The sequence below is a fragment of the Choloepus didactylus genome, chromosome 4 (assembly GCF_015220235.1).
Source record: "Choloepus didactylus isolate mChoDid1 chromosome 4, mChoDid1.pri, whole genome shotgun sequence".
Taxonomy (NCBI): domain Eukaryota; kingdom Metazoa; phylum Chordata; class Mammalia; order Pilosa; family Megalonychidae; genus Choloepus; species Choloepus didactylus.
In genome coordinates, this window is record NC_051310.1 from 14,071,426 (window position 1) to 14,213,652 (window position 142,227).

A 142,227-nucleotide genomic window follows, 5' to 3' on the forward strand; every position below is an offset into this window, starting at 1 on the left:
CCCGACCACCCAATGCACATGTGCTTCCACCTGCCAGCACCAGCATCTCTTGCCTGAGGACTTTCTCCAGTTGCCTGAGCCCCTTTGCTCACATGTAGAGGTCATAAATGCCAGGGAATTAACACCCTCCCAGGAGCAAGCCTCACCAGATGACTGATGGCACTTGGTGTATAAATACCCCAGCTCCCCCTCTCCTTCAATGGGACAACCCTGAGGCTTGGGTACCACACTGACTCCCAGAGTTCTCCAGCAGGTTCCAGCTTGAGGACATGCTCTCTGTAGGCTGACTTCCGTTCCCCGTCCCGCTTCTCTACCCCTCTAACCATGTTTCATGGGGTCTCCTCCAAATAAACAATGGCACCTCAAATCTTTGTTGCAAGGTTCTGCTTCTGGGGAACCAAATAATGACAACACCTGACATTTGATCATCACAGCCTCGTTTCTTTGGGGCTAACAGAAGTTTCCTACAAATTTTCCTGGGTGTTGTCAGTGGTGTCAGTTTCTGGGGCAAAGGAGTGGCTGCATCTGCTGGCTGTCACTAAATCCATCTCCCCCTCTTACTGGGAACAGGGCTAGGAAACATGCCCCAGCCCGCCTGAAATTAGAAGTGGCCAGATGACTAATGCTAGCCAGTATAACACGAGAGTCACTGATATAAACCTCTTCCAGGCCTGGCCGATAATAATTTTCCATGTGCCATCTTCCACACTCTTTCCTCTTCCACCTTAACACAGTTGACCATGACGACCTTGAAAATGGCAGAGCCACAGGTGGAAGGAGCCCAGGTCCCTGGATCACCACTGGGAGGAGACCACTTGCCAATTAAGAACACCAGCCCCATGTAGATTTCTCAAAAGAAAACAATAAACTACCCATGTGTTCGGGCCATTGTATGTTTTGGGGCTTATCTGCTGTAACAGCTAATCTTACCTTAACTAATTTAAAGGGCAAGAGGCTGGGCCTTGGAGCTGGGCAGACCCCAGTGCAATCCTAACTCGATTACTTAATTGTCTGGGTGCTGCGAGCAGGTTGTTTAATCTCAACCCAGACTGCCCAGTAGGTATCACTGTCCCCATTTGACGGATGAGGAGACGGAGGTCCAGAGACATACAGCTAAGAGGGGTTCAAGTTGAATCTGAACCCCACTTTAAAATTCACTAAAGAGCTCCAGAGTTTTCTAGCTCCCTGTCCTTCCAAATGTCCCTGTCCCAGATGTCAACCCCCACCGGGCTCTGCTATGCCCTGGAGGCTCAGAATTCCCCCAGGCCCTGGCAGGCCCTGGAACGCCTCTCCCCCCTCCCGTGGCTCTGGGGACATTCCAGGGGCTGAGGCCAAGGAACCAAGGAGAACCTTGGCCAATCCCTCATCTTCCATCGTTAGGCCGAAGTCCCTCCACGGCCCCAACGTGGGAAAGAGGCAGCCTCTAACTGTCTCAGGATGGCAGGGTGTGGGGTCTGCAAACCCACCTCCTTCTCTAGTCAGGGGTGGGTGGAAATGGCCCGAGGCCTGAGGGACATGTTAGTCTATCAGTCGGGGACCCTGCAAGTAGGATTGCCAGATTTAGCAAATAAAAATACAGGATGCCCAGTTAAATTTTAGTTTCAGAGAAGTAATGAATAACCTTCTAGCAAAAGTATGTCCCAAATATGGCATGCGACAAACTTCTACTAAAAAATTGTTTGCTGTTTCTCTGAAATTCAAACTTAACTGGGCATCCTCTAGTTCATCGGATAAGCCTGCGGGGCCAAAGGGGCAGGGGGAGGAAGTGACCTGGAGCTGATGCCACGGAGGGCAGAGTCCCCATCAGACCCGAGGCCCCGAGCAGACAGAGCTGGAGAAACAAATCCCCTGAACTCCCTCTCACCCCACCCACCAGTGCCTCCCCTTGGCAGGACCAGTCAGCAGACAGAGGGCAGGAAGCTCAGGGGTCCCCTGGTCACCAGCACTCCAGCCATGCCAACATCTGCACTGCCAGGCTGGCACACTCCTCCATGCCTGCCGGCCTTGGCTGGGGCTGTACCCCGGCCCGGAAGGCCCTCCACCCACTGGGGCCCAGGAAACACTGTCAAGACTCACAGCAATCTGTACCACTTTTGTTAGAAGGCCTCCCTGACCCCATCCCCCCTCCCACCCCTTCCTCTCTGACCCCTGCCTCTCCTCCCACTTCTCCTCCCTTATCCATCCCTCCTCCCACTTCCTCCTCCCACTCCCTCCTCCCTCCTCCCCATCCCTCCTCTCACTCCCTCCTCCTGACCTCCCCACCTCTTCTCCCACTCCCTCCTCCCTCCTCCTCATCCCTCCTCCCCCTCCCTCCCTCCTAACCCACCCCTCCTCCCACACCCCTCCCCTTCTCTCACTCCCTCCTCCTTACCCACAGAGCTTTTCAGTCTCCCCAGGAGGCTGGGCCTCCCCGTGGGTTGGGGTGGTGCGTCCCAGCAGCCAACACCGCTTCTGGCACTTGGTAGGGTTCATGGCATTTAATATGGGCCTTGAGGATAAAAATAATAGCAGTTACATTTATTGGGCACTTGTCTCAAAGAGCCTCCCTGACTTCCTCAGTGTTTTACCTCATTTAAGCCTCACACAAGCCACGTGAGGAAAGGGCTACAATTATGACCCCATCTTACAGGTGAGGCATGGGGGGCGCAGGTGAGGTGGCTGGAGGCAGGTGTGAGCCCGGCTGCTGGGTGCAGCCCCCCCACAGACACTGCACCAGCCGCTCCGCGGAACCTGTCCAGACGGCCAGGAGGCCAAAGGCTCCAGGCTGGGGCCCAAAAGCATCAATGTGCAGGCAGGTGGAGACAAGGCTGAGGAAGGCTTTGGGTGCTGACTGCAGAGGCTTGAGGCCACCCCAAGAAGGCTGGGCATATGCAATCCCCGCAGCCTTTCCCCAGGGGACGCAGCCCTCAGTTCTGACAGGCCCCAGACCGCCCGGGTCAGAAACCAGGTCACTGGGCACCACAGCCTGGAAATTATCTTCAGGCCCCAGCAGTCCCTCCCAGGATGCTTGGTATAAGGGACACTCAATCCCACTGGGCCAGGCCATTGAGCCTAAATATAGACCCAGAGGCTCTGAGAGCAGGGCAAAAACTGCAGGGCCAGCCGGCCAGGAGGGGCCGCTCAACAGGCTGCCATGCCGACAGGGAACGCCTGCTCTCACCCCCAGAGCTGGCAGGGCCGAGGCGGCTGCTGGAGGGCTCGGGGTGTGTGTGCCTGGTCACACGCTCTCCAGGCTCAGGCCAGGAGCTGTGACAGTGCAGTTCGGAGGCAACACAGGCTTAAGGAAGATTAGAAAGCAAGGGAGGAAGGGAGAGAAGGAAGCGAGAAGGAAAGAAAACAATCAGAACCCTGTGCTGAGTTACCTTGGAAATGTGTCTCAACATCTCTGAGCCTCTGTCACTTTATCTGTGGAAGGGAGGTGCCCACATCCACCCCTTGGGGCCAGTGACACAGCAAATGTCTGCTCTTTGCAAGCCCTCAACTTCCTCCCCCCAGGGTCAGCTCACACTGTGGGGTCCCTGAGAGCTCCGGTTTGGGGGTGGGTGTCAGGCTCCCTGGGGCATGTACAAAACCACGTGTGTGCATGCGTGTTTGTATGTGTGTGAGAGAGACAGTGCCCATGTGCACAAAGGCTGGCAGCAGCACACACACTGAATGGATTCTGCCCATCAGCCAGCTATTTTGAAATTATGGGTGATGGGAGGTTGAATGCCAGGATTTGGAGACTTGTTATTCCATTTGTATTTTTGATTTTGAAAATGTTGATAGGCTTGATTTGAATTCCAAGTGATTTACAATTAAAATTTTTATTCTCAGGGAACTGATACTTGGTGTAGCAACTTATAGCTGCTTGTTCTGGTTTCAGAGATACTCAGAGTTTGAAGGAGCCTCTATTCTTTTTTTAAGAGCTCCACAGTGCAGTCCTGTACTCTGTTTCTCCAGAGAGAGGAAAGGTTTGCAAGGGCCATACAGAACTTTCCAGAAGGGCCAAGGCCAGCACTCTGTTCTTTCTAATGTGCCAGGTACCTAGATAGTTCTTAGTTCATTTCCTCTATGTGCACACAACACACACACACACACACACACACACACACACAAAGCATCTGCACACACGTGCACCAATAAAGAGACAGAGAAATACACTTTTAGAAAACAAGACTGCAACTGCAACTTAATAGTTTTATAAGTAGTTAATTCACCAACCCTTCTGCCAACTGGTGGATTAAACTCTCCTTCATTAATAAAATGTGAGCTGTGTGTGTGGTGTGCGTGGGAGGTATCACCATCAGTGCACGTGTGTGTGTGTGTGTGTGTGTGTGTGTGTGTGTGTGTGTGTGTGTGTGTCTGAAAGCACTGGGCCAGCTGCCAGCAGAAGGCCTTGCCCTAGCCGGGCTGAGAGCCACTTAGAAGTGCCCCCTTCTCTGCTGAACCCCGACCCCATGGTGACCATGGGGGCTGTTCCTTCCACTTTGCTCCAACCACGGCTGGCTTTGCCTCTGCCCTGACCTTCAGCACTGGTTTCAGAGCCCCACTCCGTGCGCCATCCCATTATGTAACAGTCACAAGGCGTTTGAATTCCAAACACTAGGCCCTCCTGACTGCAGCTGATTCCAAAATCCAAAGCCACCCTCGGGAGCCGGGAGAGGTCCCCACCCCTTTCCCTTCAGTTGGCTCTAGGCCTCCCTCTGCCCCCCAGGCCGTCTTCTCACCACCCTCCACCCCTCCACACAGGGTTCTCCACCCTGGCACACTTTAGGCCATTTATGGAGGCGCTGGCTGTCCGACGCGCTGTAGGATGTTGAGCAGCTTCCCTGCTCTCTACCCACTAGAGGCCGACTGCACCCCCTCCAGCTGTGACAACCCAGAGTGTCTGCCAGATGTCACCTGGGGAGCAAATCCTAAATCTCATCCTCTACCGCCCGCCCCCAAGGGTTGAGAACTGCTGTCTTCAACCTACAACCATCTCTTTTGTGTCAACCAGGAAGTCTGAGTAGTAACAACCTCTAGCATTTATAGGTCTCTATTCTAAGTGATGGGTGTGTGTGTATGTATATGTGTGTGTGTATATATATATATATATTGTATGCATATAATTTAATCCTTCCAAACTTACTCTGAGGCCTGGGTGTTATCATCTTTTTCCCATTTTACAGATCAGGAAACCCAGGCTCAGAGGGGCTAAGTGAGTTGTCAAAGTCGCACAGCTTGCAAGTGGTGGAGCTGGCAGGTGGCTCCAGAGTCTGGGCTCCGCAGGGCACCTGGGCAGACCTCGCAAGCGCTTCTGTGCCTGGAGTGGCCCCCGCCTGTCCTATGGGTGGGAGCAGCGAGGGACAGCGATGCTGACACTGCATTGCCTTCACTTGAAGCCCGGAGCCGCTCGCTGGGCTCATGGTCCATTGCAAACCATCCCCTCCCCACCCCCAGCATTTCTGGGAGCTTCCAGAAGGCGTCGGGGATCTTCAGCCTTGCACGGGAGGAAGTCGCCTGCCTTCTCTTTCCCCCAGGATCAATTTGCTCCAACAATGAGGATTTTAGGGTCTATGGCACAGTGTGATTAGCAACCAGAAAGATAGCACTGGGAGGGAGCTGTGGAAAGCACTGAGTGGCTTTCTGGAAGCCCCGGCTCACAGCAAGGCCTCGACAAAATCCCCTCCCTCCAGGCTCAGTCTCCCCTTCCTCAGAAGAAGGACATTGGAGCAGATGAAATTGGAGGACCCTCTTGCCCGACTTATTCAGTTTTCTGCTTTCACTTCCTGGGGGGATGGAAGCCGTGCATGTGGAGGTTTCACCATCACCGAGTTCAGGCAAGTGCCGCGAGGGTCTGGGCCTCAGTTCCCCCATCTCTAAAAGTGGGGTGATAACGCCCCTGTCACAGGATTACCGAGCAAGAGCCGGCCCCCAGGAGGAGGTCAGTAGATGGAGTGTTCTGCCCGACCCTCCCCAGTAGAGAGAGAAGACACACCTGCCCCAGGATGTTGGGTACCCCATCCGCCAGGACATCCCCAGCCCTGCCCACTCCCAGAACCCTGGTGCCCCTTGTCGGAGAGAGCCCAGGGCCTGCCCTGGAGGGCCAGGCCTGGCTGACGCCTCTGCATTGACACCTCCCTGGCCGCACTGGATCCCCCGAGGAGCAGGGCAGGAGGTGAAGAGCCGTCGCCCTTCAGCCGCTGCCCCTGCAGAAGCACCTGCAGATCTAGAGCAGGTGAGGCGGCTGTCGATGTGTGAGGGTGCATTTGGGTCAGGTCTTCCTTCCCCTGCCCCCCTCCCGCTGCAGTTATGGCTGGAGGGGAGGGCCCAGATCATGGGGTTGCAGTTAGCCAGTGGCTGATCCCCAGGGCAGAGAGCTGGGGGCCTGCTGCAGTCTAATCTGTTTGGGAGTAGCATCTATGTCAGGTTGAAGGGCAATAGAAACTCCCAGCTCTGCTCTCAAGGTATTTTATACTCATGCAAAACCTACTCCCCAGCAGCTAACTGGGGCCTGGGGGCTGCTCAGGATTTAACTTTGTTCCCAGGTTCCCAGGAGGGATTCGGACACAGAAGCCCTGGGGGAGACCCGTGTCGGGGCGGCCGCCAGCCCAGGGCTGTGTTCTGTGCCCCCCTCCCCCAGGTGCCTGAGCCCTCCAGACCCCATGGGAGAGGCCCCCAGCCTGGCCCCCTGGCTGGCGGATGGGGAGGAAGAAGTCCGAGGGATGGGGACAAGTGCCTCCTGCTCGCCGGACCCTGGAAGGGCTCACTGAGGCCTGGGAGCTCATTTCATCCTCCTCCCAACCATGAGCCCAGAGTCACCCTTCCCTGGCCTCAGAGGAGGACGCTGAGGGTCAGAGGGGCAGGGCCTCAGCCAGGGCGCCCCAGCACGCGAGGAATGGGCTGGAAACAGGATGCGCGGCGCTGACTGGGACGGCATGTGGGCAGCGTCTCCAGCGAGGAAGGTGCCTTCTGCACAGGGCTGGCCAGCCCAGCCCCCAGCAGGCTGCCCGGCCCCCACCAGGCCCAGGAGCACCCCCTGTTGGGACACCCTCCAGGGCTGGAGTTTCTGCTCACGTGGGTCCCCCACCATAGACTGAAACCCAGGAGTGGGGAGCCAAGACCTTAGTGGGGGCCACGGGGCTGGAATAACTCGGTGGCTGTGTCCGACCGGCCACCAGTCAGGGACACTTGGTGTTGCAGTGGGAGTGGGTTGGGAGCGGGGACCTGTGAGGACACTGGCTCTGTGGCTCTGCTGGCCTGTCCCGGCCACTCTGGTCTGAAGTCTTCTGCAAACAGCCCGACATCCTGCCACTGCATTTGTTCCTCAGATCTGCGAATTTTGACGGAAACTCTAAGAGCCCTCTGGTTCTCCCCTTTACAAGTGGGGAGTTGGAGAGAAGCCGCCAGAAGCAGGCAACCCTGTGGGGCCCCGGTCACGCAAGAGGCCTTGAATGCCACCCTGAGCTGGCCGCGGGCTGACCGCAGGGAGCCCCCTGCCGTGGAGTTTGCCTTGGCTGCTTGAGCTGGGATCCCGTGGGGGACCTGGATTGCTGGGGTGGGCCACACGGCCGAGGGTGACAAGTGCTCATTTTAAAGAAAGAAAGAGGCTGGACTTTCCTCTGCCTTCCCCTTCTCCTCTCCCTCCCTCTCAGGGCTTGGACTTTGGCTGCCCCTCTGCCCCAAAAGGCTGCTCAGGGCAAGGACGGCATTGTCACCTGTCCCTTTTCATCACTTGCCGCCAAGATCAGCTGACATCGGGAGAGCCAGGGCTGAGGGCCAGATGCCACAGCCCCAGGTCATTTCATCCTCCTCCCAACCACAACACAGCAAAGCCTCGACAAAATCCTGGCAGGCGACATTCCGCCACTGGGTCAGAGCCCGCCGGGCACTTAGCACTGACCCACAGCCCAGCTCCCGCCCCTTCCCTGGGCTGCCTCTTCCTCCCCCTTTCTCTTTCCCTCCTTCCTGGGAGAAGCACCACTGTCACGGGAAAACATGCTGGTCTCCCAGCACACACCCCTTTATTCATGGGAATTCAGGTTAAAATAAACATGGATGGCAGCTGGAAGGGAAAAAGGGAGCAGGAGATAGCATCAAATGGTGTCCTGTGGCCTGGGATGATGTGGAGTGTGTGTGTGTGGTGTACGTATATTGTGGTGTGGGTATTGTGTGTGTGTGATGTGGTGTGTGTGTGTGTGTGTGTGGCCGAGGGCCAGGCTGGGGCTGGCAGACAGCACCAAGGCTCTCCTGGGTTCTGCCCCCGGGGCTGTATGGCTCGAGGACGGGCACAGACACACAACAGTTATTTAATGAGCAGCTACTACATGCCAGGACTAACATACAGTAGTGAACAGATGCGGGCAATAGGTGATGATCAAAGGCCAGACAAATACATAATAGACAAGGGTGTGTGTGAGAAGTGCTATGGAGGAAAAGAAAGCAGGGGGAGACGGGGAGGAGAAGGTGGACACCTCCCTGGTATGACGTGAGCCCTGGGAATTGTTCTAGGGAGCCACATCCTCCTTCCGGCTCCCCTGCAGATTGGCCAGTTGTTCGGTTTCTGCCTCTGCATTTCACCCCTTCCTGTCCCCACAAAAACCCTCCCTGAAGGGCTATTCTCCAGGACCACCTTGTGCAACATTGGAGACCCTGGGAAGGTTCCAGAGATCACTGAGGCCAGGGCTTCTCAGGTGCCCAACATAATTTGTCATCAGGGGCATGCAAATTAAAACTGTGGTGAGACAGCACTAATACCTATCAGAATGGATAATATGAAAAGGATGGAAAATACCAAGTGTTGGTGAGGATATGGAGCAATTGGATCTCATACGTGGCTGGTGGGAGTGTAACATGGTCCAACAACTTTAGAAAACCATTTGGCAGTTTGTATTAAAGCTGAATATACACAGACCCTAGTACCCGGCAGTTCCCATCTCAGGTGAGTACCCAGAAGATATGGGTGTGAATATTTACGAAAATCCATGTACTAGGATGTCCACAGCCACACGCTTCTCCATAGCCCAGAGAGGGAGGTAACAGGTTCAAGAGCAGAGCAGGGCCACACAGGGGCCGGCCCCTGATCCCATCCCAGGTTTCTTTCCACTGGGCCCGACTGCCCCCTTCCACTTTAGGTGGACACCCAAAGACTTCCCTGCCGGGCTGGCAGGAGAGCAGCTCTGCCTTAGGATATTGACGTCTGATCCTATGGGCCATGCTTGCCTCTGGCACTGTTCCTCAGTGAGTGAGTTATTCTGCCCCTGACTCATGGGGTGGCCTCAGAGACATTGCCCCTCTCTCAGGCCTCTGCTGGAAAATGAGGGCTCCTGACACTACCGTCATCAACGGCCCCTCCAGCCGGAGTCACCCGAGCCACACGGAAGACATAGTCCCAGCCTAAAGACGGGTATAGTCTGGTGAACCAAGTACTGGATATGATTTAGGACTAAATTCTTTCATAGGAGTTAAATAAATAAGTCATTTGGATTAAGTCTCTTTTTTTCATTGAAATTCAGGAAAAAGCCCATGTATCTAGCATGTTACAGATGGAAGTAGGCGTTTGCCCATTTTATCTGCAGGGCACTTTTTGAGAAGGCAGCTCAGGAGCTTTGCCGCTGAGACCACAATGAAGGTTTGATGAAGGTTCTGGTTGTCTGTTGCTGCATATCAAACTATCCCAATACTCAGTGGAATAAAGCAACCATTTTATTATACCTTCTGATGTTATGGAGCAGGAATTTGTGGAAGTTTCTGCTGGACGGTTCATCTCTGGGGCAGTGATTGAGATGTTTGCATCTGCATTCATAAGGGATATTGTTCTATAGTTTTCTTTTCTTGTGGTGTCTTACTCTGGATTTGGTATTAGGGTGATGTTGGTCTCAGAAAATGAGTTAGGGAGTTTTCCTTTCTTTTCAATTTTTTTGGACAGGTTTGAGCAGGGTTGGCATTAATTCTTCTTGGAATTTTTGGTAAAATTCACCAGGAAAGCCCTCTGGTCCTGGGCTTTTCTTTGTTGGGATGTTTTTGATGACTGACTCAATGTCTTTACTCATTATTGGTCTATTGAGATCTTCCATTTCTTCTTGAGTCAGTGTAGGTAGTTTGTGTGTTTCTAGGAATTTATCCATTGCATCTAGGCTGTGGTGGTTTGGAGCTATGTACCCCGGACAAACATCTTCTTACAGGTCATCCATTCCTGTGGGTGGGAACCCATTGTAAGCAGGACCTTTTGGTGAAGCTACTTCAGCTCAGGTGTGGCCCACCTCACTCAGGATGGGTCTTAAACCTGTTACTGGAGTCCTTTATAAGCAGAATGAAATTCAGACACACACAAGGAGAGAAAGCTACAGAGGGAGCAGTCAGAAGACGAACATGAAAGAAACATGGAAGAGAAGGGAGAGTCCAGGAGACACCACCATGTGCCTTGTCAGGTAACAAAGTGACAACCAAGGATCACGGCAGCCAGCCCCAGACACCTCGGTGCTCAGGGAGAAAGCTTCACCTTGATGACGCCTCGATTTGGACTTTCCCAGCCTCAAACCATGAGCGATTAAATTCTCAATTGTTTAACCCAACCCATTTTATGGTATCTGCTTCAGCGGCCAACGATTCTAAGACATAAGTTAAAACATAGGCTAATTTTTCATGTACAGATGTTCATAGTATTCTCCTGTAATCTTTATGATTTCTGTGTGATCAGTAGAAATGTTTTCCCTTTTCATTTCTGATTTTAGTTCTTTGCATTCTCTCTCTTTTTGGCTTTGTCAGTCCAGCTAAAGGATTGTCGATTTTATTGATATTTTTAAAGAACCGTCTTTTGGTTTCATTGATTATCTCTATTGTTTTTTATTCTCTATTTCATTTCTCTCTGCTCTGATCTTTGTTATTTCCTTCCATCTGCTCACTTTGAGTTTAGTTTGCTTTTCTTTTTCTGGTTCCTGCAGTCATGATGTTGGATCTCTGATTTGACATCTTTCTCCTTTTCTAATGTGAGCATTTAGAGAAATAAATTTTCCTCACAGCACTGCCTTTGTTGTATCCCGTACCTTTTGGTACATTGTGTTTTTGTCTTCAACTATCTCAAGAAAATTCCCATTTCCCCTTATGATTTCTTCTTTGACCCGTTGGTTGTTTTAGTGTGTTCAGTTTCACATATTTGTGAATTTTCCATTTCTCTCTCCATTATTGATTTCTAGCTTAATTCCATTGTGGTCAGAGAACATACATTGTATGATTTCAAAATTTTTATATCTATTGAGACTTGTTTTGTGACCTAACGTGGTCTATCCTGGAGAATGACCCATGTGTGCTGGAGAAGAATGTGCATTCTGCTGCTGTTGGGTGAAATGTTTTATATATATTAATGTTAGTTCTAGTTGGTTTATAGTATCGTTCCAGTTTTCTATTTCATTTTGATCTTCTATCTAGATGCTCTGTTATTGAAAGCAGTATATTGAAGTCTTCTACTATTAACGTGGAACTGCTTATTCCCTTGCATCTGTTAATATTTGTTTCATAATTTGGAGTTCTGACATTACGTACACATATATTTATAATTATTATTTCTTCATGTTGAATTGACCCCTTTATCAGTATATAGTGACCTTTTTTGCTCCTCATAACAGCTTTTGAGTCAAAGTCTAACTTATCTGATATTAGTGTAGCTACCCAGCTCTCTTTTGGTTACTGTTTGCATGGTATATATTTTCCCAACCTTTTACTTTCAAACTACTTGTGTCTTTGAGTTTAAGGTGAATCTCTTATAAACAGCATGTAATTAGGTCACGCTTTTTCTGTTCATTCTTCCAATCTCTGCCTTTTAACCAGAGACTTTAATCCATTCACATTTAAAATAACTACTGATAATGCAAGACTTTCTTCTGCCATTTTGGTATTTGGTCTTTATAAATCTTACTTTTGTGCCTCAATTCTTCTGTTAATGTATACTTTCATATTGAATTTATTTTTTGTAGTGTGCAGTTGAATTACTTATTATTTCTTTCTGTATATATTTTTCAGGTATTTTCTTTGTATTTACCACGGGGCTTAAATTTAACATCTTAAATTTATAAAAATCATGTTATTTGACCCCCCACATTTTCTTGTACTGGTTACAAAATATGTCTTTATACATTGCATGTCAAAACCCATGGATTTATCATTCCTTTTTGCATTTGCATTTTAGAACCTATAAGAAGTAAAAAATGGTGTTACATACCAAAAATTCAATACAATAGTGCTGACATTTAAAATTACCCATATGGTTACCTTCACTGGAGGTCTTTATTTCTTTATGCCACTTCAATTCACTCTCTAGTGTCTTTTCCTTTCAGTCTGAAGAACTCTCTTTAGCATTGCTTGTAGGGCATGTCCAGTTGTGATGAACTCCCACAACTTTTATCTGAGAATGTCTTAATCTTCCCTGATTTTTTGAAAGATAGTCTCACTGGATATAAAATTCTTGGCCAGCAATTGTTTTCTTTCAGCACTTTAAATATTTCTTTGCACTCCCTTCTTGTCTTCATGTTTTATTATGAGAGAAATTGGCATTTAATCTTATTGGGTCTCCCTTGTACATAGCACATTGCTTTCCTCTTGTAGCTTTCAGAACTCTCTCCTTTTCTTTGGCATTCAATAATTTGACACTTTATGTCTTGGCATGGTTCTCTTCAGGTTTATCGTATTTGGGGTTCATTGGGATACTTGAATTTGTGTATTCATGTCTTTCTTTAAATTTGGTAAGTTTCTGCCCTTATTTATTTAAATATTCCTCAAGCCCCTTTCTCTGTTTCTTCTCCTGGGACTTCCATAATGCATATTTTGGTATACCTGATGGTGTCTCATAGGTCTCTTAGGCTTTATTCACTTTTTAAAAAATTCTTTCTTCTTTCTGCCCCTCAGCCTGAATCATTTCAATTATCTTGTCTTGAGTTCACTAATTCTTCTACCAGCTCCAATCTGCTTTTGAAACCCTCTAGGAAATTTTTCATTTCAATTATTGTGGACTTCAGCTCAAATATTTCTGTTTGGTTTCTTTTAAAAATTAATCTCTCTTTATTGAGATTCTCATGTTGTTCATTCATCATTTTCCTCATATCCTTAATTCTTTCTCCATGTTTTCTTCTACCTCCTTGAACATGTTGGAGATTATTTTTTCAAAGTCTTTTTCTGGTCCAACCAAAGTCTGATTTTCTTCATTGATAGTTTCTGAAATTTTATCTTGTTTCTTTGGATGGGCCATCATTTCCTGTTTCTTTGTTTGTCTTATAATATTTTGTTGCACACACTACATTTTTTTTGTTTCAAATTACTTCATTTTTTTAAATTCAATTTTATTGAGATATATTCACGTACCATGCAGTCATACAAAGCATACATTCAATTCTTCACAGCACCATCACATAGTTGTGTGTTCATCACTAAAATTAATTTTTGAACATTTTCATTACCACACACACAACAATAATGAGAATAAAAATTAAAGTGAAAAAGAACAATTAAAGTAAAAAAGAACACTGGGTGCCTTTTTTTTTTTTTTTTTTTTTTGCCCCCATTTTTCTACTCATCCATTCATACACTGGACAAAGGGGAGAATGGTCCATGTGACTTTCCAAATCACATTGTCACTCCTCATAAGCTACATTTTTATACAATCATCTTCAAGATTCAAGGGTTCTGGGTTGTAGTTTGATAGTTTCAGGTATTTACTGCTAGCTATTCCAATTCATTAGAACTTAAAAAGAGTTGTCTATATTGTGTGTAAGAGTGCCCACCAGAGTGACCTCTCGGCTCCTTTTGGAATGTCTCTGCCACTGAAGCTTATTTCATTTCATTTCACATCCCCCTTTTGGTCAAGAAGATGTTCTCCATCCCACGATGCTGGGTCTACATTCCTCCCCAGGAGTCATATTCCATGTTGCCCAGGAGATTTACACGCCTGGGTGTCAGATCCCATGTAGCAGGGAGGGCTGCACACTGTACATTTTAATATTTTAATGCATTAACTCTAGGATTTAGTCCCTGAACTGACTGTTACTTAAGTCTGTATCCAGCTAGTGACATGCCAGAGATCTTCTTGAGTGACTGGAGCTAACAGAAAACAACCAATCAACCAAAAACAAGCAAACAAACAAAACAAAACAAAACAAAAATACCTTTCACAGTCTTTGCAAATTGGCTCTGCATTGGCTGGTGCTCTCCTTCAGAGTCAAACTGTCCTATCAAGAAGATTAACCTGAAGCAAAAGTGAAGTGCAGGGTCTTCCCTGTCTATTCTGAACCTGAGTCTTTTCTTGGGCTTGTGCTCACTCATGGCCTTAGAAATCCCCCTATTTACAGGAGTCAGAATATTCCTCTACTCCCTATGAAATAAACTTTCTCCCACTCTGGGCCACTCTACTGTATTTCTTAAAGTCAACAATCCTTTGTCCCAGGCTGCTTTGACTTAATTGTTTCTTACACTGCTTTAAAAGTCCACAAGCTGCTTCTGCCTGCACAGCAAGTAGTTGGAGGGTGATCCTGAGATGAGTTTCCTGGTTTGGTCATTCAGGCTGCCCCCAATAGAGTAACACCAATATACAGGCACCACACTGTGCGCATAGGGTTTGCTCTGCTCCCTCCAGAACAGGCCAAGGACCCACAGTGGTAGCCTTGGACAGCTCTACACCCCACCAGGGTAGCCTCAGACAGCTCTACACCACACCAGGGAGGTGATGGGGGAGGGGCCAGCAAAGGCTCTGAGAGCTTATAGCCTACATTTTTTAAAGCTGTGGTTTTTTTATTTGGCACTTGCTTCATTACTGCAATCTTATAACTGTTTCCTAGAGTTTTGAGGAAGACGACTTTGCCAGTTTTTGCTAGTTGTTCAAAGATTCTTGGGGAACAGCACGCTGCAGTGTCTTACACTGCCATCTTGGTTGACCAGAAGTCACTTCTGTATATTTCATTTTAATTTGATAAATACTATGCTACTTCTTCACAGATTCTGTTCCAATTTAACCATATCAGGAATTGCATATGTAGCTTTGGATTCAGCTCTGATTTGCTAGGGAATCAGGGAGGCAGTGAACATGTGGTTGGGTAAGACAAAAAGTCCTGCCCTCATTTTGATGTGGGGTTTTTGGATCTGGATCTTGGCTGGTGCTACTTGACTGCCTCGGGGATGGACCCCCCACACTTATCTGGGCATCTTCCTTGTTGCCTGTGATTTGGCCTTTTCTGTGGAATGGCCCAGTGAAGCTGGCTGGCTGGGAGTCAGTGCTCCAGGGTCAGGCCTGGGCTTTGCCATAACAGCACATGTGGTGTCCTTGTCTGGACACTGGGAATAACACATCCAGCTCTGCCCATCCTGTCCACCTCCTCTAAATCTAAGAAGAGAAACAGAATGTGAAATTTCTAAGGAAGTTTTCTGCCCCTATAGTTCAAATCCCCAAGGATCCTTCATGCTTTGAATGATGGCCCTGGCTGAAAATGCAGCAAAAGTTCCTGTTGCTGAGAGAAGACATCAGGATTATGCTAGATCCCTCAGTATAGGGTATCTGGGAGCAGATCTCCTCACCCAGAGATTACATTGTCTACCAGTCTACAGGACAATATGTATGCAAGGCACTCTTCTAGAAAGTCCTTTTCCCAAAGGAGCCATTATCTAACAATCCAGCATTTGGGGACTTTTCCCATACTGCTTTATGGGTCTCTTCATTCTGCCCCAACATTTGGATTACCTATTACATGGGGGATAGTACTGTTGTTATATGCATTGGCTTTTGCATCAGCAGATCTAGTTCAAATTGCTAAGCTTAAAATCGTGGGATTGTACACAAACTACAACCTTCTGTGCCTCAGTTTCCTCATCAAGCAAAAGCAGCCTGTGGACCTTGGGGGTGATGACAGCACTTGCCTCAGTGGGTTGCCATGAGTGCAGCAGAATGCTATTTTGAGATATTGATCAAAGTCTGCAGGGCCAACCCCTTCCCTGGCCACCCACCCACTTCCTGTTCTCCATGACTCTTCACCTCACTGGGGCTGTTTGACCATGAGGCATCCATCGCCCCTGGGAAAGGGTAGCACAGCAGAATCAGAGACGAAGGAGGACCATCTGGGCTCTTGATTTTCTAAAGCTGAGTCCAGTCATAAGACAGTAGCATTTGGTGAGTGAATTTTTCCATCTCTCTCAACCACAGAAAGTTTGTCTGCACAAGGAAGGACAGGCGAGTCAGAGGGGGAGCAAAATGTATGTGCCCCAAGAAGGGCCCTGTGCCTTGCCCATGGCGCAACCCTCCCAGGCCAAATCTGAACAGGTGAGGGCGGTAGAAGATAGACGTGGAGAATCAGTGCCTTGCCACCCCCACCCTCCCACTCCCGGCAGAAAGACAGGGTAGGAGCAGGACCCCAGAATACACCCCATGGAGCGCCCCAGAACTTCCTTCTGCTGAGAGAAGTCCTGAAAGAGCACAGGGCATTGGCTGCGGGAGACCTCTCTCCCAGGCTCTTGCATCCCCACCATGGCACACACAGGGCCAAGGTCAAATGACGGGTCTGCAAGGGCTGAACTCAAGCTTGACCTTGAGGGACCTTGAGGGGCTGCACAACCACGGTGGCCTGGGGGCACTGTCCTGGCTGGGGTGGTGCATGATTCAGCACATGACGGAATAGCTGGAAGGCAGGTCGGGGGCTGATGTCCCTCCCGGCCTCCCACCAGGCCAGACTGCCAGACCCTTCCCCCAAGCCCACGGCAGCCTGTCCTCACCGAGATCTGTTTCCACGTGGAATATCCACATGGAGTATAAAAGCATGCTGACGTTCTCTCAAGTTTGGGTTGATAAGAAATCATTCACAATCCTCTAAGGGGAACAGCCCATGGGATGGAAATTATGTTCAGATTAGAGGAATAGACCCAGTGACGTTTCGTGCCCCCTGACGCTGTGGCCTGAGGTCCGTGTCACGTGTGGGCGTGTGAGGCTTCGTGCAGGCACTTGGAGGATGCCGGCACGGACTGGATGCTGTGGCCGCTGTCCTTGTCACCCGACGCTGATATTTTATGCCATTTGACCTGTTCAGAAGTAGGGGGAGCTTTTCCCTAGAGTTGGAAGAAGGGTTCCCTTCCACTGTTGCCTCTGCCCAGGGCTTGCCCTGGCCTCTTTTGTTTGTTCCTTGTCCCTGCCCTTTGTCACCACCAGCCCCACCCCACAGCAGCCGGTAGCTGGGTACTGGCTGCCTCCAAGTGTCAGACTCTGCCACAGGCAACACACTCAGCACCCCACTGGAGGTTCCCCCAAGGCCACTTACAGGGGAACTTCACCCCCTCTCCTTCCCTCTCCCCTTGTCTTTCTTTCCCGCCATCTTCCTCCTTCCTTCTTGCCTTCCCTCCTTTTCTCCCGCTGTCCCTTTCTCTCCAGATAACTCCAGTCTCCCTTCTCTGTCTTCTCTTTTCTGCCCTCCCTGTCCACGTCCTTCCTTTGATTCCTCGTCCCTCCTCCCCTCCCATCCACTCCCTTCTCCTCTCCACCCCTCTTCTTTCTGCCTGTCCAGGCTGTCTGACTCTCTTACTCATCTCTCTTTCACTTTATTTTCTCTCGCTTTTCACCTCTCAGATCATCCCTATTTCTCTCTCCCCTTCTCTTCCCTGCTTTTTTTTCCTTTCCTTCCTTCTCTCCATTTATGCCTTACCCCCTCCCTCTCTTCTTTCCACTCTCTTCTTTCCTTTCCTTTCCTTTCCTTCCTTCCTTCATTCCTTCCTTCCTTCCTTCTTTTCCTTCCTTTCTTCTTTCCTTCCTTCCTTCCCTCCTTTCCCCCCTCCCTCCTTTTCTTTCCATTTTCCCTCCTCTTTCTTCATTCTCTTCCCTTTTTCCTCTCTCCCACACTTTCTTCTCCCTTGCTCTTCTCATTCTCTCCTGATTCTCTCTCCATTCTCTTCCTCTGCCTCTTACCCTCTGTGCCTCTCTCCTCTGCCTGGCCGTCCTCTCTCTCTCCCCCCTGGGTAGTTCCAGAAACATACCCATATATGGCCTCCATGTCAAGGATCACAAATGATGACGTCACGTGAGGGTCACCGCAGCTCAGCTCCGAGATGCTCCCTGAAGCGAGAGTCTGATGCCCGCGAGGGACTGAAGGCAGGACTGCAGCTTCCTCAGTGCAATCTTCACGCAGGAAATCTGAGATTCATAACATCTTATAGTTTGGCTTGTCATCACTGGTCATGCGGTGGGCCCAAAATAAACTCCCTGCTTCAAAGGAGAGCACTTCAGAGCTGCCGGGCAGTGCAGCCAGAAACTCAGGGCCGGGACAGAGAGAAAACTCGGGGGGCATGCTCTGAATTAAGACACCTTCAAGAAAATCCTTTTTATTACCCCTGAATTGTACCCTTGTTTCTGAACCTAACAGGTAATGCATGCTTTCAACTTTCTTATGCAGGTCTTGCAAAAGGTGGTGTGGCTGGCTGGGACTTAGCGTACAGCGCTTATGTGAAACCTCTTATAGTCGGGCTATGTTCTTGCTTGTCCCTCTCTCTCCCTTTCTCTTGGGCTACAAAGCATGCTGGTGCCTTTCATTGTGGATTTGGGGGACAGAGAATCAGCAATTTGCATGTACTTGTCCATTCTTGGGGAGGACTCTTGCGCAGAATATCTCTCTGCTGTGCACTTCTAAAAATGGAAATGCAAAAAGAATTGTCAATAGTGCTATTGTTGGTGCCGTAAGCCTCGGGCGATAGCTATGCCAGGCCAATGACTTTCAGAAAAGCTTTCAGGCTAGGTGGGCCTGATAGGTAGATATCTTCATGCATGGGGGGGTGGGGGGCAATTTAATGTGGCGATTATGATGCACCTGTGTGCACAGTACTGTGGGGCTCTACCTGCTATGGGCTTGGGGCTTGAGAGGGGAGGTGGAATCTGCAAGCAAAAATCTCTGACACAATGCAAAGAACAGAACATGTTATGTGAGATTTAAGAAAGCACTGTGGGAATGCAGAGAAGGGAGAACACATCCTGTGTGTCTCTGTGTGTGTGTGCATGTGTGTCTGTGTGTGTGTATGTGGAAGGGGGCACAAGGACAAGTTCCAGGAGATGGCATTCAAGCTGGCTCCAAAAGGATAGGTGGGCTGTCATCAGGCTGAGGAGCAGGGACAGGTCTCTGCTGGGGAGGGGCAGCTCCAGCAAAGGGGGTGGGTCTGGGGTGGGTCTGGGGAGATGGTGGCAAGTACAGTGTGGCCTCAGAGAAGGGTCACAAGGGTGAGAAGTCGGGGCTGAAGCTGGACAGGGAATCTGCAGGGAGATGAGGCTTGAACAGTTTCTGAAAGTGTTTGAGCAGGGGAGGGCCAGGCCTGGATTTGACTTTGGGCAGCTCCTGGGGATGCCAGTGAAGACGGACAGAGACAGGGAGCAGGAAGGGTGGCAGACTCTTGGGGAAGTGGAGGAAAACCCTGTACAGTGCCCTCCCCTCCGAAGGAGAAGCACCTTGCAGGACTCGGGCTTGCAGGAACTCAAAGCGGCCCAGGCAGAGCCAGCTGGGACCAGCACATCAGCCCCCATTCAGGCCTCTGCCATCAGAGGCCCGGAGCAGAAGCACAACGAGGCCACCAGTGGCAGATGCTCGAGTCCCTTCCAGAGCAGTTGGATGGGTCCCGACAGCTGGTGGCCTGTTTACAGCCTAGTTCCTCCTGCCCTGGCAGGGCCCCACCTGGTGCCCCTCCCGTTTGCATCATCGGTTCCTGCACAAACAGGCCAAGCCTCTTCCTCCTCCCTGGATGGGGGCCCCATAATTAATCTCTCCAAAGTGCCCTTACAGTTAATAACTATACTCAGTAACTGCAAGCATTTATTGAGCACTTACTAGGGGTCAGATACCGGGCAAGCGCTTCTGGTGATTTCTCTCACTGACTTCTCCAGGGCACCATGAGTTGGAGGTGATGGTTTCTCCCACTTTCCAGACGGAAACACTGAGGCTCTGAGGAGCTAAAGGTCTTTCCTAAGCCACACTGCTAGGAAGCATTGGCCTCTGGGCCTCCTGGGGCCTCCCAGGGGACCAGGGCATGGTAAACAGGACCATCCAGGCACCCGGGAGAAGTGTCTCTGGCACAGCCGAGACATCATGAGGTGCCCGTATATTGTGGATAGGCTAGATCCAAGACAGTCGTCCCAAAGGAGGCACAAAAATATCTCTGAGCCTACCCCAGTGTCCTTCCCTTTCCGAGCCGCTGACAGTCATGCTGCCCGGAGGAGGCAGCTGATCCAGGACGGGTTGGTCTCCTTGTCTTTCTCTCCTTAGCACCTATCTTTTGGAATAATTAATGCCCAGGAGTATAAACGAAGGTTTAAGAGTTTTGTGGTTGAGCCAAATGTTTGTGGGAAATGCTGGGGATATTAATGTTAACTGATTCCTCACCTGCCTGAAATTTTTAAAGAAAGGGAGAAAGGAGAGAGGAAAGACATGGAAGAGAGAGACAAGAAAAGATTTAATTAAGGGAGAGAGAGAGGGGAAAAAAAACGCAGAGAGGGAAAGGGCAAAAGAAAGGAGCAAGATCCTCGCTGATTTTGCTGTGATCTGACTTAGAGGATTGCCAGCCAGCACTGAGGCCAGGCCTGGGCAAGGAGGGGGCTCAGGGAAGGCCCCCCTACATTGCCTGAGCCTTCCCACTCTGTGACCTGGATCCTGAGCTTCCAGAAGCCCCTGTGTGTGTCCACCACCCAGGGACCCAGGTGAGGGTCTGTCTCTTCCAGCACCCATGAGACAGAACGAGGCAGCAGCCGTTGGAGGCTTGCCCACCCTCACCCCCACCGAGGCTGTTGCCCCTTTGGGCAGAGCCTGGCATTCACAGAGCCCCGGGCAGAAACCGGGGCAGGGGCCTGGGATCCTGGGTCCAGACCTGTGCCTGGCCGAGCCATGGCTGCAGAGGGAGGGGCAGTGAGATGGGCAGGGTGGGCCGTGCGAGGGGGGCAGCCTGGAGGGGGCCAGCCCAGAGCCCGGGAGAAGGGCAGCCCCTCTTGAGGCTGGGTGGCTGAGCTGGAGGGCACCCTGGAGACTCAGTAGTTTGGGGGGAGTCAAAGAAATAAAACGGAAACCTGGCATTCGATGCTTCTCTTAGCTGGCATGCGTGGGCACCACCTTGGATTGTGGGCCTGGGGGTCTACAGAACTGACATCCCTCCTTGCAGCAGACTATTTTCCAAAGAGAACAGGAAAAGAGATTTTTTTTCTTGTTCCTCCTTCTTCCCTCTCTTCTAATTGCCCTTTTTCTCTCCCCCTTTATTGGGGTGGCTTCCTCGATGTTCGCTGATAAATAAACTACCAAGACTTGTCACCCGAGTCCCTGGGAGAAGGATTTACCCCAGATCCATTGCAGATGGTGCCTGGGTCTCCTCCTGCAGCCGATGGGCTCAGAGGTCCCAGGGAGCATGGGGTAGTAGGTCAGGTTCAAGTCCCTGATGTCACCTCTCACCTGGGTGACCTTGAGCCAGTCATGCCCCCTCCCAGGCCTCTGCCCGCTCCAGCAACCCTGGCCCAGTCTCTGCACCCCGAGCCCTGGCACCCGAGAGAAGCCAGGAAGGTTGAACTGGCATCAAAGGGTTTGGGATTACAGAGCTAAGAGGCACTCTTTGGAATCTTCAGAACCTGGACAAAAGGCTCAAACTCCCGGCAGCTGTGAGGCCCCCGGGGCACAGAGGCCTGGTCACAATGCCCATTGCCAAAGGCCACCCTGAGGCTTCAGCCCGGTCCCTCCTGGGGGGCCCAGGGCAAGGTGGCCAGGATGCCACCCCTCCTCCCAAGGCCAGCTTGGCCCTTAGCAGAGACCTCCTCGGGGATGAGGTTCAGGGATACGGAGTAACTGGCCGCTGTCCTAAATAATCACAATGGCAGAGCGTCTGGTGAAGACAGGGTGGGCAGGCCCTCTCCACTGCATGCTGTCCGGGCCTCGGTTCCCCAACTGCCCAGCGAGAAGACTAATCCTCCCATGGATTTTGACCTTACTGAGAAGGTCAAAAGATGCAGGGTGCGAGAGCAGCTAGGAAACAGTCCAGGGGCCCACAAGAAAACCTGTTACTGTTTACGTTTTGACAGGCTCTGGGTAAAGGGTAGGTGGGGCGGGAAGGGGCGGGAACACTGATGCCTTCGAGGCGGAGACCCTCCGGCTGCAAGTGGCTCCCGAAACTGGACAGGGAGAGGGCGCCACAGGAGGGGGGCCAGGGGCCCTGGAGGGCAAGAAGCAGCAGGGGTTAATCCCCCAGTTTTTTAGGACAGCCTCAGGCTAAGGCTTATGTGACTTTTGGGAAATCCAGAAACTTTTGGTATATATATTCAAAAAGACTATGTGTGTGTGTGTGAAGCGTGCATGTACATGTGTGTATATACCACCAACTCTTTCTATCCATACTCATGTATAGTCTTCCATTCAGCTCAGACCTTTACTCAGAGCTTCAAGCACAGCCGGAGGTTAGAGGGCAGAGAACCAGGCGCGGAGTCAGGAGCGGCACCCAGAGTTCCTCCCGTATCACTTTGTCCTCCCACGTGCCTCAGTTTTCTCTTCTGTGAAATGGGAACAGCGGTCCCCTGACTACCGGTCTGTGACTGCCGGGGAAGGTGGCAGAGTTATGACCGTCCGGCCCTTGTTCTGTAGGCAGACGTGGTCCGGGGGTGGCAGAGGGCTCTAAACTGGTACTTCGCTTCCAAGAGACACACTCTGCTTAAAAGGCCCAAGCTAACCCCAGACTGAGATACTTACTGCTGCCCGGAGCTGCTCACACTGCATCCACTACTGTCATTCACTGGCGATGGCCTCGTACAGAAACGCGGGCTTTGGGTCCTTCAAGAGCCCCCAGGCAGCAGAAGGGAGGAGGGGGCGGGCAGGGCGTCAGGGAGAATCGGGGGGAGATCCCATATGCAGGCTGGCCTCTGGGAAGGGCAGGAGATCCCCCTGCTTCCCAAGCGCTGACCCCATTACCTGCCCTTGGGAAGCCTGCGTTGGGGGCTCGCGGGACCCTCAATGAGGCCTCTGCGGGCCCCCACAGGCTGCCCAGGACAGCCCGGGGAGCTGAGTCACAGCCTCACCTTTTCACCACGTAATCGAAGCCCGGGGCTCCTTGGCTCATTTTTGCTTTCGCCCTTGCTCTTTTATAATGGGGGAGCACGTGGGAGGATCCAAATCTCTCAGACTGAGCCTCCTTAAAAACTGCAAAATAGGGAGGCGTTCCCAGCAAACATTCTCCCCGCAGGCACGGGGTCCTGGCTCCGTGCCCCCTTTCTGGGGCAAGACACAGAGAATCCCAGCATCTTGGGGACAGTAGAATGGCATCAGCAAATCTTTATGAGCCAAGTGCTGTTCTCCATAGTTTATACATGGTGCCTCATTTAATCTGGTGATACCCCTGTGGACCCAGTGCTGTCATTACTCCCATTTTACAGAGGGGCAGAGTGAGGCGCTGGAAATGGGAGGAAACTGCCCCCTCTCACAGCCAACCCAGGGCTGCCCATCGCTGCGCCGAAACCTCTGGGCCAGCTGGGCTTCCAAGGGTTTGAAGCATTATCTGACCCTTATAATTTACTCTCCTGCTCATCTGCATTTTAAAAATTCCTACTGTGTAGCTGGCCTGGGGTTACAACACGAAGGTGGCACCTTTCCCCTCTCCCAGAAGTTTCCAGACTCTATAGAGAAACAGGCCCATGGCAGGCAGCCTGTGAGGGGCACCCGCCCAGGACCCACAGCCATCAGGGAGGCTTCCTGGGGTGGAGATGTGTGAACTGCGTCTCTAAGGATGAATTTCTAGGCCTAGACGCACTGCAGAGGGAGGGCAGGCTGACGAGGCAGTGTTAATGGCCCCATCTACAAACCAGAGTGGCTGCTGCAGGCTCACACTCCCGACCTGAGGCTCCTGGCTGAGCGCGATATTGGCTGGGGGAGGATGGCTGTCAGTCTCCTGCCATCTTGCCTCCCTCCCTCTCAGCCCTACCCCTCCCTGCTCTAGAAGAGCGACAGCATATCCTTCCAGAGTGGGGCCACAGACACATCAGGCGCTTCCCTGAGTGTTTTACCTGTGTTAACTCAATTAACTGTACTCACAGCCATTGTTACTCTCCCCTAGAGCCAAGGTTTTGAGCAAAGAGGGCCAAAGGGGAGCCCCTGGAGGTCCCAGGATGGCCCCAGCCTCCCCAGCTCTAGGCTGGCCTTGCATGGGTCAGCCCCTAAATACTGCTCGCCCTGCAGGCTCCTGGCTCCCAGGGACTTCTGCTTTCCCTGGGAAAGGGCTGTTTTTCTCCCTGATCAGCCTCCCAGGGGCCCGTGGGGCTGCTGGCCTCCCTCCAGAACTCAGGCGAGCAGGCAGCCCAGCCCTAGGCAGAGGCCTCAGAAATCAAGCCGGACAGCATGAAGATGAGGGGAAACTGAGGCCCAGAGAGAGGCAGGGCCTTGCCCAGGGCCACACCACCCCTAACAAGATAGCTACACTTGTGCTCAGTTTACAGATGGAGAAACTGGGATTCCGAGAGGTCACACAGCTAATAATTGGCAGAGCCGTGACTTGAGCCCAGTCAAGCTGCCTTCAAAGGTTGCTTCATAACTGCCCCCTGGTGCTGGGGCAGAGCAGCCCGCCCCACCCCTAGGGCAGCAGCGCTGGCCTCACACTCTCACAGCCACCCCACAGCTGAGCCTCTGCAGCTTGAGCCTTTTGGAGCCTTCCACCAACCCTGTAATAATAGGACTTTCTAGAATCTCCCTGTTGCACATGAGGAAACTAAAGATTGAGTTCTAAAGAACCTCAAAGGTTGAGGATCTCAACTGAGGTTGAGACACCTGGTCCCCACAGTGGGGTGGGGGATTTGCCCACTCACAGGCGGAGACCCTCTCAGCGTGCCTTGGAGGTCAGCTCTCCCCTCTCCTCCTCTATGTGACCCCTCCTCTCGATGGGCTGAGAGCCTAGGGCGGTGCCTGCAAAGTGCCGGGCTGGGCAGGTGGCTGCAGCTGGACGAGAAGGGGCCCTGCCACCCTGCCTGCTCAGACCCCAGTTCCTTGGATCAGTGTTCCAGGAATTCCCAGAAGGAGTGTTGAATTTGAGGTGGGAAGATGGGGGTTCCAAACCCCAATGGTGACTTCCCAGCTGTCTATACTCGTGCAAGTCCTTCCTGCCCTGAACCTTAATTTCCTCATCTGCAAAATGGGAGCGAGAGCAGAGTGGCATCAGGTTCCTTTTGGAAGGAACTGGGGTGCGGATGAATTAATAAGTTCATTCAATGAAAATGACTCTTACCTTCCAAGGCTGTTGTGAGGGTGAACACATGAAATAACTGACAAGTGTAAAAGTCTCTGCGACGACCCCTAAGCCCTGGGGAGTGTGGGTAAGAGAGAGGGAGAGCTCAGCAAGGACCTGGTGAGCCTGCAAAGAGCTGCAGGAGATCCGCTGCCTTTGCTTCTGGTCCAGGGCCTGTCACTGCCTTGAAGCAAGGGGCTGGGGAGGGGTCCCCATTGAGCAATTGCTTTGCCCCTCACAAGTTGCCTAAACATACCCCATCACAGTTATTCTCCTGCAACCGGATAAAGTAGGTTGTCTTTGATGAAGGAATTGAGGTGCAGAAAGAGGAAGAGGTTGACTTGCCCGAGGTCATGTAGCTAGGAAGTTACAGAATTGAAACTAGAACTAGGATTCCTGACATCCGGACCTGAGATACTTGCACTCCCACCTCACTTCCTGGCCCGGTGTGAACACCCTAAGCTCCCTACAGATGATGGACCTTTTGAGGCGGCCATATAGATCCCCAAGAACAGGGAATTTGGGGTTCAATAGCGTAGAGCTAAACCAAATGTCTCACTGAGTTGTAGGAGCTTTAGAAACAGAGGAACCCGTGGAAACTTTCTGGCTCCAGCGCCTTCTTTTACAACAGGAAAACTGAGGCCCAGAAAGGGACAGGGGCTTGGCCAAGGCCACACAGCTCTTTAGCAGCTGCATGGGAACTCTAACTCAGGTCCCTGACTCTTAGCTCAGTGCTCCTTTCCTTGGCCCTGGCCCCCAGTGGCCACCCTCAGATGGGGGAACCATGGTGCTGGCGCAGACCCTGGGCACCAAGTCATCTGGTAAGCTTAGTCCCCTGCACTACCCACCTTTGGGGCCCGGTGGGTGGGCAAAGCATCAGCAGCGAAGCCCCTCCCCACCCCGCTGACGGCAGGCCCAGCCCAACCCAGACCTGCGGGACCTCAGCCTTGTGGAAGCAGGAAAGGGGACGTGAAGCCAGAGCTGGGCTGGCTGGGGCGGGGGGGTCCCACCTGGCTGCATGGGCGCCCCCTGCCCAGGACAGGAAAACCAGTGGGCGTACTCTAGTCCACCCCTGCCTTTTAACAGATGGGAAACTCAAGATCCACGAAAGGAAGAGAAAAACTCCTGCCGGGTTGGGACATGAACCCCAGTCTCCAGGTTCCCAGTCTTTTCACAATAAACAAAACTGAAGCTGTTGTGACAGAAAAACATCACAGCCCACACATCAGACGCAAAACGATTCTGAGGTCAGGTTGCCCCTTCCCCTTTCCCTCGCATGGAACACAGAGCAGTCACCTGACACTGAGCTATGGCCACACACTGAAATCATCAGGGAAGCCTTGACATTGCCATGCTTGGAGCCTTTGGGGTCACTGGTCTGGGGTGGGACTAGGGTCTTGGTACTTTTTCAAGATTCTTAGCCAGGCCTGAGGAGCAGCAGTTAGGATGCTTTGGGCCACATTTAACAGAAAGCACGACTAACACTGGCTTATCCCATAAGGATCTTCACACTTTACTTAAGCAGGCTGGAGGTAGGTGGACTTGGCATTGGTTCAGCAGCTCAGCAAGATAATAAAGGGCCCATGAGACCTGTTAAACTCATTACATCAATGCTGTCTCCCTCATGGGCACAAGGTGGCTGCCACTGCTCCAAGCATTGAATTCTCTAAGCACAAAAAGGGGGTGTTGGGCAATGAATCTTTTTCACTAGCCTCTCTTGTATTAAGGAGGGAAGTCCTTTCTAGAGGCACCCCAGCAGCATTCCCCTTGTATCTATCTCTTTGGACAAAACTAGGCAACATGCCCACCCCTAGTCTAGTTACTGGCCAAAGGGGTTGGATTGTTCCTCTGGCTTGGAACAATTGTGATTCACCCTTGGGACCGTCACGCTGTTGCCTGAACAAAGCCAGGCTCTGCTGTCAGGGATGATGGGGGAAACGACTGTTGGCCAGGCAGTCAGCGGGGTCTGTCACACCCCAAGATGATGGAGATGTTCAGACACCTATGCAGTGAACCTTAAATGGGCATTCGCCTTGCAGAAGGCACTGACCTTAGAAAGAGGATCCAGGGTCAAGTTCACACGCGAATGACCAACCATAGCTCAGAGAGAGAAGTTCCAGGAGCAGGATGCTTCCTGAAAGAGTCAGGGGAGGCTTTCTAGAACAGGGGATACTTGCTCTGGACTTTGATTGATGAGAAGAAGGGAGGTGTGTCAGGCACAAGCCCAGGCAAGGGCATTAGTGTGGGAACTGTGGGTGTGGTGGGAGAAAGCGTGTCCCCACGTTGGCCGGAAGGACGAGTGCAGGGAGTTCTAGGGCTGGTTTTTGACAGGCTGAGGCTTTATTCTGGTAGGTGATGGGGGGCCTTGGAATGGTTTAGGTGGAGCAGGGACAGGATGTGGTCTGCCGTGTTTACTGTGGGGGTGTCAGAGCACAGGGGTTAAACAAAAGATTCCCTACCAAGGGCTGGGCGGTGGGCCCAGCGTCAGTCCCTGGACCCTCCCCTCCCCCGCCACGTGCCCTGCCCTCTGCCCTCCCCCACCTCCACGGGTGTCCCACCGCCTCGCCCTATGCTTTGGGGCTCCTCAATCTCCAGAGTGGTGGTCCCCAATCGTCTAGTAGGAAACCTGGGCCCCTCTCCCAAAGACTCTGAGATCAGACTCTAATTGATCTGAGATGGAGCCAAGCATTGATACTTTTGAAAACTGATTTTATCTACTTTGTGTTTTAAGTAGATACAGTGTCACAGTCAACATACTCAAAAGAAATGTACAAGTCATAAGTGTGCAGCTCCAGGAATCCTCACGAAGGGAACCGCACCCTCCAACCACTTAGATCAAGACACACAACCCTGCTGGCCCCCCAGAAGCCCCCCTCGTGCCCCTTCCCCATTGGCAATTCCCCACACATTGCCACTGTTCCGACTGCTGTCACCGTTGATTGGTTCTGCCTGTTCTTGAACCTCACATGAATCGTGGACATATGTCCCTTCTCCTCTGGCTTCTCTGGCTCAGTACTGTGTGTGAGATTTGCCCTGTGTGTGCAGGGATGGTTCCTTTGCTTTCATTTGTGTGCACTAGCCATCACACGAATACACCACAAGGTTTTAATCTGTTCAGTTACTGATGGACACTGGGTGGTTTCCATTTGGGGTTATTGACGAATATTCCTGCACTTGCCTTTTGGTGAAAAGATGTACACATTTTCTCTTGGGAACATGGCTAAGAGTGGAGGTTCTGGGCCATAGAATGTATGAATGTTCAGCTTCTGCAAATACCACCAATTTTCCAAAGCGGTCTTACCTATTTCACACTCCCACCAGCACTGGTGAGAATTCAGGCCGCTCTACACCCTCCTCAAGACTTGGCATTTTTCATCTTTTTCATTTGAGCCATTCTCCTGGTATCCAGTGGTATTGCATTGGGGTTTTAATTTGAATTTCCCCCACACTAAGGAAGTGAAGCATCTTTGCATTTGTTTGTTGACCATTTGGCTGTCCTCCTGGTGAAGTGCTTGGTCTAATTTTTTGGGTTTCAGTTAGTTAACTAGGGCCCAAGAATGCTGCATTAACAAAGCACCCCAAATAAGATCCAGGCCAGCCTCACCCAGGGGACTCGGCCTCAGGTTGCTGGCCCTGCTGGGCTGGGCTCCTCTGGGTAGGTTGAGCTCGGGCTGCCCCGATGGTTCACCCAGGGCCCAGGGCGGGCAGGGGGTGCTCTTCTCCTAGCAGTGGCAGAGGAAGGAGAGCAAGCCCCATCGCCCAAGCACATGACAAGTCCCTGCTGGCATCATGTCCAACAGCCATTGGCCAGAGCAAGTCCCACGACCAAGCCCACCACCATTTGGGAGTGGACATTCTGCCTCCAGCATGAAGGAGAAGGGAGTGAAGATCTGCTGAACAAACCAAATTATAGCACTGGCTATAAATTTTTTTTTAACGACCTCATATGATTCAAGTGTGCAGCCAGAGCTGAGAACCACTGACCTACAGTCACACTGCTCGTCAGTCAGTACAAATGAAAGTAAGGCTTAGTTGACTTGACTTCATTTTCTAAAACCAGTTGACTAGACCAAAGTCCATTTCTCCTTGAGACATTTTTTTTTTTTCAGAAGAGAGTCCCTGAAATTAACATGACAAATTATTGTAAGTGTTAATTTTAACTAGATCATGGGGTCTGAAGTAGTAGGTCTGTGTCAGATTCATCTGTAGTATTCACAGCCCCAGTACAGTGCAGAGGGATGGAGAAATGCCGGGACAGGATGGTGTTGGATGACCGGAAGGAAAGAATGTCAGCATCGCTGTGGAGCTCCCAAGGGGGTAGGGGTTATTGTCTGTTGGGATCATTGTTGGGATCTACCTGACACAGAGTAGGTGCTCAATAGATCATGGAATGGCAAAGTGAGCGGGTGAAGGGGTGGATGGTTGGATAAAAGAATGGATGGATAAATGAATGGGTGGGTGGATGATTGGATGATTGATGGATGGATGTTGGATAGATGGATAGATGGGAAGATGGAAGGATGGAGATGGATGTGTGGGTGGATAGACGGATGGGTGGTTGGGGGGATCATATAGCCACATGAGTGGATAAAAGAATGAATGAGTGATTGCCAGAAGAAAGCACACACAACCTTCCCTGTGGGTGAACACCACTATCTTGCAAAACTGTTAGTGACCAGGATGGTTTTGGTCTCCTCGCAGGGTTTTCTGATTTGCTACTTCCTCCTTCCCATGAAGTGTCTCTTCCGGAGGCCAGGTTGAGAGGTGGGAGAGGATGGCCACGGAGATCAGTGCCCGGGGCAGACAGCGTGCCATTGGGCATGAGGAGTACAGCCTGTATAGCAGCCTGAGCGAGGATGAGCTGGTCCAGATGGCCATAGAGCAGAGCCTGGCTGACAAGACACGGGGCCCAGCCACCGTTGAGGCCACTGCATCTACTCGTGCCAACCGGCAGCCCGCCCATTCCTGTCCAGGTACCAGGTGAGCAAGGCGAGGAGGTGAGGGGAGCAGGGCCTTAGGTCTTTGTCATCTTGGGCCATCCAAACATGCTGATCCCAAACATGGTTCATCCAAAACCAATGCATCTCTTGGATGCTATTTAACATCTTAGCAATTTACATTTATTATCTAAATTTGTTGAGTTCTGACTGTGCCAAGCACTCTGTTAGGAGCTGTACATCCTTTGCCTCATTTAATCTTTTTAAGGACCCACTAGATTGGTGCTTTGTTATAGTCCCGTTTTGCAGATGAGGAAACTGAATCTCAGAGAGGTGAATTAACTTGTCCAAGGTCACACAGCAAGTAGGTGGTATTGTAGAGATTGGAACTGTCTGGTTCCAAAGCCCATGCCGTGGCCTTGTACCACTGGCTTGATGTTTGAATGAGGTGGGAACTGTGTTCTGAGTCAGGCCAGCACTTCGAAACCTATCTATTCAGTCTCCCTGGGAAATCATGCTTGGGAAGCAAAGGACATCTGCCCAGCAAAGCCACCCTGCCTTCTCGTCAGGCTCCCTTCTCGGCATCTCCTCTTCATCCCACTTGCAGGACTCTCTAGAGCAGAACCATCCAATGGAAATATGTCATGAGCCATGACTGCTGCCCACACAGGCAATTTTATATTTTCTAGCAGCCACATCAAAGGAGTAAAGAAAAACAGGCAAAGTTGATTTTAATAATACATGTCATGTAACTCAAGTATGTGGGGCTACGTGTAATAATGCTTTGGTATTACCCTGGGGCATGGGCCTCAAATCTCGTTGTTTCCAGAAGCCAGCTGACACCTGTGTGACCTTCAGCAAGTCACTTAACCTCTCTGAACCTCAGTTTCCTTCTCTAGAAATAACACAAATAGTAACAATTAACAGATTTTCTCCAATATCCAGTCGCAGTTGACAGGGGCTGAAGGTAGATGACAGAGCATCCCAGCCCTGTCTCCTGATGGAACCCATCAGGGTTCTCCCCGGTAACTCTGCCCCTTGGTGAGGGTGGGATGCTTCTGCCTGGCAGGCTGGAGGCTGGGCAAAGGCTGGGGATGCTCAGTGATGAGGAGGCCCTTCTAGAAGGTAAGGCAGGTGGCCTCCTTGGGCAGCTGGAGGAGTATGGAAGTTCCAGGTCACTGAGGACACCCCTCTCTGGGACCCAGTTGGAAACTGAAACCTAGAGCCATCTTGGTCTCTGCTTGAGGAGGCCCTGGTTCCTGTTCTGGCCGGTTCAGCTGAAGTCAGACCACTGGTTCCCCTTTCTCAGGAGGGGATGAGAGAGAGATAAGGGCAATGTCTGTCTCTGGGAAGACGGGGCCCGTACTAGGAAGCCAGTGTGTCCCCCCACATCTGCAGCCTTCTCCCCAGCGTGGGAGCCCCACCCAGAGGTCCCAGGGGCCCTTAGAAAGTTTTGAACTGGGTGCGCCCTCGAGGTCCAGATTCTGACCTCTTTCTCCATCTTTCACCCTCCCTGGTGAGGAAATGAAGACCCACAGTGGGGCATGAGCACTGATCCAGCCTCCTGGGAGAAATGTTCTCACAGAGAGGGGAAATGACTTAGCCAAGGCCACACGGCCCTCACCTGAGACCCAGCACAGATAATGGAGGGGAAGAGGATTCAGCTCGGATCTTCTCCCTCTTGATGTGACTGGGCTCGGGCCCTGCTGGGGAAGCAAACTCCTATCGGGATTTCTCGAGCCGTTCTCCTCTCCTCCTGCTCCCCTCCCCGAGATGTGCCCTCATCACCTCCCATGCACCCGGCACACAGCAAGTCACCTGATGCTTCCCAAAGCCCCACAGGTGGGCACTTCTGTGTCCATTTTACAGGTGACAAAACACGGGCACAGCAGGGCCGGGAACTGGACCAAAGTCTGCCCTGGTCTGAAGCCCGATGCTTGGCCATTCTGCTGGTTCTGCAAAGGCCTCTTCCTGCTTCTGCCTCCCCCTACCTCCCTGAAGTGGGGTTTCAGCCACATAACATCCGCCTCCCACCCACGGAGATTTCGGGTCCCCAAAAGCTTGTGGAACGTGCACTTCTGGTCTCACACACCCAGACAAGGCGTTAAAGTAAGGACATGGGGAAGATTCATGTTCACTTCTGTCGCTGAATATCATAGTTCCCACCCAAGGAAGTTTAGGAATGGGACATCAGTCATGTCCTCAGGGCCCCCACATGGCCAGCTCCTTCTTGTCCTTCGGGTCTCGGTTTAAATGTCGCGTCCTCCAGGAGTCCTGCCCTGACCAAGTAGGACCCCTCTACCTGCTCTCTGGGCTTATGATTTCCTTCACAACCCTGACTGCCACTTCCAGCTTTTACTTGTCTGATTCCGCCAATACACTGGAAGCTCCTTGAGGGCAGGGGCTGATCTGTCTTCCTGAGTGCAGCCCTGCCCAGCACCGTGCCTGACCGTAGCAAACACTGAGGAGCTCTCTGTGAGGAAAGGAATCGGGGAACAGAGGAAGGAGTGACGAGGCAGCAAGCAGAGTGGAAAGCAAAGTAGGTGTGGAGGTTACAGTCCTTCCACTGTCGCCTGTTGGCTCTGTGACCTTAAGCAAGTTACTTAACCTTTCTGAGCCCCAACAGCCTCATCTCTAAAATGGCAATAACAAATACCTGCCTGGCCCATCTTGTGGCATGCTTACGAAAAGCAAATAAGATTAGGCATCGGTGCCATCCCACATCCTCTCCCACCCTGAGTGACCTGAGGGCCCACTTTTGTGGCTGCCTCTGCTTCATAGACAGGCCCATGTGCCACCCTGGGCTGATGTTGTCTGGCCCCCTGACAGTGTCCCCAGGTTCACGTGACCTCTTTGGGGACAGCGAACAGATACTACTCTCTCTCGGACTCTTAGTGCCCAGCAAAGAGCCTGATCGTTGTGGATGTCCAATATACGTTTTTAGGCAAATAAATTGCACTTGAAACCAATAAAATGCCCCAGGAATCTAATTTATTGTTATTATCTTTAAGCAAAATGACAAGTGTGGACATAAAGGTCAATTGGAGTCTTTGGCATCCTAGAAACGAAAGCCAGATCAATCCCTTGCAAAAAGAGAGTATTCCCTTTTGCAATTGCTTCCCTCTCACCACAGTGTAAGAGAGGAAGGTTGAACCATGCAAAACCATCATTTGCCAAATCTTGGTGCACTGAGGGCTCCCAGAAAGGCAGCCCTCATTTCCCAGCCTATGGAGAAGCAGGGAGTCCAGGCTTACCGGGGATGGACAGTCAGAGTGTGACCAGGGAGCTGGGTCTTCACAATCCTTAAACTTCTGCATTTTATTTAAGGTTACATTTCCAAGAAGACAAAGCAGGAAAATATAAAGCAGGAACTTGCTTGGGCTAATGTATGCACAGCTGCAAGCCATGCGGATCAAGCCACACACATTTACTGGGCTCTTACGACGTGCCCAGGCCCTTGCTGGCACCTGGACATGAGGCAGTCCTGGCCCAGGGTTGCAGTCTAATGGGGGAAAGGCTCAGAAGTATGTGATGATCCAGCAGGAAAAGCAGAGCAGTGGGGTTTGCACCATTTTCAGAGGAGGGATGCCAAAAGGGTGGGCTCACTTAGTTAAGGAAGTGGGCTTTGCAGAATGAATAGTTCACCAAGCAGAGTAGAAGCAACAAACCTCTTGGAGCCTCTATACCCTCACCTACCAAAGGGAGACAATGATGTTTCCTTCACAAAGTGGCTGGAGAATTACATGAGATGCCCAGTGCAACGTGCTTAACATGGGCTTAGCCTGTAGCAAGGGCCCGATGAATCTCAGGTATGGATGAGAAGGCAGAGGTTGCTGCAGCTTGGGATTTGTGTTCTTTTCTATACGAGATTCCTCGCTGCCCGGCCCAGGAAGGCCACGGCGGCCAGTGGATGAGGACGAAGCAGCTCTCGTGGGCGGGAGGTTGAGTCCAAGGCCCTGCGGGAACTGGGGTGGGGATCGGTTATGGGCTGGGAGGCAGGCAACAGCACGACACCAAGATGACCACATTGCCTCAGCCTCTTCACAGGTTTTTGTTTGCTTGCTTTTTGCTTTCTTTTGTTTTGTCCCCAAGTATTTCGTTCATGAATATTTGTCAGTGCCCACTGTGTGCCAGGCTTGTGCTCGTGATAAGATTGGCCTGGGGATCACGTGGGAGAACAAACACAGGATCCCAGCACGGTGGGGTCATGGAGTAGACTCCCCCTATTTGTTAGTTCCCTTCCCTGTTAGGATACCTGCTGGCCGCCTGCGTTCAGTCAGCCCAGCCCCATTTAGACCTTCCCGGGGCTTGCCGGGCAGCTCTCTATCTCCAACAAGGCAGCCCACCCATGGGCTCACTGAGGAGCTGGCACCGTCAGCACTGCCCCCGACCCAGGTCTGAAGCCGGGACCAGCCGGACTCCAGGATTGGGGCACTGGGTGTGGGTAGAACTGGGGGAGAGCTCTGGACCTACTCGCCGACACGCAAAGGCCTAGGGCTCTACCTGGGCCTCCTCCGGGTCGTGACCTGCGCCCACATCCCGTCCCGAGCTGAGCTGCTCTCACCTCGAACTCAGCCCCTGCGGTTTGCTCTGCTGGGAATTCCCCGGCCCTGGGCCTCAAGGGGAAATGGGGCCTCCAGCCTTGATCAGAAAGAGCATGAAACCTGGGTCAGGGGGCCTGGCTCCCCATCAGCTCTGAGGCCCACAGCTCAGTAACTGAGCAGACGCCCTGCCCATCCCCCCAATATTATTCACACACCCCAAGTTCAGTGTTCCCAGAATCAGTCCTCCTGCCCCTACTCCAGCCCCTCCCCACGGCTCCGGGATTGTGTGTGTGTCTCCCACCCTGCTGGCCTCTTGAGCACAGATGACAGGATGTGTCTCCTGGATCTACATCCCGTGCCCCTACACTGGTCTTGGCATGAGCAGGAGTCTGGAAATCTTGGTCAAATTGAATTCAGTCTCAGTTTCCTCATTTGCAAAATGGGCGCAATGCAGCCCCTGCCTCCATCAAAGGTCGGGGGGAGGTTGGAAATGAGGCAACAGATGGAATGGCTTAGTGAGCATCTGTCTTGCACAAATGTGAGGGGTAGTCACCCTGTCCCCTCACTGCCACCTCCATCAGTCTCACTGCTGGCTGCTGCTGCTATCGTTTTGCCATCAGAGAGAGGTCCTCGTTTTGGGTGGTGTGGTGGGCTTTTCCTAGTCTTATCACCTGGCTGAAAACAGTCTAACAAATAATCGGTGATTGGTGGCCACATGCGGCCAGCGATGACGGTGGCCAACAACCAAGGACACGTGGAGAAAGAAGCCCAGGGCCTTTCGAGGCCCGGGGCTGGTGAATACAGAGGTCGGCCCAGCCCCCAGCCTCCTTCCACCTGGCTCAGAACCTTCCCCCCTTCTCAGAGCCAGGAGCAAGCTCAAAGAACCCCAGACTCCGCAGCATTCAGGGCAGTGGGGAGGGCCCGGAGGGGCAGGCTTTGCACCCCTTCCCAGGACGGGGCCTCTTGGATCTGCTTTACACGCCGAGTCCCCCACGGGAGTGAGCTCATTTCAGCAAACGTGCTGCAGCTACAGACGCAGCAAGGACACGCCCAGCCTAGTCCTTTCTTCCCATTTTACAGCTAAGGAAACTGAGGCACGAAGAGGGGAAGGAGTGTGCTCAGGGTCCCAGGGTCTGTAGGAGTGGTGGCCGTACACCTGGAGAGAATGCAAAGGAACTGTGGGTGGGCTGATTCAGGAGCTCCAGCAGACAGACGTGGGCCTGATGTTCCACTCTGCTGGCTCCCCAGCTGTGTGCGACCCTGGGGCAGTTACCCTCCCACAGCCTCAGTTTCCTCATCTGCAAAAGGGCGGTGAGGACTGCAGAGCTGTGAGGACTGATGAACAAACGAACACACGCAAAGGGCTTCTCGTGGCACCTTGCTCGACCCGATGTGTGCTCAATGGAAGGCAGTGACGGTGACAGTGGTGAGGGTGGGACGACGAAGATGGCCGGGCGCTCTAGTTGCATCCTCTCCACCTCACCCTGGCCTCGCCAAGGGTGTCCACAAAATCTGTGGGTTCTGGCCTGTCCTAGAAGAGGGGGTCCTTCTCGGGGTCACAGTCCCAGCCCCCCCACACCCCACGGAGTGCTGGGCATCAGCAGTGCCGCCCTCCCCACCCCCACCTGCCCAGCGGTGTGCGCAAGACCAGGCCAGACCAACTGGGGTGTGGGGCGGGGGTGCAGGCCTGGCCTCACCGGGGGCGGGGAGTGGGCCAGGGGACCACACATCCAACCCTCACCACAACTCACCCCTCCTTTGACCCCTTCCATACTCACAACAGCCCCACTGGGTCAGGGAGGGTCTGAAGCTGAGAGAGGTGAAATAATGATTAAAATTAATGGTCAACCCAAGGCAAATGTCCCCTGGGGGGTGCCTGGCATCCATTAAGCACTTCATTCCATTCTCTTACCCACCCCTCTGAGACAGGATCTGTTCCTGTGCCGTCTTACAGGTGGGGAAACCAAGGCACAGGGAAGTTTGATCTGCCCGAGGTCTCACGGCCAGGAAGGGCCAGCGTCTGGATTCGAACCCGTGTCCATGTGACTCCACAGGCCGGACCGGTCTGGCCATTCTCATGCCTCCCTTTGCCGTAACCCTCTTAGTGCTGGGCACGAGGTGCTGATGAGCTGGTGAGGTGGGGAGAGGGGCACGGACCCGGCTGACTTCTCAGCTTTGCCCCCAGTCCCCACCCCTCCACGAACGCCTTGTGCATCCCTGTCGGGGCTCTGCCTGGCCAGCCCCGGACTGAGGCCCGTTCATCCAGGGACCTGCCGCCGAAAACTTCTCCCATCCTCCCGGGGTGAAGAATGTCACCTTGCTTCATATCTGCCTCCTGCGTGGTTGGCTGGGGAGGGGGACCGCGAGGGTGGGGGTGAGGTTAACCTCACTGTTGTCTTATATGGTCATTTAAATCTCCCCGGGCTTCCTCCAAGGGCCAAAAATAATCTGGAGACACAGCAGCTGTGTCCAGCATGCAGAGAGGACTCGGCCATCTGCTCTGGTTCAGAGCCCCGAGTCTGTCAGTCTTCCCCCCCAGCCCTCCTCACGCCTCGTCCTGCCTCCAGCCATGACCCGCTTCTCTTATGCAGAGTACTTTTCCCTCTTCCACTCCTGCCCTGCACCCTCCAGGTCCACTGCCACCGAGAGCCCTCCAGCCCCGGCCCCCAAGGGCTTGTTCCAGGAGGTCATGAAGAAATACAACAGCCGCTTATCCAAGACGTCCCAGCTGGCGTAAGTGACCCCTGCCTCGGCCCCCGTGACCCTCCAAGTTTGCTGCCCCAGCTGGGTTGGTAGGAAGGAGATCCAGAGCCTCCAGGAAGGCAGGGGCACTGTGGAGGGGCCTCCCAGGCAAAGCCCTCTCAGGGGTGTCCCTCGAAGGCCCAGGTGCATCCCCCAAGACCCAGCTGCTCCTGCTGGGCGGGGCCTGGTGATTACAGACCCCGGTCCCCAAGGACGGCCAGCAGGCTGGGCTCGGGGTTCACCTCTGAGAGGCCCACAGACGGGGCCTGTGTGCCAGAATAACCCCCAGCAGGCCCTGAATTGGGGACCCAGCAAGAGAAAGATTTGGGGAGACAGCCCAGAACCCGGGAGGCCCAGAGCAGTTCAGCCCTGGAGCTAATGAGTTGGCTGTGCCCTTTTCTCACTCTTCCCCGTCCCCATGCCACCCAGCACTGGTGAACACCCATGCCCACGTGCGGTGTTTAGCTTTGTTGTTTTTATTTGTTAAGTGCTAGGTGCTAAAATCCAGAAATAATCAGAGCTGCAGAGGAGGGCTTCAGCTTGGCGAGCACCCGGGTGCTGGGCTATTTGGGGCCTCGGGAGACAGTTCTGGCTTGCTACTGCCTCTGCTTTCCATACGGACCCTAGAAGCAGCTGAAAGCGAAAGAGGGGTCCTCTCACTGGAACCCCTCATCCCTTGCTCACTGGTGTTGCCGAGAGGGGCGGAGGGAATTGGCCAGTGTTTTGTTTCTCCTTCCCAGCCCCTTTCAACCCTCCTGAGACACGGTTCCTTGGTGCTGGGGGAAGGGTGGGTGGGTTCTGAGCTTGGCACTGCTGCCACTTCCCATGTGACGACCAGCAAGTCACTGCCCCCTTCTGAGTCCCCCTTCTCCATAGGAGAGGGTTGGGGTGGACAAAGTGACTTTCAAGGTTCGGTCAGTCTCTGATGGCCCTCGCCCTCCCACCCAGCAGCTGCCCCCGCCCGCAGGGTGGGAACTTGGCTGAGCTCACAGAGAAGTGGCCAGTGCGCACGGTGGATAGTCCTGGGGTCCTTGAGCCACGGCTCAGGCAGATCCAAAAGTGTTCTTGGGGCCGAGCGTCCCCACCTGCCTTCCCCAAGGCCCCGAGAACAGACCCCATCTCCTCTTCGATTGGGGTCCCATGGGAGACCTCACAGGGGTGATGGGACACCTACCCGGGACTCCCCTGAGCACAGGCAAAGCGTCTGGGGGCACTGACGGGTCGGGGCTGTCCTGGCAGCCGCAGGTGGAGCTCTGGAGCTCAGCGAGGTGGCCGCGATGGCGCTGACGGGGCCGCGGCTCTTATCTGCTCCGCCCCCGTCGTCCCTGCTGGGTCTGTAACTTACCCCGCAGCTCACTTGCTCTGCTGCTATTAATAACCAGAGAGGCTGAAAGTCAGGGGAAGTGCCGCTCCCACTGGAGGAAGCAGCTGGGCGGGTGCAGGGCTGGCGCTGCAGACCTTCACGGCCTCCCCGGTCCCTGACACGGGGCCCCAGGAACAAGGCCTGCCTCCAGCCTCACCTTCCCCATCTGGGAAATGGAGCCATCCATGCAGAGCCCACCCAGGAGTAGATGTGGGGGTCATAGCAGTTGTGGCTCTAAGGATGGGGAAGGTTGCTCAGTGAATGAATGAATGAATGAATGAATGAATGAACAGAGAAATATTCATTTAAGAGCGGTCAGCCTTCACCTCAGAGCTGCTGGAAGCTCAAACAGGACCAGGAAGGTGGAAGGTGCTCAGTAAACACTAAAGCACTAAGATCAGCAAACACATAGTTAACGTGCTGCTAAAATCTCCCAAGGGGGTTACTTATTTGTCCCTTTGTAGGAGGCATTGTGTGCCTAAATCCTCTTTGTGTGAAACAGTCTGGGTCTAATATTAGCTGCAGTCACTGAAAGCTGGGAGAGAGAGAGGGATCCCCAAATTCTCTTCCCTTTTAAGGGAGCCTCGGTGTCCACCCGCAGCAGGGAACGTGCTGGCTACGTTTCAACCTTGTCATATAGCTTCACTGAGCGCCCACTCTGTACCCCCTATGGTGCCAACTCGGGGACACAGACGTGGAAGAGCCCTGAGCCCAGGCATGGTCACCAGGGAATCAGACACTGACAAGGCAATCCCGAGTCCCCATATTTACCTTTGCAGGCTGGTGGTTCCTCCCAATTCTCCAAGGAGGCCCTTGCAAATCGTATTTTGAACAGGATGAGTGTAATAAATAAAATTCCCAAAGAAATGAGCAAGGCTCCAAGAGGGGAAAAGCCATGCTTTTCAGAGATAGTAGGGATAAAGGAGCAAAATAATTGTTGGAGTTCCCATTGCACACCAGGTTCTGAACTCATTCATTCATTCATTCATTCACTCATTTATTCTTTCACTCAGCAAACACTTACTGAGAACTTGTATGGACCAGCCACCAAACTGGGCCCTGGGAATAAAACGGAGCTCCCAGAGTTCACAGTCCAGTGAAGGAGACAACTATTGGTCAAATAATCACCCCAAAACACATCAAGTCTCGTGGGTGTATGAAGCCTTGTGATCAGGGATTGATTGCCCTGTTTGGGGATCCTGAGGTCAGATGGGCTGAGGAAGTGGTGACAGAGCTGAGAGCTGGGGGGCTGGTTCTGGGCCAGTTCCGGGCATAGGGAAGAGCTTTACCAGCGCACCCCCAAGGGACTAGGGAATGACTGGTCTCTTCATGTCCACACAAGCCTAGTGGGGCGACAGGGGGCTAAGTACCTGCCCAGACCAGCCAGAGGGGACAGGCCTGGACCCCAGGACACAGTGACCCCCAGCAGGTGTCCACTCTGCACCACCCCCAGGCCCTGCTTTCCCTCTGGGGAGGGGCCACCCAGCCTGCCACACCAGCTCCTGAGGGGGGCCCCTCCCTTGCTCCTCCAGGGCCGTGGACCCCGTGCTGAAGGCCATCAAGGAAGGCGATGAAGAGGCCTTGAAGGCCATGATCAAGGAGGGCAAGAACCTCGCGGAGCCCAGCACGGAGGGCTGGCTGCCGCTGCACGAGGCCGCCTACTATGGCCAGCTGGGCTGCCTGAAGCTCCTGCAGCGAGGTGAGGGCTGGTGGGGTCCGGAGGGGCCCCCAGGTGGGGAGGGGTGCAGGGGAAAGGCCCCTTCCTACTAGAGCTCTGCGTTCTTTGCCCCCAGACAGCTTTGGGAAGGGGGAGAGGCTGGGTTAGGATGCCCATTTGGCGGCCGAAGTCACTGGAGAGTGAAAGTGGCTTGTCTCCCACCCCACCCCCAGGCCCCTGGGCTGCCATCTCGCCAGGCCTCCCAGGACAGGGAGAACCTAATTCCTAGAAAAGGAATGAGGGAGGGCTGACGTTTGGGAGAGCCGCTGCCAGCATGTTCCGGAGTGAAGATTCCAGGGCTCACTGGGTGTGGGAAACACTGCAGCTGTGCCTGTGCCCAGCCAAGGCCTCCCCACCAGCAGTGGGGCCTTGGGGGGCTCCTGCCTCCTCCCATACCAGATTCACAAGGGACACCCGCAGGTGGGGCCTCCTGCACCCCTTGGTGAACAAAAAGACTCGACTCTGTCCTGAAGCACCACAGACCCCGAACCCCATGATCCAAGGCAGAAACAGGCATGAGATGTGGCTTTTCCAGCAGGGGTTGGTGGAGGTGCAGAGGAAGGACAGGACGGGGCCACTCAGACAGGGAGGGGCTCCAGCAGGCTTCACGAGGAGGGGGTGTCTGAGCTGGGCCTTTATGACTGGGCAGCTGAAACAGCCCTTTGCAAGTGAGAGTCCAGGACAGGGAGGATGAAGGAGCCAGAGCTTGGCTAATCTCAGAGGGTGCCATACATATTGCTATCCTCAGACTCGAGCGGGAAAAGGGAAGTCCTCTGTGTTGGGGTGGGGGGGGTGGGGAGGGGCTGGTATCTTCTGAATTCATGAATTTCCTGATCTGTTCTCCTCCCCAGCATACCCAGCAACCCTCGATCTGCGCACCCTGCAGGAGGAGACGGCGCTTTACCTGGCGACGTGCAGGGAGCACCTGGACTGCCTCCTCTGGCTGCTCCAGGTGGGGGCCGAGCCCGACATCTCCAACAAGTCCCGAGAGACGCCCCTCTACAAAGGTGAGCCTCCTGGGTGGGCTTCCCGGAGGAGGCAACAAGGAGCATGGCTCCCAGAAGTACATAAACTCCCAAGGGGGCTACTGCGAAGGGGTAGGCTTTGTCCAGATGCATGGTCTGTGTAATAGAATCATTCATTTGTGCCTCTATTCAGCCAACATCTTCCAAGTGCCTCCCCTGTGCCAGGCAGGCTAAAGGGCACCGAGGGATCGATGATGAAATGATACAGTGCCCGCCTGTGGGCTCTCCCAGCCCAGTGGGGCACAGACACACAGGCCATGCAGCAGTCAGCCGACGACAATGAGGAGCGTGGCCAGAGGGACGGCTGGAGCATGGGGGAGGGGCACTGGTGGGGGCGGGGTGCCCATGGAGGGGGTGCCGGAGTTGAGCCTGAACAAGAGGCATTACTGGCTGGACAAGCATGGGGAAAAGCATAGGCTAAGGCAAGGAAGTAAGAGAGAGGATTTGAGCCTCTGGGATGTTTGATGAAGGAAAATAAGAACATGTTTCCTCAGTACTTCATGCAAGGACGTTTGTTGGCTGTCTGAGCAGTGCCCAGAGTCCAAATCTGAACAGTCATGCTAGCTGGAATTTATTGGGTGCCATTTATATGCATTAAGTCCATTTATATGCGCCAGGCACTGTTGTGTTATTTAACCCTCATGTCCACTGATGAAGTAGATAATGATATTACCCCCATCGTACTGACGGACAGAGGCACAGAGACGTGAAATAAGTTGCCCAGGATCACAGAGCCTGTGAAGACTACAAAGACCTGGAATTTAAATGCAGGCAGCTGGATGCTGGCATCACACTTTGAACCATTATGTGATAAAGCATCCAGTTTGTGCCTAAATGCTTAAGCCATCAGCTTTGGGTCTTGCAAAACAGTAGGGCCGTTGCCCTTTGAAAACCACAGGAATCCCTGGTTTCCCACGTGGGTTTCCTGGTGCCTGGAGCTTGGATCATTCAGAGGGCAGCAGAAACAGGCTGGCAGGGAGCGGGTGACTTGCAAGCCCATGGTGGAAGGCAGCCCCTGGGGCCCCTGCAGTCACAAAGAGCCCCTGTGAAGCCAGAGGTTCCCATCCACACGCCCGGGCCCTGGCCCACATGCACCCCTGTCACGTGCCAAGTGCCAAGCTCAAGCCTCCCGTGCTCTGCCTCACTCAGCCTTCCCACAAGGTTCACCGTCTCCATTGTGCAGATGATACAGGTGGGGAAACCAAGGCACAGGGAAGTCAACAGCTTTGCCTGTGGTCCCCTAAGAAGCCCTACACAGGCAGCCTCCACAGATTGACTCAGAGGAGCTCCCAGGGGTGGCTGACTTGGAAAAGCACCCAGGAGACCAACACCACCTGCAGCCTCCCTAGTGACAACTGAGCCGGAGCAAGCTTGTGTTTGGGACCTGGAGAGGATGGAGGCTTAAAAGGGAGATGTGAGCAGGCTGAGAAAGACTTGATGCTCTGGGCCCAGCAAGATAAAATTTAGCCCCAAATGAAACAGGGAGCCTTAGAGGAGGGGTTGTGGCACGATCCATTCCTCATCTAGAGAGATTCTTCCAGCCTTGGTAATACTGAGGATTGAAGCAGGTAATGCTGGAAGGGGAGACGAGCTAGGGAGAGCCTGGAACATTCCAGGGGACAGAAGCCAGGCCCCAGGTGGGGCAGCAGAAAAGACACAAATGTTGTAAAACAAAATGCCTCAGGCAATTTAGAAAGGGATCCTCGAAAGACCCCAGCGGTACTTGAACTTGGGAAACTCAGGTTTGTAGATCAGAAGCCCTGGGAAGGCAGGTGTGTTGTCCTTCATGTTCATCATCAAAGCACAGTGGTTAAGAACAGACTCTGGTATAGGATGACCTGAGTTTGAATCCCAGCTCTGCCACTTACTCTCTGTGTGACCTTGGGCAAGTTACTTAATCTCTCTGTACCTTGCTTTCCTCATCTGTGAAAAGGGGATAATCACACTACATCCTGTAAAGGTGGTCGAGAGAATTAAATTAGTTAATCCACATAAAGCACTTAGAACAGAGTATCCGGCACCTGAATGGTGTCAGGAGGCATTATTGAGGTGTTCCGTACATTTTCCTGTTAGTTCGATATCCTACATCCAGTGCAGGGCCTAGAACTTAGCTAGGATGCCATGGAGACTTGTTGAATGAATGAATGAACGAACACAAAGCCCTGCTGACCATCTTGCTTCTCCCTCGATGCAGCCTGCGAGCGCAAGAACGTGGAGGCGGTGAGGATTCTGGTGCAATACAATGCAGACACCAACCATCGCTGCAACCGAGGCTGGACAGCTCTGCACGAGTCTGTCTCTCGCAATGACCTGGAGGTCATGGAGATCCTGGTGAGCGGAGGCGCCAAGGTGGAATCCAAGAACGCCTACGGCATCACTCCTTTGTTCGTGGCTGCCCAGAGTGGGCAGCTGGATGCTCTGAGGTTCCTGGCCAAGCATGGTGAGTGGCTGAGGGTCCCTAAGTCATGGAGGGCCTGATGGACACAGCTCTAAGGGAAGGCAGGTTTAGGTATCATCTTGTGGGCATATTCTGACCAAGTGATGGTATCTCCCTGGAATGCTGTGTTGAGAAGGATTCTGAGGCTGCGTCTAGGCTCAGTGGGAAAGATGCTGAGATCCATTAGTGATGTCTGCAATTAGGCCCAAGCACAGGGAGAGATAGCCCATTAGGCCCAAGCACAGGGAGTGATGGCCCAAGTGCCAAGTGTTTGCCGTCTCTACTCTAACCCAATGTCCTTGTTTTACAAGTGAGGAATTTGATGCTCAGAAAGGGGAAGTGACTTATCAAAGGTCATATGGCAAATTAGTAGAACTAGCCAGACTCATGGTCTCTTGGTATCCCCAACCACTTCTCTTTCCATTACATCTCATTTCAGTTCCTTCTGGCCTCCAGACATTTAAATCACCCCTCATTTTGTAGGAGATGAAACCAAGAGCCAGGATTCGAAAGTGATTTGCCCAGGGTCACACAGCAAATTAATGGCAGAGCTGGAAATTGAACCCAGATCTTTGGAGTTTTTGCCTGTGAAATATCTTTATGCACTTAACCAGGGAAGAGAAAATAATATTGCCTGCATTAGAATGTCCCAGTAGCAGGAGACCTTGAGACAATGGCAGATGCTCTTTTGGTTAATGAGCTTTATATCTTGGTCTCCCCCAAGGACCCTTCTGATTTCTTTACTCTCTCCATGGGAAGGAACCCTCCCTCTCTAGCAGCATGGAGGCCAGAGGTCACCTAGGCCTTGGGGTGGAACTGGAATCATTTCTTGGGGTCCTGCTGTGTGCCAGACATTGTGCTAAGCATGAACACAGATCAGGTAGAGGGAGTCTCCCCCCACAATCTTATGATGTATACACTATTCTCGTGCCATTTTAAAGATGAGGAGACTGAGGTTCAGAGAGGTTAAACGATCGGCAGGAGGTCTCACATCATCACAGAGCTTGGATTCTGACCTGTGTCCATCTGACTCCCAAACAGCAGGCTTTCTCCTTGCCACCGCGCCACGGCAGGTCACAGGGCTGTGCCCCCTAAACATCCACTTACTCAGCAAGTGCCCGAGGAGTTGGGAAAACAGATCCAAGGCACTGCCTTGCAGCCAGGGACAAGTCTGGCCTGAGCCGCTGGAGAGCACAGGGGTGCAGGCAGGGTCCTGGGAGCCCAGGCAAGCAGGTGGGGTGCAGGGCAGGGCGCTCAGTGAGAGAGGAACAGCCAGCTAACTCTGAACATCTGCCCAGGTCCCCTGCTGACCCTAAGTCAGAGGCTCAACCCTCTGCAGGCTGAGACCATTTTGAAATCCAAATATTTCTCTTGTGTGGAGTGGGCAGCTTTGCTGGCTGGGGCCAGGTCTTCCAGGAGGCATGACTTTGAGAGCTCGGAGAGTGCTGGAGCTGCTCACCTACTCTCTCTGGGGCAAGGGCAGAGCCGCCTCCCGGGCCCGTCCTCCACCCTGGAGAACCGGCTTTCACCCTTACACCGAGTGGCTTCTTGTGCCCAGCACTGAGCAGGAAGTTGACTCATGTTATTTTCTAACAGTAACCCCAGGAGGTAGATGAGAAAACTGAGGTTCCCTGAGGTCACGCAGCTTGTAAGCGGTAAAACTAAAACTCAAACCGGTTCTTTCCACTAGACCAGAAACAGTCCTGTCACTGAAAATAAAAAGAATTACCACAAAGCCTGAGATAAGCAGAACACTCAAGGGGAGAGGAACTGTGGTGAACAGATGCTTTTGATTTCACCCCTTACTGACAGTTCACTGCAGTCTCAGTTCCATTTCCTTCCAGAAGAAGGGGGATGGACAAACAGGCTGCTCCTCTTTTTGCAGAGAAACCTGTGGGTACAGCAGTTACCTCCGCCTCACCAGGAGACGGAGAAGGTGTAGGAGGTTGGGCTGAGGCAGACAGACACCAGGCTTGACTCCTCGTCCCTCAGCTTAGCTAGAGAGTTTCATCTGGAGGAGACAGGAAGCAGTTCCTCCTATTTCTTGATATGGAAGGCAAAGAGGAGCAAATCCCAAAGAATGCAGTTAGTGGGGTTTTCCTCTGTTAGGGGGCTCTGTGCCATCCTAGAGCCATGAGGGCGTCACTCTGTGCAGGGCCCAGACCCCCTTACATGGAGTGAGGGTTAAGAGCACAGCCTCCACCATCGGACCATCTGCCATAGCCTCTGCCATCAGACCATCTGGGTTCGGGTTTTGGCTCTTCGCTTTAGAAGCTGGGGGGTCAGGGAGGTTGCTTAGGTTCTCCCAGGGTCAGCAGTACTGATCTCACAGGGTGAGGCTGTGGGTTCGCAGACGTGACACGTGTAAAGTACCATGCCCCGCAGGTCCCAGGGCTGCAGCATCACCAGCACCTCCTGGCTGTGTTTAGCCCCTAAGGGGCTTCTGCTCAGGCTGGCAGACCCCCGGGCCTCAGTGCTGTGGAAGGGAGCCAGGGGTCCGCTGGGTGGGCTCCTCCCCTGTAAGGGCTGTTGTGGGAACGGGTGGCGATGCGCGGTGTGTCCATCCTCTTCTCCCCCGCCAGGCGCCGACATCAACACGCAGGCCAGCGACAGCGCGTCTGCCCTCTACGAGGCCTGCAAGAACGGGCACGAGGAGGTCGTGGCGTTCCTGCTGTCACAGGGCGCCGATGCCAACAAGACCAACAAGGACGGCTTGCTCCCGCTGCACATCGCCTCCAAGAGGGGCAACTACAGGTCAGCGGGCCCCGCTGCCACGCCCTGCGCATCTCCCCGGGACCCGTGCTCAGGGGGCGCCTGCCCCCTCCAAACATCCCACCCACAGGATTATGCCCTGGAAGGCCCTGGAGAGCTCAGGCGGAGGACACCTTTTGGGTGGAAAAGAGGAAAACCTCTTAGCAGTTAGCAAGCAGGAAGTGAACACCTGCGGCAGCGATCATAAATAGCAAATGTCCAGGCGGCACTACTTTGCATCATAAAATGATTCAGTCCTTCCAACAACTCCATGAGGTAGGTATTGTTTTTATCTCCATTTTTCAGATGAGGTAGCCAAGCCACAGAGAGGTTGAGCGCTTTGCCCAAGGTCACACAGCTTGTCAGTGGCAGGGTCTTACCTGCTCGAAACGTCAGGTCCACAGGAATTCCACTTGGGGACCAGATGTGAATATGGACTAGTGGATATTTCTGGGGGGGTGGAGGAGGGAGGTGAAAAGACAACCTCTCGTGCAATCAGCAAGCAGGTAGTAAAGGCCTCCAGGAATAGGACTAGTGATGGCAGCTAGCATTTACTGAGCATTTGCCCCATATGCTGGGTACTTCGAGTGAGAAGAGAGAAGCATAAGTTCTCAAGAAAGAAGGTGGAGGGAGGGAAGGCACACAAACACACTCACACACACACATGCAGTCATGATGGATTCTGTGACAGTCTGAGTTCAGAGAGTCCAGCATGGGCTGGGGACAGAGGTGTGCTGGGGCTGCTCATACCAGCTCACGCAGGTTGATTGTGCTCATCTCTTCCCAACTCCATGTCCAGTGACCTCCCCTTGGTGGTTTGGGGGTGGCGGTGGTGGACTATTTATAACATGGAAACGAGCAAATGCTACAGATCAGGGCTGTCGCCCCCGGAGAGACAGCTGTTAAACATGACGAGCACACTGCTGGCTGGAGGCTCAGGGAAGTCTCCCGGGGAGGTGGGACTCGAGCTGTCCTCGAAGGATGGACAGGGCTTGGTGATTTCCAAAATGCAGCTGATCTGTGTCTCATCCAGGGCTTGCTACAGTGTTGTAGGCAGGCAGGTGAGTTTTATTCCATTCTGCAGGATAGGAAACTGAGGCCAAGACCAAGGCTCAAGGCGGTCAGCAGGCCTGCCCACAACAAGCTGATGCCAGGGCTAGGACTCAAGCATAAGGGGTCGGGCTCTTTATAATCCATCAGTGTTTCCCAAACTTTGACCCTTCATCGCCTGTCTTCCTGATGTGAGACACCTATACTCTCATTGCTTAGTGTTTTCCTTTAAATTAATTTTTTCACTTAAAAGGAATTTATTTTTACAAGGAAACATTTATCACACTATTAGATTGTTAGAACTACCAATTTACAGTTTATATATTAAAAAAACTTCTGCCCAAGTTCTACCTCAAATCCCATCTCCTGTAACATGCCCCTCCCCCACCTGCCCCAGTACACGAGGCAGAGAGAAGAGCAAGAAAAACAGATTGGGTGTGTTGGGGGGTGTTTGTGTCTTTGCCAAGGTAGAAGGGAAATGGGGGTGAGAGCAGTGTTCCAGAGAATGAAATGAAGATGCAAGGTGCAGAGCTGACCCTCAGAGTCCCAGGCCCTTCCCTGCAGGCTGCCGGCACAAATGACAACCAAGCACTCCCTCCTCACCCTGCCCCCCCAGTACAGTCCCAGAGGAACCTGGCCTTCCTAGACAACGTGCACATTATGGTATGGACATTATGCAAGTTCGTACTGTGGACTGTGAGGCAGGCAGATCTGGGTTTCAATTCCTGCAGAGGCCATTGGGCAAGTTGCTTAACCTCTCTGACCCTCGGTATCCTCTTCTGTAAAATGGGGGATATTTACACCTGCTTCTCAGTGAAATGGATAAATGTGGATATATCATGGATGCAAAGCACCTAGCAGAGTGCCTGGCACACAGTAGGTGCTCAGTAGTCTGCTCTCACCCTCTCTTACATGGTACATTTCATCTTTTCTCAGTTAAGCTGATGGAGGGAAGAAAGCAACACAAATCAGGCAGACTGGCAATGGGCAAGGTGGTGCCTTTCTCCTTGGCTCTCTAAAATGTCCAGCATAAGTCGGAATTGAGCGAAACGGTTTACCTCGGGCTGGGCCCCAAAGAGACCTACGAGTGAGAGAGGGGGAAGGGGCAGGATCTTTGACACCTCCAGACTTACTGGCTCTTGTGCTTGTCTGCACAGCCGAGTCACTCCAGGCTATTTTAAAAAATGCCACATCCTAGAACCAAGGAAGCAGAATCTTCAGGAAAGAAGGAGCCCAAGACTCAATCTTTGAAAAGCTCCCTGAGCAAACAAAATATAGACCATCCACAGCTTCAGGGAACCACTGACCAATCCAGTGCCCTCATTTTGCCAAGGAGAGAGCTGGCTTGCCCGGGAGTGGCAGAGCTGGGACCGGCACTGGGCATCCTTCTTTCACACCCAGATGCCTTCAAGTGTGACCCTAGCGGGAGGAGGGGTAGAAGGAGCTCTGAGCATCCTCAAGGAGCCCAGGTTCTTTCTGGAATGATCTATATGCAGGGTTTACAGTCCCTGCTTTGGATTCATGCTGACACTCAAAGTGATTTCCCTGCTTATTCCAGCCCATTTCCGTTTCCAGCCCCCATTTCCCTCCATCCCCCAGGGCTGAGGGGGGCAGGAGGCTTTGGGGGGGGCCACCCAACAAAGGGTTAAAGCTTGGTTTCCAGCAGGCTTCTGCCCCACACCGGGGCCCATGGCCAGGCAAATCCTCAGGCGCTTCATTTCCCCCTTGGGCATTTGGAGCCGTTTGTCTTCTCCACAGTTACCTCCCATAGGCTGCTCGAGGATTTGATGTGACATTCTATGGGCATTCCACCCTCAGGCACCTGCCCAAACACTCTGCCCGTCCGTAGCAGGGAAAGCAGCGCCAAGGGCTGGCAGCTGGCCTCAGTGTTCACCAGACGGTGCCTTCTCTTCGGGACACTGAACAGGATGGGTGCAGCATCTGGACATTGCTGAGAAAGGAGCCCCTAGCATTCCAAAGTCTCAGTCACCTCCAGGGTGCACTTTGTCCCATTTTTCATTTACAGTTTAGCAGATGCACCTTATGAAATTAAAAGATTAACACCAAAGATACAGTTATTAAGAAATTGCTTCAGCTAGACAGGAGCAGGATTCCTTTAAATGTCTCAGGAGTCCTTTAAAGTGAATTTGAATTAACACTCAGACTAGAAGGTTCTCAAACTTGGCCGCACACTGGAACCCTTGGGAGCTTTAAAGCCCCCCTATCTCCTGATGCCTCGGCTATCCTCAGAGATTCTAATGAAACTGGCCTGGGGTGCTGCTGGGGTCTCACGGTTTTTAAAAGCTCCCCACATGGTTCTCCTGTGGGGGGAGAACCACCGCCCTAGAGCCTGTTTGGGGACAGACCTAAAACATAGTCTTGCATTGTGGGCCTCATTTCTGATCCCCTTGTTTTTAAATATTCTCTCTCTTCTGCTTCTGATTTATATTACATTTGTTATGTTTTATCTATCTTTGCCAGGCTTTTAAAATTCTTTCTGGAATAAGGTGGAATAGAGATTATTTAATACATTAAGTTAAAATGCAGTTTATAAATTGCATTCACAATCAGGTTAGTATTCCCATTTACTAAAAGGGAAACTGAAGCTCAGACCTGAAGGCATCATGGAAAATAAGCAGGGACAGTTCCAGGGCTCAGAACCCTCTACCCACCCCCACTGAATGGTCTTTCCAGTGTAGGAAGCTGGTTTACTTTGTGTGTCCTTTGAAGGAAAATAGATGTGCCTCAAAATCTCCAAGTGCAGTGTGTCAATCACCTGCATAGACTCCTTTCCCCTCCTCAGACCTGCTGAATCAGGCTCTGGGTGGTAGAGCCCAGGAATCTGCACTTCAATGCTCCCCCTGAATGATCCTGAGTTGCACGGTGCTTGAGAACTGGCAGCTACAACTTTAGCAAACTCCCTTCTCTCTCTGAAGGCCCAATGACTCCTGACACATGTGATAAGTCCAGCAGGGTGCATGGACCTGCCCTTCCAGCACCTTCCTTCATGGCTGAGCCCGAGATAACATGCCAACACCTTCTGGAAAAGCTACAGACTTTCCCCCAGAAGGCACCCTTTGTGGGCAGGGGCCCCCTAATGCCCTTGGAAATGCCCTTAGGCAGATTCTCCACTGGTGGGGCCTTTTCTAGATCCTGCATAAGCATCACAAGGGCCCAGAGGATACTGCAACCCCCACACACACCCACACACCCACACCGCGTGGCTCAGTGGCTTTGGCAGCAAGATCGTCTGTGGACAGCTGGTTCCCACGTGAAAGTCAAGTCCATGGTCATATTTATCTTGAACACTGACAAAGGTCATGCCACCATAACCCCACAAGTCTGTTAGAATGCCTCAGTGGGGGCACCCAGGGACAGGGGGCTGCAACCGCCATGGTGGTCAGATGCCAACAGACATCGTTTATTGAGCACCTACAATATACAGAGCAATTCAAAGTGTGAGGCCTCATTTTACCCTCAAAAGCAAGCTCAGTGAAACATACCATTAAGTTAAGCTTTGTGATCTGGGCATAGTGATCGCACCTTGCAGGGCTGTTAAGAGGATTAAATGAGATAAAGGACTGAGCTCATGGGGTTATTTCCAGAAATAAATGAGTTAGACATGCCTAGCACATAATAAATGCTCAGCAATGATATTTTTATTGTGGCTATTATTTAGGAAGGTAAATTGCTTACAACAAATCCTACGGGCACAATAAAGGGTGCTATTATTACTATTATCATCATCATCACTATTATTGTGATTAATTACCCTTCTGTTACAGACAAAGCAGGTATGGTTCAGAGAGGTTAAGTGACATGCCTGAGGTTGCCCAGCACCGAGAGGCAGGTCCAGCTGACCCTGAGCCCCCTGTTTCCCACCACCCCATGCTGACCCCACACTGCCAAGGGCAGCCCACTTTGGTGCCTGGCTCTCTGCTCTATTGCCTGCAGGACTGAGGTTCAGACAGGATATCAGATCTGGGGACGGGGAATGTGACGGGGCTACAGCCTTGAGGAAACTGGAATCCTAGGCGGGGAGCAGGACATAAGGCAAGGAGAAGGGGCTTCAGCCCCTGGTGCATCCCAGCTACAGGGTTCAGCTACCAGCTTCCAAGTTATGAGGCCTGGGGTCTACCCCATCGTGCCTGCCAAGCTGCTGCACAGGACCTGCTTGGACCGGCCCTGACCTGGGTCTGCTCTGGGCTCAGGGCCTGGATGAATAAAGCTGAGTTGGCATGTGGGACACTTGCACTGGGCGGGGAGAGAAGGGAAGGACAGGGAACCTGACCTTGGAGACAAATGGGGTTCTCCTGGGCAGTGGTCAGCTTTGTTCCTCTTCAAAAAGTGCAATTTCAGCAATAAAGCTCTGTGATCCCAGTACCTGCCTGTGGGAGAAATGGGAAGCCCCAGCTTGCTTCATGGGCCACCCCCTCATAAAATGGGCTGGGGGAGAGGAGTGATGAAGTGTGGCGCTGCCAGCATGGCCATCCTGGAGAGGCTGGCAAACCATGTTCTGCCCTGGCCTTGCCATCCATCTCCTGTCCAACCTCCCTCCTGTCCCCATCCCATGCCTGAGCCTCAGTTTCACTATCTGTAAAATGGGAGAGCTGGACACACTGATCTCCAGACCTTGTCCAGCATTACGCATTTGCTTCCAAGAGTTTGAAAGCCCTTTCTGAATGGCAAAGTGCTTCAGAAGCACACGCAGTAAAATGATTTCACTGCGTCAATAAGATGGTGCTTCTGGGACCCTGGGCAGCATCTGGTCAAGTTCCCACATCTCTGCCACTTTCCCTGGGCTGGGCTGGGAACTGCTGGGGCCCAGCTGTGACCCGGCAGAGATTCCAGCCCCAGCTGGCCAGCGGCCCCGGGCAGCCCCGCTCACTGTTCTTTCCCATGCTCAGCCTGTTCCGGCTGTCACGGAGCATTTGTCGGCGATGGCCGCCGTCCAGGGTGAGGCCCCAGCCCTGCCTTTGAGCAGCACCTCTGCAGAGTGAGGTCAGGCCTCCTGCGCCTGCACAAATAAAAATTAGGAGGCAATTAGCCCCCCTGGGTTTGCGAATTTCCTTTTGAGGTTTTAGAGGCAGATTTCAGCCAAACGCAGTCACTAATGATAATAACACTTTCCACTGAGACCCTAGCAGGAGGTCCCTGGCATCGATTTCCAGGAAACGGGGGAAGCCGCCCTCCAGGAGGTGGAGAGGCCTGGGAATGGGGACAAGGCCTAGCAACACCTGCTTCTCTTGCCAGCTTCATCCACTTGGAGAGCCAGACTGGGTTTTGAGGTCACCTGTCAACACGGATCAGACAGATTAGGATCTGGAATCATGTTGGTGGCAGGAGTTTGTTCTTGCAGACAGCAGGGGGTGCAGGGAAGATAGCAAAGGCAAGGGGTTAAGAACCCTGGAGTTGAGCCCCAGAGCTGTGTTATGACCTCTGAGCAGCCACAGCCCTGCAAGAAGTAGGAAGTGGTTAAGAGGGTGACCTCCGGGCTCAGGCTGCCCGGGTTCAAATCCCATCTGCAGCGCTTACAGGCTCTGACTCCTTGGGCAAGTCACATACCCTCTCTGGGCTTCTGTTTCCTCCTCTGTAAACTGAAGATAATACCTACCTCATTTGGGATACTGGGGGGATTTAATCATTAAATATGTAAAGTGCGGAAGGCAGGAGGGAGCAGAGCCAGGGATTGCAGGGAGCTCTGGCCTCAGCAGCGGGTGACCAACCCCCTCCAGGCCAAAGCCAGGGCAGAGGGGCTGGGAGAGGCTGGAGGTAGCTGTCAGGAGAGGAGGCCACTGACACCCACAGGAGAGGAGAGCAGGGGGCTTCGTGGTCACAGATGCTGACGGGGCCTTGGGGAGAAGTGGCGCCAGACAGGTTTGCCCCTCCTGTCCCAGAGGGCCTGGAAGCTCCACCAGTGCCCCGCGTCAGCACGACAGGGGTGTAGGACAACTCAGCCCCGGAGTCAAAGGTTCGACTCCTGGCTCACCCCTCTTGACCACACACATGGCCTTGGGCAAGTTCTATAACCTTTCTGAACCTTGATTTTTCTCACATCTGCAAAATGGGAATAATGATACATGCTTTATGATTGCTGTAAAGATTAAACCAGGTGTTTGTAAAGCCTTTGGATGGCTCCTGACTGCCTGCGCTGCTCTCCCAGGCAGGGCAGGGTCTAGCTCCAAACTTCACCGTAGACTCCACTGCCTGCTGCAAGGAGTAGCTTGGACGTTCACCGGGCTTTGGGGCTTTCCAGATAATTGATCTGGGAATCGGCAACCCCTTAGCCTGAAATCAGGTCAGTGGGAGATTCTTGAAACCGTCCCACTTGGCTGAGGTTTATAAGAACCCATATTTTGGAGGCCAAGGGCTTGGGTTTGAATCCCAGCTCCACCCCCTTACTGGCTCTGTGACCTTCGTTAGGTGTCGAACCTCTCTGAGCCTCAGTTTCCTTCCCCCTAACGTGGGGAGAGTAACAAAGCCCCTCCCCAGTGGGGTAACTGTGAGCCTGGGCGACCCCGCAGCGCCCCCTGCTGGCCGGGCCAGCCGCGCCGTGCGGGCCGCCGGGTGATGCGCGCATGCCCCGCCCCGCCCACAGGATCGTTCAGCTGCTGCTGCCGGTGACGAGCCGCACGCGCGTGCGCCGTAGCGGCATCAGCCCGCTGCACCTGGCGGCCGAGCGCAACAACGACGAGGTGCTGGAGGCGCTGCTGGGCGCGCGCTTCGACGTGAACGCGCCGCTGGCGCCCGAGCGCGCGCGCCTCTACGAGGACCGCCGGACCTCGGCGCTCTACTTCGCGGTGGTCAACAACAACGTGTACGCCACCGAGCTGCTGCTGATGGCCGGCGCCGACCCCAACCGCGACATCATCAGCCCGCTGCTCGTGGCCATCCGCCACGGCTGCCTGCGCACCATGCAGCTGCTGCTGGACCACGGAGCCAACATCGACGCCTACATCGCCACGCACCCCACCGCCTTCCCCGCCACCATCATGTTCGCCATGAAGTGCCTCTCGCTGCTCAAGTTCCTCATGGACCTCGGCTGCGACGGCGAGCCCTGCTTCTCGTGTCTGTACGGCAACGGCCCGCACCCGCCAGTCCCGCAGCGCGCCAGTCGGTTCCACGACGAGCCCGCCACAGACAAAGCGCCCGGCGCGGTCCAGGTAGGCGGGCGCCTGGCGTTAGCGCACCTTGGAGAAGCATGAACGGGTGGTTAGCGCGCTTAGGAGGCAATGCAGACTAGTGGTTAACACGTTTAGAGGCAGACTAGTGGTTAACGTGCTTTGGAGGCGGTGTAGACTGATTAGTGGTTAACGCTTTTTGGAGGGAGTGTGGACTGCATCTCCGGGCAGTGGAGCCTGGTGGTTAACACACCTTGGAGGCGGTGTAGACTAGTGGTCCATGTGCTTTGAGGTGGGGGAACGTGATGCTTTGAAGGCAGTATAGACTAGTGATTTCACACTTTGGAGGCAGCATAGTCCAGTAATCAGCATGCTTTGGAGGGAGAACTTAGTGTTCACATGAACAATTAAATCCGTTCTTGGGGAATTTAAGGAACCAACAGTGGAGCAAGGGATTGGGCAGGAACTCTGCAAAATCGAGAGGCCCATCACCCCCAGCACACCTACACCTTGAATGCGATGATAAATGACCAGGATTGGGAAAAGAGGTGGGGGCAAGTTGGTATAAGGTCAGGTGAGGTGCCCTGGGAGGGTCAGAAAGTCAGTGACCAGCCCCCAGGACCTGTCCATGGTGCTGACTTCAAATCCAGGACTTAGAATGAAAAGGAAGTTAGAGACGTCCTTCTCTTGAAAAAATTATACAATTAAAAAATTATGTGTGCAAAGAAGTTAGTGTTCACATTACCTTAATGCTCATGACAATCCCTTGAAATTGGTATTCATGTACCCATTTTGTAGACAAGGAGGCTGAGACTCAGAGTTAATGTGACTTGCTAAGTTGCCTGTCTCTTTTGGCAGCAGAGGTCAGTGTTGATTAGAGAGGGGGATGGATTTGGGGATCTAGATCTTAACGTGGATGTGCCCAGTGAATGCCTGTTGACACGTCTACTACCCTCCCTGGTCCCAGACTCCCCACCTGTAGGGTGAGATCACTGCCCTTGGCCCTGGGCACCTAGCACTGGGGTGTGCTCTCTTTCAGTTCTGCGAGATCCTCTCTGCCCCAGAGGTGAGCCGCTGGGCTGGGCCCATCATCGACATCCTCCTGGACTATGTGGGCAACGTACAGCTGTGCTCGCGGCTGAAGGAGCACATCGAGAGCTTCGAGGACTGGGCTGTCATCAAGGAGAAGGCAGGTAGGGGCCATTGTGCTGCTGCTGGTGGGCCACCCCTGCCTGCCTTAGGAGCCCAGCCTTAGCCTGCTGCTGGCGGGCCACCCCTGCCTGCGTTAAGAGTTCCAGCCTCAGACCATGGCTGTTTTGATGTGTGATGTGTTCCTGCTACCAGCCAGGCTCTGTGCTAAGTGTGTCACCGAGCATGTCTCGCTTGCTCCTGGTTTTATAACAAAGAGCATAACAGCATAAGCAGAAGGATTATGTCACCCAGGCCAAGGCCACACAGCTAGTTAGCGACAGTAATCTGGGATTTAAGCCCAAGTTTGACCAAACTCAAAATCCATGCTCTTTCTACTAAGTCTTTCTAAGAGTTTTAAACAGTGCCTGCTCTCTGAGGGATATCAGAACCTTTAGAATAAGTTGCCCATGTTTGTGGGCCACCAGGAGGCAGTGTGGCAGGGTGGAGGAAAGGGCATCTCAAACCATGAAGTGCAAACAAAGCACAGGGGCATCTGGTTAAAAATGCAGATTCTGACTCAGTAGGTCTAAGGTGGGGCCTGAGAATATGCTCCCAGATGTTGCCAAGGCTGCTGGTTGTGGACCACACTTGGACAGCACTGGTCTAGGAGAAAGGGCCCCCGAGCTGTAAAGCCAGCCTTGCCAGGGACCTGCTGTGTGACTGTGGGCATGTCCCCACCCCTCTCTGGGCCTCGGCACCCCCATCAGAATAGTGAGGAGTTTGGGCAGGTTCTGTGTCCAGCTCCCATCCTGCTTTGCCAATCTGTGGTTTGGTCATAAGGTCTTGGTCTAGCAAAATGTCTCAGCCCTGGGATGTGCACAGGTGCGAGTGCCTGGCAGGTGTTCATTGTTGTCAGGGCAGCCCAGCTAAGTCGGGACAAGAGATGAGAAGCCATCATGGGCATTATGGAGCTTGGTCAGGAGGGGAGGTGTCAGAAGCAGTCCAACTGGGGGCCACAGTGGGAAGTAAGCACCTGCCCAGAGGAGGTCCAGCTGCCCCGGGGCTGTCTCTGGCTCCGAGGGGCACAGTTCTCTCTGGCAAGTGGTTTTCACTGATGTAGCACAGAGGCTGACAGGCAGCAAGTTATTATCCCATTGCTGTTGCTCTCCCCAGGCAAAACCTGTGCCCCAGGCCTGTCTGCTGTCCAGGTGCCCCACCTTGCAAGGCCCTGATTCTTACTCCCCCAGACCCTCCTTGATCCCCACAACCCAAACCTACTGTAGGATTTTTCATTTGATAAAGTTACTGGAGCTGGCAGGGAAGGGGTTGGGGCAGCCTTCACTGGGAGCATGGCTCTAGATACATTAGTTCAAACATTGAACAAATGAATAATCAGTTGCTGTCACCACAACCCTTGGCCACTAGAGGGTGGAGTGGTCCGTGCCAGATGTGTCACCCACCTCCCACTGTCCTCTCCTCCTGCCCGCCCTAGAGGAGGGTAATTCCTTACAACTAACCAGTGTCCTGGGGAAAGATGTGTAGAATCTGTTAACATGCTGTAAATATCTGTTAACAAGTAGAACAAATAGTTCTTAATCAATACCTGTTTGGGTTACCTTAAACTCTCCCTCATCATCCCAGACAGAAGAGCAGACAGAGGCTCTGAGATCTGTATGATGAGCCAAGGATCATGTGGAGATTCCGTAGCTAGCCAGGATACCACCCCAGCCCAGAGGCCTTTCACCTTCCTCCCCATGAGCTCAGTTTTAGCTCAGCAGAGAAAGGTGCTGAGCTCCCCAGAGAGGAGGCTCTGTCCGACGTGAGATCAGGGGGCAGAGGAAGTGTCAGAAACACAATAATGGGGGCACAGCTCCAGCCTGGAGTTTCAAGACCCTGAGTGAAGGCAAGTGTCCGTGTCCCCCTGGACACCTAGGTAGACAGCACTTCAGCCACCTGAGCCCACCGCCCGCCTCCCACACTCCAGGTGGCCCGTTCTTCCCTAGGCCCCCTGTGACTTTCTTGGCTTTGCACTCATCATCGCCCTGCTTTGAATGGTATTGCCTCCCTCCTTCCCCCGACACATTCAGCTCAGATGGCACCACCTGACCGGCGGCGCCAGGAGCCCCTGGGTGGGCATCTCGGCTTCTCTAGCCTGAGCCCAGGGCCAGGCACAGGGATGGGGCTTGGCATGTGTTTGTTGGATGAATGCGTGAATGAATGAATGGATGGCATTCTTTGATTTAACAAACACCTTCTCTGTGCCAGGCCCTGTGGCCAGGGCTGAAATAATTCACCCCATTTCTAGGCACATCAGTCCCTGCTCCTACGCCCCACCGTGGCTGAGAAAACTCTACTAGATGAGGCATAGCCTCTGAGGAAGGCAGCCAAGTCAGATTCTGGGACCCCCCTGGAGCTTTCCAGTCTCTTCCCCCACACTCTAGCCTCTGACCTTTGTCCAGAAACCCAGAACTGAATTGCCTGCTCTGACCCTTCTGCTAAGACTATGTTTGGGAACACAAGAGAGGACCAGGCAGGCACTAGACAAGGAGCTGGGAGATGAGAGCACTGGGTGCTAAGCCTCGGTTTCCTCACCTGTAAAGCAGGATTTGGGACCTGCTCCATCTACTTCCTCAGGTTGTGGGGATCAAATGGCAGGGGCTAGAGTTGTAGAGCCTGAGGGGAGTCTGGGCACCCCTCTCATATCTACCCAGCCCCATATTCTGCGGGGTCCTGGATGCAAACCCTTTGCCGGCTGCAAACAACAAATCTGCATCTCTCTTTCCCTCCTTTTTCCAGAACCTCCAAGACCTCTGGCTCACCTTTGCCGGCTGCAGGTTCGAAAGGCCATTGGGAAGTATCGGATAAAACTCCTAGACATGTTGCCACTCCCGGGCAGGCTGATCAGATACCTGAAGTACGAGAACACCCAGTAGGTGAGCCACGCAGAAGAAGGAGTGGCTCCTCAGTCTGTTTTCACTGTGCCTCAGGACAATGGTGTGCCCAAATCCAAAGGTGCCGGTGACAGCGCACGGCCACAGGCTGCCTCCCTCTCGGCCGGGAAGATGCTGTGATCTCTGGGCGCAGAATCTCTGGGCAGAACTTTGCTGAGAGCTGAGGACAGAACATGGCAAGTAGGAGAACAATCGTGTGGTCAAACCAATGAGTAGATCCCAGACTTCTCTGCCATTGGGAATGGCAGAAACCTCCATTCCTGGGGCCGGGAGAGGCCAGCTGAGGCAGTGCTGGGGAAGGCGGGGGGCCAGCCGAGATTCCAGGCCCCAACTCTGGGCTGCGGATGAAGGACTTTTAACAGGGCTGGGCCTGCCTTTCCCAGGCAACCTCGCTGCATGGTTTTCCTGGCACCTCCTTCCCCTTTGCTCTGTGAAACCCTCCACTTGACTTCTTAGCTTTCTACCTGAAGACATGGCCTGGGCAGGGAGACCTTCAGGCACAGAGAGCTTTGCTGAGTACAATAAATGCACAGGTGTCCTGCCCGGCTGAGTCTGTTTCGCTAGAACATCCCTCAAAGGCCTGAGGCCCTCAGCTCAGCTCCTGGCGCGAGTGGGGGTGGGGCAGGGAATACAGAGCCCAGAATGTATCACCTTTGGGCTTCTGGAAGACCCAAGGGGGTGTCTCTGTCAGTCATCAGAGAGCCCTGAGGGCTACGGAGGGGTTCATGGTTTTCCTTTTCTGGTTTGGTCGCTGTGGAAACAGGAGCCTCATCACAAACAGGGTCATGGCACCCACAGTGTCCTGGCACCTGGGTTTGCCTCTCCCAGTTCCCTGGCACTCCGTCTTCATGTTCTGCTCACCCCTGTTTTGCTGCAAAAGCTTGAGACACTAGTGAGAAAGATCCTTCTAGACGCTGGATACTGTGAGCTCCGTGCCGCTCCGTCAACCCTTGCCGAGGTGCTAAACTCAAGTGTGTGGAGCTCTCGCCCATCTGCTGCTTCCTGGGGTCCTCACCATGGCAGAGAACAGAGGGCAGGTGAGGACGCTGAGGTCCAGCCATGTTGCCCAGCCCTCTGCCACCGTCCCTCTGAGAGCTGGGGCATCCTGTTTCCGTGGAAATCACAGAGACTAGTCAGCATTCTCTCTGCAAGTGTAATTTACACCTCCTGAGTCCGGGTCCCTTGCAGTGTCACCAAAACAGGCTGCCTTGCTGCCAGCCTTTGTGGGCTCTAGAGGCAGGTGGAGCCTTGGGTGAGGTCAGATGGAGTTTCCATGGATGTGGCCTCTCTCCGTGAGCTTGGCCTGCAGAAGGGTGAGCTGCTGGGCTGGGGGAGCCCTGGGTCCAGGCCCACCTCTGTCACCAGCTTGCTCATCTGGGGACTCAGTTTCCTTGTCTGTAGAGGAAGATGTGGTGCTTGTGGCCCTGGTGGACTTCCCTGCTGTCCCACAAGGAATTTCTGTGGAAGCAGTTAGTCCCAGTGCCTGTGCCCACCAGGAAAGCGGCCACCAAGCAGCACTTTCCAGCTACGGGTCAGAGGGGGCTCAGCCATGACAGGCCCACTCCCTCATGGTACAGGTGGAAGGACAGGCCCAGAGAGGGGAAGGGACTTGCCCGGGCACACACAGCAAGCCCTGGGGGTCCCACCCAGCAGTGGTGGGCCTCATCCCCATGCTCCTTGCTGCAGACCAGGCACAGGCTGCAGGACCCTGAAGAAATCCCAAAGGGAACCTGCATCCTCCCCCACCGGTGAGGTTCACCCGTGACAGCCCAGGGGGAAGGTACCACGTCAGGTTGGGCTTGTGGTTAGGGGAAAACCCCAATTGGAAAAAGCCTTTGCTGACCCAGCATCTCAGAGGAAGAGCAGTTTAAAATCTCAGATGACTGCTCATCAGAAATGACAAGAAGGGTGGGCAGAAGGGGGTAGCCTGGGAGCCTTTTGGGGTGTATGCGGGGCCTGGGTGGGTATCAGGCAGACTCTTGTAAACCTGTGGCATTTCTCCAATCATGTACATCCCCTAATGGGCAGGGACCACAATCACTTCCCAACTGAGAAATCCAGGTGCTGGTCAGAAGGAAGGAGCCCCCTGGAGACGAGACTGAAGAGTAGAAGGGGTGTGGGCAAGGGGCTCCAGCCCCTGCGCTCTTTGCGGACCCCATCCTTGGGCCCGGGATGCTCTGGTGCCACATTTGGGCTCCTTGAATATTGATGTGTATCCAGACCCGCTGGGAGGAGCCACCGATCGGGCCCCTCCCGGCCACGTGCCCAACCGTCCTTGGGATTCGCAGGGCCCCGCCCCCTCCACCACACAACCCAGCAGCTGGAGGGTTAACGCCCAGCTGGGGCCTCTGGGGCCTGCTCCATCTGGCCGGTTCTGAGTGGGCTTTGCTCAGCTGTGCCTGCTACATCCTTGACCCTCACCCCTGCCACGACCACTTCACGGCCACCCACCTCTGCAGAACATCCCCGTCCCCACCTTACCGAGCCCCTGTAAGGGTTTTCAGCTCACGGGTGTCTCTGCAGCGTCACAAAACTCTTATAAAATCCTGAAAGTCGGGCAGTGCGGCAATCCTACTCAGTGAGCAGGAGCATGTTTTGACCCAGAGGTGGGAATCTGAGATTGTGGATGGCTGGTGAGTTCCTGGGGTGGCTCTGGGTTTTGTTTTGAACCAACACCATTCACCCTTTGATTAGGGGAGTTTGAGTAGCTGCAGCTGGCACTGTGGCGGCTTTTTTTTTTTTTTTTTTTTAACTAAACTGCTCCTAGATGCATGTGGTTTCTTTCCACTTGCTTCCATGTGGGGGAACTGCGCCATAGGGTCGTGTGCTTCTGATTGGTAATGTCTTAGTAAAGGCTTCTACTTCCAGACAAATACTCATGGCTTTTCAGTTCATGGACAAAATACGTCGACAAGGGGCCTGATTTCCCTCTGCCCAGGGGTCTGGCACCTCCCCCCAGGTACAGAGTCTGTGCTGAGGCCATGATCGGAGCTGTGGGGCACTGCAGAGAGGACTCTTCTCATCCCATCCCTCATCCTCCAGGCAGAGCTGGCACTGGGTCCAGGTATCAGTGTCCACATCCTTCAGAGAAGTTTGGAACCCCTGGCTTCTGACTTGGAGAACCCGAACATCCTCCCTGGAGGCTCCTTCCCACTTCCCCACCCTCCTTCCTCTGCATTGAGCCCTGGGCTCCTGCACGTGTTCCCAGACAACTCAGACACCTCAGGAGCACTACCAGTCTGCCCCCCCCCAAACAGCTGCCCATGCAGGCAGCCCCCAGCCTGGGCACAGCCAGCATTGCACTAGGCCCGGGGACCATTCAATTCCAAGACACCCGAGATGTGCAAACTGCAAAAGAAATGTCTTTATTCTTTTAAACTTTTTATTATTTACAGAGAACAAAAATAAACTGAGATTGGGCTTACACAGTGGGTGGCAGATGAATAGATGGGTAACTCTGGCTTCTGGGGTGTCTGAAGGCAAGGGCCAAGTCCCACCGTCCCATGGTGTGCTGTGGGGACGGTGGCATTAGCTGGTAGACTCTGGCCTGGTTGGGGAGGGGGCCAAACGAGCCCAGCCCCACAGCTCCCAAGGCTGCCAGAGGAGCCCCTGCCTGGATCTTGCCCTCACCCCCTCCCACACAATGGGAAGGGCTGTTTGGAAGGCCCAAGAGGCCACACCACTGCCCAGTTGAAAGGCCCACCGTCCTTGCCCACCTCCTCACAAGGAGAGCCCCCCAGGGCGTCCCAGCTCTCCTACAAACAGAGGTGGGGGCCAAGACCCTCCGGGCCAGGTTAGAGGTAGCCAAAGACATTGAAGATGGGTGGGGGCATGGCCGGCTTGGTGGGGATGGGCTTCAGAACTACTGGTCTGTACACTTTCTGCCCAGGGTCGCCCACATCCTTGCAGAAATGGGCCAGCTCCCCAGGGGAGGCCGGGCTTTTCCGCCACAGCCCCAGACTGGGGACGGAGCCATGGGGGAGGGCCCCCGGAGGGCCCGGGTAGATGGGCTGTCCATGGTACTGGAAGGGGCAGCAGCTCCAGGCATTGACGCGGCCCACCAGGGAGACCCCTGGCATTTTGAGGGGCTCCTTCTCTGCCAGTACCCGCGGGGAAGCCGGCACCGGGGTAGTCTCGGGCCCCAAGGGCCCCAAGCCCTTGCAATTTTTCTTACCCTCATAGGGAGTTCCCTCCCTGGGGCCCAGCCCCCCCTCCAGCCCCATGGGGTAGCTGTGGGTGGGCCGTGGCTCCTCCCAGAAAGAAGCTGGCAGTTGTCTTTTCCTCATGGGCACCTGGCCAGCTCTGGCAGCTTCTGGATCCTGCCCGGGTAGGGGCTGCTGCTTAGAGAGACATTCTTCCCCGTCGGGGTTCCCCAGAGCCTTCTCCTTGCAGCCCCCACCCCCGCCGGGGCTGGGCGCAAGGCCGTCGAGGGGCAGCCTGCCGGCCCGGTCCTCAGGTCCCCTCTTCAGATGGGGCTCAGCTGCTCTGCCGGGGAGGCCGCGCGGGAGCCGCGAGTACTTCTGGGAGAAGCGTTTGAGCTGCTTCTGCAGGTACTTGCGGTGGTCCACGGAGCGGCGGCAGGGTGCAGACTTGTCCAGGGCCGCCTTGATGTCGCTGGACGCCAGGTTCACGAAGTTCAGCAGCATCTTCACGTCGCTGTCGGAGGCCATCACCAGCGGCCACCGCACAGGGCTTTCCATGAAGGGGCTGGGCTCTGCTGGTGACCGGCAGCTCCAGGGAGGGCACAGAGCTGGCCTGGGGGACACAAGGAGCCGCTGGAGTCTCTGTGAGCTACCCACACCCAGCCCTCCCCAGACGTCACGTGGCTGCAGAAGGCAGCCCCAATCCCAGCACCCCACAGCCACAAGCAGAGTCCCGGAGTCAGGTTGCCAAGCATTTCCTGAGCATGGGATGGGCCAGGTGTGGACAGAGCCTCATTTGATCGTCTTGGGTCTATTGCCCTCTACTTGCAAATGAGGCTCAGAGAGGTCAGGCAACTTGCCCAAGGTAACCCAGCTCCAAAGTGGTGCTGCTGGGGCCAGAACCCTAACCCCTGTGCTCCCAGCCTGCTGTGTCACCCACGATGCCACGCTGCCAACGCGGACACCTTGCCAGCAAGGTTTTTACTTTATGAACCGAGGCAACTGCTCCACTTTAAAGCAAGACCAAGCCCCCCCTTCTCCTCAGCAGTGGCCTCCTCCTCCAACCACCCCGCCCCCAGCCCCACCAGCAGCAAGCCCCCCGCCCCGTCCCAATGCTCCACCCCCAGCTCTCACGCAGGACCAGGCAGGAAGGACCCCTCTCTGGCACTCAAGTCAAGCCCTGCCTCGCAGGCTGATCGCAGGCTGTGGGCAGCGGGGACTCCCCCGCGGGAGCATCTGCACCGATTTCATGCCTCCCCGGCCGCCACCCGCCGCACCCCGCCCCTCCCCCGCGCCCCAGCCCACCCCACGCCCCCCACCCAGCTGGGCCAGAGCCGGCCGCTCCCCGCCACACTGACCGGAGGTGCGGGTCCCGGGCCCCACCAAAGTGGCCCGGCAGGTCACCCGCCCAGACCTGGGACAGGCCCCGGCGCGGTGGCCGAGCTCCGTCCGGCTGGAAGCGGTGGTGCAGCCCTGAGTGGGCTGAATGGAGGACAGCTCCCTGGAGCTGGGGGGCCCCTCAGGCCAATCAGGAGCGCCTCTCCAGATACAAAGCATCCCAATCAGGCGGCGGCGCCCCGTTCCCACATTCTTTGCCATCACAAATTGTCACCATGGGGACCATCACAAAAAAGACAGCTCCCAAATGCAATCATTTCCCAGTAAACTTCTCCCCTTCAGCCCTGCTCTCCCCTTCGGCGTCCACGCCCCTCCTCCCCTTGACCCCAGGTCCCTGGTTCCTCCAGGGGGTGGTGAGTTGGCGTGTGTGCAAGTGTGCATGTGTGCGTGCTTGTTTAAAATGTCCAGGACTGTGGAGGTGCCGGGCCCAGTGGAGACGAGTTTGCAAACCTCTCCCAAAGACTCCCAGGCCTGGCAGCTGCCATGCTCCAGTGCAGACAGACAATCGGACAGGGTAAGCCGGGGAGGGCTGTTTGCCCCGTCCTTCAGTGTTGAGTGGCTCGCTCTCCTCTCTCATCTCTACTTCCTCTCTCCCTCTCTCCCTCTCTTGTGCTCTCTCTCTCTCTCTCTCTTCCCCGCTCTCCAAGGGTCCCGGCACTGGAGGGCCTGAAAGGGAGGCAGGCCGGTGTCAGGAGAGGTGGCCGCGGAAGGCCTCTCTAACGAGGTGCTTGGATATCCATGGGAAGGGAGCCGGAGCTCTCAGGAATCTTGTCTTTATGTTTGCTTCCTCAATTGAGCTGCACAAAGCCTGAATTGCCCATTCAGTGCAGCCGGACAAAAGGTTGGCGTTGCACGGTCCCCTTGCATTTGTAGTCAAACAGTTAGGGACTTAAATCGAGTCGTCATGATGGAGAAAGAGGTGGACAAAGCCCATAGAATTGCCATCAGCAAACATTTTCCTGTGTCATATTAGCCAGTCTCCATGGCTCCCCCTGGCCTGGGGACAATGGCACAAGTTTGCACACTTGGCTACTGTCACCGTGCCAACGCCAGCAGGGCTGCAAGCAGGGCCGCTCGGAGTGAGCGAGAGAGCCCAGGGGCAGCCGCTGGCCCTGCCCACTGACCAGCCAGAAGGACGGTGCGGCCGAACATGGAGGAAGCTGTTTGGGAAATGCCAACTCCCGGGGACTGCGTGCCCGCCAGCTCAGGCAAGCCCCTCATTTGCCCCGTGGCCTTTCTCCGCATGCTCTGCCTCCTCCCTCCTCCTCCTCCTCCCCTCTTTCCTCTTTCTTTCCTTTTCCCCTTTCTTCTGCCACCATCTCCTCCTGCCCCCAGGAACAGGTGAATGGTCGGTGGTCTATACACCAACCCACACCTAGGTAGGGGACGGCTCTCCGAAGTCTCCCCACCCAGACTGAGGGCAGTGGAGGGGCAGGGCCAGGGGCCTCAGCCAGGAGAGATGGACCCACCCCCTCCTGCTGGCCAATTGGCAGCTCTGCCGACAGGAGGCACCTGCCCACGGTGCCTGGCTCCAAGCACCTCCCCCTCCGGCCTGAGGGTCCCTGGAGGGCTGGGAGGAGATGGCCCAGTGCTGACAAGCTGTAACTCAATCACGGTGCCAGTCCCCATGTCCCCTTCTTCTGCTGCGGGGGACATGGAAGTGTGGGCTGAGATGGAGATGCCACTGGCCTTCAGCAACCTGCCTTGCTGGGTGTCACGTGTCCTGGACAGCTGCCCACAGCTGCAGCAGTCTTCGTATGGGTGAGAAATAACCACTGTTGTTTTAAGTCCCTGAGATTTGGGGGTTATTTGATTTTGCAGCATAGCCTAACCCACCGTGGCTGGTACGGGCAGGAAACATCTTTTCTGCTCCAAACCACCCTGCACATGTTGCTGGAGAAGATGCCCTGAAGTACCTTGGTCCCCAGGCTAAGCTCCAACGCTCCCGGTTGCCTACTGTAGGGAGGTTGCCATCCACAGCTGGCATTCAAATCTGACCCCTAGTCCAGCACTGGCAAACTTAACCAGCCTCTCCATAATTCTCTGCTGGGAGACAGGCTTCAAACCACGGCCCATTTGCACGCTGGCCTCCTGCTCTCCCAGTGTGTGTGCCCTACTGCCCCCGCCCTCTGGGACACCTCCCTTGTGAGAGCATGGTGACGTTCTCCTGCCGCTCTACTCAGAACCTCAGCTTTCCCGAGATTCCACTGCACCTGCAGCCATTTCAGCCCAAGCTGGCATCACCGGCCTGTAAAGTCCTCGCCCTGCCTCTTAGCCGAGAATGAACCTCCCCAAGAGTTGGTGAGCTCCATGGTTTTCCATATCTTAAGTCTTTCCATTTCTATAGCTCCTAATACGGACCATCCTTCCACCACACCCTTTTTGAGGTGAGAGAGAAAGGAGGAAAGGAGGGAAGGAGAGGACAAAGGGGAGCAAGAAAAACAGAATGAAGGAAACCGATAGTGGTTGGGCACCTGCGAGAACCATGATTGATGAGCGCACACGGAAGATCCCACCTGACCTCGTGACACCTCTCCAAGGGTGTCGTTATTGCTGGTTGCAAGTGAGGGAACTGGGGTCAAGTTACTTTCCCATGAGCTGACAGTCAATAACTGGCAGAACCTGAATTTGCACCCAGGCCCATAGGCACACACAGCCCACACAGAACCCATTAACCCCATGGCTTCTGCCAGCTCCTACAGAGTGCCAGGCACTGTTTAGTGCTGTCAGGTTTGAAAACCTCATGGACCAGATCTTGTACTTATGACCCAGGTTTGCCTCTTCCACCCACTAGTCAGAACTCGGTTCTAAACTCCCACCTCGGGAATATGGTAGCCACAGCTACGGCAGAGGAGCAGATAGGAGAGAAGGCTGCCGGGTCTAGAAGGGTGGTGGACTGGGAGCCTGATCTGTGACTGCCCTCAGCCCTAGCCAGGGGCTGCCTCTGACCCGGGCTGGAGAAGGCCCTGTGTTTTCCCTCTAGACCATATGACAGGAGGAAAGAGAGTGGCAGGTGGCAGTAGCTAGAATTTTTGTAGATGCTTATCCAACCCTGTCCTGGCATTTTTCAAGGCCCAGCTCAAATACGACCTCCTCTAGGAAGGCTTCTACCAACTCCCAGCCTTATTAATAACACCCTTTCCCATTTTGTGTTCATGGATTCCAAGAAGTCTAACCTCCTTAGTTTAGCACACGAGGCCTTTTGTAATCTGACCCCTCCCTCTTTCTCTGTTCTCACCTCGCACCACTGCCCCTCATGCCCTCTCTTCTCTAGCCAAACAAAACACGCACCATGCCCTGGATGGAAGGCATTATTTCATGCCTCTGTGCCCTTGCTGCCCAACCCACCCTGTCCTGGTGCCACATCCCTGGCCTTTGACCGGACTGATTCTGCCCCTGGCCCTGCAAATAACCGGTGTGTTGCAGTGGTCTCCAGGGGCTTCGCACAGAGTGGCTTCTCACTAAATGTCCCAGGAGTTAAATCCTCTGCCAATCTGTTGAACAGCATCTATCCTGCAGACCGGGAGCAGTGGGTTCCTGTCTTGTTCCTTTCGTTGACTTTTGCCCTGACCCAGGTGAGCTCCATGGGAGCAGGGAGCTTGTCCCCTGGTTCGTCTCTGCAGCTTCTGTGAGGACAGTGGTCTCAGTACAGAGCAGGCCTTGGCAGATGGCCCTTATTGTGGCTGTACTCGATGGAGGATGCTGTGTGTTCCTGCTGACCATGGGCACCTGGAAAGCGGGAAGTGCCTTCTCACAAGCACTTTCCCCGGTGGCTGAGGAGGGGCTCCATAAAGTCTTAAAGGCAAGGAGTTGTGCCGCCTTGAGCTGAGCTGAGAGCAGGCAACCCGGGCCAGCTCACCTCTCCCTGCCCTGCCCGCCAGCCCCTGCTCGGGCTTCTCCGCACCATTCAGCCTCGGGGCTGCACAGCTTCCAGTCAGTTCCATTCCAGGCCTACCATGGGCCGGGCACCAAACACTGCAGGGCTGGGCTTCCCTCCGCTGACTCCCCTGCCCCTGCAGCAATGTGTGTCCTGATCGGTGAACAGCCATCCTCTGCCTGCCCATGGGCAAAACCTAACAGCGCCCTGACTTCCCCTGTTTTCCCAAACTACTTAGGAGCCACCTCTCCAGAATCTCCAGATGTCATCGAACATAATCCACTTTTAGAATCTAGCCGACACCCGTGTGGACTGAAACCGAGAGCCGGAGGAGGCTGTTGGCAGTGATAGAAGCAGCCGAGCCAGAGAGGACCCGAGGGGGCCATCAGGACGGTGGGTTTTCAAACTTGTCTTTAGGCAGAGATGTCATTAAAAATGTGACGAGGAAATCCAATACGTGAAACGTGAAAGCAACATGTTTCAAGTACAGCTTCATTCTGCACGCTCAACTGTGTGATTCCCACTGATTTTGCAAAAAATGAGTGAGAACAAGGAGGCTGTTTTGACAACATTACTGTTCGAAATCGGGAATTATGGAATACAGTCTCACATCAGCCTCGGCATCCGATGTATTTCCATTCTTTGATTTGGTTGCAGAACATTCGGAAAATCTTGATTTATAGAGATAAGCAGCTAAACATCAGTTTTAAAAAGCCCATCTTGCAATCTCAAGAGTCATCAAATAAAAAGTAATCACCCAAGAAGCTTGACTGCCTTGTCCCCAAATGAGTTAACCCTGGACTGCCCCGAGTTAACCAGTTGGCAGTCTGTGTCAGCCTTTGAGTTAAACTGTGTATTTGTTTATCATGGTTTTTAGAACTTAATGTTTAAAATACCCAAAATTAATTAACTTAATTTCTTAAAGGAAATTTATATTTCTGCAGAAACTTCAGTTAAAAACATGGGCCACCTGGTCATTTCTGAGATGAAAAAGTGAGGTACGGTGAGGGGCAGTGCCCCACTGAGGGCATAGAGCCGGAGAAGTTGGTGGTGGGGGGGCAATTCAGGCCCCTTTTCTCCCGGTGGCGCCTGTGTTCATTCTGACACCTGATGGAAACAATGTAAAACCCAGAGCTCAGCCCCTCACCACTTGATCTAAGTGGTAATGTGTTAAGTCGTTTGCTCTTGCCAGGTGCCGGGATTACTCTCTTTTATGGGTAAGGAAACCGAGGCACGAAGTGGCTAAGGAGCTTGCCCAAGGTCACACAGTAAATAAAGGACAGAGCTGGGGTTGGGGTGCAGGCTCAGTCATGACTGTCATGGGTTGTGCCTCCAACCCACAATTATTAACCCAAAACCAGGCCTGATGCCCTCCCAGGGACTTGGATACCCAGAGACCCCAACACCCCCCAACTCAGCCTGGCGAGTTAGGTCCCCCCACCCAGGCTCAGGGAGCTTTCAAGGCTATGTGGGGGGCAGCGCCTCTGTGGAAGTGTGATGGGAAAATCACAAGCGATTTATGTAACCTCCTTACATAATGAGAGTATTTATATCAAAGACTGGCCCCGGGCAGGCTGTCAGCTGTAATCAGAGCAGACAGGTTTCAGGCTTACTTAGGATGGGAGGCATTGGCTCAAAATAAACCCCTTTGGCTGCTGGGCTGAGTGCTTCCTGCCCTCACGACCGAAGCTGAGCACCACCACGGGTGTGTCCTCAGAACACGGATGCCCAGGAGGTGTCACAGCCTGGCTCAGCCAACCCCTCTGCCCCTGGCCACAGTCTGATGTCAGTGTCAAAGAGGATGTCAGTGTGTTCAAGTCCCACACTGGAAGTGGTTTCAGCTGTATTATTGTGGCACAGAAGCATGAGTGGCTTTGGAGATGAGATGCCTGGGCTCAAGGCCCATCTCTGCCTTACCTGGCTGTGTGACCTTGGGCCAGTCACTCACCCTCTCTGGGCCTCAGTTTCCTGTGAATTAGATCAGGAGTTCTCAGCCTCCATGTTGCACATATCCATGCAGGGCTGGTATGTCACAAGTCAGTGTAAAAGCTCCAAACTTGGTAAATGGTTTGTTTTTTCTGAATATAAATTAGAGCAAATTCAACATAAAATCAGGCAAGCCCACTTGCATTCTCTGGTGCTTTCTTAAAAAGGATACAGATGAGTGGGGTTATAGCTGGTGGGTCTAAGGACCCAACCCTCCAAGAAGAGAGGAGAGCTCAGCTGAACTTTATTTTCATTTGGGGTCTTGGGAGGCACAGGGCTCAGGGAAAGGATTTTATGTTGAATGAGTGGCAAGAGCAAACATCCTTGTCCTGTTCCTGATTGCGCTGGTTTGAATGTATTATGTCCCCCCAAAAGTCATATTCTTCCACGCAATCTTGTGAGGGCAGACATTAGTCTTTTGATTGAGTGTTTCCATGGAGATATGACTCAATCAACTGTGGGCTAGACCTTTGATTGAATTATCTCCATGGAGAGATGGACCCCACTCATTCAGGGAGGGTCTTAATTTAATCACTGGAGTCCTATAAGAGAGAGACATTTTGGAGAAGGCTATTAAAAGCTGATGCTTGGAGTTGCAGGCAGAGGACGTTTGGAGATGCTAAACTAAGAAATCCTAGCCCAGAGTTTGCTCTGGAGAAACTAAGAGAGGACCCCCAAATGGTTAGATGCACAGGAGGAGCTAAAGAGGCTAAGAGAGACATTTTGCCATTTTGAAATGCTAGCTGGGAACAGAAGATGCCAGCCACGTGCCTTCCCAGCTGATGGAGGTGTTCTGGACGCCATTGGCCATTCTTCAGTGAAGGTATCTTCTTGTTGATGCCTTAGTTTGGACACTTTTATGGCCTTAGGACTCTAAATTTGTAACCAAATAAACCCCGTTTATAAAAGCCAATCTATTTCTGGTATTTTGCATAATGGCAGCATTAGCAAACCAGAGCACTGATCTTAGGGTAAAAACATTCAGTCTTTCACCATTAAGTATGATGTGAGCTGTAGGATTTTTGTAGATGCTCTTTATCAAGTTGAGGAAGTTCCCTCTATTCCTAATTTGCTGAGAGTTTTTCTCACGAATGGGTGCCAAATGATTTTTCTGCATTGATTTATAATATTGTTGGGGATTGAATCATGTGCGCCACAAAAGACAAGGTAAGTCTTAATCCATGTTCCTGTGGGTGTGAATCCCTTTGCGATAGGACCTCTTAAAGATGTTATGATTAATTAAGGTGTGGCCAGATTGAATCAGGGTCGGTCTTAACCTGGATAGGGGAGGTCTTGAAAAGAGGAAATTCAGATGCAGCCAGTCAGAGAAAGCCACTGCAAGAAGCCAGAAGTCAGTGGAAACCAGAAGAGCTGACACGGGAAATCACCATGCGGGGAGGACGGCCATCTCCAGAGCACTTCCAGTGCCAGGACGAAGCACAGCCCTGCCAACATCTTCACTTGGGACTTCTCGCCTTCCAAACCGTGAGACAATAAATCCCTGCTGTTGATGCCAACCCATTGTACTGTATTTATCATAGCAGCTCTGGCAAACTAAGACAACAATCGTGGTTTTTCTTGGTTAGCCTACTGATGTAGTGTATTACACTGATTAATTTTCAACTATTGAACCAGCCTTGCATTCCTGGAATAAACCCCACTTAGTTGTGTTGTATAATTCTTTTGATATATTGCTGATAATATTGACAATATTTTGGGGGGATTTTTTTTTTTCTTTTTTGCTATGTTTCCTTATGTTCATGAGAAATATAACTTTATTTTTTTTAATTTTTGTACTGTCTTTGGTGTTGGTATCAGGATAAATTGGCCTCATAAAAATAAATCAGATGAGTTCCCTCTTCTTTTTTTCTGGAGGAGATTGTGTAGAATTGGTGCCAATTCTTTAAATGTTTAGTAGAATCCTCCCATGAAATCTTCTGGGCTAGAGATTTCTTTTGGAGAAGGTTTTTAACTACAAATTCAATTTCTCTAATAGTTATTGGGTTACCCAGATATTCTGTTTCATATTGGGAGTTTTGATAGTTTGTGGTTTTTGAGAAATTGATCTGTTTCATCTAAGTTGTGAAATGTATGTGTGTAGAGTTGATCATGGTATATCCCCTTATTAACCTTTTAAGGTCTCCTGGATCTGTACTAATTTCCTATTTCATTCCTGATTTTGGTAATCTGCATCTTTTCTCTTTTTTTATTGGTCTTGCTAGAGGTTTCTCAATCTTATTAATCTTTTCAAAGAAATAGTTTTTTGTTCCATTGGTTTGCTCAATTCTTTTTTTTTTTTATGTTTTCAATTTTATTGATTTCTGCTCTTATCTTTCTTCCTCTTGCTTTGGGTTTATTTTACTTTTTTTCTAGTTTCTTGATATGGGGCAGACCTCACCGTACTCTTTCCTGCTGAGCCCTGCTGGGGCTCCGTATCTTTCAGATCTTTCAGTAACCTCTACTTACAAAATAAGATCAAACCTACACCCATTCCCTGCCAGGCTAATGGGTCATTTGCCTTCTCTTAACCAGCTCATCCCTACCTGCTTGCTCATCTCCACCTTCCAACCCTTTCTGGAGCCTAGAACCAAGGTTGCCTCAGGGCTCGCTTATCAGACAGCTGCCCTGGGTCTCCACCCTGAGAACTCGTGGTTTACTTCAGCAGGTAGATCCAGCTCCAGACTTCCTTCTAGTCAGTACCAACGTCTCCTTTCCCAGTCTTCCATGGTGCACGGTTATTTCCTGTCCTCTATTCAGGCAGAAAGGGGGCGGAAGGCTCTGAAATAGCCACAGATTCTGGAATCGTAAAGACCTTGGTTCAAATCCCAGCCCTGCCACTAACCGGCTGTGTGACCCTGGTGAGTCGCCTCCCACCTCAGAGCCCGGGTGTCCCGTTTGTCTGACAGGGGTGGCAATGCCTGTGAGATAACCGAGTGCCACAGAGAAAGGGCTTAGGATGCCAGCTGTTCCACCCCAGGGGAGGAGTCACAGAACGTGGCCAGATCACCACAGCCTGGCTTCCTCTCTTCTCTCTCCTCCACTGGCGCTCTGCTTCTACCTCAGTTACAGACCTACCAACAGACTACCTGAGGCAACACCCATTGCGGGCTGTGGACGAGGAGGGGTCAAGACCCATCTCCATCCATCCCCGGTCCCTCGCTGGCCCTGGCACAGCCAGGGGTAATAATCAGGAGCATTTCTGGAGAACACGTGTGGGCAGGGGCAGGCAGAAGCCCACCCTCATTGCTCCTGGGGCTGGATAGTGGGGCTCTGGAGCATTTTAAGGAAGATATGAAGAATGAAGCCCTTCAGAGGGACAGGGCAGAGAGGAGGACGAGCTCTGGGGTCAGACACGCCTGGCATGGAAACTGACTCTGCCACTTCCTAGCTCTTGGGCAGGTCACCTAATCACACTGAGCTTCAGTTTCTCCCTCTGCAGAGTGGGGACAAGAAGGGCTGTGTGGGACTCTGGGACTCAGGTCATCCCAGCAGTTCAGTTCCAAAGCATTTAATGAGCACCTACTATGTGTAAGGCATTCTGAGAGGGGCTGGGAATGTCAGAATGAGTACTTGCCTCCTAGCAACTGGTTTATTGACCTCTTACGATATGCCAGATATGGTTCCCAAACTTCATTTGTGTTAACTCATTCATAATGAGGTGGGTGTTGTTATTGCCCCCACTCTGCAGATAAGGAGACTGAGTCACGGGTTGACTATGTGACTTGCCCGGGACCCCATAGCCAGAAGGGGTGAAGCTGGAGTCCAGCCCGAGCAGATTCTTAGAGTTGTATGATTACTCATCATGGTTGACACGCTCTGGGCCTCAGGTTCCTCATCTGTAAAGAGGAGCTACAAGCATTTCCCTGGCAGGCTTGTCAATGAAGATAAAGAGAGATCATCTGTGAAAAAGAGACAACTCAGCCCCTTGCTCAGAGGAGAGGCCCAGCCCCTCACCTTCTCTTCCCCTCTGGGCTAGATCTAAAAGGTGCCCAGGTGAAGCTACCCTGAGCGTGTCTCCCCACTAACAAGTGGCTGACCACAGGAATAAAAAGGCAGTAGCATCTCTGTCCCCCTGTTGGGCATCTCAAATGGACCACAGCCCCCCATTTGGATTGCTACCTGTACCACCCCCCACATGTTCATCACCTTGAGTGTATCCTCTGGTGTCTTCTCGATGTGCCTCTTCACCCCACCAGGGTGCCGGCCAGGAATGAAAAGTCCGTTTATTCTCAACTGCCAACTCGGATTTGATTGGTGATGGCTGCCAGGTGCCTGGTGGAAAGATTCCAAGGCCCCATTGGGCTCAGCAGTCAAGACCATCCTGATCAACTAGTGATGCCTTGCATGGTTGTGTGTCACATGTCCCTGAATTCAGTTAGAAACCCCTGGAGGCACAGCCAGGGATTCAGAGCTTGGAGTTCCAGTTAGCCAGTCCCTGCAATTTTTAATCAAGGGGACAGAGCCCCAGAGTCGAGGAATGACTTATCCAAGTATATAAACCTATGACTAGGGCTCACATCTTCCACCTCCCAGGCCAAAGCTCATCCATTCAATTCAACAAACATTTAAGCTTTGGCTCCAGGCCAGGCACTAATCATATGAGATGCCTTACATATCTAATCATATTTTATTGCCACAACCCTCTGTGATAGACACTAATGTTAGCCCCGTTTGACAGATGAGGAAACTGAGGCTCAGGTAGGTTAAATGACTAAATAGCTACTGAGAGGCAGAGCCAAGTTTCAAATCCATGCCTCCCTGACTCTCAGCCCCAGGATCTTTCTAACATGCTGCTGTTTCAGGGGGGTGGATGGAGAAGGGAGGCAGCAGCAATGGCAAGAGTCAAAGCCAGAGTAAAGGCACTGGGACAGAGGGTTGAACATTCTGGAGAATAGGGTCAGGAAGAAGCAGATCGTGATGGAGAGGAGAGGTCATTGCAGGGGCAGGGCGAGACGAGGTAAGGAAGGTCAGATCCCCAGTGCATTTCATGCAGTAGGCACATAATAAATGCTTGTTGAGTGCATGAATGAATGAATGAATGAGTGAATAAACCAGAAAATGGAACAAAATGGTTGGTCTCAAGAGACCCAATAGCCAGTCACAAAACCACCTGTGAACTGCAGGTGTGGCCTCGGAGCCTGCCCTCACCTATTCCCAGACCACCCCTTCCACCTGGAGAAACTACCCCACTTCGTAATATACAGGGGACTCAGCTTTGTCATCTGACATTTATTTCTTGACCTCTGATCACAACTTTACCTGCAGCCCAAATCCAGCCCCAATCACACCTTTAAAAAAATCTCTAAACACGGGTGAGGGACATTTGGTCCATTCACACCTGCCTTGTGCATTCTGTTCCCCGGCTTCCTGACCCCGTCCCAGCCAGGTGATCGGGAACTACAAAGCCTTTTCCCATGAATTCAGTAGCCCCCTTACCTCCACCCCAATGCCATCCCAGGGTCATTCTGAGGCTGAGCCGCCAGCATCCCCCTTGGGTGGCATTCCAGCACTTGGCCCTCAGTAGACACCTCTTAGAGTGTGTTTGTCACCTGGAAGTAGAGGTAAAGCACACACTTTAAGAGTCAGACACCACTGCATTTGGACTTGTCTCTGCTAATCCAGGCAGGTGGTTTCACCTTTCTGGGCCTCACTTTTCTCATCTGCAATATGGGGGCAATTCTAGTCACTCGGCCGGGCCTGCTGGGACCACAGAGGCTCGCTCTACTTACAAAATGCATCCAGAATCCAACCTCCTCTCACCCCCTCCTCTGCTCTCACCCTGGACCTGCCCCCATCATCTCTCCCAGCTACCTGGATTGCTGCAGAGCCTCCCTGAACTCCCTGGGTGATAGGAGACTAACCAGCTGTTCCGGTTTGCTAGTGCTGCCATTACATAAAATATCAGAAAAGGATTGGCTTTTATAAAGGGGATTTATTAAGTTACAAATTTACAGTTCTAAGGCCATGAAAGTGTCAAACTAAGGCATCAAAAGATGATACCTTCACTGAAGAAGGGCCAATGGCGTCCGGAAAACCTCTGTTAGCTGGGAAGGCATGTGGCTGGCGTCTGTTGATCCCGGGTTGTGTTCTAGCTCCTTTCTCAGCTCCTGTGTGTTCTTGGTTCCTTGCCCCAAGACGTTTCTCTCTAAGTGACTGGGGGTCCTGTCTTAGCATACCCCTGGGCAAACTCTGGGCTTCATCTCATAGCTAAACATCCTTCTGTCTGCATCTCCAAGTATCTCTAAGTGTCAGCATTAGTAAGCATCTGGGCCTGTGTGGCTCTTTTTAAAGGACTCCAGTAAACCAATCAAGACCCACCATGAGTGGGCAGGGCCAAATCTCCATGGAAACATTCAATCAAGAGGTCACACCCTAATAAAAAAGATTAATCAATCTGCCACCACAAGTTTGCATTAAAGAATATGGCTTTTCTTGGGGACATAATAAATCCAAACTGGCACACCAACTATAAGACTGCCCAAGGAGTAGGGGCAGGGCGGGGAGGAACTTCAAATCGTGCCCAAGGGCTTGACCACAACCAGGCCCAAGGTCAAAGGCTTCCATGTTCTGCAAGAGGCTGGCAGGGCCCGTCTCAGTCACACCCTGGATGAGGACCAGCAGTTCCAGTGATAAGTAGGAGTGATGAAATCAGCCCTTCCCCACCCCCACCGCAGCTCCCATCAGGTCCCTTTCCAGCAGGCTAGAGGATGTGTGGAGGGTGGTTAGCTCTGCTGGGATGGATTGGAGGGGATTCGTGGAAGAAGAGAGTGTGGGTAAAGTTTGGAGGTGAGGAAGCGTTAGAAGCTGGCTAGAGGAATGCAGCGTCTCCCAGGCCAGAGCTCCTGCTGATTTTCCAGCGTGAAACCTGCCCCAGGTCCCCACCAGTCCTGCCCACAGTGGGAAGCCTGGAGTTGGGTTTACGGCCCTAGCCCTGAGCAGGGCCAAGTCACAGCACCAAGCACCAGTGTCCCCCAGCCTCCTCTCCTCCATCTACACTCACTCCCTGGAAGAGCCCCTGCGGGACAGGGGCTTTGAATACCATCCCCATGCTGACTACTCCCTCGGCCTCTCTCCTCAACTCCAAAGTCATATATCCGGTGGCCTCCTGGTCCAAGACCTCTCCAGCTTTCCATGTCCAAAACCGAGCTCCCAGTTTTCTCCCCAGATCTGTGCCTCCCACTAGTTGCTCTCATCTCACACAGTGGCAGCTTCATCCTTCCACTAGAACAGGAGAAGTCCCACATACAGGTATCCGCAGACCGTGCTTTCTCTGAAGAATGCAGCATTCTGATGGGTGGCTTGATGGTAATCAATCTCTGTTTCCTTCTGTCCCATCACATGGCTTGTCCTTCCGGGTCCCAACTCCCTTTGCTTGTAAGGACTCCAGTCGTACTGGATTAAGGCCCGCCCTACTTCATTAAGCCTTTTCTTAATGGGATCTTCAAAGATCCCATTTATAAGTGAGTCCACACCCACAGAACCAGGGCTTAGGACTCCTGCCTGTCTTCGTGGGGGACATTCTTTAATCTACCACGGCCACTCAGTTTAGGGGGTTTGCTACAGGAAGAGGAACTGGGACTAGATGACTCCTCCAATCCATTGGCTTGTAAACCCCACAAGAGCCTAAAAGTTCCCTGCTGGAGCCCTGCTAGGGTCTGCACAGAACAGATACTCAGAACACATTTGTTTATCGACTGAATAAGTGACAGCAATGAAGGAAGTGGGGCAGGACCAGAGGCTGTCGTAGCCCAAAGGGCCCTTGGACATCAGCTGCCATTTTGCAGGTAGACAAACTGAGCTCCAGGGGAGAGAAAGGACTTGCCCATGTCACCCCTTGTTCCAGTTTGCTAATGCTGCCAGAAGGCAAAACACCAGAGATGGATTGGCTTTTATAAAAGTGGGTTTATTTGGTTACAAAGTTACAGTCTTAAGGCCATAAAGTGTCCAAGGTAACACATCAGCAATCGGGTACCTTCACTGGAGGATGGCCAGTGGTGTCCAGAAAACCTCTGTTAGCTGGGAAGGCACGTGGCTGGAGTCTGCTCCAAAGTTCTGGTTTCAAAATGGCTTTCTCCCAGGATGCTCTTCTCTAGGCTGCTGTTCCTCAAAATTGTCACTCTTAATTGCTCTTGGAGTGTTTGTTCTCTCTTAGCTTCTCTAGAGCAAGAGTCCACTTTCAACTGCCGTCTTCAAACTGTCTCTCATCTGTAGCTACTCTCTCAGCTTCTATGCATTCTTCAAAGTGTCCCTCTTAACTGTAGCAAGATTGCTCCTTCTGTCTGAGTTTATATAGTGCTCCAGTGAACTAATCAAGGCCCATGCTAAATGAGGGGGGGAGCACACTTCCATGAAAATTATCCAGTGAAAGATCTCACCCACAGTTGAGTGAACACATCTCCACAGAAACATCCAATCAAAAGTCTCCAACCCAATCAACACCAATAAGTTTCCTGCCCACACAAGACTGCATCAAAGATAATGGCGTTTTGGGGGACATAATACATTCAAACCGGCACACCTCCTAACTGTGAGCCAAGAATTTCCTGTTGTTTAAACTAACCCATTTGTGGTATTTTGTTACAGCAGCCCTGGCAAGCTAAAGCGACAGTGTAAAACACCACCATTTCCAGATGCTTGTGGGCCAGGAATTCAGAAAGGGTGCCTTGTTGACAGCTCGTCTCTGATCTACTGCATCTGGGGCTACAGCTGGCTGATGACATCTGGAACACCTCTGCCAGCTGTGGCTGATGTCCGCTGGTCCTTTGCTCCCAGGTTGCACTGCTTTCAGCTTCTGATTCCATTGGCTTTCTCCTTAAGCATCCGTGGGTTCTCACTTAGCTTCTCTGAAGTAAACTCTGGGCTTCCTCTCTTAGCCTAGCATCTCCAAATGTCATTCTGTCTGCATCTCCAAGCGTCTGGGTCTGTGTCAGCTCTAAGCTCTCTTAAGGACTCCAGTAAACTAATTAAGATGGGGTCACATCTCCATGAGCGAGGTCACATCTGAATGGGCAAGGTCACATCTCCATGAAAATAATCTAATCAAAGGGTTCCACCCACAACTGGGTGTGTCACATCTCCATGGAAACAATCTAGTCAAAAAGTCCCACCCACAATAGGTCTGCCCCCACAAGACTGCATTGAAGAACATGGCTTTTTATGGAGTACATAGTAGATTCAAACCATCATACCTCCCATTCGGAGTCCACTTTCTGGGAAACTCCTCCTAAGATCCATACTGCACAGCACCCAAGACCCACTGCCCGGCATAAGGCGGGAGGCAGGGTTTCCCACCTGAAAGGTGGGTCTCAAAGGTGGGAGGCAGGAATGTCCATCAGGAGGTCCACATGGTGGCCGACAGCTGCGTCCATCCTCAGGCTGGTCACTGGGCTGCAGAGAGCCTCTCCCAGAGACATCGCGCCCTCTCCTGGGCACAGCTCATGCCCGAACTGAAGGACAGGCCTCCTCCATGCTTTGAGGGCCCCCAACATCCTCGTGGCAGGACAGGGCTGTCCCCTCCCACAGTTCCCCATTCCTCCCACATTCACCGCTGGCCATCTGCTGTGAAAAAGGCTCCCACCTACCCTTCTGTGGTCCACCTGCAGCACACTTGCATCCTCTGTGGTTCACCTGCAGCACACCTTCCCCTCTGTGGTCCACCTGCAGCATGCCCGCATCCTCTGTGGTCTGCCTGCAGCATGCCTGCATCTTCCATGGTGAGCCTAGAATGGGGAGGAGTGAGGTCTTCCCCATCTCAACCCCAAGGCCAGGAGCAGGGGACCCAGAACTCCAGGACAGGGCAGTGGGACAGAAAAGGGAAGGGAGAAGTGGTCCTGCAGAGGCAGACAACCTCCCAGACCCCCACTGAGGCTGTTTCCTCAGGACCACGCTCTACACTCCCAGCATCTCTGGTGTCTGTGGGTTCAGGGTTGGCTAAGAGGCTGTGGGCATCAGGGGAACGGGCTGTAAGAAATGCTTTCTTGGATGGTGTGGGACAAGGTGATGGGGCCCAGGCCATGGCAGTCTCTCCTCCAGTGTCTGGATGGCCCTTGCCAGGCCCTTCCTGGCCCTCTATGAGGATCCCCATGAGCTCTGAGCTCCTGCAGGATAGCCACTCTTCTTATTGTATAGCCCCAGGGTCTCACCCTTAGTATGTGCTCATTAAACATATGTTGAATGAATAAACGAGAGAAACACTTATTAAATCTATGCAGCACAAATCCCATTTAAAAATTGACCCATTTTATTAATTTGTGCATTTGCATGTTGGGCTCTGGGGGCAGTAGGAATGAACGAATGAATGAATGGCTCCAGTCATCAAGCCAGGTGCTGTCATAAAAGCTCTGTTCCACTCAGCCCCCTCCACGCCTCTGGGAGGTGGGTCCCACTCACTGGGGATGGAAGGGGAAGGGCCTCACCTGAGGCCTCCTGCTGGCAGGAAGGGGCTGAGACCATGCCTGGACCGTCTGATTTGGAGTCCTGCTCCTGTCCAGGTCAGGAGCAGGTCAGGAGAGAGGCAGCATGAGGGGACAGGAGACAAGCCAGGCCCGGGCTGGTCAGGGATGCCCGAGAGTGGCCTTGCTCATGCCACAGGTGTCTCGTGGGTCTCTCCGTGCAGAACCCTCCAAGGCCAGGGGACAGGGACCGCTCAGGAGCTCCCAGCAGAGCAGGGGCCCTGGACATGGCAACTGTTATACTTCTCACCTTGTTGCAGTGGCCATGAGAGGTGAGAGAGGCTTCCAGGAGGAGGGTCGTTGGGGCTTAGAGTTGGTGGGGTTCACCAGGAATTCAAGGGAAGGAAGGACACTTCAGGTCAATGGGCAGGAGCCCAGGCTTTATGCTTTATCCTGGAGGGGCCAGGCTATAGGAAATGTGGCAAATGGCTGAGGAAAGGGTTTGCCAGCAGGAAAAAAAAAAAAAAAATGTACTTGCAAAGGGACTCTTCCAGTTTGCTAATGCTGCCCATTATGCAAAATACCAGAAATGGATTGGCTTTTATAAAGGGGGTTTATTTGGTTACAAAGTTATAGCCTAAAGGCCATGAAAATGTCCAAATGAAGGCATCAACACAAGTGTACCTTCACCAAAGGAAAGCCAATGGCATCCAGAAAATCTGTTAGCTGGGAAGGCACATGGCTGGTGTCTGCTGATCCCAGGTTGTGTTCCAGCTCCTCTCTCAGCTCCTGTGTGTTCTTCAAAGTGTCTCTCTTGGGTGCAGCTGCTCTGAGGTTCTCTGTTTGTCAGCTCTTTTACATGGCTCCAGTGATTTAATTAAGACCCACCCTGAATGGGTGGGGTAACACCTCCATGGAAATTATCCAATCAAAGGTCTTGCCCACAGTTGATTGAGTCACATCTCCATGGAAACACTCAATCAGTAGGTTCCAACCTAATCAACACTAATACATCTGCCCCCACAAGATTGCATCAAAGAACATGGCATTTTGGGGGACATAATACATCCAAACTGGCACAGGAACAGAGGTGAGAAAGGGCCAAAAAATGGAAAGGAGACCCAGGGGGAGTAAGGCATGAGGCTGGGAAGAAAGCTGGGGTCCAAGTGAAGGGCTCGATTACCAGGCCAAAGGGCACCCTTTATCCTCAAATATTGGGAGCCACTGAAGGCATTTAAGCAGGGGAGTGACATGACCACAGATGAATCACTTGACTTCTCGGGGCCTCAGTTGCTTCTTCTGCAAAATGGGTTAAGTACTACCAAGTTCACTGGCTTACTGGATGGATTAAACTAGATAAAGTGAAGGGCCTGCCTTCTCAAAGGCACTCAAAAGAAGTTCAGCATCAAGGTCAGATCTGCCACTGGGAAGACGCGTCTGGCAGCCAAGGGGGGCACAATTCGGAGTGGGTGGCCTGACAGCGGGAGGGCACCTGACAGGTGAGTCCAGCATCAAGGTGGGAGATGCAGGGCTGAACACAGGTGTCGGCGGAGAACTGGTGATCCATGTGGGAGAAACTCCTTCGGGCCCCTCATTTCATTGACTCGGCACCGCAGCCCGAGGTGACATGGGCTGGTGCTCCCATTTCACAGATGAGAAACAGGCTCAGGGGGCCTCCCAACTGAGGATCTGCACCCAGGCAGTCTGAACCCAAGTTCCCCAGGCATGGGCCCTGTGCCAGGAGGGATGGGTTCTGTGATGCGGAAAAGGCAGCTTTCATAGGGGCAGGTTTGGGGGCAAGAAGAAGGAGTGAAGCTCAGTACGGTGGGTGGGGAGTGAGTTGTGACTGGCGACAATGAGCTCCTGTTTTCAGAGTGTGTTTCCATGTAGAGAGCTATTGTTATCATTGTTGTTATTACCTAATCCCCTCTACCTGTCAACATTTACAGTCCCGGGTCCCTTTTCCTCCAGGCACTTGTGAAGCTGACGAATGACTCCCAGCTGATGTGTCCACAAAAGAGGCTCAGTTCCCCTTCTTGTCCTCCCCTGCCATGCATCACTGTAAGCATTTTACTGGGGGCCTTTCTGGGGTGAGACTGACCCTCAGTCACTGTGGCTCACCGGGAAGAAGGAGAGGCAGGGTTAGTCCGGGGTGGGGGGTGGGGGTGGGAAGAAATATTGGCAGAGGCCCTGAGAGGGGCTGCCCACTCTGTACCAGTACGAGCCATCTTGGCAGCCCCCATCCATGCCAGAGCAGACTGAAAACCTGCCTCCTATGGGAGTGAGCTCACTGTCTCCAAAGGAATTCAAGCAAGAACTGGACTGCCACTTGGAAGGGAGATTGCAGTGTAGATTCAAGTTGGCTGAGGAGACTTTAGCCTTCAGGAGCCTTCCTTAGCCTCAGAGTTGAAGATCCTGTGATGCTGTGGGGTGCCTAAATTAGGAGACCCCCTGGGGACCCCACAGGAATAGGCCCATTAGAGGCACCTCCTTTTCTTCTCTCATCTCCTCATTGTCCTCCAGGCCTCACGTCTGGCTTGGTGGCCACCCCGAACGCCCAGCCTTTATTCCATCAGGAATGACTCCATCACAGTCCACCTCGTTGCCAGGGGGAGAAGCCGGCTTTCCAGAACGTCAGGGCTGGGTAGGACCTCAGAGCTCAGCCAGCCAACCTCTTCACTTTCCAGAGGAGTCTGAACATACAAACAGACAATAGCCGGACTGTGCAGGACAAGAGACCGCTGACCCACAAGCTCTGCTGTCATCAGCCCAGAATGGTCAGAGCTTGACCAATGACTTTCAGCTTCTTTCTCTCTCTTTTTCCTTTTTGCTCCTGCTTCCAACTTATGCCAACCAACCAAAGGAAGTCCAGTACACTCCCCTAACCAGCTCTCCCATGCTGACGAACTCCAAGCCCAGCACACCTGGAGCCTTCCTTTTTGCTCACTATAAGGCTTTCCCACTCCTTGCCTGCCTTTGAGTCTCTGCCAAATGCAAGTAGTGGGGCGGATGCCCTTGCTAAAGCAAGCTCTGAAGGAACAGCCTCTGTTTGATCTCATTTGGGTGGTCTTCACCGGTTTCCATAACAGAGACCCAGAGAGGGACAGGGAATTGGAGGCCTGGGGTAGAACCCCGCTTGTGTGTCACTGCCTCTAACAAGCCTTCCCTGACCCCTCGGATCCATTCTAGACAGAATTGACCACTTCCTCCCTCTGCATCCTGCACACTTCTGTCTCAGCACCTATGCACATGTGGTGGTTTAAAAATATGTCTGAAAATTCTTTGATTCTCATCTCCTCTGAGAAGTGGAGCCCAAGTCCCCTTCCCTTAAGTGTGGTCTGAGTTTAGTGACTTCCTTCTAATGAATAGAATAAAGCAGAACTGACAGAGTATGTCTTCAGGAGCTGGGTCATGCGATTCACAGCAGCTCCCTCCTTGCTCTCTTAGATCACTCACTCCAGGAGCAGACACTCAAGCAACGCTGTAGGGAGGTCCAGGCAACAAGGAGCTGAGTCCTGCTAACATCCAGAGAAGAGCTGATGTCTCCTGTCAAAAGCTGTATGAGTAGACCATCTTGAAAGCAGATCCTCTAGCCCCAGTCAAGCCTTCGGTGGATAGCAGACCCAGCCAACATCTTAGTTGCAACCTCATAAGACCCTGAGCCAGAATCACCTAAGTAGGCCATTCCCAGATTCCTGACCTGCAGACACTGCATGAGAAAATAAACGTTTGTTGTTTTAAGCTGCTAAACAACATGTAACAAGAGATGATGAGTGCAACACATGTCTGTTTATTGGCCTACATGTCTGAGTCCCATAATATTCAAGTAGGAGTTCTTGAGGACAGGCATCAGTAATTCAGGGTTCAGTAATGTTTGAGAGATGGATGGATGGATGGATGAGTGGATGATGATGATGGGTGGGTGGAAGGATGGGTGGGTGGGTGGGTGGATGAATGGTTGGATGATGGATGGATGAGTGGGTGCATGGAGGGGTGGGTGGATGGAGGGATGATGGATGTTGATGGATGGATGATGGATGGATAGATGATGATAGATGGTGGGTGGATAGATGGATGATGGATGGATGACAGATGGGTGGATGATGATGGGTAGGTGGATGGATGGATGTTCAAAAACTGATAAGCTGCTCAGAGGCAGTAAGTTTGATGTGGGCTGGTGTGAGGTTAATAAATGAATTCATAGAAGACAGATGTTTTCTCTCAATATTTATTTTCAAACAATCAAGCCCTTCCTTGTGATCCTGGGTGGACAGTCAACCCAGAGAACATAGTTTTAGTACCTAATTGAAGGGTGGCCATAATTTCCTCCCCTGAAAAGACTGTACTCTTTGCATATGAGGTTGCTCTAGACTTGACTCTCTCATCAACTGACTTTTGAATTCCTCCTTTCTTGGCCTTACTGTCTCCACTGTATTTCTTTTCTCCACATACTCAACCCACAGACAAAGATGGAAAGGAGCTCAGAGACCATGAGAAACACCAAGGGGTAGAAGAGAGAGGGCTTTTGGATTCACAGACCTGGATTCGAGACCTAGCTCTGGCACTTAGCAGCTGGCAACATGGATAAGTCATTTGACCTCTCTGAGCCTCAGGTTTGTCTTCTGTCGGTAGCACCTGCCAGCCATGTCTTTAGAGGACACTAACATAGCACAGGCAGCGTGCTTAGCCCAGGGCCTGGTCTGTGGTCCACACTCCCAGTCGAGCCCATCCATTAATCTCATCTGTCCCCCTTATTAATCGGATGAGGAAACTGAAGCTCAGAGTGGAGAAATGGCTTGCCCTAAGCAACCTGGTGGATTAGTGGCATGGTCAAGGCTAGAATCCCAATTCCACACTCAGTGCTCCTTCCCCACTCTTCCTGAGCCCATTTTCTGCTCCCTTGACTGCCAGAGGAAAATCCCAAATTCTTTTGTGATCGCTCAGCCTTGGCCCCAAACAGCCACGAGAGGGCGCCCATGAATTGCTCAGGGTCTCCTGTGTTTCCAGCGAAGGAGCCTTTCCCACCTGCTCCCAACATTTACCACCTCCCATGCAGGGAGCACGGTCTCCTATCCCTTCAGAATTCTGCCAAGAGCCGCCGGCCCTCGGTACCTTCAAGGGATTCCGAGCCCCCATTCATTCTCCTTCCCTCCATCCTCCTCCCTGGGGATCTTCTATTCTTCTCCCAAGTAGAGTTGGAGTCCTCCGAAACCTCATACTGTTTCTGCCATGTGAGATGGTTCACATTTGCAGACACTCTCGCTTATATTTGCTTCACGATTACAATGACTTGTGTAATCACTGGATGTGCCCCCACCCACACACACCTCCATCCGTCCCACAGACACCTGCTCAGCACCCTGTGGGTGGGCGAGGCCCTAGGCCGTAGGGGCGATGGGTGGGGATGTTGACCGACAGTCCGTCAGACATAGCCCTGCCCTCATGGTGTGCACTGTCTAGTGGGGAGATAGGCCTAGTGATAACAGTAATGGCAGGGTGTGTTCCAGCGAGTTAGCTGGGAAACAAACAGAAAGGATAAGGGTCGGCCATTGCACCTGATTTGAGTCCTAAAGAGTACGTACGAGTTGGCCAAGCAAAGAAGGCTGGCAGGTCCTTCGTGAACCATGAGGCGAGATCCCCAAGTCTGGGGCAGAATCTGGGCACTTTCCCCAACTGTAAATGGGAACAGTAATATCTACTCTGCTTCCCTTGTAGAATGAATAAATGGATGCAGTTTGGAAACTCGAAATCACCGTGCCAGCACAGGGGATCTATTTTAGCACCAGTATGTTCACCTTTCCAAAGGTGTGGCTCAGCCTTTGGATCAACCCAATGAGCTTTCCATTACCCCTCCCCAGCATGCACACGACTTCCCCTGACCTCCTGGCAGATGCATTTTCAAGACAGCTCAGGTTCCTGGGTCACTAATGAGAGTCTTGGGGGGCTCTGCTGCCCTCCACTTGGTGGCTGACCTTGTCAAGCTCGCCCTCCCCTCTTCCCTAGCTTGGCTTTTCCATGAGTCATTTTAAGGTCCTTGTGTAAGATCTGTTAGAATAAAAACAGGGAGGCAAGCCAGCAACCCCAGAGGCCATCACTGTGCTCTTAGAAGGGCCAAGTCTGCTAACGTGGTCCCCAGGTGGCTGTGGCCAATCTGCCCCTTCACCACAAGGGTGCTGGCGAAGACCCTGCATCTGAATCCCGGGTGAATGAAGTACCGTTTGAATGCTGGGTGTTCTAGTTTGCTGATGCTACTGGGATGCAAAACACCAGAGATGGATTGGCTTTTATAGAAAGGGGGTTTATTTGGCTACACAGTTACAGTCTTAAGGCCATAAAGTGTCCAAGGTAACACATCAGTAATCGGGTACCTTCACTGGAGGATGGCCGATGGTGTCCGGAAAACCTCTGTTAGCTGGGAAGGCACGTGGCTGGCGTCTGCTCCAAAGTTCTGGTTTCAAAATGGCTTTCTCCCAGGACGTTCCTCTCTAGCAAGCTTGCTCCTCTTCAAAACGTCACTCACAGCTGCACTGAGTTCCTCCTCTTTGAGTCAGCTCATTTATATGGCTCCACTGATCAAGGCCCACCCTGAATGGGTGGGGCCATGCCTCCATGGGAATATCTCATCAGAGTCATCACCCACATCTGGGTGGGGCACATTCCAAGCAAATCTAATCAGCACCAAAATGTCTGCCCCACAAGACTACATCAAAGATAATGGCGTTTGGGGGACACACTACATTCAAACTGGCACACTGGGGTTGAGCCGTCCTCCCTTCTTTAGTTAACATAAATGACAAGCTATTTCCAAATTTCACTCTGGAAACAGAATCCTCCTGGTGGGGATGGGGCGGGAGGGTGGAGGGAAATAAGAGCAAGGTCCCTGGATGCCCCAGACATCCACCTCCACGGGGCCGGTGGACCATTCAGAACATACCAGAAGGCACATACGTTTATGTTCTAAAACTCCGCAGTTCTTGTAAGACCTAACGTTTTGCTTCACATTCTCGCATTGCTCTGCCCCGCCAAGGTTGTGATCCTCTGGTTCTCCCGACACGTGTTCTCTCTCTTTTGGGGAGGGCGCTCAGGGAGCAGGATGGAGCTGCCTGAGACCTCACCAGGGCTGGAAACGTTGTCAGAGGCAAGACTCTGGTTGTCCTGTCCCCAGGGTGCCCGCTGAGAGGCCTGGGTGCTGGGTCTAGACCCAAGGGCTCTAGGCAGGATTTCAGAGTGACCCTCTCTCCCCTGCCATGGAGAAGGAAGCAGAGCTGCAAACTGCTGCTGCAAGATGTTGGAGGCACATACACACAGCACACACTCTTGCCAAACCCCTGTACTCTGAAGGCTCCCCCGAGATAGCCGGTATAACCAGATTTCAGCTGGATTTGAAACTCGAGATGATCAGAGGCTTTAAAATTAAAACTTAAAAAAAAGAAAAACAGTAACACTCAGTGCTGCTAAAGATATGGAGACAAGTACACGTGTATGGGAGTGTAAACTGGTAGTGACTTTCTGGGGGTATTTTGACAGTGTCTATTAGAATACAAAACACGCATCCCCTTGGACTCAGCACTTCCACTCCTAAGAGTCAATTCTGTAGAAGTAGGTGCACATCGGCACAAAGGGCTGTGCATGAGGGTGCTTACGGAAATGCTGTTTGCTAGTGCAAAAAAATAAGTCCCGGAATTTATGTGACATGGTAATGCTATTGGGTGGAACACTTTGCAGCAATTAAAAGGAACAGCATAAACCTACAGCTGCTGACCTAGAGAGACCTCCAAGATGGATCATTTCACGAAAAAATGGAGTACTGGATTATGTGTACGCAAAAATCATCAGGCTGAATAGATGAAGCTGATTTCAAAGGCCACATATTGCATGATTCCACTTACATGAAATGCCAAGAATAGGCAAATCCAGAGAGACACAAAGCAGAGTCGTGGTTTTCTAGGACTGAGGGTTGACAGGAGAAGTGGGGTGACTGCTACTGGCATGGGCTTTTTTAGGGCAACAAGAATGTTCTAAAATTGATTGTGGTGATGTTTGCACAACTCTGTGAATATGCTAAAAGCCAATGAATTGGATATTTACTGAGTGAATTGTATGGTATGTGAATTACATCTCAATAAAGCTGTCCTTAAAACAGAATTACGTGTATAGCATGACCCATTTATGTCAGATGAAAAAAAAAGGGAAGAAATGATAAAAGAACAAGGGAATACCTGGGAAAGTCTGGGAGGAAACATGCCAAATTTAGAACAGTGTGACCTGTGAGAAGGTTGTAGGGTGGGAGAGGGTTGAACGACGGGATTCATTTTTCAGTTTATAAACTTCTACATTGTTTGTCATTTTTTTTCAAGGACCACATATTCACAGGCACTTTTGCTCCAAGGCACCCACCTCAGAACAGTCCTGCTCGGACCTCTGGGTAGGATGACGATAAAATCGCTCATTCCACAAGCACTTCCCGACTCCGGCTCTGCTGTATGCAGCTCTGTGCTGGGCTGAGGACAGGAGGGATGTGGTCCCCACTCCTGGGGGGCCCGTGGTCTCCTGCAGGGAGAAGTGGATAAACAGAAAAAGATTGTGCCGCATGTCAGAGGCTGTGACAGGGGTGCTCACGGGGGCAGCAGGGACAGGAAGCAGGCTCTGTCAGTTCCCTGGGTGAAGTCAGGGAAGGCTCCCTGGAGGAAGTGGTGCTTAGTCACGGAGACTTAGAGATGACTGAGGGTGTAGTGAAGAGACCAGTGGGGGCTGGGGGAGTGGGAGACACTTGGAGGGGGACATTCCAGGGGGGGAAGACGTGAACATCTCACACATTTGAGGGGCCGCCAGGGGAAGTGGTGGGCGATGCAGCAGGAGAGGAGGCAGGGACAAGGGCAGGGGTCAGCCATCACCTATATGGCAGGTTTTTCGGCTCCCAACTCCTGGTTTTTCTCGCCCTGATGCGCAGGGACTCAGCCAGCGGCCAGCAGAGGGCACTTGAGCCTGTTGGAACTGCAGACCCTGGAGCTGGCTCTGTGTCGACCCCGGGGTGGGGGGCAGGGCTCTCAGGGAGAGGGACGCAGCTCCAGGGGACGAGTGAGACCCCAAAGCAGAGAGTCAACATGCAGCGTGAGGAGGTGGGGTGTGAGCAGGTGTCGGCTGAGCTCCAGGGCACGTCCAAGTCCCCAATTCCTCCTCAAGGTCCTTCCACTTCTCATCCGGCAAACTCACCTGGAGCTTCTGCCATGGGCTGGGCCATCCCCTGGGTGCTGGGATACCCCAGGGACCCAGGAGGCCCCTGTCCATTCCATCACCTGGGGACAGACAGACTCCAGCAGAGCTTCAGGCGACAGGAAGTAGCCTCATGAGGGGATGGAACAGGGTGAAGGGGCAAGAAAGGGTGGGGGCAGGTGGTGGGGAAAGGCCTCTCTGGGGAGGAGACACTGAAGATGAGACACGAATGACCAGATGGAACCAGACATGAGGCTCAGAACCTTCCAGAAACAATTTGTGAAGCAGAAATGCATGGGATTTTTAAGAGAAAGGGAGAACTCAAAGGATGCCCCTAGACTTTTGACCTGATAACTGGGAGCACCGAGGGCTGTTTTCTGAAAAAAAGGGAGGCTGCGGGCATTTGTGGCAGGGAAATTAAGAGTTCCAGTTTGGCCACAGTAGGTTTGAGGGGCCAGTGTGAGTGACACTATTAGAAAGGTCACCCGAGGCCACGCAAAGGGTGGGTTCGAGGGGCCCCGTTGCAGGAATGGAGGCGAGAGGGGGCAGAGGACTGAGGGGGCAACAGCCGTAGGGCTGGGGGTCGAGGGCTCCTTCACCTTGGAGGTAGGGGTGGCGGGTCCCGAGGCTCGGATCTGGGGCCGGATGGAGCCGGTCAGCAGCCCAGTGGTGGAAAAGAACAAGACACCCAGGGCACTCCTGCCCTCTCCAGCCTGGGACCCTGCCCCCTCCCCACTCACAGTCCGTGTGTCAGCTCTCTGCAGTCTCCAGCTCCCCGGAGTCTCCGCACCGCCCTTTCCTTCTGCCTTTGTAGGTGTTGTGCCTTCCACCTAGAACTTCGCCCCCTCCTCCTTTGTCTGTCCTACTCCTCCAGCAGGCCAAGTATGGCCCCTCCAGGAAGCCTTCCAGATTCCTCCAGCACTGACTAATTCCTCAGGGCTCCCTCTGGGTTTTTATTATTCTATCCTTACTCACTGGGCTTTCTCACCCCCGGAAGCCAGGGGAGGAAGCCAGGGGATACCCCCTTCCTCCACTGTCCCTAACAAGATCGCACGTCCTGCCCTTACGCCCTCCGTTCCCGGACCTCAGGCCCCATGAGAAGCAACTCAGGCAAGGAGCAAGTTAAGCGGACCCACCCAGCCCTGCATTGTGTTCTGAAGCATTTCACCAGAGGAACGTGAAGGTTAGAAACGCAGGGAGCCCGCAGAGTCCCGCGGGCTGGAGGCAGGAGCCTTTCCTCGGAAGATGCTTGTGAGCAGACCTGGGACGTCAGGACCGTGGCGTCACTACCAAACGCCTTTTGGTGGCTGTGTGCAGAGAAGAGGCTTCCTGACCCCCGTGTTTGACAGGAGCCCGAGGCCCAGAGGTGGGGGCCTTGCCCACAGTCCCCCGGGCAGCTGGGGGCAGGGCCCTCCCTCCTGGGAGCTTTGCAGGGGTCCAGCCGGGAGACGGGAGCTGAGCGACTGACAGCAGCCCCGACTCACTGAGCACCGCCGGTGTGCCCTGGTGCTTCCCCCGGGGGTGCAGGGTGGGCGGCTGGAGCGTCAGTCGTGGGGGGCTGGGCCTGTGGGAGCCTGTTGTCCCGAGGTGGCCTCTGCTGGAGGAGGGGGCCAGGCACGAGGAGGGGACCTCCGTGGTCAGGGAGTGTCGCATACACACCTTCTGCCCAGCTCCCTTCTTCACAAGATGCAGAAGGACAGACAGTGATGCTCGCTGGCTCCCCGGCCGCAGCCTCCCGGGTCCCCTTACTGGAGGCACCGCTGTTCCCAGTTAAGGGCCCTCAGCCTGTGTGCAGGATTCCTCAGCTCACAGCACTCAAGGGGTGCAGGGCACCCCTAGAAAACACATGAATGGGGGTACTACTTGGGGCCCTCTAGCAGAGCCTTAGCACCCAAGGCGGAGAGAAGAGAGGCGGGGCTCAGGGAGGAGACACTGCGCCCCCACGGTACCTGCGGGGTGGGGGGCTGGCAGCAGCCCCGGAGGAGGAGCAGCGAGTGCGCGTGAATCCCCCCAGAGACCCCGCAGGGCTGTGGCGGCGAGGGGCGCTAAGTCAGGAAGGCAGGCGGGCTCCACCTCCCGCCTCGCAAAGGCCTCTCCCCACAAAGGGCCGGGCCTGGCAATTCGGCCTTTTCCTGTGGGCTCGCTATGGCCTTTAAGGAACCCTGCGTGTGCCTGCCTGCACCTCTAGATCCCCCCCACCACGAGGAGCCGCAGCCCCCTCTTCTGGGAAGGCTGACCCTGTGCTCCGCGCCCGCTTCCAGAAGAGGCAGGGCCCTGCAGCGTCCCTGGGTTAGTGGGTCCCCACTGCCTGGCCCCCGGGGTCCGCCTCCCCTTGGGAGCACTTGCAGACAACGGTGCCAAGCTGCAGGAGGACAGAGGACGGGCACCCAGGGACGGGGCGGGGCCAAAGGCAAGGGGCAGCTCCACCCACTTGCCGCCCCCTGACAGCTGCTTGGCCTCCCGGGGAGGGGCGTTGCTCGCTTGTGAGCTGGGGACACATCCCAAAGCCCTGCTGGGGCCTGGTGGCAAGGCCACCCCAGGTTAGAAGTCACGGCAGCTCTTCCCAGCTCTTTATCAGGGGCACGCCTGGGGCGTCTCTGATCTGCTGGGCAGCCTCGTCTCTCCGACCCTGGTGGGGAGGACTCACTGAAGCAGCAATGGATGGGACAGGAGGGGAGGGGAGGGGAGAAGAGGGTCCCCAGCCACCCCAGGGTGGGGGTGGGGAGCCAGCCTGGGATCCCAAACCCCCAGCCCCCATCCATCGGCCCTCATGGCCAGGGAGTGTCACATACAGACATTCTGTCCCACTCCCTTCCTCAAAAGATGCAAAAGGACAGAGAGCAAAAAGTGACTGTCAGCCCCTCCGTGCCCCAGCTCCTGGGTCCCCTCTCCAGAGGGACCCTTGCTTCCAGTTCCCCGTGTGTCCTTCCAGAGGTGGCCCAGACAACTCCAAGCAGCTGGCTCTAGGCACATACATGTCTACACAAATGGTAGCACCAGTTCTGTGCTCGCTTTTCCCATGTCACGTATTTTAGTCATCAGCCCACATCACTGCGAGAGTGAGCTCCTCATTCTCCTTATCAGCTGCTTAAGGACAGGCTCTTAACTGGACTTGCCCTCCTCCCATCTGACCTCCTGAAGCCAGAGTTGGGTTTCCAATGCATTTGTTCCCAGCCGTGGTCTTAAATGCGCCTGTGAATTTCTATTTGTTGGGAGACGTGGCTAACTGTAACTATGAGTACTTAAAGCACCAAAGTCTGTGGCCAATATATTCTGTTTCTGGATGAATTAGGGCAGATTTAAAGTTAGTGCTCTAATAATACCAAAACAGGTTATGAATCGTTCGATTGCATGTAATAGAAGCTATCCAAATTATCTTAAGTAAAAAGGGAATTTATTAGCTCTTGTAAACTTTGGAATCCAAGATAGGGTCAGCTGCAGGCATGACTGGCTCCAGGATTCAAATAATGTTTCAAGACCACGTTGCTAACTCTTCTACAGCCTTCCCTGTGGAGACTTAAGTCCCACATTTCTCTTGTAGCAGGATGGGGCAGTCCTACCTCCACAGGTTTCAGGTCTAAGAGGTAAGAACAAGAATCTCTTTTCCAAAAGTCTAAGTAAAAATTTCAACTGTGTTGCATAGCGATGTTCATAGAGGCAATATTCACAAATGCCAAAAGGTGGAAGCAACCCAAGTGTCCATCAGATGATGAATGAATAAACAGAATGTGGTGTACTATGGAATATTATTCAGCTGTACAAGGAATAAAGTTTTGGTACATGGGTGAACCTCAAAGACATCATGTTGTGGGAAACAAGCCAGACACAAAAGGACAAAGATTGTATGATCTTCCTTATATGAAACAAATTGCAATACGCAAATTAACAGTTATAAATTAGAATATAAGGGTATGGGTGGAGATGGATGTGAGAATGAGGAGTTAATGCTTTATCGGTACAGAGTTTTTGTTTGGGGCAATGGAAAAGTTTTGGTAGTGGATGGTGTTGATGGTAACACAACATTGTGAATGTAAGTAACACTACTGAATCGTATGCTTGAAGGTGGTTAAAATGGGAAATTTTACAGTATATATATGCTACTAGAATAAAAATTTAAAAGAACCTCAGACCTGTACAACACAAACAGCAAGCCCTAATGTAAACAATGGGCTACAGTTAATAATATAATAATACTGTTTCATCAATTATAACAAAAGCACCACAACGCAAAATGTTAATAATAGGGAAAGCTGTGTGTGGGGGGGTGATATATGGGGAACCCTATACTTTCTGCATGATTTTTCTGTAAACCTACAACTGCTCTAATAAAAATTAAATTTTAAAATCTCATAATGTCTCTGTAATAGTTAGGCCAACCCCAGCTGAAATGATAAATAGACCTCCAAATTCCATTGTAATGGCTCAAACTATAAAAACATGTTTCACCCACATGTGATATCCACATGGATCTCCCTGGTCTTGGGTCCATGGGGTTGTTCAAGGACTCTGACTCCTTCAGTCACATGATCCCACCAACCCTCAGGGCAGGAGTCAGCAAACTTTTTCTGGAAAAGGCAATATAGTAAATAGTTGAGGCTTTGCGAGCTGCATAGGGTCTCTATTATATACTCATCTTTGTTTTTATTTATTTATTTTTTACAACCCTTTAAAAACGCAAAAACCATTCTTAGCTGGTAGGTCGGGCAAAAGCAGGCTGACCCCTGCCCTAGGGCCTTGCATCCAGCCAGTGGGAGGGGAAAGACAACACGCAGGTGACACGTCCGCTTCTTCCCAGCCTCAGCCCAGCAATGGCACAGGCCACTTCAGCTCACACCGCACTGGCAAGGCTCAGTTATCTGGCTGTGTGCCCAGAAAGAAGATGAGGCAGATTTGGGGTGACCAGCTAGCAGTCTTTGCACAGTCCCATAGCAAGTCACACAATTGTCGTTTAACCAATGCGTGGGTTAGCTTTTGCTGCTTAACAAGCCACCTGGTCTTCTTACTCCAGCATACCAGCCCTCTGCACTGCCCCATGTTTTGTATGGCAAGGGGATGGCACACCCTTGCTTGAGACTGCCACGGGGAGCTGCTGTGGGTCTCGGTTGGCGACTCCTGATTCTAGGTAGTGAGCACCCTGTCCCTGGAGGTGTGCAAACCAAACTGAATCAATCCTGAGTTGACAGGGGCTCCACTGAAATAGCTCAATTCACCTTCATTAACAAACATTTATTGCACACCACCAGGCCAGGTGCCAAGAACAAAAGGTGTTTGTGGCCCCAAGGGGAGATTCACAAACAAATAATTGCCTCATAATGTGATCGGTGCAATAGTGGAAGTGGATTAACGCAAAGCCAGAGGCCAAAGAGAGGAGGGTGGTTGGGAAAGGCTTTCTGGGTGGATGGAGGGTCCTTGCAGTAGCTTGTAAGACAGGGAGCTCAGAGGTGGGTCCAGGAGCTTTAGACACAGGTGAGCATTTTCATCACACAGGGATCAGTGACAACGGCCCAGAGAGAGGATGGGCACCGAGGGAAGGGGGAGACAGAGGATGGGAAGGAAGAGAGGGTAAGGGAAGGGAAAGAGCTTGGAGGGGAGAGAAGGGGAGGGGAGGAATTAGCTAAGGAGGGGTCAACTGGAACGGAGTTCAAACTAGATTGAGAGAGCAAAGCATGTTGAGAATGATATAAAGAAAACACAAAATGATGCCGTGTATTGTCTATGAATTCAAAATTATTAATAAACAGACTTAAAATGGGCTCAAAGGACACACCAAAACCTGACATTAAGAGTTTGATCTGGAGGGCCCGGGAGGAGTGGACAGAGGGGATTTTAACAGGCTATAGCATGTTCTATTTTTTTTAGGAGAATATATTTATATATTATGTGTTTCGTTTCTTTAAACACACACATAGAAAAAAGGCTATAAGCAAATATGCCACAATAACAGTGGTGAGTTATGGGTGATTGGAATAGCTGGTGATGGTTGCTTTCTCTTTACGTCCTTAAAATAAGCATGCATCATTTTTAATAAAAAGAAGAGAGTGGGTTTTCTTAAAAAATAGAAAAAAAGTCTGGAAGCAAAAATGCCAAAATGTGACATATTAACAGTGGTAAATTCAAAGTGGTGGGTACATGAGATGTTGTCATTTTCCTTTCAGGACTTGGATGCATTTGTCAAATTTTCCCAAAACTACGATGAAGGAAGGGGCTGAGAACCCGGTGGCTGCCAGCGTTTGGGAGAGCGCGGCCTCTGGGCTTCAAGTCTAGGATGCGCCCACGGTTTAGATTTTTGGTAAAGGGGAGGGGAGGGAGAGAGCCAGAGGGCAGGGGGAGCAACAGTGGGGAGAGAGAGAAGGGGGGCCCTTCCCTTGCTGAGCAGCCCCAACTTTGGGACTAGGGGAGGGTGGGTGGGGGCAAGGGAGGGGAGGGGGCCGGGTTGGGGTCAGCTGCCCTCGGCAAGGAGCACCTTATGAAGGACAAGCATCCCTTCTTCCCAGGTTGCAACCTTGCCCAGGATTCTCCTGCTCAAGGCTTTTAGGAAGACATAGAAAAGGTCTGCCTTGGGCCGTATGTTTATCTCACTCCAGGGAACTGGCTGAGAATGGAGAAAGAACCCAAGTGGTGTTTGTTTACAGTGAGAAACTGAGGAAGAAACTGGAAAGAGTCTGGATGAAGGGCCTCTTCCCTGCAGCGGCTGTGCCTGGTGGGAACACTACCGTTAATGACATTAGGCCGCCGATGAAGTCAGTAGCCCTGGGCCCTGCCACCCCTGATCCTGGAGCTACAGGCTCATTTTTCAATTATGCTTTGATTTGCACATCTCAGAGGAATGCTGGGTGAACACAAGAGTCCTTGATAGAGCTGGGCATGATTCAGCCCATCTGCTATCCTTGCCCATTTCCAAGCTTGGGGCAGGGGGTCTGCCACCTCACCCCAAATCCTGAAACTCAGACTTTAAAAAGAATTATTTTAGCCCTATAGAAGGGTCATTTGTTGTCCCTGGTCACAATATAGAAGATTTCAGAGCCAGGAGCATCCCCAGAGATCTAACCCCACCTCGTCTTTGACAGATGGGGAAACTGAGGCCCAGAGGCAGCCCTAACCTGCTGGACTGAGCCAGGCCCCTTCCAGAGCCTCTTGAGCTGTGAGCCACAGCCTGGAGGAGACTGGCCTTGTTCAACTTTGTGCTCCTGAGCAAAGAATTCCTAGTTTCCTCCCATTCTATCTACAAATACCCCAGCTGAGTCAGTTCAGGCAGGAGATTTCTAAGCCTGAATCAGAAGCAACCCCCTCAGATGGGCATTGGCGCCTCTGTGGAGCTGTCTGCCATCATAAAAATGGAGTGGTCTTCACCTCTAGCGCAGAGATTGGGGGTCCTGGGGCTAGTGCCCCCCAGGTTCTGTTATGTCCAGTTACGTCCTCCCAGGAATCTGCCTGCAGTTCCCAGAGTCACCACCAGGTGGACCCAGGCACTGCTAACCGTAGCTTGGCGCGCCAAACAGCCAGGCTCCTGTTCTGAAAGAACCCAGGATGTTCAAAACCGATTTCCCACCCTCCCACCCAACTCTGCTGTAAATGTAATCATTTGAACAATGAAGAATTCAGGTCTTAAAAATGTCAGGGGCTCAGGAGCAAGAGTGCAGGGACTGGAGGGGGAGACCTGCACGTGTCTTTACAGAGATGACATATCCTGACTGGGCAGCCTCGAGCACGTCCCCTCCTGTCTCTGAGCCACCCTTGGTCACCTGTGAATAGGTGTGTTAGTAGCCACCTGCCTCACAAAGGTATTGCGGCGATAATGGATGTGAAGCCTTGTGTGAACGGTGGCACAGCATTTCCCAGATGCCAGAATCCCTTGGGAACTTGTTAATGGCCACAACACTGGGCCGATCGCTGCAAAGCAGGAATCAGAAGAGGAGGACGAGGGACTCCACATTCTTGGGGCTCTGGGCTAATTTGGGTGCTCAACCAAGCTTGAGATCCCCTGCTGGAGTGCAGGGCAGTTGGCAAATCCATTGCTGAGGCCCTTCTGTCGTCTGAGGAAGGCAAGTGGGACGTAGTTGTGCCTGCCATTTCTACACAAGAATACTCACAAAGGAGAAAGTGGCCCAGCTCCCTGGGCACAAGCCCGAGTTCCTGACCCTCACCCTGTGCTCTGTCCCCTCCACCACAGCTGCCTCACCCAAGAGGGCAGAACAGATGGGACCATCTACAAGCTTATGGGTCATTTCTGGACATGCCCTCAACACTATCAGCAGAGTCTATTTCATGTGGTTCCAGCCAGGGCTGCAACATACAGTTGCACAGGCTGCGCACTGCACAGCTCCAGGCACTGCCACCCCTCTGGACTACAATGCAATGGAGCTGGGCAAGGCAGCCACTCTCCTAGGCATCCTGGCTGTTCCGTGGATGGGCCACATGCAGAGTTTCATCCCTCTGCACCTGGAAGGCCTACTCCCTGGAGCCTGGAAACTCCCCTAAATGTGATTAGAGAGAATGGGAAGAGCCCTGATCCAGGAGACCCAAATTCCGGGCAGAGCAGCTGTGTTACACGGCAAAGCCCTCCCTTCTCTTGGCCTCTGTCCCTTTCTCTGAGAAGTGGCCAGGACAAGCCAGTCTCAGGGTCCTTGTCCAGTGCCCGTGTTCCCACTGCTGGGTCGTTTGTCTCCGTGGAACTAGCAGTAGCACCCATGGCTGGCACAGAGGTCGTGGCTGGGGCCAGGGTCCCCGACAGACTCCAGCTGTGGAAGGGCCGCGCTGGGACCAGCCTGGGCTGAGGCTTTCCTGTGGGTCTCCACACTGCAGAGCACAGCCTCTGCTGGGCTCCCTCGAACCCGCCGCCTCTCCAGGAGCCCCCAAGGACTCATCCTCTGAAAGGGCTGCTTCCCGCTGCTGTGACCATGCCCAAGAGCTTTACTGCCTTCGCTGCCTGCTGGCACTAAGCGTCCAGGTCGAGTGGGCCACCTGCCACAGCGCCTGGCAGCTGGGTGGTTCTGGTTCAAACTGTCTTCACCTCCTTTAAATCCTGCGAGTAAAGCATCTATATTTGCCCCTGAGGAAAGTAGGCAGGACATCCTGGGTGCCCACCAGTCCATGAATGGAGTTGGTAAGATCTATTGTTTTGCAGGGACCTGGCTCCATTACAGAGCACCAATTAACATAACAAGTCCTGCACACTTTATAGTCTATGAAGCCCTTCCACACTCATTAAGTCATTCAACAAACACTGAGGACCTACTCTGGGTTAGTTCACCAGGGCTGTGGAGATGAGCCAGCTCCAGATACTGCTCAAAAGGCAACACAGTCTTTCTGGCTCCCACCTTATTTGAGTCTCTACCACCTGAGTGGTAGGTACTTTTCTCATGCCCATTTTGCAGAGTAGGAAACTGAGGTCAGGAATACTGGGAGACTTGTCCAAGATCCTACAACCAAAGGCCAAGCTGAGCCCTGGATGCAGGCAATAGACTCAGACTCTTGTTCCACCCCATGTGCTGCGGCCTGGGTCTGGTGCCGTCTCTTTCTGGGTCTCAGTTTCCCCATCTGTACAGTGAGAGGGGTACCTGGAATAGTGATCCAGCTATGACATACACAGATCCTATTAATCCTGTATCTACTGCGGATCTGACAAACAAAAGAGTTGGCTTCAAAAATCAAGTTGGCAAATCCAGAGCTCTAAATCAGAATGAAGACGGCCCAACAGGCCAGTGGGGCATGATAGCATCTAGGCCAAGTTTGAAATACGCAAAACTCACTCTTTGGAGCCATAAACACCCTGCGATCCGAGGGCCCGCTGTCCGTCATCAGGCGCCTGAGTTGAAGGCTGCTGTCCTTGAGCCAAGTTTCCCCCCAGCAGATGTTTTGGCTCCGCACCCCGCCCCCAGAGCTCCACATTGCAAATCGGGAGCTGGGTAAGAGAGGGGGCACTGCCGAAGGCTGGACTCTGCCACGCCACACAAGGAGGGGGCAGCCATGGCCCATGGATCGTGGAGGAGATGATCAGCCCTCCCCGAACAGTGATGGAGGGGTCCCCCGTCTCCCCAATCACCTGTCCTCACGCCCAGGGCCTCAAAGCAGAGCACTGTGGTCAAGAGCTCGGTGGTGGAGTCGGGAGAAGCACATTGGACTATGGGCTCCGTGCTCCACTGGGGGTTTTCCATCTGCCCCTCCAGATCCACGGCTCACCGCCCCCCAAATCTCCACCCTGTTCTGTGCCCTGACGAGGTGACCTCAGTGGGCTGCACTAAATGACTCTTGCCCTCTGGTTCTCAGCAGTTTCCAGTGATGGGGGCCTGGGTACAAGATGAGAGGCGAGAGGAGAGAGGTTGGGGTATGTGGTCGCCTCTCTCTGGGGTTTGGTACCTGCTCCCTCTCCTTGCCCTGCAGGCTGAGACGCTGCACCATCCCTTGTGGATTTCCCTTAGACAATCCCTTTCCTGAACTCACGGTCTCTTCCGTGTAGGCCACAGGATTTCTCCCAGGATGCTGTCTACTCCACTCCGTGGAATCTGAGGCTCCATCAATTTTAAGATGCACCATTATTTTACGTTCCACTAAGGATGAATAAACTGCTGCCAATTAAACCATGCCATGATGCTTTCGTACCACTTTGAATTTCTTTCTGCTTATTTTAGAACTTTTATGGATTCACTTCATCGAATAAACATCTCTAGATTTAAGTTCAAGACACAGAACACAAAAAGGAATAAGATATAGATGCTGACCCTGGGAGCTCTCAGTATAATTAGAAAAGCAACCAAAGAAATTGAGAACTGTAAAACTTATCAATAACTAGTCGTGAGGCACAGTGCTAAGCTCATTAATTAACTTTATTAATTTTTAAAAATTAATTTTATTTAAAAATTTACAAAATTTACAAACAGTTTATACCCACCCAGCAGCAACTCCCCCTTCCCCTCTACCCCCTGCCACTGGTAACCTCCAATCTACTTTCTCTCACTATGATTTTCTAGATATTTCACATAAGTGGAATCGTATATTATTTGCATCACATACCTTGCTTATTTCACCTGGCATGTTTTCAACATTCATCCATGCTGCAGAATGTCTCCAAAACTTCCTTCCCTCGTGTGGCCAAATAATCCATCGTGTGTATGTACTATATTTTGTTTGTTCATTCCTCTGTGGATGGGCTCATAGGTTGTTTCCACCTTTTGGTTGTTGTGAATAACGCTGCGAAGAACATTGGTGTACAAATACCTGGTTGAGTTCCGGATTTGGGTTTCTTTGGGTTATGCACCAGGAGGTGGATTGCCAGGTCACATGGTAATTTTACATTTAATTTTTGAGGAACCTCCAATCTGTTTTCCACAGCAGCTACATCATTTTACATTTCCACACTGAATTTTTATTTTATATTGATCAAAAGAGCTCTTTTAGACTTGTTCAGAACTAGGTTTTTAAGATCATATATCACTCTTGTTCATATATATAAAGGAAAATACAAGCAGAAAAAAAAATTGGGGTTAAGTTGTTCCTGAAACTTCTTCCCATTCGGGGTCCCACGCTTCTGAGCTGCATCTTGTCTTTGCAGAGCCCACCATTTTCTGGGCCATCGAGGGCATTTGTGGGCAGCATTTCTTAAAGCAGTGCTCTGCTATCATCTCTGGGCATTTCTGCCAGGCCACTGCCCGCTTTCTCCAAATTTTGATGTGTGTGTGCAGGCAGTGACGGTTATTTTGTGACTGGACGCAAGTCAACATGGACTGTGAGATGCAACCTATTTTAGAGATGAAATATGGGTGCTATCCTGTTGAGTCTTTGGGCCTTAGCATCTTCATTTGTTAAAAAGGGCTTGCTTATATCTGCCTCCTAGGGTTGCCGTGTGGATTGAATGAGATGATGCATGACAGGTGCTTAGGACAAAGCCTGAGGCATAAAAAGCAACCAATATGTGCCCACTGCCATGGGCCCTGTAGCTGTGATGGGTATAGGAATCGTTGGTGATGGCAGCGGCTCAGGGTGTTGGAGTTGTTGGGTTGCTGGGATTGCTTCTGTGGTTGCTGAGTTTGGGGCTGTGTTAGAGTGGTCGGAGGTGGGATTGTTGGGATGTGGTGGCAGTTCTTGCGGTTGTTCCTACGGTTGTCAGATTGGGTTGTGGAGGTGGCGATGGTGGTGGAGGCGGCTGTGACAGTCGTTGGAGTTGTGGTTGTTGGAGATGTCATGGGAGTCGTGGGGGTGGCTGGAAGGCTGGCAGAAGGCTGGAGCTGGAGTCCCTCTTCCAGGTGAAAGCCTGGTTTAAACCCTCTGGGGCTTAGAGGGTCTGAATTTCAAAGAGCTCTCAGGCTTTGTAAAATGGGAAGATTTGGATACAACTTAAATTAGGTGAAAAGGAGGCAGATGTCATACGTGGTCGTGCAGCAGAACCTTCTGCTGCTGGTTTAAAGCAGCCCAGCCAACCTGTGTGTGTTTTTTGTTTGTTTGCTTGTTTTTGTTTTGTTTTGTTTTGTTTTAGATTTTTATGTAGCAATAGCTAACTAATTCAAGTGTATTTGCTTTCTCTCATATTTGTCTATGCCCATGAGTTTTCTTTGCATGGTTATGTTTATATACAATCAGGTAACCTGGTCATTTTCACTTAACTTCTTATCCTGGGTAGCCTGCTATTCTTCATTTAATTTTATATCCCAAGTATGTTTCCATGAAAAGTGCATGTCTTTTATAAACATCACTTTAATAATAATTTAAAATAAGCATTTAAAGCCAGGGGTCAGCAAACCAAATCCAGCCTGCCATCTGTCTTTATAAATAAAGGTTTGTTGGAACACAGCCTTGCCCATTCATTTACACCTTTGGCTGCTTTCACACTACAATGACAGATTGGTAGTTGCAATGGAGACCATATTGTTCCCAAAGCCGAAAATTTTTTGCTATATGGCCTTTTACGGAAAACTTTCACCAACCGCATTTTAAAACATGTTTTTGTCAAATTGTTTTTCAAAAGGATTGTATTCATTTGCATTATCATTGGTATCAGGGAAACGTGTCAGTTTCTTTACATCCAGGTCGACATTCAGGGTTTATTTGTTTGTTTTAATCTCTGAATGTTTTAAAGATGAGAGAAAGAGTATCATCTTGTTTAGGTTTGAATTTCTTGCATCACTAGTGAGCCTGAGCCTTTTTTTCATTGTGTACTCACTCCCTGAATTGCTTGTTTTATGAACTCTATTCACGTTCTTTGCTCATTTAATTACTGGAGGCTAGTTTTGATTTGTTTTTAACAAATGTGTGCATGCTTTTTAGGAAGTGAAAATATGAAGCTGTGTCCGTCATCTTTGCTATATAAATTCTGAAAACCTCTTGCAGAAGCATTTCTGTCATCTATTAGCCCAGTGACTGGTTAAGCCACTTAACCTCGGAATAGAAATAAAATTATTTCTTCATGGCATTCTTCTGAAAACTTGATGACAGCTGAAAAGTATTAAAGAAATGAAAGTCATTATTTTTCTTATTATTATTAACTATAAAAACAATCAGCATATATTAAAGCATCAAATGCATTCTGCCTGGCTTTTAGGATAATATAAAGCAATGATTTTCAAACCATATTCCATAAGTCTTACTATAGTAGTGAAGATTCAGCTGCATGAGAGAAAGCCCAGCTCAGATAGGTGTAAGCAAAATAGGAAAATGTATTGGTTCAGGCCAGGGGTTTCAGGTGTAGCCAGATCCAGGAGCCCAAAGAATGTCATTAAGATTTGCTTGCTTTCTCTCCATCTCTGCAGCCTGGCATCCTCTGTTTTAGCTTTATTATCAGGAAGGCTTTCTTTTGTGGACCCCAGCAAATCCGGGCTTACACCCAACCAGCTCAGCAACTCCAGCGCAAATTGCATTCTCCTTATTCAGTGTTTCTAGGAAAAGTTCCAAAGCTGGACTGTTTGGACAAAGCTGGCTCATGTGTCCTTCCCGAACCAAGGTCTGCTGTGGCCAGACCTGGTTTGTGAGGTCCCGGTCTGAGAATGGGTGCTGCTACCAGACCAAAGGGGCATGAAACAGATATCACGGCAGGTGCCTTGGCTTGGGGGCCAAGGGGCCCCATCCTCTCCCCCCCATTTAAACCAGATTCCCTTCCTGTTTGTCTCTTTTATATATTTATTATATTGCGTCTTACCACTGGGTGAGCTCCTGCTGCCAAGTGGGTTTGCAAACCACTGACGTGGGAAGGAGTGAGCACGTCCAGAGAGAAGGCTGTGGATGTGAGAGACCCCAGCCCACATCTGATGAGGAGGCAGCAGCGAGGGGACTCTGAGGACATGAGAGACTCTTTCCTAGAACAAGCATTTATTGAGCATCGACTGTGTGCCGAACTTGGGACTACAGCAGGGGACAGACAAATACCCCATCCTCAGGGCTTCTAATTGGGAAGAAGACATTGACACATAAATAAGCAAAATATGTATTATATTATATCATATTATTTTTTATTCTGTTATAATTATAATATATTGAATTGTATTATCAAATAGTGTCACAAGCTCTGAAGAAAATGACATAGGTTAACGTAAAGAAGATTAAAGAGGGTTGGGGCTACTTTACCTCGGGTGGTCAGGGAGGGCCTCCCTGAGGAAGTGACATTTGAGCTGAGATCCTCAAGGAGGAGACCTGGAAAACAAGCAACCCGGCCGAGTGTACAACATGTGCAAATACCACGAGATGGGATGTACTTTGAGGACCTTCTTAGAGTGGCCAGCGGGTTTGGAGCACAGTGAGTGAGTGGGTGAGTGGATGAGTGGGGAGAGGGGGCCAGGGCCAGGTGGCAAAGGATGTTCTAGAGCCCTGGTCCAATATGCAGGGGTGTGTGTGTGTGTGTGTGTGTGTGTGTGTGTGAGTATTTGTGTGTCTGTGTTGTGCAAGCTTGTTCTATGAGGCCAGAGCAAGGCCGGCTCAGCAACAAAAGCTACAGGAAGAGAGTTCTGATTCTAGGTCACTTAGACCCATTCCGGCAGTCCATGCTGTCCACCTATGGGATGCATGGCCTGTAGGGGTGAGCTCTCCGTCCCCAGAGGTATGCAAGCAGTGTACAATGGCAGACCAGGCTAGATGCCTTAGCAGTTCCCTGCAGCACCAGGAGTCGGTGATTCTGTGAAATCAGCAGAAGAAAACAGGACCAAACTTGATAATAATGCTTAACAAAGTTTACAGAGGCAAAGGGCCCACTTAAAACATTTTAGCAGCAGCCCCACTGTGATCAGAGCAATCTCTGGAAATGATTTATTTACATATAAAAATGAGACATTTCCCAACAGCCTCGCGACAGCCCCTGGGGTGCAGCTCTCATTGGACGGCACCTCCCCCCCAACCCCCCAGGCCGGGAGGCTCAGCCCCTCCCAGGCTCCGGCCTCCACGGGGGGCTGATTGCCTTCTACCCTGCCAACATTCAGAGAGTTACTTCTCCAAATAAACCTCACGTAAGCATTTAAGCATGCGCTGAGCATGAAGTACAGTCAACATTTTTATTCCAAGCATGCAAACGAACCCCTAAGAAGCCTGAAAGAGCCAAAGATGTCCGCATCCAGAGGCCTTTCAAAACGCTGGAGCTGTGCACAGCCAGGCCCACCCTCTCGGGGCAGACTTGGGGAAACGGAGGCTCAGGGGTCGGCTCAAGATCATGGAGGCAGGAAAGGCAGAGTGGGGGCCTGCTGCCCAGGGCTCTCCATCCTGCCTGAAGTGCCCCCAGCAGGGCCTTACCCATTTGCAATAAGCGCCTCCCCACCCCCCCCAACACACACACACACACGCACACACACACACACACACAGGCAAGGGACAGGCAACGTGGGTCATTCGACATTAGGATTCACTCAAGGCGCTTTGCTGAGCTCAGCGGCAAGCACCAGGGACCCGTGGGGAAGAGGGGGCTCTCCCAGCTGCCTGAGGGCAGCATCTGACAGCACCAAGTCTGGAAGCTTCAGTCCGGGCTAGATCTGCCTGAAGGTCAGGAATGAGGATGCTGACCCAAGCCAAGGGAAGAGGCCATGCTCAACCTGAGGGTGTCCCAGCCCCGGTGCAGGGTCACCAGGTGCACACACACACACACACACACACAGCCTTGAAGGGGCTTGTCCTCCCGGGGCCTGGCACACGGCAGACATTCCAGCAAATCAACCTGCCCACAGAGGAACCTTTCCTTCTCTCCAGCTGGCACCTCCTTCCCAGAGGCCACTGCGGAAAAGTGTGCAAGCATTTGGTGAGGTTGGGTCCTGGGCAGGGGAGCTGTCCGGGGATCCCCCTGTGTCTCTGGCCCTGGGATCGGACACACCTGGATGCCTGGGGGCACCACTGGGCTGGTGAGCTCAGAGGCCCCCTCCACTGCTGACACCAGAGCATCCAAAGATTCACCCCTGCCAGGTGGGCCCCCAAGCCCGACCTTCTTGCCCAGAGACAGGCCACCCTGGCCTGCCACCCTCCCAGGCTTGCTCTCACAGTGGGTGACCTCTGCTCACCCCAGCAGTCGAAACGTTTGGTCTCACGGTCCCACGGGCAGGTGTGCTCTGGAGCATCGTGCAGCCCCTGGGCGGGCAGGGACCCTGGGCAGGCTTGGGAATGATTGGGGTCTCCTGACAGCGGGTGGGGGAGGGGGATTTGCTAGCAGGTGACATCCCCCCACTTCCCCCACCCAAGGCAGATCTTGAATTTAGTTTAATCCATAGATGGGAAAGATCATTTCTCCTTAGGAAGACAGTGTGCCCCCTGCCCCAAAACACCCCCCCCCCATACACACACACACTGCTGTGCTGGAAAGTATTTAGCCTTGTCCCATCTTGCTCACCAGCCCTTGAAAACTGGCACGGGCTCTCTTTACTGGGGCGGGGGCCCCTCCTGCCTGAACTCTCCTCTGCTCATCTCACGACAGAGTCGGTCAGGGTAGAGGTGAGCCCATCTATCCTCGTCACAGCACCACGAGCACTGATTTCCTTGTCCCTTCCAAGGAACCAGTCCTGTGCTAGGCTCCCAGCACGTCCCCCCGGACCCTGGGCCTGGCCGCCTCCCCCTGTGCCCACCCCTGTATTGACTGGCACAACTGGGCCGCCCGGAGGCAGGGAGAGCAGGAAGGAAAGCTGTTTTGCCAGAACCAGCCGGCCAGCCCCCTTTTCCCTCTTTCTCCGCTGGAGAGAAGGGAGTGCCTGGCTCCCCAGTCTCTGGAGAACTATAACTCACTTTAACGAGAAGGCAGATGGCTGCATGGCTGCCTCCCCCAAGCCTAGCAGTTTAGCACCATCTGAATTCCAGTTAGCATCAAGTTTCCTGGTAGAGGAGAAAGCCCCCCACCCCACCCCACCCCCGACACCCACCACCTTCCAGTCACACAAAGCTTGCTCGAGGGCGAGGCACATATGCATGTTCAGAGTCCATTCATTAAATACACATTTCTCACCACCTCCCGGGAGCCCCTTCCTGACAATAATAATAGTTACCACTGATGGCTGGCCCAGACCCCGATATCGCCCCCACCGCAGATGAGCAGACCCAGGCTCGGAGAGGCCTAGTGCCCCGGGCAAGGCCACCCAACCCAGGAGCCCTGGAGAGGAGGCTTCTCCCAAGACTTTATTCCAAAGGAGTATTGCAAGGGGAAAAGGGACTATTGCAATCAGGAGACCAAGAGTTAGGCAAAAAGGATTTTTCTTTTGCAGGAAGGCGTGAAGAAGTAGGCGTGGGCGAGTGGTTAGTGGGGAAGGGGAAAGAAAGGGTGGTGTGATCAGATAGTAAATTAGAGCTGATGCAGCCTGTTTTCTGAGAGGCCCCCTTAAAGTTGAGGGGTTGGGGGAAGGAGAGACGCTTAACTGAAGTTTTCTTCACAAGTATATTATTCAATTGAACAGTGGGGACAAGAAGTGCAACAAATCATGTATGAGGCCAAGCATGGGAATTTGGGGGTCTGTGTTAGCCTTGCCTAGGTAAACGGGGGGGGCGCCCGTGAGCATTGTCTAAGTCACCTGGGGGAAGATGGGTCTTTGCAGTAAGCCCTTCTACCGGAACACAAAAGCATGGGGGTGGGGGTGGGGTGGGGATTCCTTTAACCGCCAGGGTTCTCCAGGCTCACAGTGCTTGGATAAAGTTCAGCAGCATCACCTGGCACCTGAAAAATGCGCAGTGCTGCACAGCTGCAAAAAAAGCGTTACATTGGGGGTTAAAGTAGATCTATGAAGAGCAGCAGGTTAAGAAGCTAACAAATCTCCATTCCATTCTTTTTTGGAGTTGGGGGTGAAGTGCTGAGTTAGATAACTTCCCCCCGGAATGTGCCTTAGGACGAGACCTGGCACAATGGAATAAGAGCCCGAAAAGGGGCACCAGGAGAGAGGCCTGGGAACTGGAGGAAGGGTGGGTCCTGCTAGCAGAGGGGATCTGGGAAGACTGCCTGGAGGAGGTGCCATTGGCTGGCTTTGAGGGACAGGGAGGTTTTCAGCAGGAACAGTTCTCGTCCACACCTAAAGGACAGAGGAATTTCAGGCCACCATTCTCTCCTCCAGCCCCTGCCCTTCTGGTGGGCTGCTGCCATCTGGGTGTCCCAGGACCAATTGGGCCAAGCATGTCTGCACCTGCTGTGTCAGCCACCGTGGCCTGCACCCCAAAGGTTGTTTCTCCCACCCCAGACCATAGCAGTGCCCTCCAGGACCCAGGCCCTGGCTCTGTGGACCTGAGGACACCCCATTCAGAGTCCCTGCTCTCTCCTGGGGGGCCCCCCTTAATCAGTTCTTTTTTTCTGTCTTCTCTCACTCTCTAGGCCCTAGACTGTGAGCTTCTTGAGGGCAAAGTCGGGTCCTATCTGCTAGGTATACTGAGCCCAGGGCACGAGTCCCAGCACTGAGCAAACACCTGGTGGGTGTCAGCAGTTTGGAATGGAACAGAATTATGTACCATCTGCACCACTCCTCACCCCTCCTCCTTCCCACCATCCCACCCACCAGGACACCACGTGGCCCCAAAGCCCAGTCAAGGGTCCTGGATTCTGCCTCGGGTTCCATAGCTGGAGCAGGTCCCCTGGCAGCTCTAGCCTCAGTTTTCTCCTTTGTAGTAGGGGTAATTCCTGCTCTGCCTGCCCTTGGGGCTCACATCCCAAGAGATTCCTCATGTGGGAACTCTCTCCATCTCTTTAAAGAGAAGAGAGGGAAATGCTTTTAAAACTGAATTTTCAAATATTAATAGAATCCTTTGTTTGCTTTTGGTCTATCGAAATTTTTGTTTTGCCAAATCCCTTAAAGCATGAACTCTTCAATTAGTATTAGAATTATTTTAAAATTCTTGGTTTTTTTTTTTTTTTTTTTTGAGAAAGAAAAACAGTTTATTATAGTATAAGCCTTAAACCAGAATGTGATGCATCATAGGCAACCCGCAGAGAGACTGAAAAGACGAAAGGAAAGCTCACTCTTCTTATGTGCTACGAAGATACAACCCATTTTACACACATTCTCAGGATATTTCAGAGGTAGGTTCACAATTTGGGGCTAGAAGGCCCCTGTTCACTTCTTCCTAGGAAAGAGGGAGACGGATGTAATATCTTCCTTGATTACATTACAGAGAAATGCATTCCCTCCTTAAGGAGGCCTTCCTGTGGTGAAAGTAGCAAGAGGCTTATTCAACATTTTGCATATATTTAAATTTACACACGTTTGAAAGGACAAAGAGAAAGAGGATTTTTCAGCACAGATTTTCAAAAGTAAATACAAGTTAAACAGGGTGAATTAAGCCCCCTGTTACCATTATTTTAAAATCTGTATTTGCCATTACAGCTGGAAATTGAATACCTGCTAGCTCTGTCAACATCTGGTGTCTGATTTACTGAAACCAGATAGCACCTGCTCTAGGTTTCCTCTCAAATGGTTTCACTCTGAGGATGTGCAGCTCAACTTTCAGCCAAGGATTCTTGGGGATCCCCACCCCCTTCAGGAAGCCCATCTCTGCACGTCTCTCCTCTCCTCCATGCTTCCCCTCGCATTCCAGATGCTTCAGCAACCCCAACCTCTGATCTCGGCCCCTTAAACTCAGCAGGACTGTGATACTTTGTTAGAAAATTTTCCCCAGGCAGAGCTGGAGCAATACAAGGGCTCACTGTGTGAGGTTTCCTTTTCTCAGACAATGCAGCCTACGTTGGCCTATTTTTCAGTGCCTGAAAGCAGTTACCTCATGCATTTTGTCCATTTTATACTTGTTTAGTTGTCGTTCCAGTACCAGTCAGTTTCTCTTGGCTGGAACTATAGTTTCTTTTTTTTTTAATCATATTTTTTTAATTGTAGCATATAACATATGTATATAGAAGTGATAAGTTTCCAAATGCACTTTAACCAGTAGTTAGAGAGCAAAGTTCAATGAATAGTATGGGTTACAGTTCCAGTTTCCGTTATTTCCTTATTGTGAAATGTAGCATACATACAAAAAAAAAAACATCTTTCAAAGTATGATTTAACAAGTAGTTATATAGGAAACTTCCAAAGTTCTTACGAGTTACAGTTCCATAGTTTCAGCTATTTCCTGTTCTAGTTTGCTAATCCTGCCAGAATGCAAACACCAGAAACGGATTGGCTTTTATAAAAGGGGATTTATTTGGTTACACAGTTACAGTCTTAAGGTCCTAATGTGTCCATCAACAATAGGGTACCTTCACTGGAGAAATGCCACTGGCATCCAGAAAACCTCTGTTAGCTGGGAAGGCACGTGGCTGGGGTCTACTTGCTCCTAGGTTGCATTTCAAAATGGCACTCTCCAAAATGTCTGTCTCAGCTCCAGCTCACTATGAGCTCCTTCTATCTGAGCTTATATAGTGCTCCAGTAAACTAAACAAGGCCCACACTGAATGGGAGGGACCAAGCCTCCATGGAAATTATCCAGTCAGAGTCATCACCTACAGTTGGGTGGGTCACATCTCCATGGACACTGAACCAATAGGTTCCAACCCAATCCACACTAATATGTCTGCCCCCACAAGAATGCATTAAAGAATATGGCTTTTTCTGGGGGACATAAATATACAAACCAGCACAGTACCTTATTGTGAAATATAACATATATACAAAAATGTGATAGCTTTCAAATTATAATTTAACAAGTAGCTATAGAACAAATTTTAAAGGATGCTGTGGGTTACAGTTCCATCTTTTCAGTTCTTTCCTTCTAGCTATTCTAATACCCTAGCAAATAAGAAAAAGAAAATTATGTAGAGATTCAGTATTCATCATCCTTGGTTAAATTCCATCTTGTCTGTTGCTACCCCTGTCTCTAGTTTAATCACTTTCCCAATCTTCAGGGATGTTTAAGCAGTGACCACCCTAACTTGTTCATGTTGATAAGGGTTGCCAACTTGAAGAGAAAAGGGGACACATCTAGATGACGTTCTTGAAGAGGCTATTGCCTCTGGGCTTTGGGACTTAGCTGGCATAGGAGTTCTCTGAAGGATTAAAGTTTCTGAAGAATAAACTTAGGGAATGAAACATCTATAGAGTCTCAGATAGGGATCTGGGTATTCTTTAAGGTTTTCAGGACTACTGTTGACTTGGGCTTATCATATTGTGGTCATTTGGCATAGCTAGGTGAAGCTTGCATAGGAGTAACCTCCAGGACAGCCTCTCACTCTACTTGAACTCTCTTAGCCACTAAAGCCTTATTTTGTTGCCTTTCTTTTTCACCTCTTGGTCAAAAAGGCATTCTCAATCCCTAGAAACCAGGGTCAGACTCATTCCTGGAATCCATGTCCCACATCACCAGAAAGGCTCATTCATCAGGGGTCCTGTCTCATGTCGGGAGGAGGAGGATGGATTTATTTGCAGAGTTGGGCTTAGAGAGAAAAAGACCACATTTGAGCAATGAAAGAGGTTCTCTGGAGGTGACTCCTAGGCATAATTATAGGTGGGCTTGGCCCCCCTTTATGACCATAAGTTTCACAAGAGCAAGCCTCAAGATCGAGGGCTTGACTTATAAAGTAGGGTGTTCCTAAGTTCACACAGCATATGTTATGTTCATGATAATCCATCCATATCTCACATTATCATCACTTAGTTGCACAATCCTCATCACTCTCCATTTTAAACAATTTTCATGACCCAAAACACCTCCTAGCTCTTGTCAGCCCTTAATTATTTGTCCCTAGAATTTGTGTAGTACTAGTATGGTATTCCTATTGATTATAGTCCCTAATATGCAATAGGCAGATTTTTCCCATATACCCTTCTGTTTTCAACTCTCTGTGCTAGTGTCAAACCCTAGAAGTTTATCTTACAAGCACCTATCTGTATTTGTGGTGCTGATCTGTGGAAAACATGCCTTTAAATAACCCCTTTCAATCTTATTTGCCTTCAATAGAGCTCTAATACTTATAATCCCATTAATAAACAATCATCACCCATAGCCATTCCCTTACCTTTGAATTCACCATCAACACATCTGAACATATTAGACTATCATTCTCCCTCACAAGCCACTGTCTATCACTAGGTCCCCAATATTCTGTATTATGTGACATTAATTTTATATTGTTCAGAGAGTTCATAGGAGTGGTAACATACACTATCTCTCCTTTTGTATCTGACTTATTTCACTCAGCATTACATCTTCAAGGTTCATCCATGTTGCCATACGTTTCAGGACCTCGTTACTTCTTACTGCTGCATAGTTTTCCATCGTATGTATATACCACATTTGTTTATCCACTCGTCTGTTGAAGGACACTTGGATTGTTTCCATCTCTTGGCGATTATGAACAATGCTGCCATGAACATCAGTGTGCAAATATCTGTTTGTGTCACGGCTTTCAAATCTTCTGGGTATATCCCAGGAAGTGGAATTGCTGGATTGTAGGGAATTCAATATATAATTTTCTGAGAAACCACCAAACTATCTTCCACAGTGGCTATACCGTTATACAGTCCCACCAGCAATGAATAAGAGTTCCAACTTCTCCACATCCTCTCCAGCATTTGTAGTTTCCTGTTTGTTTAATGGCGGCCATTCTCATTGGTGTGAGATGGTATCTCACTGTGGTTTCGATTTACATTTCCCTAACAGCTAATGAAGATGAACATTTTTTTCATGTGCTTTTTAGCCATTTGTATTTCCTCTTTGGAAAAATACCTTTTCATGTCTTTTGCCCATTTTTTTAATTGGGCTGTTTCAACTATTGTTGTTGAGTTGTAGGATTTCTTTATATATGCAGGGTATCAGTCTCTTACCAGATATATGGTTTCCAGATATTTTCTACCATAGAGTTGACTGCCTCTTCAACTTTTTGAAAAAGTTTTTTTTTTAATTCAGTTTTATTGAGATATATTCATATATCATAAAATCATCCATGGTGTACAGTCACACAGTACCATCATATAGTTGTGCATTCATCACCCTAATCTATTTTTTGAACATTTTCCTTATACCAGAAAAAGCAAAAATAAGAATAAAAAACAAAAGTAAAAAAGACACCCCAATCATCCCCCCCAACCCTATTTTTCACCCAGTTTTTGTCCCTATTTTTCTACTTATCCATCCATACAGTGGTTAAAGGGGGTGTGATCCACAAGGCTTTCACAATCACACTGTCACCCCTTGTAAGCTACATTGCCATGCGATCATCTTCAAGAGTCAAGGCTACTGGGTTGCAGTTTGATAGTTTCAAGTATTTACTTCTAGCTATTCCAATGCATTAAAACCTAAAAAGGATTATATATATAGTGCATAACAATATCCACCAAAGTGACCTCTCAACTCCATTTGGAATCTCTCAGCTACTGAAACTTTATTTTGTTTCATTTTGCATCCCTCTTTTGGTCAAGAAAGATGTTCTCAATCCTACAATGTCAGGTCCACATTCTTCCTCGGGAGTCATATCCCGCATTGCCAGGAGATTTACACCCCTGGGAATCAGATCCCACAGAGGGGGGTGGGCAGTGAGTTCACCTGCTGAGGTGGCTTAGCTAGAGAGACAGGGCCACATCTGAGCAACAAAGAGGCACTCAGGGGGAGACTCTCAGGCACAACTATAAGAAGGTTTAACCTCTCTTTGCAGTAACCTGCTTCATAAGGGCAAGTCCCAAGATAGAGGGCTCAGTACACCAAAACACCAGTCCCCAATGTTTGTGAGAACATCAACAACAATCCAGGTGAGGAAGCCCAACACCTCCACATCTTCCTCCAGCTCCTCAGGGGGGCCCTGCATATATATTTTTATTCTCTGCCCAAATTACTTTGGGATGCGTCGCTATTTCACACTAACCTATAAAAACCTACCAGGTCTCACTTCCTATTCAAAGTTCCATGTAATTATGATATTTGAACAAACTGTATGAGCTAAATGTAGATCTTACACCAACAAATCATCTCTTCCCTTGGTCTCACATGGAAGTTGAAGTATTAAAACACAGTCAGTATCATCCTTTACCTTTGCCCCCATTTGCCCTAGGCCTAACCAGATCTGCTTCATTCATATCTCTAGTTGAAGTCTGGACTCTTTTTCAGCTTTTTTACAGTTGCTATATGCACTAATACTGACAAACATATATGCCGAGTTCTAGCTCTGAGTTTCAGGTGTCACATAGATACCCAGAGTTCCAGGGATCAATCAGGTTATACACAAAGGGATCAGTATCTCAGAATCTGAAGATAGCCATTATAATTCAGGAATAGATGTGACTGCTGTAGGAGCTTACAATTTAGGGATCATTATAATAAGTGCTCCCCTGATAAGCTGTGCTCTAAGATTCAATTCTGAGTTTACACATTGTAGTTAGTCCATACAGGTGAGGCATTATAGTGTTTGCTTTTGTTTCTGGTGTAGTTCACTCACAATGCTGTTTGATGAAGTTTTTTGAGGCGCAGAAGCTTTTGATTTTGAGGAGTTCCCATTTATCTATCTTTTCTTTTGTTGCTTGTGCTTTGGGTGTAAGGTCTAAGAAGCTACCTCCTATTACTAGGTCCTGAAGATATTTCTGTATATTATCTTCTGAGAGTTTTATTGTACTGTCTCTTATATTGAGGTCTTTGACCCACTTTGAGTTAATTTTTGTATAGGGTGTGAGGTGGAGATCTTCTTTCATTCTTTTGGATATGGATATCCAGTTCTCCCTGTCCCATTTGTTGAAGAGACTGTTATATTCCAGTTCAGTGTATTTGGGGGCCTTATCAAAAGTCAGTCGACCATTTATCTGGGAGTCTATTTCCGAACTGTCAATTTTATTACATTGATCAATATGTCTATCTTTATGCCAATACCATGCTGTTTTGACCACTGTAGCTTTATAGTAGGCTTCAAAGTCTGGAATTGTTAAGTCCTCCCACTTTGTTCTTCTTTTTTAGGATGTTTTTAGCAATTCAAGGCCCTTTTCCCTTCTAAATAAATTTGGTAACTGTACTAGCTTGCTAAAGCTGCTGGAATGCAAAACACCAGAAATGGACTGGCTTTTATAAAAGGGGGTTTATTTGGTTACACAGTTACAGTCTTAAGGCCATAAAGTGCCCATCAATAAAGGATACCTTCACTGAAGGAAGCCAATAGTGTCCAGAAAACATCCGTTAGCTTGGAAGGCACGTGGCTGGCATCTGCTTGCTTCCAGGTTGCATTTCAAAATGGCATTCTCCAAAATGTCTGTGTCAGCTTCCAATGGCCATCTTTAAAATGACTGTCTCAGCTCCAGCTCTCTATGAGCTCCTTCTGTCTGAGCTTATACAGTGCTCCAGCAAATTAAACAAGGCCCATGCTGAGTGGGTGGGGCCACACCTCCATGGAAATTATCCAATCAGAGTTATCACCTACAGTTGGGTGGATCACATCTCCACAGACACTGAACCAATAGGTTCCAACTCAATCCACACTAACATGTCTGCCCCCACAAGAATGCATTAAAGAATATGGCTTTTTCTGGGAGACATAAATATACAAACTGGCACAGTAACCAACTTTTCCTAGTCTGCAAAGTAGGTTGTTGGAATTTTGATTGGAATTGTGTTGAATCTGTAGATCACTTTGGGTAGAATTGACATCTTAACAATGTTTAGTCTTTCTATCCGTGAGCACAGAATATTTTTCCACCTATTTAGGTCCTTTTTAATTTCTTTTAGTAAAATTTTGTAATTTTCTGTGTAGAGATCTTTTACACCCTTGATTAGGTTTATTCCTAGGTACTTGATTTTCTTAGTTGCTTTTGTAAATGGAATTTTTTTTTATTGCCTCTTCAGTTAGGTCATTACTAGTATATAGGAACTTTACTGACTTACATGCATTAATCTTATATCCAGCCACTATGCTGAATTTTTTTATTAGCTCAAGTAGCTTTGTCATCGAAGTCTCAGGATTTTCCAAATATAAGATCATATCATATGCAAATAATGATGGTTTTACTTCTTCCTTTCCAATTTGGATACCTTTCATATTGTTGTTTTAGGGAATTGCTCTGGCTAGAAGTTCTAGCACAATATTGAATAATAGGGAGATAGTGGGCATCCCTGTCTCATTCCCAATCTTGGAGGGAAAGCTTTCAGCCTCTCACCATTGAGTACTATGCTGGCTGTGGGTTTTTCATATATGCCCTTTATCATATTGAATAAGGTTCCCTCAATTCCTACCTTTTGAAGTGTTTTTATCAAAAAGGGATGTTGAATTTTGTCAAATGCTTTTTCAGCATCTATCGAGATGATCATTTGATTTTTCCCTTTTGATTTGTTAATGTGTTAAATTACATTAATTGATTTTCTTATGTTGAACCATCCTTGCATAACAGGAATGAACCCCACTTGGTTGTGGTGTATAATTCTTTTAATGTGTCTTGGGGTTCGATTTGTAAGTATTTTGTTTAGGATTTTTGCATCTATAGTCATTAGGGAGATTGGCCTGTAGTTTTCCATTTTCGTAGTATCTTTATCTGGTTTGGGTATCAGAGTGATATTAACATAAAATGAGTTAGTTACTGTTCCTTTTTCTTCACCTTTTTGAAAGAGTTTAAGCAGGAGTGGTATCGATTCTTTTTGGAAAGTTTGGTAAAATTCCCCTGTGAAGCTATCTGGCCCTGGGCTTTTATTTGTAGGTAGATTTTTGATGTCTGATTGTATCTCCCTGCTCGTGATTGATTTGTTGAGTTCTCTATTTCTTCTTGGGTAAAAATTCTGTAATTTACCAAGTGTCTTTGTGTTATTATATCCACCAGCCCCCTACCTCCCAACAGAATGGTTTGCATCACTCTGATATTACAGTTGAGAAAGTAGCAGCTCAGAGAGGTTTAGTGACCCACCCAAGGTCACACAGCAGAAAAAGGGCTTGAACCCAGGTCTTTCCTTTTCTGCTATTGAAATAGCTTCCTTGAGGCCTGCTGACCTCTGGGCAGAGTCCCAGCTACTCTCCCAGGTCAGTTAATACCCCCCACCCCCCCGCCGACCTCACAGCCTCCCGTAATAAATCTCAATGCCTAGGCCTAACCTAACCCAGGCTGGGAATACCTCCAGGGCCTGCCCTCAGGCACACATCCATGCGTAGGGTGGGGATGGAGAGGGATGGGAGTGCCAGGCCTCCCAGGGCTGGCCCAACCTCAGGGAGAAGCCCTCAAAGGGACCTTATCAGGCTGGGCAGGGACTCATAGTTGTGCCCACCCGTCCCTCCCTGCCTGGAGCCCCTGAGGCCCAGGTGGCCCACGCCGCGTCTCCCACTGACCAGGGAAGGGCAGCCCTGTGTGGAGTGAGCACAGAAGCCCGGGAAGGTCAGAGGGATGGAGCAGGCACCCTAAGGGCGAGGATGTCAGGGCTGAATCTTAAAGGGTGAGCAGGAGCCTGCCAGCGAAGGGAAGGGGGAGATGGCATTCTAGACAGAGGCAACGGTGAGCAAAGGCTCTAGGGGTGAAACGACAAGCCAAGGGGGTACAGATGGGGGTGCAAGCCTCAATGTGGGTGGGGAGTGCTGGGGAAAGGGCAGCAGGGGCTTGAGGTCCAGCCCTCTCCAGTGTCAGAGCCCCTTCCCCTTGTGAAATGTGTCAGCTAAGTAAATGTGCATGAGCCTAGCGAATTTTCTATGAATACTTTCATTTCCTTGCATGACTGCCCCAACCACCCCCAAGTTGAATACATTTCAAGTCCCTCAAAACCCAGACCCGCCCTGCATGGAAATCCCCTTGCTGCCACAAAGCCTGGGCTTTGTCCTGGGGTGACGGGGTGGACAGGAGGACAGTGAAGGAGCGTGGGCAGCGTTGGCCCCAGAGTCCGGAATCTCAGATTTGGCTTGTGCAGAGTTGGACCCTGGCTCCTCCCTCCGGATCTGCTCCAGAGGCAGCCCCCCACCCCACGCACACCCAAGGGCTCAGGCCGGACACGGGGGTCACCCCCACCATCTCCCTTGCCCTCACCCTCTCCACAGTCAAAAAGCTAGGAGGTCACATCTGTCCCGCACGGCTGCCGCCTGCGTCCGCGTCGTGGCTCTGCCCTCCCAAGTGCCCGCCGTGGCTCCTGGCCTGGCCCTGGCTTCCTGCCCGTGGAGTCCTGCCCGCGTGCCCTCAGGCCAGGGCCACATTCTTTCTAGACTCCACGTCCCTTGCAGCTTGGGAGACTCACCCCTCCCTGCCTTACCTAATGTTGGGTAATGAAAGAAGATAATTGTCTTAAAATTGTTCTGTATACATAGTGCAAATACAGGGGATTGGGTTGCAGAAAACTTTCAGAAGGTTAGCTGAACCCAAATACGTTCATATAACAACCCCCCCTGGATGCCGGCTCCCAGGTGAGTGGGTTATGGTCAACTACACGGCTTTGTGGTTTTTTGTCACCATTTCTGAGCACCCACCCATCACAAGGGCAAGGTGCTGGGGGCCTGAGGTGGAAGGCCAAGTCCCACTCTAGAGGGGCCCCCTGGGTGGTGGGAGAGAGCCTCATAAGCAAGGCAAGTGCGTGCAAACTCAGATGTGGGATGAGTGGCCTGCTCTAAATATACCCACGATGGAAAAGGAGCTGGTGCTTCTGCATAATTTAACCCCCCAAGGTTGAATTACTCATCACATCGTCTGCACTTATAGGGTCACCTCCCATCCTGAGTCTGGGGGTTCTCTTTCAAAAGGAACAGACAGATGAGGAGAGGCCCAGGGCAAGCAGCTCAGGGACAGCGGGAGTGTGGGGTGAATGCCACCACTCCCAGCCCAGACCTCTGTCTTCCCGAGCCCCCCACTACCTCTCAGCTCCCCCACTCCTACCAACAAGAGCTGGCCCACAGGATGTGCCACCCCAGATGCAATGGTGGCTCCAGCTGGAACTCCCCTCCTCCCTGTCCAGCCCTGTGTGCTCCAGATCCTCTTTCCTATGGCACCTCCTCTGGGAAGCCAGACCTGGCCTCCCAGCAGGGGCTCCCCAGAGCACTTCATCACAACTTATAAGGTGTTGGTTTACTTGTCGGCTCACTCCCAGGAGACTTGAAGGGAAAAGATCTAACTCATCTTTGTGTCTCCAACATGGAGCCTGGCACACAGTGGGTGATCAATGGACACTTCACGAATGAATGCTGTGTTCCAGTTCCATGCTGCATTGCCTATTTTTTAAGGCTGAGACCAATGATCCCCAGAACCCCTTCCCTGGTAGACGTTGGCAACAAGAGGCTCTTCTCTGGGATCAGAGGTGGCCATGGTGCTCCTGAGGCTGCAAGGGCCGCGGATTACAGTTCCTTGAACTTGGGGCTTCTCAGACCCCAGCGTGAGCTCCCGCTGGGTGCAGCCCTCTGGCATCTGGACATGTGCACTTTCCCTGCCCCCACAGGGTCTCTGACTGCCCCACCTGGCTGGTGCTTAGGCCCAGGGCATGAAGACTGCTCCTCCCGTCTGGTTGCAGCCGGTGCGCCCTCCTGCCATGCCGTCTGAGCCCCTCTCCTGGGCCACAGTGCTTGTTCCGGTCCCACTTGCTTTCCAGATCCAGACTTGATGTTGTCATGATGTCTGTGCCCTTGCTTGGCCAGACACCCTCTAGAAGCAGACACAGTCTTAGACAAATGTGCCTCCAGGAGGGGCTGGCAGATCTGTAAGCTGCGCCTTCACCGTGGCAGTCAGGGTGACAGGCACACTGATGGATGAATTTCCACCCATCAGCTGTTCCGGTGACCCCCGGTCATGCCCACCCGAGAGAGCCCTCTGGCCAGGGTGACCTCGTCACTCACCAGCAGAAGCAGGGGCCGCATCCCAAAACTCCCCATCCGCTATTTACAAAGGCAGGAGGGCCGGGCAGTGGCGAGGGAAGGCTTTCCTGGGAGCAAGCCTGATGGGCTGGTGCCTCGGGACCCAGCCTCGAAGACATGTGGCTCCAGGGACATGTTTGGCTTCCATGGGATACTGAGCACAGTCTGCATCACCCCAACACCCCCAAGAACAGAACCTATGGGCAGGTATCCCAGGGAAGAAGGGTCTGTGGGCAAGTTTCAACCAACACCTTGAAGGCCTGTGTGCTCAGAATGAGCTGATGCATCCAGTGCAAGTCTCCCGATGGATCCTCGGTCTCTGAAAACTTCCACGCCTGCCTTGGACCACCCCACGGGCATCTTCCCTCCCCCTGATTGAGGGCATGGTGCCCCCCCGGCCCCTGGGAGCCAAGCTTCATGTTCCTCTCCTGCCTCCGAGCCTTGGTGCCAGGCTCCCTGATCACTCTAACCAGTAGTATTAGCTCATTTACTTTTAACAGGGCCAAGAAGCAAATATTATTATCCCCACTTTCTAGAGGGGGAAACTGAGTCCCAGAAGGGCTAAGTGAGGTGTCTGACATCATACAGGGATTAGGTGGTCAAGTTGGGAACTAGACTCTACTTTCAATGTTAGAACAGTGGTTTTCAAGCCTCAGTGAGGCGTGTGTACTAAAAATGCAGAGTCCTGGGTCCCACTCCCCCACACCCACCCCCCAAGGATTTCATTCAGCTGCTCTGACCGAGGCTCAGAACAGCTGAATCTGGACCTCATCTGGGGAAGGCCTGTGTTAAAATGCTCCTCTCGAATGGTGTAGTCTTTCTGGAGGTCACTGTGGTGGTTCCACAAGAAGCTAAGTATGTGGGGCCATAAGGTCCTACAACCTCATTATGGGGTGTGTATTTGGAAGATCCAAGAGCAGAGACATGAATGGACATTTGCACACTGGTGTTCATGGAGGCAGTAGTCATGATTTGCAGTGGGTGGAGGTGGCCTAAGGGTACACAGACTGAGGAACAGAATGGTGAGCTGTGGTGTGTGCATACAATGGAATAGTGAGCAACTACGAGGAGTGAAGCTGTGAGACACGCAAGGAGGTGAATGGATCCTGTACACAGCATTTCGAGTGAAGTATGCCAGAAACAAAGGCAAACACTATAATGCCTCACCAATATGGACTAACTATAATGTGTAAACTCAGAATTGAATCTTAGAGCACAGCCTAACAGGGAAATGATGATTGTAATAGTCCTTAGATTGTAAGCTCTTACAGCAGTCAAATCTGTTCCTGAATCGTAATGGCTATCTCCAAACTCTGAGATGTTGATCCCTTGGTGCATAAACTGATTGGTCTCTGGAACATTGGGTACCTGTGTGACACCTAAAACTAAGGGCTAGAGCTTGGTAGATATGAATATCAGTATTAATGTATATAGCAACTGTTAAAAAAAAAAAAAAAAAAGCTGAGAGGGAGCCCGGACTTCAATTAGAGAAATGAATGAAGCAGATCTGGTTAAAACTAGGGCAAATCAGGCCAAAGGGTAAAGGTTGAAGCTGACTGAGTATTAAAACTTGAACTTCCAAAAAAAAAAAAAAATGCTCCTCTCCATGAGGAAGTTATCACTTGCCCTCACTCACGGGGCCCCCTCTCCAAGTAGACTAACTGTAGCATCCCTCCCTCTGCAGACTCCCAGAGCCCATTCTGGTGGTGCTCCCTTTTGTTGAACTTGCATCATGCCAGGGTTCAAATCCCAGCTCCTCCACTTACTAGCTCTGTGACATTGAATAAGATACTTAACCTCTCTTTGTCCATTTTCTCATCTGTAAAATGGGAGAAGTACTTGGAACTATCTCAGAGTTGTTGTGTGTATGAAATGTGTCGTAAGTGTAGAACAATTAGAACAATCTGTGGCACATATAGACTCTCAATAAATATTAGCTGTTATTATTAAAACTGTACTTATGGTTATTATGCCTGTTGAGCTATTTCAAATGTGTAGGTCCTGTCTGCACAATGAGATTCCAAACTTCTAAAGGGCACAGCCTGCATATCCAGAGCATGATATACAGCAGATACCAATAAATACTCACTGAATGTATAAATTAATTACTTAACACATAATCAACAAATCCCATAATTAGTATATGAGGGAATGAATAATGATTATGGCAACAATAGTATAAATAATAATGCTGCTAATCATTTGTTGAATGCTTAATATAAGCTACAATTTGGGCTAAGCACTTTACATGAATTATCTCATTTAGTTGTCAGAATTATTCATGAGGGTAGTACTATTAACCATCCCATTTTGCAGATGGGAAAACTGAGGCACGGAGAAGTTAAGCCATCTGTCCACGTTCTCAAGCTGCTAAGTGGTGGAGGTGGTATGTTATCCAAGGTTTCCCTAATGCAACAGCTCATGCTTGTAGCCACAACACTGCGTGTTGGTTTTCCTTGCTAGAATGGAAGCTTCTTCCAGGGAGTAACTAGATCTCATTCATCTCTGTGTACCTATGCCTGGCAAAGGACTTGGCATAAGGTAGACATTGAAGGAAATGTTTTATTGGGAGTATGTTTGCATGGATGGATGGATGGGTGGGTGGCTGGGTGGATGGATGGGTAGATGAATGGGTGGATGGGTGGATGGGTGGATGGATGGATGCATGGGTGGATGGATGGATGGATGAATGGGTGGATGGATGGGTAGATGAATGGATGAGTGGATGGGTGAATGTGTCTTTGGGAAAGTGGGTGGATAAAATGAGTAAGTGTTAGGACGGAAGTGTGGATGAGTGGGGAGGGATACGTGGGTGGATAGGAGAATAAATGGAAGAATGTGAAAGTGTGTGAACAGATGCGTAAGTGAAAGAATGCCCTCCCCATATTACTCTGCAGAGCATTACACATCTCCCTTGAAGAATCCTGGAAACAGATGTGCATATGGAGATAAAAGAAGCTGAAAAGTGGCTGTTGGCCGTGCTGTTCCTGGAAGGAAGATGGAGGCGGGGAAGGCACATCTGTATTACAGGAAGAAGCATCCCCGCATTCAGCATCTTCTAGTCTGAAAGGACCCAGGGCTCCACAGTGAAGGCACTAATTGGATTTCATTAAAGTGAAATAGCTTTCCTAGCATTGGAGGAGCTAGTTCGTTAATTTAATACATGCTCTACCGCAAAAGGCACGGGGAGGGGCAGCCAGTTCCAGCCCACCTGGGCCAAGGTCAGATTTAGGGAATCTCCAGTTGGATTCCCACAAAGGTTCTGAGCACCTGCTCTACTCCAGTGCGCTGGGCACTGGGCGTGCAATGACAAATCAGATACAATCCCTACCTCCAGAAACAGTCTCGGGGAGTCAGGCATGCAGCAGGCAGGGCCACGCACTGTGACAGGGAGCTGGACAAGGAGAGGGCAGCACAGCCTGTCTGACCTATGCCCCTGGGAGGACCTGGGGGCCATGGCTCTCAGGAGGAAGGTCGCTTACCCAAAGTGGTGATTGCACCAAACCAGGGAAGAAGAGATGCGAGAGGGAGGGCTGCAGTTCATTCAATTGTTCAAAAATATTTATTGAACACCTACTAGACACATTCTAGGTACTGAGCATTCAATGGAGAAAAAGACTGACCAGGTCTTGGAGCTAAGGGAAGTGGTCTGGGCTGGAATTAAAGGGAAGTTTTGCACATTTAAAAAATGTTTAATGCCTGGGACCAGATGAGGTCACCTAGGGAAGGAGAGTAGGTAGAGTGGTTCATTCGAGTTCATTCTCCCTCCCAGAATTCCTTCCACAGCATCACTGACAGGTGGCCACCCAGCACCTGCTTGCATGCTACAATGACAGGGAGCTCACTACCAGTTGAGGTAGTCACACCTGGATTCGGAAGTTCTGGTTGTTAGTAAATTCTTCTGCAGGCAGAGTCAAAACCTCCTCCTGATGTTATCCCTTTGTCTTGGTTCTATCTTCTGCAGACTGGTTCGTCCAGGCATCCTTTCTGCCATCACCAGCCGGAATCAACAGGTGTGGGTCCACCACTTACCCTTGCCCTTATTTTTTTTTTCTGACAACAGGACCCCAAGTTTGTTTTGAGGGTACCACACCTTCCCTGCTGTCATCTCACATCTCAGGAAGCGATAAAGTATTATTTCATAGTCTGAGTTGTAGCCTTCTTGATGAAGAGAAAAGAAGAAAAGAGGAGACGCTTTCATTCTTGGGTCTTTGTTGCCATCCCCCCACCCCCACCCCCTGTCCTGTCAGCCCCCCTGAGGTGAGCGGCTGAGCTCCCCTGGCTGGGGTGGTCTCCAAGCTGCAGCCTCCACACTGGAATTCAGCTTGTATTGAAACCAGTAGCCCAGCAGGTTCCCTCTGGCCACCTCAACCCCCTCCTAGTTTTTTACACAACTTCTTTGTAGGATTTGACACAGCTGAGCTTTCTCTCCTCGAATGGATGAAATGTGGCTCCCACTTGCCTTTCTGCACTTAATCTTCCTGCAGTTTAATTTTGTCTGAGCTCTGGGTAAGCAACCCTTCTCCTGCCAGCCACAGCCTTGTGGGCCTCACACCAGCAGGGCCAGCTTCTCTCTTGCCCCTTCTGCCCACCAGCCTTACCCACCAGGAGAAAGAAACCAGGCCCTCTGTGCTGCTGTCCCCACATCACCCTGTTGGGTTACGTGGAAGTCCCTTCACCCCCACCAGACCATGAGCTTGGACCCAGGTAGCCAGACCCTCGTCCCAGTTTCCTGCGTCCACACCACTCCCTTGTACCTTGTGCCAGTTTGAATATATTGTGTCCCCCAAACGCCATTATCTTTGATGTAATCTTGTGTAGGCAGATGCAATCAGTGTTGATTAGATTGTAATTTTTTGAGTGTTTCTTTGGAATGAGCCCCACCCAGCTGTGGGTGACGACTCTAATTGGATAATTTCCGTGGAGTGTTGGCCCTTCCATTGGGTGGGCTTTGATCAGTGGAGCCATATAGATGAGCTGATGGGCAGAGGTAACTCAGTGCAGCTGTGAGTGATGTTTTGAAGAGGAGCTACAGCCAAGAGGGACACTTTGAAGAAAGCACAGGGGCTGCAGATGAGAGACAGTTTGAAGATGACCGTTGAAAGCAGACCCTTGCTCCAGAGAAGCTAAGAGAGGACAGATACCCCAAGTACAACTAAGAATGAAATTTTTGAGGAACTGCAGCCTAGAGAGGAACGTCCTGAGAGAAAGCCATTTTGAAACCGGGACTTAGCAGTTTCTTCCCACGTGCCTTCCCAGAGGTTTTCCGGACACCATTGGCCATCCTCCAGTGAAGGCACCTGATTGCTGATGTGTTACCTTGGACACTTTATGGCCTTAAAACTGTAACTGTGTAACCAAATAAACCCCCTTTATAAAAGCCAATCCATTTCTGGTGTTTTGCATTCAGGCAGCATTAGCAAACTAGAACATACCTTGAGCTTGATTCTGCAGCCAAGGCTCCGGCTTACTACAGATTTCACTAAACAATCTTCCAAATTTTGCTTAACAGATCATAAACCTGCTTCTCTGGATAGTGGTGCACATGAAGGTCACACACACTTGAGCGTGACTGTCCATCACAGACCACTGGGGACTTCTGCCTGGGATAACAGCTTTGTTTACAGTTTTTATGGGCCACCCCTTGATCTTAGAGTCTGTCGATGAAAATCCACAATGAGCGAAACAGTGCAAGCTCAGCAGAGCCTCGTCCCCCCCACCGTTCCTGCTCAACGCCACCCCAGGCTGCCCGCTGCTGATTGAGCCTCTTTCTTCCACTTGTCGGCTCCAATCCCAAAGTCAAAAGTCCCGGGAGCTCGGAATGGTACTCAAGCGACTCCTCCTGCTTACACCCCAAGCTGTGGGGGGTTAGAGGTGACCGTGGCTGTGTCAGCACTGGGGCCCTGAGGTCCCTACGGAGAAAGGCCAGACCTCTCCTCTGCAGGGTGGAAAGTGTAGAACCGTCCAAGGGCTGGTTTCTGTGGCAAGATGTGAAAAAATGGAAAGCAGCCAAGTCTGAGAGCAGAGAGGATCCTTCTTGGTGACTTCATAGCTGGGCCTGAGCCTGGCCTGGCCCCACCACAGACCAGCTGGAAAGAACAGCTGTCCTCATGACCCAAGGGTGGGACCAGGCCACCCCCACCCTCTACACACACATCCCCTTCTCTCAAGCACCCCTGACCTCCCAGGAAGGAGAAAAGGCCTCAAGGGTTGTCTGCTCCTGGTTTATGGGGCCTGGGGATATGAGAGGAGAAATTCATATCCTCTTTTTTTATTACTTTAATTTTTCTATTTAGACAATGGGTTCAGATTCTAGAAGCAAAACAGGAATCTAAATATTTGTTTGATGCTTGTTGGTTTAGAAATGACTTCCAAGCATCCTTCCACTTGATCTTCCTGATAATCCTGGAAAATCAGGAGGGCAGGAATTATCTCCCATCCCCCTTTTGCAGAAAAGAAACAGGATCAGAGAGATTCTGTGGGCAAGATGATGGTCAGGCCTGAATCTCAGTGCCCTCACTCCCTGCCACTGGGTAGATGTGTCAGCTCCAGGAAGAAGGGGAATTGGACAGAAGGTCCCTGTCACAACCCCCTTGTGAGCAGCTCTGTGCTCCTGCTGTTCCCTCTGCTAGGGGCACCCCTGCTGTCTACCAGACAGACTCCTACTCATCCTTTAGAGCCCCACCTGAATGTCACCTTCCTGACAAAAATTTCAGGATACTTGTGGGCAGGCAAAGTTACTTAATTCCCTGGACTGCCACAGCTCCTGGACTTGCCATTGGCTTCTTCATTGGATCATAAGCTCCTTGGGGACAGGGTCTCTGTTTTTCATTTCTGCAAGTCCAGTCCCCAGCACAGGGCCCAATCAGAGGAGACATGCTCTCTAACGTTTGTTAGCTCAATCAACCATCCACACAACCGATCAATCAAATCAAGTCGTCACTCAGTGTATTATTCACAAGGCAGATTCTGCACTTTCCTTTCTATTTATTTGTGTGTTTACAAATAAACACATGATCATATTCCTGTTGTAAGCAAGTCAAACAATACTGATAATCAAAAATCCATCTTGTCTTGTTCCCCATCCAGACCCATTCCCCCTTCATTCCAGTCTTGCCCTGGAGGGAACCCCATTATCAGTTTGGGGTGTCCCCTTTAGACCTTTTGATATGCATTGATACACATGCAGTGGATTGAAACTGCATGTCCCCCAGAAATTCATGTTCTTAAAGCTAATCCATTTCTGTCGGTGTGGACCTGTTGTAAGTAGGATCTTTTGATTAGCTTACTTCACTTAAGACATGGCCCAGGGTGGGTCTTAACCCTTTCACTGGAGCCCTTTATAAGAGAATCAAATTCAGACAAAGAGAGAGAAAGCCAAGGAAGCAAGAAGCTGAAAGCAATGAAACCCAGAAGAGAAGGGAGAGACCAGCAGATTCCGCCATGTGCTTTGCCATGTGGCAGAGGAGCCCAGGATCGCTGACAGCCAGTCTGCAGGAAGAAAGTGTTTTCTCAATGATGCTTAGATTTAAACATTTTCATTGCTTCAAAGCTATAAGCTTGTAACCTAATAAATTCCTGTACTTAAAGCCAATGAATTTCATGGTATCTTCTTTCAGCAACTTAGCAAACTAAAACCACACTTTCATAACTACACAAGGACAAACAAGGCTTCAACAGAAATGGAATTTCATGGTATTTTGCACTTGCTTTTATCACAAAACAATATATTGTGGACTTCTCTCCATGTCAGTTTCAGAGAGCTCCTTTGGCCTTTTGAGTAGCTGCATTGTATTCCACCAGGTAGCAGATCTATGGCTTCTTTATCTAGACTCTTCTTGATAGACATTCAGGCTTTCCCCAGCTCTTCGCTCTGATGATGTTCCAATGCCACTTTCTAATTATATCATTCCCTTTCTCAGGTGAGCACCTTCCTGATCCTTGCTGGAGCCCCAGATTATCTCTCGTTCCCCTCCAGCCAATGTGCTCGGCAGAGGCCTAGAGGTGGGTCAAAGTCTTCAGATTCTTGAGACCAAAACATCATTCAGTCCAACCCTTGTCTGAAATTTGTTGACTATTTATACAACATCCCAACAAATAATCACTGAGCCAGTGCTTAAATACCCCCAGGAATGAAACACTCACTACCTCCTGTGGGAGGGTCACCTAGTGGTAAGGAGTTCAGGGTGTGCATTCAGACTCTCCTGGCTTGGGGGCCTTGGGCATGGTGGGGAGTGGTCTAAACCTCAGATTCCCCATCTATAAATCAGGGACAGCAACCTCTGCCTCCCTGGGGGACAGTGAGATGGAATGAGATGAGGTGGCTGGTGCTCCTGGCACAGTGCCAGCTCATCACAGGCACCTCACCCGCATGAGCTATTGGGGTTCAACTGGCCCCCTGGGCCAAGGCAGGCTTCCCCCACCAAGCCCTTTTCCTTGCTGTCCATCCTGTCCCACCCCTTGTCTTCATCCCACCCCTTTCTGATGGGACATCACAGCCCAGGGGGGTTGTCTGGTATGTTTGGAAATATGATCTTTGTGTTTCCCTTATGTAAGACAGGACTGGAAATTCACCTGCTGCCAAAGTCGCTGAAGGCCAGTGTTCCAGGATCCAAAACGAATTGTATCAGGGCCAGCTCGTTCCCTCTAGCTCCTCCTGGTGTGATCAAGCCAGCAGAAAGGTCGCCAGGGACGAGGGGCAGCCTCCCTCGGGGATGGGGGTGTGGGGTCAGAAGGGCTGCCCCAGGCCAAACAGCGAGGCCCCAGGTCCTCTGATGTCAGCCGAGGTGCCATCCTGGCCAGACACATTGCAGGGAGTTCCTGAGCCAGGAGGAGGGCTTGGGAATGGCACCTTAGCCGTTGGGCCCCTGCACCCAGTCAGGAGATCCTGGAGTTCATGGGCACCCCAGGGTGGTGCAAAGGGGGACGTGGCATTGGCTGACGTGAGCCTCATTTATTTACTCTGCAATGTTAGACAAGTCACTCTGCCTCTTCCTGTGCTTTCGTTTTCTCCTCTGTGACATGGAAACAGGGCTGTGTCTCACGGGGTTGCTGCTGCAGGTGGATTCGCGTTCTTGCGGATGTCGAAAGCTTCGGACAAATGCCAGGCCTTACGACTAGGACACTCTCGGAGGGCAGATGTGGGCTAGCTCAGTATATCCAGGTAGGGGAAGTAAGGCCTCAGGTAGAAGGTGAGGAGAGGGGCTTTAGGGCACGTAAGTGAGAGAGAAGGAAGAAAAAACAACAGCATGCATTTGAAGGCCTTTTCCATTCCGCTCCCCTTTTATTTATGTTCCTACTGATCCTGGGCCCCATCTGGTTGTGTCTGTGGGACTCAGCGGGGCCCGGCCCGTCCTCCCCACACCCACCCAGGACTTGCAACAACACTCAGTGGCTGCGGCACTGCCATCCTCCGGCGCGGTCACTCTTCCGGTGCAAAAGCTCCCTGCGCTCCTGCCTCACTCTCGCCCTCTGCCCCACATACCGCAGCACCCCTGGGTGCTTGGAAAAGCCAGAGAGCTGAGGGGGACTGAAATTTTGATGTCCAAGCCAACCCACTCTGGGCATCAAGCCAGTCCCTGGACTGAAAAGTAAGAGAAAGAGAGAGAGAGAAAGACCACAAAGAAAGACAGAGAGAGAGAGATGGAGAGAAAAAGACAGGGAGGGAGAGAGCCCAAGGTATATATAAAGAAAACCACACAGAGATTTACAGAGAGCTAGAAAGTCAAAGATATATTGGGGGGTGGGGGTGGGGGGTTGGGGGAAGACAAACTCACATAAGAGCTATAGGGAGAGAAAGGGACCCAGAAATTGAGCCATTCACCAAGAGACAGACAGACAGAGATGGAGAGAAGGAGAGACAAAGAGACCCAGGAAAAAAGGAGACAGAGATGCAGAAATGCAGAAGGAAAAAGAGAGAAACGGAAAGATGGAAATAGAGGGCAGGGCCAAGGCACAGAGCAGAATTCCAAACAGCAAATTCTGCTGAGGATGATTCTATGGGATGTTAGGCATTTTGGGGAAAAAAAAAGAAAAAGAAAATTTGTGTTCAAACACATAAGGTGGAAAGCACAGGGTTAACCAAGAACAAAAAAGGTTTATTTTCTGCTGGCTTTTAACCTGCTAATCCAGGTGCTATGACTCTCTAAGAGGGGCTCTAGGGTTTCCCAACTCATGTGATAAACAACAACTAATAACAACAACAACAAATCCTGGCGTTTGGCTATATGCCGGCATATCATTCAGAGGCTTAGAGATAAAGGAAGAAGGAGACAGAAGGACATGGAGAGACAGACAGACAGAGCTGAGACAGAAACAGACAAAGCGAAAGAGAATTCAATGCAAAGAGACAGACCAGGCAAAGAAAACACAGATGCAGAAAGAGAAGAGCCGAGCTACAGAGAAAGACGAATAACAAAGCAGAGACAGAGACCCAGAGAGAGAAATCCTTGGTGCTGCCAGCCTGACTTTAAACCCGGAGAAGTCCTTGCTTGTTATGAAATGTGGAGCCCAGCAGATTCCCATTCCCCCCGAAGTTGGCCCAAATACACCTCCTCTCTCAGCTGGAAGCGCGTGTCTGCCAAAGCCAGAGGACAGACTCCCTGGGGAAAGACACTTAATCTGCAACAAAACAAATTAAGTAACCCTTCTGAAGAAGGGCTACAGAACATGTCAACCAAGCAGCAGCCCAATGGCCACAGAAGGAGCAGAGGTTTTGCAATGTTCCCTGCTTCGGGAAAACCGTCACTGCCTCACAGTTGCTGTCTTAGCCACAGGCTGAAATTAAGCTCCTAGAATTACTGAGCTGTTTTTAAAGGCTTTATCATTAATTTTATGGTTTTGCAAGAGCTTTCAAGATGAAAGATCAACAGGGTGACTTCTGAGGCTGTATTTCACTGGCATTAACCCTGACTCAACCCAGCAGGCCACCACCGCCTTTTAATCCCTGGGATCTTCATCTGTTCTGACCAAGATGATCCTAAGGGATGTCTCTGGAAACACGGCTCCACCATGGAGATTTATTTGTATCTTTGTTACTTGCAGCCCCGCCTGTCTCAGTTTCTGCTCCAGGCAAGAAGTCCAGAAGGTTCGGAGTCCTTCATCTGCTGCCCTGGGTGATGGCTGGGCAGTGGTTCTCCTTGGGACTAGCCCGACTCAATTCACCTTCATTAAGTCCCTATTCACGGAGATCTTTCCAAAGCACAGATACAAGTGGACTTCTCCCCTACCCTTCCTTCCATGGCTTCTCTTTGCCACACTGTTCCGCCTGGTCATCTTAAACCCTGAGAGATGTTCAAACAGAATTGTTTGCTGCACCAACCGTGCTCTTACGCAGCCATGGGGTTCTCTCGTGTTCCCAACAAACTCTGGATCTTCCTTCTGCTCTGGCTTCATTCTGCTCAGCCAGCTCTGACCTCTAACTCACAGCTGAGTTGTACCCTCCTCTGCACCTCACCCCCTGATCTGCTCACACTCAGCATTTTACAAGGTGGGGTCTTGACATAACTCTCTGTAGCTGCTGTTCCTGTGTCGGACAATGGTGAGATGCACACCTGGGAAGGCCTGTTGTGTTCCGCTGCCCTCCCTCCTCGTCCTGGAGGAAATAAGACTCAGTTGCGGGGATGATTCCCAAAGCTCTCTTCCGGACTCTGGTTCCATCGAAGCAGCTCCCTGCCCAAACTCATGATGTCCATCCCCTTTCTTACTCCATCCCACATCCCCAGTCTGGGTTATCGGTTATGAGAAGGCTCTCAGTCTTCCAGTTTAGAGAGCTGGGGTCTTCCTGGTGCCTCTTCTCCTTCACTCCCCTACTCCGCAGGCTTTCAACTCCAGTCCTTCCGCTCCAGAAGTTTGTCTGAACTCTTCTCTCCACTGCCACTTGCCAGTACCTAAGCTCAGGACTCATCGTCTCTTGCTCGGCCTACTGCACCAGCTCCTAATTGGTCTTCCTGCCTCCAGTCTTTCCCCTCCAGTCCACATCCCTGCCACTGTAAAGCTGGCCCTGTCATTGTCTTGTTCAAAAACCTCATGGCTGATGAAATCTAAACCCCCAACCACACTCGTCTCCCATCACATCCCCAACATGTTGCCCCGCTGTTTCTCAGACATGCCAGGTCCTTGCTCACCTTTGGACCACTGCATATGTTGTTGTTCCCTCTGCCTGGAGTTGTACTCCCTGCCCCCAACTTTACTTCTGCCTCACTTTGTCCATAACCTCCATGTTAGCATTAACAATATTATACTGTAACTTATTTGTGTGTTCCTCTTCCAATGGCCTGGAAACCCCTGGAGACGTGAGCCCAGAGCCAAGGACAGAGGTCATGTGCTATAAACATTTATTGACTGAATACATGGATGGATGGATAGGTGGATGGATGGGTGGATGGATGGATGGATGCATGGGTGGATACAAGTAACTGTCAGTCCCAGGCAGCATGGTGAGACATGCCCAATGACTGCCGGCCCTACAGCTGCTGAAAGGAGGAAGGAATTGCAGCTGAACCACAGAGCCCAGCTCTTGGCTCCAAAGCTGGACTCAGCTTTTTCCAGCTATCAACTCACTAAATAGGGGTTCTTAAGCTGACATTTATGGATCCCCAAAGAGTTTGCAGATAGAATTCAGGTGATCAGTGAACACGAGTAGCAAAAAATTATATTGTAGGCAGCAAACCACAGTATTAGAGGTATTTTGAAACTAAGAAAAATCACAGACATTTTTGTATGACATTACAGTTGTCACAGATATCTCAAAATGCCATTCATGCTCACTACCACCTTGATATTACAATCAGTATTAATGCACTAAAAAAGAAGCACATCTATTACTATATCACAAATTAGATTTTAAAATATGTTAGCAACTTTATTTCAGTATAATTGGTTTCCTTTTAATTCTGTGTTTTTTGTTTGTTTGTTTTGTTTTGTTGTTGCTGTTGTTTTTGTCTGCATTTACAAACATTATTCTGAGAAGAGGTCCATAGGCTTCTCCAGATTATACTCATGGGTCCACGGCACAGAGATGGTTAAGAATGCCCACACTGAAGCAGTGGTCAAGGGCAGAGCCCAGGGTGTCTGGGCAGCACAGGAAGGGAGCTAAAGCCTTCTGGACTGGTCCGATAGCCTCTGGGCCCTTGAGCCTCTGAGCCCCGCGCTGTCAGTGTTGGAGGCCTTTCCCCACCCTGGGGGAAATGTGGAAGGAGGGCCCGAGCCAGTCACTGAGAACTGACAGAGCCAGGCCAGCCTTCCCGGAGATTTTCCACTCCCTCCATAGCACCCACCCCTCGCTCCAGACAGCAAGACCCCTTGAATGGAAATTTTGAGGGATCTGATATCCAAAAGAGAAAGTTTCCTCCAAGATCCAAAAATATAATTCCTAAGGTATTTAAATGTCTCTTGGAGCTATTGGCCAAAGCTTGTGACAAGTGTGCAGAGAGGAACAAAAAGACAGAGTATTGCTGGTTGGCTCAGGAAGCCAGGCCTGGAATTGGGGAAGCTAAGCTGGAGAAGTAGGTGCTGTAAGGGGCCCCAGATGCGCTCTCCAGGACCCAGGCACTCACTGCCCCAGCTGCAGGGAGGGCCACCTGCTGAGAGCTCTCACAGCCAAGTCCCTTCCCAGGAACTGCCTGCCGCTGAGAGGAGCTGCCTTAGCCGCAGGCCACACCCCTCTCCAGGTGACCTGCATCCAATGCCCTGTCAATGTGGAGGTACAAAGACCACTACCTTGCCCCATTGTGGAGCATCTGAGGGACTATCCCAGCTCCAGAGCCCCTTTGTGTTGTTGGTTTCAACCTCTACTGCAACTACATCAAAGTTCAACTTCTCTTCCTGCCCACCCTGCTCCGAGACAATGGAGGTGAAATTCCCATCTATGACCGAGGAGGGGCACAAAACATGATGGACCCCTGACCCCAATCTGGTAAAGCTGATGGACCCCTGTCAGAATAATGTTTGGAAATGCAGACAATGAAATGCAGAGAATTATGATTTGGCTTTGGGAAAGCAGCCAGTAGAAATATGTCAGAGCCCTCCCGTCACACAGACCTGGGGCCTCCTGGAATGGAAAGTGGGAGTGGGTTTGCCAGATCAGATGCATGGGTGGGGCTTTGGGGGAGACTGTTAACTGCCACCAGTATTCCCTCTTCCTTTTTTTTTTTTTTTTTTTTTTAAGTAATAGGATCACCATTCTCACAAGTTTTAGTGTGAACCTGGCCATTGGGTATAGCCATATTTCCCAGCCTCCCTTGCAGCCAGGTGTGGCCATATGACTAAGTTCAAGTTCTACATAATATGCACTGGGACAGCATCTGCGTCCGTTCCTCAGATTGGTTTTTCTCTTCTTGCTGACTGAAACAGCTGCCTTGGACAGATGGGAGCCACGGGCAAGGATGGCGGAGGTGACCACAAGCCTGGGTCCTTGGATAACTTCATGTGACTGAGCCTTGATCACGGTGCACGGAAGTACATTGCGCTTCCAGTGGGGAAAGACACGTGGCAAAGAGTAGAGGTACGGAAAGCGGTCATGAGACGGGGCTAAGCATTTGCCGTGTGTACCGACACACAGGTACTAACATGGGAGAGGGTAAACCTCTGTTTTGTGTAAGCCACTGTAGCTGGGGACTCTGTTCTAGCAGCTCAGCCTGTACCTAATATGAGCCCCAACCTATGCCCTACCAGGGCAGCTAGCAGCAGGGAGAGCCAAAGTGGGAACCTGCAGTCCAGAGCCAGGAAAGATGAATTCCGTCATCAGGTCTAAGAGGCCACCTTGGGGCTATACTCAGGGAGCCAGGCTAAGAGGGTCAGAAGCTAGGGAAGGGGGTAATTTAATCAAGTCAACTGAGAGGTGGTGAGGTGGGGGCATGGGTGTGGGAAGGGAGCCAGCCTTGATCTACACAATCAACACATATGTACAGAGCACCTACTCCACGTCAGGCCCTGTGCTGGGTGCTGGGGACATACAGGACAGAGGCCCCCTCCCCCCATTAAGGACAGTACAGAGCCATGTGGGTGATACGGGACCTTACCCCCAAGAGAATGGCTGCTAGTTTCCACCTGCAGTGCGTGTGTTATCGCCCAACGTGGGCTCATTGCCAGATGTGCATAGCTGTGAGTGTCACATCTAAGGGGGTGATTTAGGATAAAGTGAAGTGACGTAGGTTCAGGGGCGGGCTTAGGTGGAGAATGTCTAGTTCCAAATCATGCTACTTCATACGTCACATGTTCAAAAATAATGGCTTAGCCTGATGGATGGGTGTGATTCTTACTATTACAATCTGGCAATGGTAGCTTTAGGTCGGGGCTTCCCCTGACATCAGCATGTGCCCTAGTGGCTGGAGCCAGTCAGAAACTGCTCCAGCAGGTGCTGCAAAGAGAGAGGAAACAGTAACTTTTCTTGCAGTGTAACAAGTTTCTTCTGAATAAACATGTGGAGGTAGGAGAGGTAACTTCTGTTGACCACTTGAAAAACAAGCTTAAGAAGAAAAGGAAAAGTTACAGACATTGCAGATAAGCAACTGGTTCTGAGCAGCTTCATTGACCCTTGGGAGTCTGTTGGGAAGGGAGTTGGGATTGCTGAGAAGGGAGGATGGGTGATCACAAGCCCATGGTTTCAGATGTTGCAGCCTCAAGCTCAGGTGCAACAAAGGCATCCTGGGAGGAAGTGACGTCTCTCAGCCTGTAGATGCACAGGATGCAAACGTTCACCTTCGTTTTGAGACACTTAAAAGTAACCTGGAAGATCATGAGGATATTCCCTTTAAAATAAGACTACAGCTTAAAAGAATGTGAATCCTTAAGGATAGTTTGGCCCCCAGAGGGCTGGTTTCTCTCCCACTTGCCCCTACAGACCACAATGTTTGTAGCAGTGTAGTGGGGGGGCGGGGGGGGGGCACGGGGAAGGGCTTTAAGGACTTGGACTTTGGAGTCCGACTGCCTGGTTCGAATCCCGGCTCTGCCTCTCACTAGCTGGGTGGCCTGAGGCCAGTTAGCCTCTTCTGTTCTTTTGTGTCCCTATAGGGGTGACATAAGGATTTAAGAGTATATATATGTGTGGCATGCGTAGAATAGTGTCTAACACATAGCAAACACTCCTGTTTTGTTTTTTTTTTTTCTTTTTAATTTTTACTGGGATTGTTCAGATACCATACAATTATCCAAAGATCCAAAGTGTACGATCAGTTGCCCCTGGTACCCTCATACAGCTGTGCATCCATCACTGCACTTAATTTTTGTTCAATTTTTAGAAACTTTTCATTATTCCACACAAGAAATAAAGTGAGAGATGAAAAAAGAAAAAGAAAAAAAAAAAAAAAAGAAAAGGAAACTCAAATCCTCCCCTATCCCTAACCAACCCCCCCTCAATTGTTGACTCGTAGTGTTGGTATAGTACATTTGTTACCGTTTATGAAAGAATGTTGAAATACTACTAATTGTAGTATATAGTTTGCAATAGGTATGTATTTCTTCCCTATATGCCCCTCTATTATTAACTTCTAGTTGTATTGTCATACATTTGTTCTGGTTAGTGGAAGAGTTTTCTAATATCTGTACAGTTAATCACGGACATTGCCCACCATAGGATTCAGTTTTATACATTCCCATCTTTTGACCTCCAACTTTCCCTCTGGTGACATATATGACCCTGAGCTTCCCCTTTCCACCTCATTCAAATGCCATTTGGCACTGTTAGTTATTCTCACATCTTGCTACCGACACCCCTGTTCATTTCCAAACATTTAAGTTCATCCTAGTTGAACATTCTGCTCATACTAAGCAACTGCTCCCCATTCTTAAGCCTCGTCCCATATTTTGGTACCTTATATTTCATGACTATGAGTTTACATATTGTAATTAGTTCTTACCAGTGAGACCCTGCAATATTTGTCCTTATGTGCCTGGCTTATTTCACTCAGTATATTGCCCTTGAGGTTTTGTCATCAACCCATTTTTTTTTTTTAATGGTTTTGTTCACACACCATACATTCCATCCTAAGTAAACAATTGATGGTTCTCTGTATGGTCATATATTTATGTGTTCACCACCTTCACCACTGTCTATATAAGGACATCTACAGTTCTTCTACAAGGCAGGAGGGAGAGTCAAAGAAGGTAGAGAAGCAAAAGAAAGAGGAAAAAAAATGACAGCTAGGAAGTAGCAAAAGGAAAAGTAACCTTAAATCAAAGTAGAGTAAAGAGTCAGACACCACCAATGTCAAGTGTTTAACATGCCTCCCCTATCCCCATGTCTTTTCTGCATTTACCTTGGTATATCGCCTTTGTTACATTAAAGGAAGCATAATACAATGATTCTGTTAGTTACAGTCTCTAGTTCACGTTGATTGCATCCCTCCCCCAATGCCTCCCCATTTTTAACACCTTGCAAGATTGACATTTGCTTATTCTCCCTCGTAAAAGAACATATTTGTACATTTTATCACAACTGTTGAGCACTCTAGATTTCACCAAGTTACACAGTCCCATTCTTTATCTTTCCTCCTTTCTTCTGGTGTCTCACATGCTCCCAACCTTCCTCTCTCAACCGTATTCATAGTTATCTTTGTTCAGTGTACTTACATTGCTGTGCTACCATCTCCCAAAATTGTGTTCCAAACCATGCACTCCTGTCTTCTCCTATCACCCTGTAGTGCTCCCTTTAGTATTTCCTGTAGGGCAGATGTCTTGCTCACAAAGTCTCTCATTGTCTGTTTGTCAGAAAATATTTTGAGCTCTCCCTCATTTTTGAAGGAGAGCTTTGCAGGATATAGGATTCTTGGTTGGCAGTTTTTCTCTTTCAGTATCTTAAATATATCACACCACTTCCTTCTTGCCTCCATGGTTTCTGCTGAGACATCCGCACATAGTCTTATAAAGCTTCCTTTGTATGTGATGGATTGCTTTTCTCTTGCTGCTTTCAGGATTCTCTCTTTGTCTTTGACATTTGACAATCTGATTATTAAGTGTCTTGGCGTAGGCCTATTCAGATCTATTCTGTTTGGAGTACGCTGCACTTCTTGGATCTGTAATTTTATGTCTTTCATAAAAGATGGGAAATTTTCATTGATTATTTCCTCTATTATTGCCTCTGCCCCTTTTCCCTTCTCTTCTCCTTCTGGGACACCAATGATACAAACATTCTTGTACTTTGTTTCATCCTTAAGTTCCCAGAGACGTTGCTCATATTTTTCCATCCTTTTCTCCATCTGCTCCTTTGCGTGTAGGCTTTCAGGTATTTTGTTCTCCAGTTCTTGAGTGTTTTCTTCTGCCTCTTGAGATCTGCTGTTGTATGTTTCCATTGTGTCTTTTGTCTCTTGTGTTGTGCCTTTCATTTCCATAGATTCTACTAGTTGTTTTTTTGAACTTTTGATTTCTGCCTTATGTATGCCCCATGTTTTCTTTACAGCCTCTATCTCTTTTGTGAAATAATCTCTAAAATTTTTGAATTGATTTAGCATTAGTTGTTTAAATTCCTGTATCTCAGTTGAAGTGTACATTTGTTTCTTTGACTGGGCCATAGGTTTGTTTTTCTTAGTGTAGGTTGTAGTTTTCTGTTGTCTAGGCATCTGACCTCCTAGGCCACCCCAATCAGGTTTTCCCAGATGAGAACAGACTCAGGTCATAGAAGGAGGAAATATTCAGTATCTGGTTTCCCTGATGGTTTTTCTTAGAGGATTGATACACCTGTGTTTTTCTGCCTGGCAGGTGCACCTGTCAGCCAGTCACCAGCTGGTGTAAGAGGGTGTGGCCTGTGGCTCTCTTCCCCCAGGCTTTGGGGTCTGGTTCCGGAAAGGCAGGCAGTGGAACTGGGCCCCTCCCATTCCTCTTGGGAAGCTATCCCCCCTCCAGAGAGGTCACTGCATATCAATAAGTTCTTTGTTTCTCTGACTCAGGTGATCAAAGTGTTTTGATTTTAAAATGGCTGAGGCTGTCTTTACTGCAAAGTGCTGTGGGCTGAAAACTGCTGAGGTTTTTGCCACAGAGGGAGAAAAGAACAGAAAAGCTCCCAGGTTCACCTGTCAGCCAGAGATAGCACCCAATTCTCTGGGCTCCCCGTCCTAAGACAGATATGTCCCCCGACTCTCCCAAGGTCAGTTGTCACCAAAAGCCTCTGTCTGCTTGTTGACGATTCGCTGTCTGTATTGAGCAGTTAACATTAAAACCCCAGTTGGAGCTGGGCTGAGGCACACTAGCTTGTTTGGAGAGTGCTGCTCTCTAGCACCGTGAGCTTTCCATGAGGGAGGGACTCTCGGCTCTCAGCGTGGGTCCACAGTTTTACTTACAGATTTTATGCTGTGATCTCGGGCATCCCTCCCAATTCAGGTTGGTGGATGATGAGTGGACAGTCACATTTGTCTCCCCACAGTTATTCCAGGTTATTTGCTAGTTTTTTGGTCATTTATGAATTGTTCCGGGGGGTACTAACAGTCTTCCAAGCCTGTCTATGCCACCATCTTAGCTCCTAACGCTCCTGTTTTTATACTACCCAACCTCTGAGCCTTTGTCCAGGTGGTATCCCCAAAAGACAAAGAGAACACAGAAGGAAACACAAGGAGCAAATGTTTGGAATCTGAAAAGTTGATGGAGCAGGGCTAGCGAACTGATGCAGCAGATCCAAGAGAGTGTAATCCTTAGTCAGCAGTGGAGAAAGCCAAGAGGCAACCCAATTTATACTAATAAACCTCCCAAAGACTAAAACATTGGCAACCATAGACACTTTAGGAAGTAGGGTGAAGATGGGGCATTAAAAAAAAAAAAAAAAAAAAAAAAAAGGAGGATTGTTTGAATGTCCACCCTGCACCACCTCTGCAGAAAGCTAGAGGTTTATTCTCCGAAGACGGTAAAACAGAAGGTTGTGGACTTGGCCACAGAGGCAGGGATTAAGTAAAATTTGCATATTGAAGGTTGAGATCCCTAGATTTTACCCCACCTGGCTTCCAGGGTCCTAGCAACCAGAACTTACCTTCCAGGTGAGAGAAAGAGAATCTGTGGAGCCTGAGAGAAAACATCTAAAAATATGCATATAGGGGGTTCTGGGTGAAAGAACATGGCCAATCAAAGTGGAGCTGCAGGGATAAAGCCCCACCCACAGGCACTGAGCTCCAATCAACTTGCTAGTGCCCTGCTCTTAAGTGTGAGTGGCTGGCCAATGACAGAGGCCAAAACAGACAGGAAAAGTAAGATGGAGAAAACAAGGAGTCTTCAAGAAAACTTAAAATACAAAACTATTGCTAAGATCCTCAGAGAGATAAGAGAGTGATACAGTAATAATACCCAACACACAGGGCTTAATCTAATCTTTACTTATTATTATCATTTTACTGAGGAGAGAATTCAGGCAATGAGGAGTTAAGTAACCTCCCAAGGTTACACTAGTAGTGAATGGGGGGTAGGGGTATTGGGCTTGCATGCAGGCTCTCTAGCTCAGTCCTGGCTTTTAACCACCAAGTTATAATTGCTTTCTTGAAACTTGAACAAGATGCTATTTTTTAAAGGTACATCCAGAAAAAATTGAGTGCTTAGAAATTAAAAACATGATAACGCTAATGAAAATTCAACAGAAGGACGAGAAGACATATTTGAGGAGATCTTGCAGAAAGTGGATAACAGAGACAAACTAAAAATAAGAAAATGAGAAGTTCAAGATCCAGATAATAGGAGAGAAAGAACAGTGGAAACCGAGAGGTCAAACTGAAGGGTAAGAGTTTCCAGGCTGAAAGGGTCTGCTGAGTGCAGGCACAATGGATGAGAGAAAACCTGCAAAGACCCAAAACATCCTTGTGAAATTTCAGGCTGCAGGGACCAAAGAGAAGATCTGAACAACTTCAGACAGAAAAGGATGAAAAATCAGAATGTCGCTGGATTTCCCAACAGCAAAAATGAAAACCGAGATAAGGGAGGAATGTCTTCAAGATCCAGAAGGAAAATGATTTCCAACCTAGAAATAGGAAAATGATTTCCAACCTAGTGGAATATCAATTCAGTTCATTGCTGTCAGAAATGTCAGGTCCCAAACTGTTTACCTGCTGTGATAGCCACTCTCCAAGATGGCCACTGAAGAGCCCCATCTCTTGGTGTTCAATCCCTTATATAGCCCCTCCCACACTGAATCAGGGTCGGTCTGTGGAGAATACCAGTGGAAATGGTGGCATGTTTCTTTCAATACTAGGCTATAAAAGACATTGTGGCTTCTGTCTTGCTCTGTCTCTCTTGGTTTACCCATTCTGGGGTAAGATAGCTGCCACTTTGTGAAGACACTCAAGCAACCACGAGGAGGGGCCTGCTTGGGAGAAACTGAGGACTTCTGCCAGCCACCACTGAGGAACTGAGGCCTCATACCAACAGCCACGTGAGTGTGTCATCTTGGAAATGTGTTCTCCAGCCTTGTCAGATGACGGCAGCCCTGGCTGATGGCTTTTCTGCAAACTGATGAGAACACTGTGAGCCAGAAACACCCATCTCAGCATTTCTGGTTTCTGAAATTCAGAAACTGTGTGAGATAATGCACATTTGTTGTTTTAAACTGAAGTTTGGGGTAATTTGTTATGCAGCAGTAGATAACTAATATACCTCTTATGCATCCTTTCTCAGGAAACTACTGTAGAATGTGCCTCATCAGAAAACAGAATAAAACAAGAAAGGGGAAGAGATGAGCTTCAGGAAGGTGGCATTCCAACACAGAAGAGAGGGTTAAAGGAACCACCCAGGATGCTGGTGAAAGCAGAGCCTAGAGTTACAGCTGGACAGTAGGTCAAAGAGCAGCCAGTGTAGACTGAAGCAACTCAGAATGTTCTAGAAGCCTCACAAGGACAGTGACACTGATTTAATAGACTGTGAATTTGAATAACTGAAAGGAATTTAGGGATATGTTATTGATAAGAACAGAGTAAAGCACTGAAAAGGAAAAAAAATCAAGAAAATTATTTACTTCAGGGAAAATTAAGTGTTGTGTTATAGATGAAGAATATTCATAGCATTCTATGCAGCTCGGCTGTAAACAGTCCAACACGGTCATAATATTGTAAACCCTGAATAGAATTCTGTTGAGATACTAAAGGGGACAAGAAGTATGCATGTGGGGTGTGTGTGTGTGTGAGAAAAGGAGCTAACTCCTCATATTTCAGGTTGAGAAATCAATAGATAGTGCCTAAAAC

At 50.9% G+C, this 142,227-nt stretch overlaps 2 protein-coding genes and 1 long non-coding RNA gene across 4 annotated transcripts; 2 read left to right on the forward strand and 1 right to left on the reverse strand.

The window, feature by feature from the left end:
- Positions 1–18,105: 18,105 nt before the first annotated feature.
- ASB2 (ankyrin repeat and SOCS box containing 2) lies at positions 18,106–59,501 on the forward strand. Of its 2 annotated transcripts, none has more exons than XM_037831995.1 (10): positions 18,106–18,341; positions 29,893–30,171; positions 37,304–37,405; positions 40,310–40,476; positions 41,346–41,501; positions 43,714–43,959; positions 46,539–46,710; positions 54,356–54,920; positions 55,918–56,067; positions 58,806–59,501. In XM_037831995.1, the coding sequence occupies exons 2-10, from the start codon at positions 29,966–29,968 to the stop codon at positions 58,872–58,874; spliced, it is 1,833 nt and encodes a 610-aa protein (XP_037687923.1). In that variant the 5' UTR covers positions 18,106–18,341; positions 29,893–29,965; the 3' UTR covers positions 58,875–59,501. The 2 variants fall into 2 exon arrangements, with proteins under 2 accessions (XP_037687923.1, XP_037687922.1); XM_037831994.1 differs by having other exon boundaries at positions 18,117–18,341; positions 55,918–56,071.
- A 2,826-nt stretch (positions 59,502–62,327) lies between these two features.
- FAM181A (family with sequence similarity 181 member A) lies at positions 62,328–64,614 on the reverse strand. Its single transcript, XM_037835249.1, has 2 exons — positions 64,461–64,614; positions 62,328–63,715 (listed from the first exon to the last, which is right to left on the reverse strand). The coding sequence occupies exon 2, from the start codon at positions 63,658–63,660 to the stop codon at positions 62,755–62,757; it is 906 nt and encodes a 301-aa protein (XP_037691177.1). The 5' UTR covers positions 63,661–63,715; positions 64,461–64,614; the 3' UTR covers positions 62,328–62,754.
- A 276-nt stretch (positions 64,615–64,890) lies between these two features.
- Positions 64,891–68,818, forward strand: LOC119533139. Its single transcript, XR_005216595.1, has 2 exons — positions 64,891–65,014; positions 68,616–68,818. It is a non-coding gene; the product is annotated as an uncharacterized LOC119533139 (long non-coding RNA).
- Positions 68,819–142,227: the final 73,409 nt, after the last annotated feature.

Bases quoted from the DNA above. Each gene is read 5' to 3' on its own strand.
- ASB2 (XM_037831994.1), top strand. From the start codon at position 29,966: ATGGCCACGGAGATCAGTGCCCGGGGCAGACAGCGTGCCATTGGGCAT. The intron at 41,502-43,713 runs GTGAGCCTCCTG...CCCTCGATGCAG, and splicing joins AGAGACGCCCCTCTACAAAG to CCTGCGAGCGCAAGAACGTG. The intron at 56,072-58,805 runs GTAGGGGCCATT...TCCTTTTTCCAG, and splicing joins TGTCATCAAGGAGAAGGCAG to AACCTCCAAGACCTCTGGCT.
- FAM181A (XM_037835249.1), bottom strand. From the start codon at position 63,660: ATGGAAAGCCCTGTGCGGTGGCCGCTGGTGATGGCCTCCGACAGCGAC.